This window comes from Clarias gariepinus, chromosome 8 (assembly GCF_024256425.1).
Source record: "Clarias gariepinus isolate MV-2021 ecotype Netherlands chromosome 8, CGAR_prim_01v2, whole genome shotgun sequence".
Lineage (NCBI taxonomy): Eukaryota > Metazoa > Chordata > Actinopteri > Siluriformes > Clariidae > Clarias > Clarias gariepinus.
In genome coordinates this window covers 11,483,676-11,619,944 of record NC_071107.1, presented here as the reverse complement: position 1 = coordinate 11,619,944, position 136,269 = coordinate 11,483,676, and the positions used below count along the sequence as shown (strand labels likewise).

General features: G+C 37.4%; 3 protein-coding genes across 7 annotated transcripts; 2 read left to right on the top strand and 1 right to left on the bottom strand.

Moving 5' to 3' along the window:
* The first annotated feature begins 2,268 nt into the window (after positions 1-2,268).
* On the top strand, positions 2,269-32,905 carry map3k21 (mitogen-activated protein kinase kinase kinase 21). 5 transcript variants are annotated; one of them, XM_053502308.1, is made up of 11 exons: positions 2,269-3,844; positions 12,948-13,128; positions 14,052-14,200; positions 17,092-17,267; positions 21,806-22,046; positions 22,148-22,270; positions 24,091-24,189; positions 25,213-25,363; positions 25,722-25,816; positions 25,913-26,593; positions 29,994-32,905. In XM_053502308.1, exons 1-11 carry the CDS (start codon positions 3,067-3,069, stop codon positions 30,341-30,343), a joined length of 3,024 nt encoding a protein of 1,007 aa, XP_053358283.1. In that variant the 5' UTR covers positions 2,269-3,066; the 3' UTR covers positions 30,344-32,905. The 5 variants fall into 5 exon arrangements, with proteins under 5 accessions (XP_053358283.1, XP_053358282.1, XP_053358281.1 ...); XM_053502307.1 differs by having other exon boundaries at positions 29,958-32,905; XM_053502306.1 differs by having other exon boundaries at positions 29,955-32,905.
* A 463-nt stretch (positions 32,906-33,368) lies between these two features.
* On the bottom strand, positions 33,369-38,870 carry il22ra2 (interleukin 22 receptor, alpha 2). Its single transcript, XM_053502311.1, has 5 exons — positions 38,789-38,870; positions 38,507-38,684; positions 37,611-37,789; positions 35,212-35,381; positions 33,369-34,082 (listed from the first exon to the last, which is right to left on the bottom strand). The coding sequence occupies exons 1-5, from the start codon at positions 38,847-38,849 to the stop codon at positions 33,936-33,938; spliced, it is 735 nt and encodes a 244-aa protein (XP_053358286.1). The 5' UTR covers positions 38,850-38,870; the 3' UTR covers positions 33,369-33,935.
* A 17,725-nt stretch (positions 38,871-56,595) lies between these two features.
* prim2 (DNA primase subunit 2) lies at positions 56,596-131,306 on the top strand. The gene is made up of 14 exons (XM_053502350.1): positions 56,596-56,651; positions 58,108-58,271; positions 58,358-58,470; positions 59,710-59,813; positions 60,288-60,408; positions 63,040-63,135; positions 63,486-63,623; positions 88,022-88,089; positions 96,174-96,246; positions 98,289-98,474; positions 118,428-118,554; positions 119,817-119,899; positions 127,930-127,998; positions 130,910-131,306. The coding sequence occupies exons 2-14, from the start codon at positions 58,127-58,129 to the stop codon at positions 131,132-131,134; spliced, it is 1,548 nt and encodes a 515-aa protein (XP_053358325.1). The 5' UTR covers positions 56,596-56,651; positions 58,108-58,126; the 3' UTR covers positions 131,135-131,306.
* The last annotated feature ends 4,963 nt before the right edge of the window (positions 131,307-136,269 follow it).

The following is a 136,269-nucleotide window of genomic DNA, read 5'->3' as shown; positions in this document are numbered from 1 at the left end:
CGCACTGTGGTATTTTTTTTATTACATGGTATAAAATAAGACATAATCCAGGACGTTTACTCAGTTTGTATTTTTTTTGCTCAGTGAGTATTTTTAATAACCTACAACTAATGCAGGATATAACTGAGTTAAATGTACGTAATGCATATTTAAAGTAAAATATATAATCTGCTTTTTGCATTTTTTGATTACCCTACAATTCAATTCAATTCAATTTAGTTTGTATAGCGCTTTTAACAGTGTCATTGTCGCAAAACAGCTTTATCTTTACAATCAAAAGATATTATGGAAGAGTTTTGTGTATAGGCAGTGATGACCATTGTAATTATGACCCTTTTTTACAACTACGGTGGGATCTCCAACTACAGGCAATATGGAAACATTAATTATCCTAATCTGCATGTCTTTAGACTGTGGGAGGAAACCAGAGCACCCAGAGGAAACCTACCAAGCATTGGGAGAACATGTGCAAGGCGACAGGGCTAACCACTAAGCTGCCATATATATAAGACCTAAAATGCTTTTTGGCACTGTTAAGATATTACATACATATGACGTAGGGACAGAAAGTTAAAATTTTGAGCGCATCACTTACCTTTAGAAGAGGTAAAGTTTTATTAGAGTTCTAGAAACAATATTCCTGTTTAATTTAGGTTTAATTACATTAAATTCTAATGGTAAACAAATTACCCAAATGCTTCTACACAGTCTTGTTCCTGTGTCAAGGGCTTAAATCATTGGGTGATCAGACCTTCTGTTAGAATGGCTATCAAAATATCTACTCATTATATTCTAGGAAAATGGCTATGCATATTATAGTATAATGTAATATATATATAGTGTATATTTTATAATGTCTTAATGATGCAATATGCACAAACAGCAGGTAAGAATACTATTACATAAGAAATGTATTCATAGAAATAAATCACTGGAAGCATTTGGAGTTCAATCTCCAGAATCACCTCCACTGCTGAGCTCTACACTGCTCTGAAACATCTTAACGTCTCTCACTTTGTACTCTTAGACTAATTTAATTATTACGTGAAGTACAGTATTGCACGGCTGCTTTTTAAATATATTGGAGAATGCCTCATAGCTCCAGGGACCGTGATTGTATCCTGAGTATCAAGTTACACTTTGTGTGGAGTTTCTAGGCATACAGTATTTCCCTCATGTCCACTTGGCTTCCCTCCAAGTAGGTAAACTGGCAAAGATAAATTGCCCCAAGGTGTGAGTGAGTGTGAGCATGGTGGGATGTGATTAACAGGAATTCCATAACTGGATTCAGATCCATCACAAAAAACGTAAGTTAAAACTTAATGTGAGTGAACTATATTCACTACATTCACAAGAATGATTATACTGTATGTGGTCTGAAGAAAAGAAATTAAAGTTTTTTTTTCAAAATTGATCTCTCTATCTTTGCAGTAAATCATACCATAGAAAAACCATGTCTAAGCGATAAAAGTATATAAAACACATGGTAGTTTTAGTTATTTATTGTAATGATTTTTTTTGTCAGTGTGATACAACAAGTTGTTCCAAGAACAAACCATGTTTATTTTCCAATATATAAGAAATACAAATCAAGATTGTGCAAAATCAAGATTTTGTTCTGTATTAGAGACTTTAAAATAAAGATTTAAGTGTACATTTATAAGGTCATAAAATAGACCTACGGATGAAATTTTAATGGAATTTAAATTAAATTACTTGAACGGAAATTCAATCTCTAAATCTTGCCATATTAAATTTCTGAAACTAATGCAACCTCTAGTATAACCAAAAACTATAACATACCGTTACATTTATTATTACAAACCATTACGAAAATATCTAAAATATTATTTTATTTGCTGATAGTTGTTATAATATATTACTTGATTATAAAATAATAGGTTGCACAATATATATTTTACCATCCAGGTGTTTCTCAACTTTAAAGGTTCCATAAACCAATGGTAAAAAAAAATACATTTTGTTCATACTTGTCTACAATTATAAATAGATGACTGTAATTTTTGCTTTAATTGTGGCTAATTCCAAGTTCCCAGACAGAGGTGTAAAGGTCACGTGGGTGTCCGTAACCAATCGGATTGCACTTAATCGCTTTCACGAAGCAAGGGAACGCTGCAAAGAAAAAAACGTAGTGGGCGGAGCAGGTGACTGGACGCTGTTATGTGATTCGTTGGTGTCGGCAGTGATTGACCGTGGCCCCGCCTCCCAGTGTGTGTGGCTGGCGTGTCGGTAGGCTGAGTGGCGGAGGCAGCCTGACGCCATGGCGCTGTTCCGCCGAGTCTCTCTGCCAACTTACTGGACTCCTGGGACTCGCTGGAGTTAAAGTGGACGTTTTTAGTCGAATTTCGGAGCCTCGGAATTTCACTTGTGTCCGGTTTTAATGTGAGACCGAAGATAAAGTCAGTGCTGTGTGATTTTGGACGCGTGTGTTTGTATGAACTGGAGTCAGGTGAACCCTGTTAGTAAACTTGGTCAAGAGCTACGTTTAGCTTTCTCTGCTAACTTTCTCTAGCGAACAGCGTGTCTAAAGTGTGGAAAGTCAGCTATAGAGAGGACGTGTTGTCTCTGTTTTGTATTTTGGCTAAAACCCGTTGGTGTGTGCTCGGTTTGTGTGGTTGTTTCTCTCAGGTAGGAGATACAGTACTTTACACCTGTTCAGTTCAGCAAGTTGCTAACGCTAGCAAGCTAAGTGGCCTTTTCAAACCTGTATAACTTTAAAGAAAGTTAACTAAAGTAAAATAAGTTTAGTTTAGGTTTTTAATACTTGTCTGTGTGTTTAAAAAAAAAATTGAGGGGTGTGTAAGTTTATCTTAGCTGAGGTTTGGGACAGTGTGTGTGTGTGGGGAGAGAGCCGCAGTGCGCTGGGAGCTTAGAGTGAAATAAACCGTTCACGGAGAAGACGCAAGCTCGTGCACTGAGTAATGAAGAGCGCGCGCGTTGTCCCGGCGGTTTGTGCGTGTCTGGAGAGGTAACGCGACCCCGGGTTACGTTCGCTCTCCGCTCGGACATCAGCGCACCTTATGGTGCCGCCGCAGGTGCCGAGTCATGGATGTTCCCCAGGCCGTTTTCCCGAACGGTGAGGGACGCGTAGCCGCGCGCGGATGGCCGGAGAGCTCCACTCCCTCCTCCTCTTCGTTCTCCGTCGCCGCGGCCGGGAGCTCTTGCGCGCACTCGGCGCCGGCGCGAACGCGCTCGTTGTGGACCGCGGCGTACGACTACGAGGCGAGCGGCGAGGACGAGCTCAGCCTGCGGCGCGGCGATGTGGTCGAGGTCCTGTCCAAAGACGCGGCCGTGTCGGGCGATGAGGGCTGGTGGACCGGCAAGCTCAACCACCGCGTGGGAATCTTCCCGTCCAACTACGTCACCTACAGACCGGCGGCGGTGTCCACGCCGTCAGCGTCGCAAGACCCCCTGCACATCCCGTTCAGCGCGCTCGTGCTCGAGGAGATCATCGGCGTCGGCGGCTTCGGCAAAGTCTACCGCGGCACGTGGCGCGAGCAGGAGGTGGCCGTGAAGGCGGCGCGTCAGGACCCAGACGAGGACATCACCGCCACAGCGGAGAGCGTCAAGCAGGAGGCCAAGCTGTTCGCCATGCTGCTCCACCCCAACATCATCCGGCTCGAGGGTGTGTGCCTGGAGGAGCCCAACCTGTGCCTGGTGATGGAGTACGCGCAGGGAGGCACGCTGAACCGCGCGCTCACCGGCAGGCGCATCCCGCCGCACATCCTGGTCAACTGGGCCGTACAGATAGCCAAGGGCATGCAGTACCTGCACGAGGACGCCGCCGTGCCCATCATCCACCGCGATCTGAAGTCCAGCAACAGTAAGATAATTAAAGCATGGCGTGTGTGTGTGTGGGGTGGGGAAGAATGTTTTGATTGCAAAACTTTGGTGCATTAAAAAAAAAAAAAAAGTGAAAAGTAAAAAAAATAAGTGATGCCTACTATATCAGAAAAGTGTATTATTACATCAACAATCCACCAATGGTACCACCCTGTGTTGCATTAAGACTTTATTATTATTTTTTTTACTTAAGCCTTTATTTGTTATATATACATTACTGCACAGTAACATTATTTCTTTGCTTATCCCAACATAACTGAGTTCAGAGTGCAGGGTAAGGTGTTCTTGGAGCAGACAAGTGCTGCTGCTGTTTGCTCAACTGAGTGTGTCACATTGTTGTTGTCTTTCACAATTAGTGCGTTAGGCATTAATTCTCCAGCTCACTTTAAAACCCTGTACCAAAAGTAGGGCTTTTTAGAAACTTTGTTGTGAACCTTTTGAGTCAGTTTTTAACCTTATTAACAGGCTTCAGTGTAAAATGGTTTAAATGTAATGAAGATTCTGAGAAGGATACACACTGGTTACATACACATTCTGGGTAAACAACCATTTTGGACCTTTCCAAGTACAGTCAGTTTCACTTCAGTAACTACATGGGCTGAGAATGTTGCCCCTTTGACCATTCTGGTGTAGGTTACACTGTGTGTGTGTGTGTACACCACCTACAATGCTTGACTTGTGAAATGGAATCAGATACGTTGTGTACACACATCCCTTAAAATTCAACCTAAATGTTAAACTGTCAGATAATGATGTTGGAGTCAAGTTTCTATTCACTGTGGGAGGAAGATTTATGGGAGAATTGTTGTGTGTAATCTGTACCTACGAAGTTGTAGGCTTATCATGTTATTAGGCAAGTACAAACTCCCAGAAACTGCCATCCATAAAATTAGCGTGCAAAGCTAGTTAGCCAAGATGTAAGTGACGAAAACCAGATTTGTTTATTTTGACACTTAGATATTGAAATGCAAGCATAAGTTCTGATTACAAGCTGGTGTAGAGAGCTTACTGGTTTCATTGAGCATGTCAGTGTTTCCAAATTATTATTATTTTTTTTTTTGTAGATCCAGCCATATTTAACACATTACTTAACCACATTAGTAGTTTATTAAAGATAGAAAAATGTTCTGCTTGCGTTCATCTAATTTGTGTTTATAGGGAAGTGTTGTGTTAAGATTAAAATTTGTTAACCTAGCAGCAAATGATGTAGCTGAATGTGGTGTTTTGGAAAGTGTTCCAATGTATAAGTAAAGACAGGAATGTGGGGAAAAAAACACTGTAATGGCCTTGAGTTCTCTGTATTTCCACCAGTATAGACAGCTTCACTTTTTTTCCACAGATTTGGAAGGTGTTTTTCCTTGGACAAGTGCCATCTCTAGCTTTGTGGGTGTGTTTGTTTGTTTGTGTGTGCATGTTTGAGAGTTGCTTGTTGGTTAATCCCACTCTTATGAGGATGTGAAATGGCGTTAGGGTTTGAACAGCTGGTCTCTTGAGAGATAATGCCTTTATGCCTGTAACCTCAGGAAGCAGCAACAATTGAACATAAACTAACATCATGAATGATGTAGCACAGATTATTTCACATAGTACAGTTCTAACAGGGATGCACAGAAATGTTGTGACCATCTGCTATAATAAAATAGAGCCAGTATAATGTGGTTTGATGATGGCTCAAGTGTAAGTTAAATTTACTGTGTCAGGGCTGGTGCAACAATTCCTCAGGCACCAGTGTGGTTCAGCATAAACGTGTTATTTTTAAACTTAGGAATGAGGAAATACCTCTATACCTAGATTTTTTTTTTCTTAAATAGAAATGTTTCCTGAAGAACTGTTTTGAAAATATATCACGCTTAGGTTTTGCACAGATGTTAAGGGTGGAAGACAAGCTTAAAAGACTAAATGTATAAAATGTTATACAAAGTTGTGCCTGGTATTTTCTTTAAAAAAGGAAAACAGCTTTTTGTAGACAAGAAAACCTGAGGATTCTTTTGCACTAGTTTTTAGAAAAGTTTTTAAGGGATTGTTTGACATGCAGGTATTCAGAATCAAGAAAACACGGTTCTGCTGGACTGGACAAAAAGTAGATAACAGTAGATATTTGTGCCATGGTTCATTATGCCTAAACAGTTGCTTCCGATTGCTGTGCGATGGCCCACATGATTAATTCAGCTCTACCTGTGGGCTAACAGTGTCTAGTTTCTGCAACATTATTTCTGATGTCAGGTGATGTCGTGTAAACATTGTGTGTGTAACGTTTTGGGGGGATTTCCTGAGCTGCTTTCTTAGAAGGACTCGAGATTGTAGGAGTCTTGGGATTCCCACTCATCTAATGGTATGACTTAAACAGTCCTGCTAAACCTTTAACCTTGAAGAGGGGTAGATAAAAATAAATTTGACTGTTTTCCGTTGTTTCGTGTGTGTTTGGAGAAACTTTTGCCAGGAGTCGTGGAAAATTTTAAAGTGTGCACTAGAAATTAAAACATACCCTTTCTTACTTAAGTCGCAGAAGGCTTAAATGACGCACATGCACAAATAAGTGTGATAATCTGTCTAAAAAAAATCACCACATCCTAAAGTTAGTCTCGTTGTAATATGAATCACCAGTCAACTTTTTTTTTCTTTTCAAATTAGTTCTTTAGAAAGCTTTGTAAAATGTCCATGAGCAGCTGTGAGGTGTAGCAGTGTCTACCCCCGTGTTCCTGTGTAGCATCTACTGTTAACCCAGTTCAGTTTGTTTGTCCTTCCACGGGTTTGTGACGAACAACACTAGAAGCTTGCTGACCTTAATTGAAAAGTAGTGTGTGTTTGCGAAGGTCTGCACTCACGCCACCACCCACTGTGCACCAGAGCTTTTCTGTCAGGACACACTTTCAGCTCAGCTCGTAAGGAGGAGCATGGTGAATAAGGCAGCCCACGGGTCATTCAGCTGTGCCATTGTTCACATGGGAGAAGGTGAAAGATTACATTGTCCTGCAGACAGACATGGCTTTCTCGCAGCGCTGGACGAACTACTTCTCAACTTTACTATCATAACAATTTAAGTTCTTCTGCGGCTGCATGGAAAGATCTGCGATTAAGGGAAAAAGTCAGTGAAATAGTATTTGTGCGCCCTAATCTTTTAATACCTCACTCGAAGGAATGTCTCTAATGAGGGGGCAAAAGCTTAACACAAGTTTGTACAATGGAGTGGTCAAGCACCGGTTGCTAGGTGACCACCGTCCCAAGAATGGCCGACTCCTCGGGCTGAAAGGCTTATTTTCCATTATATTTAATCTCCTCAATGGCAACTGCTTTCTCTGTCGAGGAGCATGTGTAATGCAGAACTGCAGACAGCAGTCGCACTGAAACCTGGCCCAGTGCCAGAGCCCTGGCCCTCACATTAATTTTGAGTTTCAGCCACATTAGATAAAAGTACAAGGAATCTCATGAATGCAATGATTTCAAGAAAGCGCGTCAGTCAGAACGGATGTTGAGGAGGTGAAAGTTGGTTGATGAACGTATATAAGAATAACAAGTTAAAAGTTACTCAAGGTTAATATGGGCATGTGTTCGATAGGGTGAAAATATTGACCTGCATTAAACAAAGAATACAATTTAGGAGAATTGTTTCAAATGACTGGAATTTGGTTTAAGAACTGTTCGTTACAATAAAAAAAAACCCTGGAAGGATAATGCTTGAACTGTCAATTTTGTTGAAAAAATGTAGATAACTTAAACACTTGAAGTTTGCATCGTAAGATTGGAATTTGGAGCAATTCAAAGGGGTCATGTGGTCTGAAGATTTCAGTCTGAGCCTATTTGAGAGTGATGAATGCATCAGAGTAAGAAGGGAAGCACATGAATCGATACCCCCATCATGCATAGTTGCCACTGGACTGAGATATAAGGGGCTGATAAAGAAAGTTTCAGGCAGTCAACAAGATGGGAAGAGATTTGGCCTTAAGATATCTTGACCAAGACTTCAGCTTCTGCAATTCTGAAAATGTTTTTTAATTGTTGAATTTGGGTTGATTTCATGCGTATAATTAAACTGTTATTACTGTGTAGTGAGCGTCTCATGCCTCTTAGCTATCTTTATTACAAATCGATACTATTAATGTCTCGCAATCATTGTTAATGAATGCAAATTCTTCATCTTTAAAAATTACAATCCTTAGTTAATATTATGATCTTGAGACATTACTATACATTTATTTATAGTCTTATAAAGAGCTCTGTGTTCGTATTAAGGGCACTTGTAACTTGGCACAGACAATCTGAATCATGTAGTCGAATATACATGTGTGTGTGTGTGTGTGTGTGTGTGTGTGTGTGTGTGTGTGTGTGTATATATATATAAAATATTATTTATTTTATTTTTTTCTTGATTGTCAAATTAAAATACTATTGCTCAGTATCAAACCTGAAGTTGGACAGCACTTCACACAACCATTAGAAGGTCCTGACAAACTGTGCCCCAAGGAAGCAAAACCGGCCTGGTTGAGAGAAATGGCACACGCTTAAGCATGAGTGTCAGTTTCCAGTGTATTACAGGCAGACAATTTAGTTTCGGCTCAGGTGTGCTTTAGGTTTTTACACTGCTTGCTTTAATTACTGTTTTGGATAACAGTTTAACAATGTTCTGCCGCCAGTGGTTTAACTACTGGTTCCTAAACCTTCTCTCATTTCAAAATAGGGTTGAGGAAATAAAACCTAATTATTAGTGTAGCCTGTTTGTGGTATTTTTTTACTGCTCTCAGGTTGCAGCTGAATCAATTATGAATTCATTGCAGGACCCTTAACTGTGACTCAAGTAAAAGCAAGCAATTGTGTGCACGTGCCGAATCTTTTTTTTTTTTTTCTTTTTTTTTGACAGGTGCTTTTTGTTTCATAACGCTTAAGCTTTCTCAAGGCTGCAGAGAAACAGCTGAGATACTGTAATGCATACCGGTCAAACCGGTCTGAAAAAGTCTCATTTTGCACGTCTTCCTGAAGGGTTCAGATATAAAGAAAAATACCTGGTGCTAGTCTCCAGTCTAAACAACAAATGGAAAACTGTTTAGAATTTGTCCTTGAAAATGAAATATTTGCATTTTTGCCTTTACTTCCAACTGCATGCGCTCAGCTTCATTTGCTTGCTAAAAGTTTTTGTGCAGTTTTCTGGCCCTGGGTTCAAAATGTTGACGTTGCAATCTGCCCTGTGAAAAATAGGTTTTATGCCATTTCTTACAGTCAACAAAAATATTTAAATAGCCCATCTTATTCAATATTTTGGCAAATTTAATTAAATTCAATCACATAATTGTACATCGCCATACACACTCTTGGTTTTATGATGAAATAAACGAGACCTGTTCAAGTTGAACCAGGACTCTTGATTGCATAGAATCACAAAATACATTTCTGACTGTCAGCTTCATGTCTAAACCACTGGTCTCTCAGGAACATATATTTATAAATGATGAGTTCCCACAGACAGACGGTTCTATTTTACTTTGTTTTTTTTATTTTTTTTCCCTGCAAATTGGTGGATCATCATTCTCGGACGTACGGCCTTCTTTAAAACACTTGCACCATTCAGTTGTTTGGCTGTGGCATACCCGTGCTTGAAATCTCTTGTAAATGTCGGTTTTACACCATCATTCCTGGGAAATTTAATCACAAGTTATCATAAACTGTGGCTTTAGGATCTGGTATTTTGGGTCAACTTGATGTATTAGGCTCATGGAAATGGCTTAGAATGTTAAAAGGATCAAGACCTTCATACCAATCTTTGGCACTTTCAGCACTGTTTACTTTTGGATAGGGCTGAATGACGAGGTTTTCACTCGTGTCTTTTAATGTTGCTGAGCTGGGAGTTAAGTGGAAATCGGAGGCAAATATTCACAACCTGGAGTAGTATAAGATAAAGACGTGGCTGTACAGAGTTTAAATGTTGTTAATGTTGTAGGAGTGACTCTGTATATTTTATTGGATAATATGGCCTGAATGTCATTATGGGATTGATAATGCTTTCGATTTAAACCATTCATGCAAGTCCAGTGTTTGTTTAAAGGCACATTTTCTTATGCTTTTTAGGCGGTAGCATAGTAGAAATAAACAAAATATAAAAATAAATAAACCTCTTGGTGTTTGTGCAGCGTAGCTAATCTCATACAATGACTTGCACTTTGATTAAAGAGACCTGGACTGTTGCCTTTGAGCCGTTTGGACGAATGAAAGTATGAAATGGCTTAAGGGACCTAAAGAAGTGTTTTGTGTGGTGGTTAATTTATTTTTTTTATTTTTTTTTATGAATATTTGTAGTATATTTTTGATCATTAATCAGTAAGAATAAAATCTTTCCCTGCCACGGGCATATACCACTCCACATGTCACCGCTACGTGCGCATGGCACTCCACATGTCAGCGCTGTGTGCCCATGCCACTGGCAGCTGGCACTCCATATGTCACCGCTGCGTGCACATGGCCCCCCCACATGTCACCGCTGCGTGCGCCTGGCCCCCCCCACGTCACCGCTGCGTGCGCCTGGCCCCCCCCCACACGTCACCGCTGCGTGCGCATGGCCCCCCCCACACGTCACCGTTGCGTGCGCATGGCCCCCCCCACACGTCACCGCTGCGTGCGCATGGCCCCCCCCACACGTCACCGTTGCGTGCGCATGGCCCCCCCCCACACGTCACCGTTGCGTGCGCATGGCCCCCCCCACACGTCACCGCTGCGTGCGCATGGCCCCCCACACGTCACCGCTGCGTGCGCATGGCCCCCCACACGTCACCGCTGCGTGCGCATGGCCCCCCACACGTCACCGCTGCGTGCGCATGGCCCCCCACACGTCACCGCTGCGTGCGCATGGCCCCCCCCACACGTCACCGCTGCGTGCGCATGGCCCCCCCCACGTGTATACAGACCTTTATATTCACGTTGAGACCGGTGACAGACGGACATATTAGTGGCAGCTGCTGTACTGGTAGCGTATTAGTGGCAGCTGCTGTACTGGTAGCGTATTAGTGGCAGCTGCTGTACTGGTAGCGTATTAGTGGCAGCTGCTGTACTGGTAGCGTATTAGTGGCAGCTGCTGTACTGGTAGCGTGCGAGTGGCCATGCGCACGTAGCGGTGACATGAGGAGTGGCATATGCCCGTGGCACGGAAAGATTTTAGTCCCCCTCTCATTAATTTTGGCTACTAGTTCTTTTTATTCTGGCTAAAATTAGGCATAAAGGCTACAGATGCCGAAGCCATGGACTGCTTTTGCCACACACACACAAAAATAATTAATAATTTAAAAAAAGTTTCGAATTGGAGACTTGGAGACAGTGATCTTGGTAGAGACACTGAAGATCACTGATTTTGACTGAGCTAGAGAGCAGAATAAGACTACTGAAATGATTACTGCTGACATGACCTGGTGGCTCTGCTGAAACACAACCTATAAAAGCTACCTTAATAAGAGAGAAAAAAAACAGACAACATATATTATTTAAACTAAATTCTCTGAACGTGACAGAGACATGCTAATAACCTGCTGCGTTGCAAGCACTATAAAAACGTGATATGATGTGGCATGGGACCTACCGTGGCCATAGCAAAGCCTGAAAAGGTGGTTGTGAGAACTCGATTGACGTAGTTACAACACAGTGACATTGCTATACAGCTTGGTCAGAAAGTCATCCAGTCTTGGGAACCTGGGACCTTCCGTCCAGCTCCTTAACCACTGAGTTACCCCTGGTCTCTTTCACAGTTGCGCCATGAGTACATGGTCCATGCCATCGTTAATACGTTATTAAATTTTTCCTGTTTCTTAGTTTTTACCACATCACAAGGTTGTTTTTTGAACGTCTCCAAAAAAAAGTGTACGGTCAAGGGAGCTTATGGCGTTCACTCAGTTTTTTGCAGATATAGTTTCAGCTACACCATTAACACAATCACCAGATCAACTGAACAGCACATCACTAACTACAGACCAGCGAACTGGTGAAAGGATAATAAGCACCCAAGCCTTAACTATGTTCGCTAGAACCAAAGGCCTGCTTGTCGGATCCGATCCACAGAAAATGCAACACAAGTTAATAATAACAAATAAAATAACGCTTGCCATGAAAGAATGGCCCACGGACCAATACGCATAGGATTTTTTATTTGCTTTTGAGTTGATGACCTGACAAATTTATCATGTTATATAATGTGTGTGTAAGACAAGTGAACATTTAAATGCAGGGAAATACATGCAAGGAATCGCTGTAATTTAGAAACAAGATTGTATGTATGCATGAAATAAGATAGTAATTTATTTTACTCGCCCCCTAGATTAAGTGTGCTTCCTTATTTTTAGGGAGCTCAGGACATTGCGCTTTCTGGGTAGATAATATATATCACAAGAGTAAAGTCTAGGACTTTCCCCAGGTGTCTCTGCATGTGTTATGGTTTAAATGATAAGGCATGATGTGTCCTGAGTACAACTGTAGATAATTCTGTCATGTTTGCTTACTTGCCCTATCTCGGTGTTGAGCGATTCAAGGTCAGGAAATACAAAAATGCATCAGTGTTTTTAAGTGTATACTGGAATACAGATACGGACCAACATCCACAGTTTGGTGACCTGTTTCATTTTGTTGTTGGAGGTTCAGTGATGTGGGTGGCAAGACGATCATGTTAACTTTTTAAAAGTGAAAGAGGTTTCTTTCCGGCATGATCCCAATTTTTTAGAATAGTACTGTTCTAGATAATTACCTCCAGTGAGCTACTGCAGAATCTCTACAGCATGCCAGCTCATCATCTCTTCACCACTAGCTGTATCATTCATGCCTGCAGTACTTTGGATTTTCTGATAATGTCGTCGTTACAACTTTTTTCTTTTTGCATAATTATGAGGTTGACTTTAGCTGTAGGTCATGCATTTCCTGAAAATCAAAAGGATGCTTCTCTGCCATATGAATTACAGTTTGAGTTAATTTTAGCTGCGAATTGTTCAGGCTAAAAGTCAGCAGGATAGCAAGGATAGCAGATACCAAAAAAAAGCTTTTACATAAAAACTTTTGTAGTCTGTTATGAATGATGATTATTTATCATGTGCATATTTGCTTTTTTTTTTCGTCGTCTACAGTTTTAATACTTGAACGAATTGAAAACAATGACATTGGAAGAAAGACATTGAAGATTACCGACTTTGGCTTGGCAAGAGAGTGGCATAAGACTACTAAAATGAGCGCTGCCGGAACGTACTCGTGGATGGCTCCTGAGGTCATTAAATCCTCCCTGTTCTCCAAAGGCAGTGATGTATGGAGGTAAGACAGTACACTAAAATAAAATAACAACAAAAGTAAATAAGTGCAAATTATGACTGAATGTTTGTCAGAGAACACTGTTAACACCGCTAATGGTTAAGCCAGGTTAACCATCATATTGCTCATTATGATGGTTATACCTCCTTAGGTGTGGAACATTTTTTTCAGACACCACCACTCCTATGGAAAACTTTTATTATTGTTAAGAACAATTGGTTCAGAACAAAAAGTGTTGTCTATATAGAGCTCCTCTACTCAGAGTGCTCATTTGGTCTGCTACCATTTATATAGTAAGGTATGATGATGTATATTTACTGCAAAGGACCGTGTAGTCTGCGCTCTTCTGCTATACTGATAATGACTAATACTAATATGTCACAAGCTGATTCCCACTTTTATCAATTTATTCATTTATTTTTTATTTATTTATTCCATATTTAACAAGTTAAATTAAGTGTAATGACACGTAATCTTAACTTTATTTTATTTTCTTTCATTTATTTAATGGGGAACAAAAGCTTAACCATCATATAAGTCAATGCATTTTACCCTTAAAAAATAGAATCACATTATACTGATTTATTCATACACTCCATGAATATTTACTCCAGATTGCTTTACAATTGAATAATAATAAAAAAAAAAAAACACGTTTAGCCAGAGTAAATTGTTCATACTTAAGGACTGAGGTGTGTGTAAAAATACAGAGGTGTGACTTAATAAACCCTTTAAGAAAAAAAAGAAGGAAGAAAACTGTCTTTATTTAATCTCGGATATTTCTCTACTTTCAATGTCACAGAAAAATGTAAGATTTAATTATTTGTTTGTCATATATATATTTTTATATATAAATTATTGGCCTCATAAGGCTGCATGTGTTAGCAGAATGATCCTCATACAGATTTGTATTTCCTTCTTCCTAGTTATGGAGTGCTTTTGTGGGAACTGCTGACGGGAGAGGTTCCTTACCGCGGTATTGATGGGTTGGCCGTTGCCTATGGAGTGGCTGTAAACAAGTTAACCCTCCCTATTCCATCCACCTGCCCCGAACCTTTTGCTAAGCTTATGGAAGGTATGTGTCATTAGCAGTAGTAGACAGTATAGAAGTGAATGTAATTCATAACTTAAGTGTATGTATATACATGTACTGTGTGTGTTTAAAAAAAGTACAATTATAAAAATTTTAAATATATATAATATAACTTTTTTGGGGAGGGGGGGGGTGTATTTGTCCTAAAAAAAAAAGTACAGTATTCGCATTTTGGGGGACTGTTTTTACTTTTACTCCAGTACATTTCAAAGAAAAATATCACTCAGCACACACAGAGCACACGCACCCCCTCAAGACAAATAGTTAATTTTTTAAGTCCCTTCTCTGCTTGCCTCCATAATTCTGTTAGATCTGAGCAAACGTATAGATGTGTGTTTTTATGATAGTGGTCTTTTTCTTTAATGAGTAGTCAAATGTCAGCTTGCACCAGTGAAATCTTTCGTTGTGTATACCTTCAAAACTAACCTGTCATTTCCCTGATATGTCGTGTGCCTCACAGATAATTAGTTAATTAAGCTTAAGTTATTAATAAGTCTTAAGCAGCAAAGCGTCACTACACTGCAACCCAATGCAACCACAGTCTCGCAGACAGCAGCCACTAACCAGTTAAAGCTTTATCCATTTCCATTAGATAGCTTTTTCACTTCAGCTTGTAGTGTTTGAAGCTTATCAGCTAAATGTTCTCAGTTCAGTGAAATAGAATACATTGAGTGTTAATACTTGTATGTGAATTAGTGAAATCTACTTGAATCTATTCTACTGTAGGTTTGCATGCAGCTAATGGTGCTAAAACAGTTGGTAGTGGGTGGAGTGGAGCTCTACTTTAACAAACTGAGATTACTATTTTTTTTTCAAATTTGGCTTCTGCTGGTTGTGATCGTGACCTCTACTAAGCTATCAAACGATCCAATGTCTTAGTAAATCTATCGCATAATCTACCCCATAATCATGCAGCAGTAATTTATATTTATCAAACAGAGGGAGACTGATATGGTTAAAAAAAGTTTGGGATTTTCTTAAGTTTGCCTGTGCTCGAATCCTGTTGTTTCACAGCCACTCAGATCTCCCTAATGGAAATGACTCACCTGCATGTTGACTGCTCATGATAATGTTTATCAGTGTCACTCGGGTAATGACCTTATATTAACAGATTTGTGCTGTGAGTGTTGATATACTGTAGATTACACAAGAGTCTAATCAAGAAAATAATAATCTAACATTAGAGCCATAAGAAGTGACAATGCTGATCATTATTTTTTTTTAACTAAGTACAGTACACATGGAGGCAGTTACTTTTGTATTTTTTTGAAAGTTGAAAAAAATGGAGGACTTGTACTTTTACTGGAGTAATATTTTACCTAGGGTATCCCTACTTTTTCTCAAGTACAAGATTTGTGTTCTTTGTCCACCACTGACCATAAATTCATAAGCTGCTATCCTAGCTTCAGTATTTCCACAAAAATTAAAGAGATGGGCATCAGTCCATGAAACCTACAGCTAGACTGTAACATGAAGGGGGAAAAAATCCAGAAAAGGAATTTTGAAGGACAATCCCATGCTGACATTGGCATCAGAAATAATTGAATGTGAGTCAGATAATTGCCAATCCACTTTTACTTAACGCAAAAGTACAGAAAACACCTGTATTTTTACCTAAATACATTTCTGCATGGCGTTGAGTTACCTAACCACAGTGGTCCGTAGTATTTAAAGTGAGAATCTTGCCATCTGTTGACTATTATGTGTAATTGCATGACTTGCCTTTCTCAGAAAGTTTAAATGTTAAATTTTTGACAATTTCGATGAATGCTGTATAAAAGGTTTAAATACAGATGTTTTTCTTGAAATCAATGTGATGAATGCAACCCACACAACAAACATGCAGTGTCATGTAGAGAGAAAGTAACTTGTCTATGAAAATAACCCTGCTGTAAATTAGAAATAAAATTAATTGCCCAAACACAAGTAGTGTAGTGGTCCTGCCACAACATATCAGCCCAGCTAATTTACTATGATTTAGGTGGACACCAACCAAAACAGGCTGTAACACTGAACAACTGTTCCCAAAGAGAGCTATTAACTACCACCCGTTCTAATAGGTACCACTGTACTAAATACTATTATGACTTCAGTTACAGGAAAGGTCAGGAATCAAAGCATAAACATATTATTTTATTAGGTATGTAACAACATTAATAAATTAGGAAAATGTATTAAATTATAATTAAATTATAAGAGCCATTTTTTATAGTAGTTAGGAACAGCATGACCATGAACTTATTTCCTCCAGGTACTCGGGTACTCCCACAGTAGGTTAATTGGCATTAGCTAATTGCAAGTAGTGTGAGTATTTGAGTCCTATTGGTTGTAAAAGGTAGGCGAAGTAAGTTTAACCTTTATGGCAGAGACCATTAATGTAATAGGTCATTGCGAACAACCTTTGCTTTCGATGACATTTAATAAATAAGTAAAAAAAAAAAAAAGGGTAAAATATTTTAAGATGTTAGCCCTTACAGTAACTGTGATATTTAAATAAACTTTATAATAATAATATATTTAAGAAAATGTTGTTCATGAAGATTTCATGAAGCGAGTTGTCAAGCTATCGCGTGAACAAAACTGTAACATGCTTATCTAATTAGTTAGGCCCAAGGGAATGAGGGACTCCTCTGTGAAACATGCTAAATAGGAAGAATCAGGAGACACTGTTTCACCACTATTTTCACTGGTGGCTTTGCAGTGAGTTGTTTTTTTGTTTTTGTTTTTTTCTTCCCTCCATGATTTTAACTAACTCCACCAAAAGTAATAACAGTCGAACACACTGCTACAGTAACGTTAACGTTTTGTATTGTGGGTACTAAATGGTGACTGACTGTGCCCTCCAATTAAACACATAATGTTTGTGATCTCAGACTGCTGGGAACAGGATCCCCATATCCGGCCGATGTTTGCCACCATCCTAGAGCAGTTGACGGCCATAGAGGAGGCCGTGATGGCCACCATGCCACAGGAATCCTTCCACTCCATGCAGGAAGACTGGAGGGTGGAGATTCAGGAGATGTTTGATGAGCTGCGAACGAAGGAAAAGGTGTGTTTATTACTTGCCTTTACACTGGCAAGAAATGTTTTTTTTTTCTTCTTTTTTTTTCTGGGATCAGAGTGCAGGATCAGCCAAGATACAGGGCCCCTGGGGCAGATGGGGTTACGGGTCTCAAGGCTTGATGGATAGAGCCACCACTATCTACCTTATATTCTGACCCCAGCTTTCACGTAACATCAAGCAACACAATGAAAATATGTGTTCGATATACCTGTAGTAGATACGTCTGTGTTTGTTTAGTACTTAGTACAACTTTCCTAAGTTTTACTATTTGTAAAAAATGTTTGGAATCATGTATGATTTTCGTTCCACTTCTCAAGTGTACACCACTTTGTATTGGTCTTTCACGTGGCATTCCAATTAAATTGATTAATGTTTGTGGCTGTAATGTGACAAAATGTGGAAAAGTTCAAGGGGGCTGAATACTTTTGCAAGCCACTGTGTGTGTGTGTGTATGTGTGTGTGTGTGTGTGTGTGTGTGTGTGTGTATGTGTGTGTATGTGTGTGTATGTGTGTGTATGTGTGTGTATGTGTGTGTATGTGTGTGTATGTGTATGTGTGTATGTGTGTGTGTGTGTGTGTGTGTGTGTGTGTGTGTGTGTGTGTATATATATATATATATATATATATATATATATATATATATATATATATATATATATATATATGGGTGATTCCATCTCAAATGAACCAGTGGAAGAGAAATTTTCCACCATCACCTCTCAGATTTTGCTGATTTTTTTCACCAATTGTTGATATTGCCATGAAAATAAAAAAACCCAATTTTTTTTGTCCCAACTCCCACTCGTTAAAAAATGGCAGCCATCTTAATTTTTGGCCTCAAAGTGCTTTAAGATATGCCACGCACCTTTTTGAAATCCTCTTTTCCTAGATAACTCACTTGCTGTATGTCATATGGAGATGAAACTGGGTATATTTATGTTATTTTTTTATGTAGATTCAGATTCTAGAATTTGGCTATCTTCAGAATTTGGCTATCTCTTGTGGTTATGGAGATATTTCTGAAAAAACATTTTTGGGGGTACCCCTTTTCGACCCCCCAGAACCCAAGGTCTGCATGTATATATGTTACTCAAAAAAATAGGGGTTACTTCACATCACCTTATCTTAAAAATAAATAAAAACCAGGGGTGTGTTATGCCCTGTTTTATAGAAATCATCAAAAATTAATTGTCCAGGTTTTGCAAATGTTTTACGATTTGATACACATTTTATATACAGAGAATGTACATGGATCTACACAATAGGCCTTATCTACCAGTAAATGTGTTATTTTATGGTGGTACATGAAAGATACATGTATCACTGTCAAACAGTATCCTGTAACTGAACCATTCAGGTTCATACTGATCAGAAAGTTGAATTATCTCCAACCAACTCCATGAGTGACCTCGCACTCAAGGAACTTGAGGATGATTGCATCATCTTTTTCTTCGTACTAATTGAGTGTGTTTCATTTATGTTAATTCTTTTACTGAATCTTTCCAATGTAGTTTGTTGTCTTAATCACAATCTGATTACAAAGACTTAATGGCAAAACTTGTCTGTTCTTTGGATTCTCGTGACTATATGTTGCACAGGCGTGAGCAGTGGCCCCCAATCAAAACTATTATCTTAATTAGGTAAGGGCAATATGGCCAAAAATATTTATCACGATATGTATTTGAACATTTGCGATAACGATATAATTGACGATATGATTGACACGAGACAAAATACTTTACAATTCCAAAACTTTATTAGTGCAAAAAAAACCCCATCAACTTATTTTCTATTAACTAGCAGCTGTTTGTATGTGCATTAAAGCTTTATAAAATTTTAACAGTGCAAATGCAAATTCCTTGCTGACAATTTAACCAAAAGGCATTTCCAGTGGAAATGGGCTGACATATCCTGAGCATAACCATGTATAATATACACAAAACTTAAAAAGAGTTGCTTTGCAACATAAAACTGCAGTGTGGTAAATAAATAGGTCAAATAATAAAACTCAAAACTCATGAGTAAAAACAAAACAAGCAAACAAAAAACATGGATAAATTATGCTACGGCTCATGGAAGTTTTTCACGTACGTTAACAGCTTTGTTGTTCTCAAACAAGTGCTTCTGCTTTAAATTATAAAAAAGGTTTGTGGTGTTTCCTCCCTTCGCCACAACGACCCGCTTGCATGTTATGTTCTACAAAAAATTGTGCTTTGTTGGGTATCTGACGGGCGAAAACCAAACCAGTTCCACACTACTGAAGTTGCACCATTTTTACAAACCATTTCTGGTTCATCTGGTTAATAGATAATATTAATTGAGTATTGTGAATTAATTTGCAAATATTATATATTTTTATTAAATAAATCACTATTTCTTCAATAGCTTTTTGGTCATGTCACCTGGTGACCCCAAACTAGTACCAATATAATCTCATTAGAGCCCCACACAAGGTACACCTGATTTTATCCCAAGATATGTCTTCATTCAAAAAAAAAAAAGCTATTTCTTCAATAGCTTCTAGGTCATATGACCTGGTGACCCCAAACTGGTACCAAAATAATCAGATCTAAGACCCCCAAAAAGTACACCTCAATTAGGTACAGAAATGTCCTCAATTATTTTAATTTAATTTAAAAAAAATAAATAAATAAATAAACGCTGTTTCTTCAAGCTACAGATGCATTGAAATTAATGAGATCCCTCTTTTTCAACCCAGACATTCTGTAAATGCCACGACGACCCGCTTGCTTGTTATGTTCTACAAAAAATTGTGCTTTGTTGGGTATCTGACGGGTGAAAACCAAACCAGTTCCACACTACTGAAGTTGCACCATTTTTACAAACCAACTCTGGTTCATCAACGATCCGCTTTCGCCCTTCTCATTCTCCGCCGCCGCCATACTTTTTCCCCCATAAAAATGTATGAAAACAAAGGCACTGCGCATGCGCGTTTTACCCCTATTCAATTGCGATATTTCATTTTCTTATTATTGCCTAACATTGTACTGGTATTACTGTGAAAGGTATAATATGGCCCAGCCCTAATCTTGATGGTATATTTGAAAATGCTGATTTGGACCCAGATGACACTGTTCAGTTCAAGCAGTGGAATCATGAAAGCCATGGCAAAATTTCTGACATGTCTTTGTGTGTGATTTTATTATGAGACTTTGTGAAAAATGTGACTCCTGCACAGCTCATCACTATACAGCCAAGGCCCAAGCTGTTTATTTAAAAGAACTCCAAGAGAAACAGTCTTTGACTAGATATGCATTACAGAAGAATTTAAGGTTACTTTTACTTTGAAAGGAGCAGATTTTATGAGTATGCATTAAGTATTCTACAGATATTGCAGTACATTTCTGTATGTCAAATCATACCTGAAAACCTGAACAATTCATTTTTAAAGATTTCTATAAAACAGGGCATAACACAACTCTGGTTTTTATTTATTTTCAAGATAAGGTGATGTGAAGTAACCCCTATTTTTTTGAGTGACATATATACATGCAGACCTTGGGTTCTGGGGGGTCGAAAAGGGGTACCCCCAAAAAATGGTTTTTCAGAAATATCTCCATAACCACAAGAGAGAGCCAAATTCTGATCGCAGAATCTGAATCTACATGAAAAATTACATGAATATACCCAGTTTCATCTCCATATGACATACAGCAAGTGAGTTACCTAGAAAAAAAAGGATTTCAAAAAGGGGCGTGGCACGTCTCAAAGCGCGTCGAGGCCAAAAATCAAGATGGCTGCCATTTTTTAACGAGCGGGAGTTGGGACAAAAAAATTGGGGTTTTTTATTTTCATGCCAATACCAACAATTGGTGAAAAAATCAGCAAAATCTGTGATCATGTGGTGGAACCCACTGGTTGATTTAAGATGGAATCACCCATATATATATATATATATATATATATATATATATATATATATATATATATATATACACACACTTTTTTCTTTTTTTTGTCATCTGGTCACTCTTTTTTTGTCATCTGGTCTTCTAATTTTAGCATGTGTAACTCAGTGTAAAAAATCTTTACCAGTGGAGTAAATGGAGTCCTGGTTTAAGGAACACGTGTTTTTGTTTTTTGGGACATCTGAATATTTTAGCTTGTGAAGCTACTTAAGAATTTCTTGGGGTAACTACAGTGTGTTCAGTTTTAACCCTAATTGAGTTACATAAGTTAGTTACTGTTTGTGGAGATGGTGTTCACGGATCAGCACTTAACAAAAGGCCCTCTATGGGATCTGGGACATTGGCAGAGTAAATGTTCTTGATGTGGGGAAATAAACATACACCATCTTCACTGTTTTTGAGTGGTTTATTTTTATTTACTCATTAATGTTTTAATAGACAATATTGGACCTAGAGAAACCTAGAGAGGTATGTTATGATTACAGTTTTGTTGAACTCGCAGTACTCAGGTTAAATTATTCTCTTAGAGGTTTTTTAATGATAAACATGTACATCACCCGTGGCAACCTGTTAAACTTTTCTGTGGTTCTCCAGGAGCTGCGATCCCGTGAGGAGGAACTGATGCGGGCAGCACTACAACAGAAATCACATGAAGAAGTGCTAAAGAGGAGAGAGCAACAACTGGCTGAGAGGGAGATCAACGTGCTTGAGCGCGAGCTTAACATCCTCATCTTCCAGCTTAACAAGGACAAGCCCAATGTTAAAAAGAGGAAGGGCAAGTTTAAGCGCAGCCGTCTCAAGTTGAAGGATGGCAACCGCATCAGCTTGCCCTCAGGTGTCTTTGCTGTCCCTTATACATGCTAGTGAATACGTGCTGCCTTAAAAAAGTCTGGTGGCTATTTATTGAGTATTAAATTGTATTTGTTTTTGTCTTAGATTTTCAGCACAAGATCACAGTGCAGGCTTCACCATCGATGGAGAAGAGGCGGAGTCTGAACAGCAACAGTTCCAGTCCTCCAAGCAGCCCCACACTCATTCCCCGCCTCCGGGCCATCCAGTGTACGTACCAGCTCCATAGACACACGTGCACACATCACGCTCCTCAGTCCAGGTTACTTCACTTGTTTCTTGCCCGTCGACAAATGCACATGCGCGCCCGAGATGCACAAGTTTCACTATGGTATATTTTGGTAATTATTTTTTAAGAATGATAGGTTTTTTATTTATTTATTTATTGATTGATTGATTTTAATATTTTTTTATTATTAAATATTTTTCTTTATTCACACTGCCTGCAGTTTCTGGCAAAAACAACCAAGTTATATGAGGTGAGTTAGGAAGAAGACAGCATTGAATAAAGTTTAACTGGCAAATGAGAAGCAAATCAAACTAGCGGCTAGTAAAAGGGCAAAGCGGCAGTGGCATGTAAAACAGTCTGTGTTTTGTGTTTATTGCCAATACTGTGTAAAGCCGTACATCAAAGTACACAGTGGCTACTCAGAAAAGTATAAAACATCTGAAATGTTTTTCTTTTCTTTTTTTTTTTTTGCTTGCAACATAAATTCCATAGCTGTTATTTCATAATAATATCTATTATTCTGCAATTTAGAAAATGGAAGAAAAACAAAACAAAAGGAAAAACCTTATAAGCGTGCCCAAACCTTTGATTGGTACTCACAGGTGCTGAGTCTGTCAGTAATGCTCACTCAGTACCAGTATTCTGTTTCAGGACAGGGCCATTTTGAGCACATAAAGGTGGCAGAAATCATGAAGAGTAAACAGTTATTTTGGCTTGAGTTATGACTACAAATGACTTGACTGTAATGTGTAATCATTTGCCCCATGATTCTGAAAAATGAGGGCACCCTGAAAGTGCCAAAATGTGCAAATGACCACCCTCATAATAAAGTCCCCAAATTTACAATGGAAATAAGAGTTTATAGCCCGGTGCAAAAATCTTGCAGTCTCAATAGCTACACAGCTTTGACAGCCGACACAGAGGGGAAAATGATTATGTAGCTCAACCGTTAAAATTATATTCAGCCACAAAGTTGTGCGTAATTAGGGGCGTGGCTGCTGCATTGCATGTGTCAAAATGCTGTCTACTTCAGCTTACCCTTCAGTGACTGTAAAAGCTGTGTAGATATTGGGGAGCATTCTTATTACAGTATTATTGTAGCGACAATTGAACCTTTGTTGATGGAGTTCAATCAAATGTATTAGCATATAAATTAACATTAGTCACTAAAGAATTTTAACTAGGCTAAAGCTAAGTTCGCTAGCTTGTGGGTGGTAACAGAGTTAGGTAGGTAGGTTCTAAAAAACAACCAGGTTCTGTTTGTTCCACCCATTCGCTTATTTATGGATTAACTGGTTTTGACTCCCACAGTAAGTAAAGCCATGATCATCTAATATCATATCCAAAGTCCAGTATATGGTCATTTTAAGGTGGACGAGGTATGAAACTGCATACAATGTGAATGTGGGGTAAGTCACAGTAAGCAAGGAACTTTCAGATTCTAATTTTAAACCTAGTTAGACTTGTGATGTATAAATAAATAATTGTGCAAGGTGATAGAAAGTTGAAAATGTAAAATTAAGTTTTGATGCACCAAAGTCAATAAGAAAATCTTGTATTAGCCGATTCATTGATCCCATCATTCTATCAGTTATGTTTTATATAGTTATAGTTGTATTTTATTAAGAAAATCCAAATTGTTTGTTATGGAACCTGATAACATAGTCATTAATAGTAAACATAATTATAAATCAAAATTCTAAAGACTTTTTTTACTCTATGCATTCCAGATGCATCAAAGCCATTGTAAACTGAACAAAGCTGCAAAAACACACTGTTTCACACTATTCTTTCTCTTCAGTGAGCCGTTCCAGTGATTTGACACAAAGGAACAGTATTTATGTATATCACCAAGATGTGGATATCACGAACGAGTGTAAACCTCGTACAGGGAGGAAAGGCAAGGACCATGTGATGCTTAGGCTTTTCCTCTTATGTTTTTTCCCTCATCACAAGGGCGTGGTTTTTGTACCCGTGTTCTTCGGTTAATTCTTTTTTTTTCATCCAGTTAACACTTGCCGCTCGAAGATTCTTTTGCAGTCTGTGCTGCTCCTCTTCACCTTTCATCAGTCATGGGTGTGATAAGCAGTGTGTCTGGGGTGATGCTCAAAAGACATCATCTTGCTTTTTGTAATGAACTTCACAACCTGTTTTCACCAGTGGCTTTGTAGGGTAAATATGTCAGAAGTGTGCTGACGATGCAAAATAATTACACAGAGCAAGATTCTGTCTTTTGCTTGTAATCAGCAAAAAATCATCACTTGCAAAATGTGATTGTGACTGTGTTGGAAATGTACCCTAATCACTATTGCTTCATCAGCACTGCCTAGATTATTATTATTAAAGCAAACAGGATTAGTTAACTTGAACATTTGTTTGCTCATCAGCCTGAGGCCATCTGTCAAAATCATGCACAATGTAAAGTATCTTAACACGATTATTTAATCTGTATCATATGCAAGAACAGACGTAGCTGCAAGCAGTGAGCCCTGTAAAGAGACACTGGACGCTTGATAATTTTTGGAAACAAACTTATCTAGAAACTCCTATGAGCAATATTAGCCTGCTGTTTTCCCATAGTAAAAGTACAGGTTAATTCTGCTCAAATAAGTTTCAGGAAAAGTTCGTTACCAAAATTTGCTTTCAAGAATACTCGGCCTTAAACAACTAGAATTAGGCCACGACATGATTTTCTAGAATCTACTATGAGCACTATTAACCTGTTCTTGAACACCACCCTGAGATTATTCTACCATAATAGGGAATAGGGCATCGTTTCTGACACAGTGCAGGTCATTTCATGCTGAATAAACAAAAATTATATGTTTATACAATTATTATAGGTGAAATTATGCTTGTTAGATGTTTCTCAGTGTAACTGGAAGTATTGACTGTAATAATATATCTGTTCTCTTTACTATAGTAACTCTAGATGAGAGCAACAGGACATGGGGCAGGAGCACCATCTACAAGCCTGAGGAGTTTGAGGATGCAAAGAAGGGCATAAAGAAGAAGGTTCGCACATGGGGTCCAAGCTCCATTCAGACCAAGGAGAGAGGAAACAGCGCTGAAAGGTTTAAACCAGTATCCATTTCTTCATGATTGAGCATGGTGCGGGAGGGCATGGTTAATATATATATATATATATATATATATATATATATATATATATATATATATAAACATTTTTATGAAACACTTTTTTGGCCTTTAATTTTAAACCTACACCAAATTATTCTAAACATCTTTTGTATCCTCTTGATTAAAATATCTTTTAACCTTGTGTAACTCAGTGTTGTTGTTTTTTTGTTTCTTTGTTTATTTTTCCCCCTAAACTACTGTAGCTGTGGTAAAGGCAAAACCTGCTCTCAAATGTACTTTTTCTAAGTTCATTAAACTCCTGCATTGTTGACACAATCACTTCTCTTCTAGAGTCCGGCCGCTCTCGGATGGAAACAATCCTTGGTCTACTACTCTGCTGAAATCCCAGAAATCTGTTCCACTGGCTGCATTATTTGCAGAACAGGGTGAGCAAGAACCAACGCACTGCTTAAGTGTCTATTTTCCTTAGTCACTCTCTGTTTACCTACAATAACTCTGACATAATGAATCTTCTCCTGTAGGGACGGCTAAAGATGAAACAAGCTCTCTCGAAGGTTCAGACAGCAAACCAAAGCAACTCAAGTTCCCCAATCAGGTCTATATTGATCTACCTCCGTGGAAGGACGAGCAGAGCGAGGGGCCCGGGGTAAGTGTAGGGGGTGGTGAAGAGAGCCAGGAGGAGCCTGCCACATCGACCAGCTCAACAAGCACAACACCACAGCATACACCCACCAACAGTCTGAAGCGTGCAGGTGGGCGGCGGCGCACAGACACCGTGCTGTACGGCTGCGCCTCTCTCCTAGCTGCTGTGGCTCTGGGTCTGGACCTGCGCGATGCCCACAAGGCCACGCCCACTGATGATGTGGAACCTCGAGAAGACAAGAAGAAGCGAGAAGGCCTGTTTCAGCGTGCCACACGTTTCCGGCGTAGTTCCAGTCCACGCAGGGACGACAACCTGTTGACCATGTCCTCAATCACAGAGTGCAACTCCACCAAGTGTCTCATCCACTCGGACTCTGAGGGTCCCGAGCATAGTCCTGCATTTGAAGCACCACTCAACGGCCCTGGATTCTACAATACTAACCAGAGCGGCAAAAATGTGGGCAGAACTGAAAATCAGGGCGCACCGGTAGTACCAGAGCATTCCAGTTCCGGGTCCCGGCTCAGGAGGAAGAAATCCAGGCCTGCTGTCTCTCAGAATGGTGAGTAATACAAGATGCAAAGTGATCATCTCTGGATAAATTCTGAGGTGAATTTTTCAGATAGCATCATATAAAACTATTTTTTATAATACCTAATGTACTTTAATACATAACTTTTGATCCTTCAGTTTTTGTAAATCGACATCCCCAGAAACACATTTGCTAAATTCCATGGCATTTTATGTAGTGTCTGTAACTAAAAAAAAAAAAAATATATATATATATATATATATATAATTTTAATTGTCATTCAGATGAAACCTGGGCAATTTAGATTTCACTTAAAAAGCCATAAACCTAAAAAAAAGTTGATTATTCTAAAATGCAAAATTGTTAAGATATTGCAACATAAATTTGACATGTTTATGGTTATGGACACTACAGATTGTTTGCTTTTTAATTCTTTTTTTTTTTTTTTTTTTTTTTAGCAAAAATTTTTTACAGGTAATTTGCTTCTAAAAACTTACACCAATTTTAATATCAAAATTAAAATTAATACGAAGAAAGAAATGTGAAATTTTCATTTTAAATAATTATTGTTTGAAGCGAGACAGTATAATGCTGAAAAATGGCCATTTTTGGGCACATATAAAATCATCTCTCCAAAACTATAGCAATTTGTAGTTTTCAGGGAATCAAGCTTGGTCATCTCTATGTTGCATAAACTTTAGAAGTAACTCTTTTGGCATGCACACATTTTCACACAATATATGTAGAACATAAAAAATAAAATCATGCACCAATACTGTTTTTTTTTTTTTGTTGTTTTTTTGGGGGGCTGATATTTACGGTTTGCTGCTGTTAATATAAAAGCCTTAATGGTTTCATAACTGTTTACAAAATAATGACCATGTTCCCAGAAAATGCAATTTTATTATCTGGAATGATAGATGTTCATACTTTGAAGTAGACAGGAAGTGACCTGTATAGAGGTGGGGTTTTTTTTTTTTTTTTTTTTCCTTCCCCATTTTGTCCCCTCCTGAGTGTGTATTCATGTATGCATACATGAGTCTGCTTATTTCATTCATTTAATTGGTAGTCAGTAAACGTGTATGAAAAGACACTGATATGGTTTTTTTTTTTAACGCTTCTGCTACACAGTAGTATGCAATGTTAAATAGCACACTCTGAAATTACTTTTATACTATCCATAGATTTTTTTTTTTGTCATGTAATAAACCCTGTAATTTGATTTAACAAAGTTCACGTATAAAATGATGTTTAGTTTAGTTCATTTCTCAGTGGAGAACCAAAGGATAAAAAAAAAAAACTGGCCAGTAATTATGGCAAAAGTAAAGTGACATTACATCATCTTGTGATTTATACATTTAAATATTGTCCATTTTAAATAGTATTGTGATGTATTTATGTATGGCCATACGGGCAAAAACATATTCACCTTCCATTTGTGGACACCTGGTTTGCAGCCATCTTTAATCATCATGTATGGTTTTTTCCCCCAAATTGTTACTACGAAAGTTTGGAACTCATCACTTTATAAAATGTCTTTGTATTTTGTAGCTTTAAAATTTCCCAATAATTTATATATATATATAAAATATACACACTGTGTATATATACTGTATGTGTGTGTAATATATATATAAATATAAATATATGAGCAAATATTTTTAATGTACAGTCGTGGCCAAAAGTTTGGAGAATGACACAAATATTAGTTTTGACAAAGTTTGCTGCTAAACTGCTTTTAGATCTTTGTTTCAGTTGTTTTTGTGATGTATTGAAATATAATTACAAGCGCTTCATACGTTTCAAAGGCTTTTATCGACAATTACATGACATTTATGCAAAGAGTCAGTATTTGCAGTGTTGGCCCTTCTTTTTCAGGACCTCTGCAATTCGACTGGGCATGCTGTCAATCAACTTCTGGGCCAAATCCTGACTGATAGCAACCCATTCTTTCATAATCACTTCTTGGAGTTTGTCAGAATTAGTGGGTTTTTGTTTGTCCACCTGCCTCTTGAGAATTGACCACAAGTTCTCAATGGGATTAAAATGAAAATGGACCTAAAATTGTAACGTTTTGGTCCCTGAGCCACTTAGTTATTACTTTTGCCTTATGGCACGGTACTCCATCGTGCTGGAAAATGCATTGTTCTTGACCAAACTGTTGTTGGATTGTTGGAAGAAGTTGCTGTTGGAGGGTGTTTTGGTACCGTTCTTTATTCATGGCTGTGTTTTTTGCCCAATTTTTGGGGCAAAATTGTGAGTGAGCCCACTCCCTTGGATGAGAAGCAACCCCACACATGAATGGTCTCAGGATGCTTTACTGTTGGCATGACACAGGACTGATGGTAGCGCCCCCCTTTTCTTCTCCGGACAAGCCTTTTTCCAGATGCCCCAAACAATCGGAAAGAGGCTTTATCGGAGAATATGACTTTGCCCCAGTCCTCAGCAGTCCATTCACCATACTTTCCGCAGAAGATCAATCTGTCCCTGATGTTTTTTTTTGGTGAGAAGTGGCTTCTTTGCTGCCCTACTTGACACCAGGGCATCTTCCAAAGGTCTTTGCCTTACTGTGCGTGCAGATGCGTTCACACCTGCCTGCTGCCATTTCTGAGCAAGCTCTGCACTGGTGGCACTCCAATCCCGCAGCTGAATCCTCTTTAGGACACGATCCTGACGCTTGCTGGACTTTCTTGCACACCCTGAAGCCTTCTTAACAGGAGTTGAACCTCTTTCCTTAAATTTCTTGATGATCCTATAAGTTGTTGATTTAGGTGCAATCTTAGTAGCCACAGTATCTTTGCCTTTGAAGCCGTTTTTATGCAATGCAATGATGGCTGCACGCGTTTCTTTGCAGGTCACCATGGTTAACAATGAAAGAACAATTTTATCACCTTCCTTTTAACATGTCAAGTTACATTCTGCCATTCTAACCCAATCAGCCTGATATAATAATCTCCAGCCTTGTGCTCGTCAACATTCTCACCTGAGTTAACAAGACGATTACTGAAATGATCTCAGCAGGTCCTTTAATGACAGCAATGAAATGCAGTGGGAAGGTTTTTTTTTAATTAAGATAATTTTCATGGCAAGGAAGGACTATGCAATTTATCTGATCAGTCTTCATAACATTCTTGAGTATATGCAAATTGCTATTATAAACACTTAAGGAGCAACTTTTCCAATTTCCAATATTTATGTAATTCTCAAAACTTTTGGCCATGACTGTACAGAAACACCAACTTTACAGCTTTATTATATGTGCAGTATAATTATTGTTCAGACTTTGTACATGGAACTGCGTAAGTTTTTCTGATTATTTTTTTAATGGGAAAAGCAGGCATAGTGTTTAAAATGTTTCATTAGGTTTTAATCCTGTTTGTTTTTATTTTAGCAGCTGGCTCAAACTGTTCTATGTCTACTGTTGCTGCAGAAGTCCCTGTAATCTCATCCTCACAGAAGAAGAAACCTGACCAAGAGAATAGCCAGGAAAAACGGACCACTTCAGACTCCAGGCCCAGGCCATTGTCCCTGAGAGCTAGACCTCATTGCTGGGGTCTTCTGAGGAGCAGAAACAAGAGCTACTCTCTGGGTCACTGCTCTGGAGAGAAAAGTGTGCAGAGTCTGGACATCATGTTGTCATCTGAGGTCAAAATGGGCTGCTCTCTTTTAGACGTGGACACTGAGGGACAGAAACGGGACTGCACCGTTCCCCTTTGCCGAATCCAGAGCACACCAAGTCGCCCGTCTGTCTTTGAACTGGAAAAAGAGTTCTTTTCTTGAAATGAGCTGCCTCTCTCTCTGATCTTCTCCTCTCCTCCCAGAGCACAACACAACTTTCTGACTTGAATCCAGTTCTAGTTATATGACGAAAGAGCCTTCTGTGTTTAGGACTCTCAAAATTTTGTGGCAGTTTTGCCCAATTTTAAGCTATTGCTGCTGGAGTTGTCATGTTGTCCTTTTTTTTTTTTAATATTTATATTCAGTTTATTTTGATAAGTAATTTAATTTGAACGGACATACAAGCAAAATGATGAGCATTCCGTTTTACTGAAGAATGGCCAGTGCGTAGCTGATTGTTTGTACACTACCACTCGTGCATGTTCCATAAAAAAAAAAAGTCTGCATACTACTGTACCTTAAAATTTTGTAGGTGGTAATTTTTATTTGTATTAGAAACAAAGCTGTTTATTCGACCTGGATAATCCTGGATATTAGAGTTTATTTTGAATTCATAGACAATGAAAATGAATCAGTGGATTTTATATTTATATATATATATATATATATATATATATATATGTATATGTATGTATGTGTGTTTCTGTATCTACAAACACTACTGCAGGTTTTTTGCCACCTGGTTGACCTAAAAATAGAGCCCGACACTGACGTATGGTACAGACGTGACCAGGCAGCGACACGGACAACTTTTATTGAAAATGTTAGTTCCCTGAGGAAGTTAGAAAGGTCACATGACGTAGTGAGTTCCCCTGCTTTGCTTGCTCACTTTCTGTTTTTCTTTATTGAATTTGCCAACAGTAAGATTTCCATGGCTAACATTTTTCACCAGTGTAACCTTGAGTAAAATGAAGCAGTCAGTATTACCTTCTTGTAGCGGTCTTGCAGTCCCTGGGTTCTGATGCCACTGACTTTGCTGCTTTTGTTTGGTTGTTGCTGTTGTTTCCAGGTGACCTTTTTTTTTTTTTTTTTTTTTACACACACGTACAACAGAGTATTGTGCGTCTCTCATGCTTGCTATTATTGCACCTGGTGAAAATATTACTTCTGGAAGTTTACAAGCTGTTCTACATAACACCATTGTTATTCATTTATTCACAGAACAATCAGCTTCTGACATTCCTCTAAAATTATTTTATCAGAATCGAATATGTGTTATTGCATTTGGTTTATCTGAACAAGTCCTTTGGGAATAGAAAACAGAGCTAACAAAGTGCAATGCATTTTTTAGGCGAACATTAGTGTTCACTGAAATAAAATAAGAAAAAACTGATAATGACTATAATAAAACATCCTGTGCCAAGTTTTTTCTCCTCTTAAATCAAGCGTCTTGATTACAAATCTTACTTTTATGTTAACTGTTAGTTGACCAAACTATGAAGACTAATCTCAATATGATTCCACTGTTTGTGCATATACAAATATTGTTTCTGTTCATATTCCTTACTGCTATTACCTTCTCTCATTTTTCCCAACTGGCTGGTCAATTTTAATGTTTATCCAATTGCATTATAAGCATCTGTCCTTTAATAAAGAGACACATTTTAGCTTATTAACTTTGCGCTGCCACACACTGATCGGCTTTTAAAATGGTTTAATCTGGAGATAAGTGTAATCTGAATCAGTGTTTTCTCCTTTGTTGTTTTTGTAATGCTGTGCACAAGAGCGCAAAAGATCATCTTAAGCTCACTTAGAAACCTGGTTACATTTTTTTTAAATATATATTGGAGCTTATAAAAGAAACATTTTTATAATGACCTGCAAAACATTTTAGGTAAAAACAACAAACATCACATTTTTGATGCTTAAATCTACTGAAGTATATGAATTAATAAGCAGCATGAGAATGACATCAGTCACAATGTCGGTATGATTTAGGTTTTGGGTTAAAACAAGATAATGTCACTTTTAAGAAGAATACATTTTATTTTATGAACTTACCTCACACATTTGCGAACTTTGGACAATATATTAAACATCCATTGTGATTCGGAGCTTTTTTGTTTGTTTGTTTGTTTTGGTCAAAGTGTTAACATGCCCTGTGATGATCTTATGTAGCACTGTGATTTTGATATAGCGATTTTCGATGTAAAATGATTATGATGTCTAACAGAATACACCAGTGAGGCTGGAACTGCAGTTGCACATTTGATTACATGAAAACAAAACACTGAAATGTATGCTTCAGGATACTGTAATTATTTTTTATTAAAATGAAGTGAAAAAGTACCAGATAATGTATTTTTTGCAAGCAGTCTTGACTACAGATCTAAATGATAAACAGCAAATGGACAGTAAAAGACACTAAATGATGATTTCCACTGAATAGACTTATCACCAAAGTTGCCCTTTCTGTCCAGCTGTTTGGTTACTTGGTTACAATACTTTGTTACATGGATCACATGTACTGTATATACATAATTATAATGGCTTTCTCAGCTATTTTAGTGTCTTTTTTTTTTTTTTTGAGCCACATGACCAAATTATTGTTGAGGTGAGGCTTGGTGGTACTGTTTTAGATGACATCACCAGTGACTGTTGGAAAGGTTTTATCCTGTAATCACTACTGTACTCAAGTGACCAATAAATCCTTTTATTTCTCAAGTCAACAGATTTGTTTTCGCAATACTTGATAGTTGTCTGTGTAAATATACTGCCTGGCAAAAAAAAAGAATTTGCTATTTCAGAATGGTCAAATTGTTGGGCTACATCAAGCAAATGACTAACTTAAAATTACTGAAACTGGGTTAAAAACCCTTGATGGACTGAACAAGAATAGTGAAATTTCAATTTCCGTACACACATGTGATGAGAACTCTCTGAATTGGAACTAAACGGCTATGAAGCCATATAAAAACCACTTCTTTATGAGGCCAATCAGAAAAAAAAGCTTATTTCCTGTGAAATAGTAATAAAAGACTGGTTCTGGGAGGATGAGGGATCATTCTCATACGTGAACTGGCCACCACGTTGTGTGCTGTAATCAAAACTAACAGTCTATTGCAGTCTTAAAGTGTGTGACCTCCTCTTGCCAGGCAGTGTGTTTTTGTCCTGTTCTCTTAAAAAAAAAAAAACATACGATGACCTATATTTAAAAAAATCTAGTTCAGTACAGTTCACACGCATTCCCAACTAGTGATGATTTAGTCAGCATGGTTTCTGGGGAAACTGGAGCATCCAGAGGAAACCCATGATGAGAACAATGGGAAACATGTAACCTGAGCTCAAAATAAAAGCGGGAACCCTGGAGCTGTGAGACAGCAAATCTAGCCACAACCGTGAATAAGCGTAGACGACAGATCAAAATAGATCAAATGGTTTGCAATAAATTTTAATTCTCGTGTATCATTTCACATATATTAATGCTTTCGAGAAAAGTGTCCTGTATTAAATATCAAACAAAAATGGCATCTTTGGTTAAGGCTTAAACTGAACAACTCCCAGTAGAAACTTATGCCAAAAGTGCACTTCCTGGCTATCAAGATGGTTTTACAGTACAGTATATGGAGTGCAGATTCATCCCTTCCCTAACCTGCTATTGCTCCCAGTGGACTGTGTGATAGACATCGGTGGCCGTAAACATCTCCGCTGCTGTAGAGATCCAGTGTAGCGGTGTTTGGACCTGTGTGACGTCTTACAGGGTGCTAATGCAGGACCTTGGACTCCTCGGGCTTGTAAGATCTGAGAGCGGCATGACGGTCACCGCCTGAACACAGTACGTCGTTTGAGGGCTTAAGTGCTCGATCAGGAGCTTCTTTTGGCAGCCTTCGGTTTCATGGACCTGTAAGTCAAATTTGGCACACGTGAAGAATGGTTAGAGGCCATGAGACAAAATACATTATTTGTCCAAAAGTGAACACCTGACCATGCGCCAATTTCTCGCTTCACTGTTATAATAACCTTCACACTCCAGATAAGGTTTTACACTGGATTTTGAAGTGTGGCAGTTGGGATTTGTGCTCATTCAGCCATGAGAGTATTACTGAGGTTATGCACTGATATCAAATGAGTTGGCTCTGGAAACTGTAATCACGCACTCATCTTCTATACTGCTTTATCCTGTATTCAGGGTCGCAGGGACCTGAAGCCTATCTTAGGGCACAAGGCAGGGTACATCCTTTGGACTGTGTGAGGAAACCGGAGTACCCGGAGGAAACCCACCAAGCATGGGGAGAACATGTAAACTCCATGCACACAGAGATGGGAATCGAGCCTGGACAGGAATCGAACCCGGACCCTGGAGGTGCAAGGTGACAATGTCACAGCATATAAAGACATCCTGTGAAATTGTGCGTTTTCAACTTTATGAGAACAGAAGAGACATTCACACTCACTCATGGCCTATACCGATTAATCCTGTATTCAGGGTCACAGGGGCCTGGGAGCCTATCCCAGGAGACTTACAGGCAGGGTACACCCTGTACAGGGTGCCAATCCATCACAGGGCACACACACATACACACACACACACATTAGTGGCAATTTGGGAACACCAATTGGCCTAATGTGCAGGTCTTTGAACTGTGGGAGCACATAGAAGCGGGAATCGAACCATTAAACTAAATTTCATAATAGATATCTTTTAGTTCAGAACCCACTATAGTTATATCTATTTCTATTATTTTAAATGTTGTTGAATGTCTTCAAGACAATATTCTTATATTACTTTTAAAAATTTTTCCTCTTCTGTCCTGAACATTACGGTGCTGGAAAATGCACTGACTGTTCCAAAGTGCTGACACTGGAGACTCCTTACACCATATCAACACGTATACATTTTATAGACATGTTAAATGTATACAAGTTAAGCAACATCACGATAAGTAAACATCTAGTACATAACTGAATCCGGCATATGCATAACACATAAATACATACGGTAGCTGATGAGAGCCGGAGGTTTTATTTACCTGCTCCTTCCCATTGTGCATGAGGTAAATCCTAAACATCAGCTTCATTAGCTTTGTAACTGAGATCCTGCTGTTCTTCTGTCCCTGTTGGGGTGTCCGTGGAGGTTTGATCCAGACCACAATGCCCTGCTGGGTCACGTTCAGCTTGATTTTTGGTGGACTGAAAGTGGCTGCGATACAAAGGGAATCATTTGAGTTAAAATTTCTTGCTAGCACATATTTATGTGTAGCACTGTATTCATGTATGTATGTTTGTATGTAATGTATGATTACTTAGACATGATTTTCCTTTTTTTTTTTTTATAAATTGGGTCAGATGTGTTTTTTTTATCACTTTAAAAGGTATTAATCATTATTCCGAACATTTTAAAATTTAAAGGACCAATATTGCCGGTAATCTGCACATTATGGAAGGGATAAGGGTCACCATGAAACAAGTTATTTGAGTTCTGACTTTTTTTTTGCTGCTGTAACCTCGCGCAGCCGGAGGTCTGGAGAGAGCTGATTGGCCGAGCTCTCTCAGAGCGGAGGGATGAGAGGTACTTTGTGCTCCCACATTAATTACTGATATACAGCCAATCAGGGACGTCTGTGAGCTCGCGCAAGCGGAGGGAGCAGATAGCTCTGTCCTCCGAGTGTGTTACTCCGCCCCCAGTGGTGCGTAAGCAAGCATTTCGAAAAGACGCGGTCGGCTGGCGGCACGTGGTTCGGAGGAAACGTGATAGTTTTCGCCCCCTCACCCCCAACTGAGTGGTAGTTGTAGCCTTAATGTGAAGCCCCCTAGTGACGGGGAGGAATTGGACATGAGTAAATTAGGGAGAAAATCGGGGGAAAAGTAAAAAAAAATAAAAAATCTGATGAACTCAGAGATCTGAGATTGAAGTCAGAACTCAAATCATTTTTATAGTGGCCTTATCCTCTTCCACACCATGTAAATATGGATCACACTATGGCTGCATGATCCTTGCTAAAATATGAATCATGATTGAGATCACGATTCTCTCACATGATTATCTGCACAGTTTTAAAAAAGTCACCTTTTTTGGTTAATAACTAAAAAGCTGTTAAACATAAACAGAATGTTAACAAAATAAATAAAATAAATATTAATTATAAATAAAAATAAAATATCTAATAAATCGCACCTGTGCTTTTTTGGACTTTCAGCCAACTACAGTACTTCATCACCACATGCTATAGTTTTTATCATTATTTTTTTTATCAGCATAAGGTAAAGGCTTCTGGGGTAGTTTACAGTATAGAATTTATTGTTGTTTAAAGGGGTTATTGCTCAATCCTAACATGCTGTATTACAGTTCTGTGCTTTTGATCTGTTCTCAGAGTCTGTGTAACAGCGAGAGTCGATACATAAGATGAGATATTTACCATATTCTAATAAAAATGATATAAACTAACACATGCAATGATAACGTGTAAACACAACATATAAAGTAAACACGACAACAAAAGAAAAAGGCTTTTTCGACACAAGAACATTGAGGAGGCACTGAGAGCATCAAAAGGAGCCAGTCTGGGATTGTTGTGAAATAAACAAGTGAGCATGTGAATGCAGCATGATCTGAATTCAGGACAATACATGCAAGTAATCGCAGACATTTTAAAATAAGATTGCAGGTATTTATAAACTAAAAATTGTATGGTTTTTTTTTCTTCTAAATAATAATAATTGTTTAATAAACAACCCTTAGTTCAACTGTACTGTAGGTCTTTGGGTCATCATCAAGACAGCTTTAGTATAAAACTGTGTAATGGGAAATGTTAGTATTAATCTTTTGGCTCTATTTGTTTTCAATTGCAAATTCATGATGCTGACCTTTTGTTTGTTTGTTGAGTTTTTCTCCATATTCAATAACAGAAACAAACAAACAAAAACAGTGCCACTCACTGTCCCACTAAAGGTAAGATATAATTAATAGTTTGACTATATCATATTATTTGCTAAATGATGACTCTGATATTTATTTATCTGTTTATTTGTTTGTTTATTTTTAAGTGCAGACGTTTTTAAAGAAATCCATTCGATCTGTGCTCATTAGGATCCATGCAAAAAAAAAATTAGAGATAAAATAAATCAATAAATCAATAAATAAACAAAAACATTGCCACTCACTGTAATATCCTCATGGTAATATATACTGTATTTAATGTTTTTACTATATTTAGGTTCGTTTCATTTGCATAATGATTTATTTATCTATTATTTTCTTTTAAATATATATATATATATATATATATATATATATATATATATATACATATTTTTTATTTTTAAGTGCAGATTTTTTTTAATGGTTTCAGTCTGTGCCCTTTAGCATCCATGCAGGATTGGAAAAAAGATTAAATAATAATCATAATAATAATAAACATTTGCCACTCACTGTCCCACTGAGGGTAAAACCTGGCGCTGGTGACCCACGGTGAGAAACCCTTGGAAGATCGAGACTGCACCCTTGCATAGTACCACTGACGGGGGTCGGACGTCTCGTGGCTCAGGTCACACTGCAGTTTATGGATAGCCTGGCAGTGTTCACACACACTCCACTGCTTATCTCCATACCTGCAAGCATGATAACAACCCAAATACAGAGCTTGTTATATCATTTGTAAAAGGAATATCGAATAAATCAATCTGAATCTGATATTTTTTATTACTAGTTATTTATTTCTGAATCATAGTTATGTATTTTCAGTATTTTTATAGCTATATTGTTATGGATAATATTGTTTAAATGATAATTGTGACACATTGTACATAATTAACCTAGATTAATTTATTAGACACACTTCTCCTTCATGGACAATATCCTACCTACTGTAGGTCTCTCTTTTTTTATCCAACTTTATTTGCTTTATAATGTCAGGGTTGCACCCAGATGTAATACTTTAGCAAATGTCTAAATGTCTTTAGCCATGTCTAAAGTTAAATATGACTTTTAATATTGTTCAATGTTTTAGAACTTTGTTGTTATTGTATTTGTTTTTATTTACTTATTAACATGAATTCTACTGAAGCATGCACAAAAATATTCGCTCGTGCATGTGAATCTAAAGTTTCTAAAGCTCAAAGCTCTAGCTTAAATTAAGTTGTAAGATGTTGATCATTAAAAATTCAATAAAAAAAACATCTACATTCCTAAACTTCACCTCAAACTGAGCAAAACCGTACTGTATATGCATTTTCCTTTAAAAAAAAAAATCCAAAAAAAAAAAAAAAAGAAACATTTTTTTTAACCATTTTATAATAATGCAAATAATTGTTATAAAAGAAGCCTACACTTTAAACTCCACGAAATACTGCAGGTCATCTGGTGCCTCAGACGCCTCTGGTGCCTCTGGTGCCTCTGGTGTCTCAGGTGCCTCAGCATGGTGTTTCCAGTGCAGGACATTTCTGAAGTTGAGTGAATGGAATTCCACCTGGGTGGGCGCCATGTCGTCCTGAAGCTGAGCACTGCCTTCATGGTACAGAGTGAAAAAAATCAAGGTTATAATCGACAAAAAAAAAAAAAACAGCACTTACAGAGCGAGAAAATGGAGTGCAGAAGCTCCAGTGACTTACTTTCTCCACCAACGAGGAGCGCTAAGCCCCACAGGAGCAGGAGTGCACTTAGGACACACATGTTTCCAGCTGAAATGCGTAGATCTGCTTCACCTCTTCTACGCTTTTTAATTCCCCTTTCTTCCCTCTCAGGTTCATACCTTTCCTAATATGGTCTGGGGAAGTCTCACTATCTGATGCGGTATTGTATTGTTAAATTATGGAGATTATCTGACGTGTTCATACGTCAGCATGTGATCTGCATGACAGGGAAACCTTTCTGAGAAATAGGTCTATGATACTGTATATAATCATAAATCATAAATGATCCTGCATCATTGGAGTTCCTAGTATTTAAAGCTATAATACAGTACATAACACTTTGGAGGAATATAGAAGCAGTTTTTTTGTTTTTGATAAAAAATAGACATGGAGAAAACTATCTATCTATATAGAAAGATAAAAAATGATTATACCTCACTGCTGATGAATACTGGAATCTGACTTAATCTTAAATGTTGATTAATTTTCTATATCAGTAGCTAACAGTAGTTTCACATCGATATCAGGTCTATATTCATGTGCTTATTCTACTAAGGGTCGTTTGAGTCAAACTAGGACTTGTAATTAGATTTCTCATAAATTATTGATATTTGAATGGTGCAAAAAATTGTCATGCAGCCATGAATGATGATCAGGCTCAGAGCCCACTGCACTTATTTAGCAGTGAACATTCAGCAAGTGGAACGCTTGTTTCTTGAAAAGCAATGGATAACTTGTGGCCAACTTGCAGAACAGATTAATCTGTCTGTGGAAACTATACACACGATCATTCACAAACACCACTTGCATAACTGTGTTCTGTTGTTCTGCCCAAGCAAAAATCCCTTTTTGACTCGAACAACCCTTGTAGTAACAACTGCATGTTGCATGTAAAGAATTTTTTAATGTGTTGTTAAGGGTTTTTGTGATATATAGAAGGGGTCTCCAGTGTCTCTGCTTTGTAACAGTAAGTCTTCTAACATAAAAAAGCTATTAGAAAAGGACTTTAAAAAATTTAAATGACTTTAAAAGAGAGAAATAATTAAGGAGAGGACTGTTTATAGGTGTTATAATTTACAGCATGTGATAACTACAGTATACGCACAACAATAAATAAAATTTTAAGTCTTTGAGCAAATCACTGTGGTATAAGGGGAATAAAACATAAGGGACATGCTGTCTTTTTAGAAATAGACACCTGATATGCACTGCATTGTAGTCGGTCATTTTCCCATACCAGCATATACCACTGAGGGTAATGAGAAAGTACTAGTCTAATTTAAATAATATTGTACATTAAAATGCATAGATATGTGTTACATCATGCATTTTACTTATTTTAGACACTGTGTCAGGAACTAACCTTAGATGACCAGAAGACATAACTTTAGCGGTTAGCCCTTTGTAGCGTGAATGGTAAACCCAAACGCGGAAGGACACGAATAGGCAGGATAATCACGCGATTTAGTCTAAGGACTCTCACAAATGGAGAGCAAGGGAAAGACTAAGACAATCTATCCAGCGACTTCCGGGTCCTAGTGCCGGTCCCAAACCGAGTGTGCATGACAGTACCCACCTGTTCAGGACCGGCTCTGGACGGTCCTGGGGTGAAGGATACCTGGTGACAGTAGTCCCGAATAAGCTTGGGGTCGAGGATGAAGCGTGCTGGGATCCAGGATCGCTCCTCAGGGCCGTAGCCTTCCCAATCCACCAGTTACTGTTACCAAGTGCCTCTGCCCCGAGGGTGCTAGTCGAGGATCCGTTGCACGGTGTAGGCGGGACCGCTGTTAATGATTCGGGGAGGAGGAGCGGGGGGGTGGGTAAAACCATAGGTGAAGTGATGAAGGGTTTTAGTTGAGATGTATGGAACACTGAATGGATCCGGAGCGCAGCAGGCAGCTGGAGCCGGTAGGTGACAGGGTTAATCCGTAGATTGATGCGGTATGGACTGATGAACCTTGGTAAGAGTTTTCGGGATTCGGTGTGTAGATGAAGGTTTTTTGTCGATAGCCATACATTGTCACCTACTTTGTACAAACGTTCCGGAGGATGTCGACGGCGGTGCTGGGCGATGTAGCTTGGGTTATTGCGTTGGATGGTGAGATTGGCTTGATTCCATATCCGTCGACACAGACGGACCAACTGTTGGGTCGATGGTACGTCAACCTTCGGTTCTAGATGGTCGAACATCTACAACAACAGAGGTTGGAACCCATGGCATACCTTAAATGGGCTTAGATTGGTAGCAGAGGAGACGTGGAGGTTGTGAGACAGCTCTGCCCATGTGAGGTAGCGGGCCCAGGAGCGCTGGATATCAGACACAAAACATCTCAGGTAGCGCTCCAGCTGTTGGTTGGTCCATTCCAACTAACCATTAGTCTGGGGGTGGTAACCGGAGGACAGACTAGTGGTGGAATTGATCAATACCAGGCGGTGAACTGGGCCCCCTGTCCGAGACGATGTCTTTGGGGAACAATGCCTGAGCCTGGCGAATCCTCATCTCCAAATCCCATTGGAGAGGTGCTATAATTCGTGAAGTTGGGATGACAGGCATGGGGACAGCCCGCAGGGCGTCTTCTTCTTGTTGACGAGATAGGGCGTCGGCCTTGGTGTTCTTGGACCTCGGGTGGTATGACAGATGGAAGTTGAACTGTTCGAAAAATAATGCCCACCATGCCTGTCATGGATTGAGTTGTTTGAGACTTCTGATGGTGATGAGGTTCTGTTGATCCGTCCAGACAATGAACAGCTCACCTGCGCCCTGGAGCCAGTGACGCCATTCCTCCAAGGCCCACTTTATGCCCAACAGTTCGCGGTCCCCTACCCTGTATCGCTGCTAAGTGGGGTCAAATTTCTTGGAGGAGAAGCCACAGGGGTGTAGCTTCTGGTCTGGACCTCGCTGGGAGAGAACAGCGCCGGCGCCCACATCTGGCGCGTCCACCTCAACAACGAACAGTTGGTTGGTATCTGGGTGAAGAAGAATAGGGGCAGTGGTGAAACGATGGCAAAGTTCTTGAAATGCAGAAATGGCAGCAGGAGTGAGTTGGAAGAGAGGAGAGGAGGGCCTGGTCAGATTGGTCAGTGGTGCTGCAACTGTACTGTAGCCCCGGATAAAGCGACGATAGAAGTTCGCAAACCCGAGAAACTGTTGAAGCTGTTTGAGAGTCCTGGGTAGGGGCCAATGACGAACAGCTTCTAATTTCTGCGGATCCACACCCTGGGGCGAGATAACAAAACCTAGGAACGTGGTGGAATGCTTGTGAAAAGCACATTTTTCCAACTTGCAGTACAGTTGGTGAGCGAGCATTCTCTTGAGAACAACCTGAACGTGCTGGATATGTTCTTCGGTGGTGCGGAAGTATATGAGAATATCGTCTAAGTAGACGAACACTCATCGGCCTAGCATGTCTCTCAGGACGTCATTGATGAATTGCTGAAACCCCGAGGGTCCAAAGGGGATGATCAGGCTCTCGTAATGTCCGTTGGCAGTGATGAACTTTGTAAACACGGTGGCACCAGAGAGGGCGTCCAGGGCTAAGTTGGTAAGCAGAAATTGGTGTCGGTTCTTAATGGTGATCTTATTTAGCCTTTAATTTTAGCCTTATTTTGTCTTTAATTCGTGAAGCCAGTCCCTCGTAGAATGATGTCCGGAGTGTGACCCCCCCCCCAGGTGGTCTGCACAGCGAGGGTTCGAAATTTAGCGGTATACCGGCTCACGGACGATCCTCCTTTGGAAAAGACACAATCTAACCCGCATCTTATAAACACACACTCAATCCGAAAACAAACCCAAGAAAGTGAGTACTCACGAATCGGCGAACGAATCCGAAGTGGCATGGCCGAACTCAATGACTGAGCGATGTGCTGCGCCATCTTGTCTCCTTTTATGCTTCTTGGTTCACGACCGCATTACTTGCAGGTCCTAGTGCCGGTCGCGGACCGAGTGTGCATGACACACTGTAGAATTAGCACTGATTTTAACTGATTTATTTTCTTATATATGAACTTAATCCATAGGGTTTTATATGATGTTGGCCCATAACAGCTTCAGGAAGGCTTTTTTAGCTCTTCTAGGAAGACTTTCCACAAGTTTAAGGAGCACATTTATGAGGTCAGACTGTTAAAAGTTTTAGTTGAGTCAAGTTCTTCCACACCAAACTCGCTCATCCATGTCGTTATAGATCCTGCTTTGTGCACTGGTGTACTTTCATGTTGGAACTGGTGTGGATTTGTTGGGCTTGGACCCTTACCTCCAGTGTAAGGAAATTTTAATGCTTCAGCAAACCAAACACATTTTGGACACTGTCATGCTTCCAACTTTGTCGAAACAGTTTTGGGACGGTCTCTTCCTGTTCCAACATGACTGTGATCCTCAACCTTGTGGAAAGCCTTCTTATAAGAGTTGACACTGTTACAGCTGCAAACGGTGGGCCAACATCATATTAAGCTCTACAGATTAGGTATTGGATGTTACTTATGTTCATATGCATGTAAAGGCAGGCGAGCGTATAGTGTATCTTCAGTTTTATGTCATAAAAAGCAGTTTTGGATACTTAATTTCAGAGGAGAGGAGACATTAAAGGCTAAAATTAAAATCATTGAGGAACTTATAATGACTCTCTGCATCATCTGCATAATACTGGAAATATGTGCTTTATTAAAGATGCTGAAATTAAACAGAAGATATGCTAAATACATTTAAGACATTGCTAATATAAATTGCAAAAGAATAAACATGTGATCCGGCCAACGTGTCTAATATGAGTGATAAAGATTTTCGCAATTACATCTGATCCAGATTGTGATCAATTAATCAATAAATCTTCGAATATTTTTCATTTCACTAAAAAATCAACACTATTTAACCCTTTAGTGAATCACATTGTTGGATTTTCATAATCCTGATTATTTAACCACAAAAAAAAAAAAAAAAGCTTAAATACTTTAAACCTCCTGTTAAAACAGTGTATTACCGTTACAGTACAGGGTGTAGTTTATTTGAATAGTTTGTTGTGTCATGCCCTTTCTTACCCTCCTCAGACACTCCTGCTTTCACCATAAATACCAGACTTCCTCGTATCATGACCAGCTTTCCTTCACTTTCATATGTATATATTGATATGGGTTAAAATGTATTAGGCTGATGGGAAATTTCAAAACAATCGTGGTGTCTCCTGCCTCGGGCATACATTTCATTGCTTCCTCTTCCACATCATTACTCTAAATTGCAGTTTCTATGCATCATAACAATGTAAACCACATCAAGCCGAGAACCACATTTCCTCCCTTACATGAGTGCGGTCTAACATAAGTCACATTGACTATTGTAAAACAGTTGACCTTTTGTTTTGTTCCTTGATCTTTGGCCTTCCACAATCACATTTACTGTTAACTTCCACGTTTAATGTAACTCAGCAAAATTCAGTGATTTCCTGCCTTACTTACGGCTTGCTCATGTAATTAAATTTAAATTATAATGCACACGGGTGTGATGTGGGAATACACTCAGTATATGCAAAACAAAAGTCCCACACACTTATATTTCCAGCTTTTGCTTTGATTACAGCATGCAATGAGGTGGCAAATTCATTGTGGAAATGATTCTTCCTGCTCCCAGAATTACAATTTCCTGGAATATGCCATCAACCAATATAAAATCCTTGGCTTGTATAGTGGACACTATGCATGATGGGTGCATCGCTTCCTTTCTTACCCTGACGAGCCCAATATGAAATAGGGCCAATCTGGACCTCATGACCTTTTTCCATTGCTCCAACGTCCAATCTTTATGCTAGTTTTTTTTTTTTTCCAGATTAGACTCAAAAACAAGTGGCTCTCTTATGGCTAGTGGCTACACAGCTGTTCAGGCCGAGTTCACAGTGTGCGTGTGTGTGTGTGTGTGTGTGTGTGGAAATGCTCTTACTTTCATTATTAAACCTAGCTGTGATTTTTACTGTGACATTTTAGTTTTTTTGCAATGATTTTTTTAAACACCAAGTGTTTAAGTGATTTCTTATCGTGTATTTGTAATATTTGTATTCGTGATTTTAATAATGTATTGAACAGTTCTTAACCTAATTCTAGTAATTTAATTAATCTCCTAAGTTGTTTTCTTTGCTTGGTGCAAAGTAATTAAAATGACTTTTTTTTTTTTTTTTTTTTTTAATCACATTCATTTTTTTTTTAAATAGTGATCATCTGGGTAAGAAGAAATCAGTTGTGTCTAGAGATTGAAGAAACACCTTGAAGAATAAAAATATATATGGGAATATATAGGATATAAATAACCTAACAATAAAACTATTGCACCTAAGTCTTATACTGTACTCTATGTGTGTTATAATGATGGCCTCATGGAATGGAATGGAATAACTGTTTCATGGACTTAGAAATTATTATCCATAATGCTCCGCTGCCTTGAATGCCATGTTTCATACCAATACCAAAAATGTTAAAATTTAAACCTTTCATTACAAAAAACAAAACAAAACAAAAAAACAGCTAAACTTCTGAAAAGTTCTTTGTTTCTGTCACTTTGGGTACTTTTATTTGTACACTTGCATACTGGGCTGAGAATGCACATAACATATATCTTATATCAGTGTTATACACTTGTATATACAGTACAGTTTATGTGTTAACAGAAAAGTTCAACAACTCAATCTTCTCCCTATTTTCTGTCTTTAAATTTAAATAGCTTTACATCAGCTAGTCTACTAAATATAAATACTATTAAGACTAAGGATCCTTCACATGGAGTTAGTAATGAGATGGTAAAGTCTGCACTTAAAAATATAGACCCTTCATCACCTTGCCTTTATTGCTCCCCCAACAGCTTTCCCGCAGCCCCACCCAACCACGCTCTGTCCTATTCTCCTTCCTCTAATTTACAGTCCTCCCTTGTGATGGCTTTGTGTTAGTGGTGAACTGTGAGCCATTCTTCCTTAAGACGCTTCCCACTAATATTTAGGACAACAACAAAAAGACCTTTTTCTGGCATGATATATCCTATTCTTCATCCAAACCACATGCAGTATACAAAGGATGATTTACGGCAGTTAGAAACCGAATGCTGACTCTGACCTCCTGCATCCCTTCCTCTATGTGAAAGTCGAGAAAGGTTAGTCTGAGTTCCACCGCCTGGCTCTCAGCAGTGCTCCAGTTTTATTCCTTGTGTGTGATTATCAGATTGCATTTACTTGAGGTTTACTCACGATGTTAAATTGATATCATAATAGACCCGAGAAAACAGTAGATAGTAGATACATGCATGAACTTCATACTCTCAAGTGCTTTCTGAACTAGTGCTAATGTAATGCAAACGTAAGGTCATAAAGTTTATAAACATGTGTGAAAGATGAAATTACCTTAACAGAGAAGGAATTTTAATGAGGAGCATTGGACGTTATAGTGTTGACCTTCCAATTTACCAGCATGCATTTTTGTCCTGAACAATATTAGTGAAATTTAAATAGATCAAATTTCAAGCAACAAAGCGGTTCATACATGGAATGGGGATAAAATTGTCATCATAGATTTTTCTTAAACATTATTAACAACAATAATCTCATTCCCAAAAAGACACCTTCAATCCTGTTGCATTACGTGATGATTAGTCGTAGATTTCAGCAGGTATCAAATTTCATACATTTTTTCATTCTTTTATTTGTCTTCAGTTCCTTATTCTGGATCTGGGTTATAAAATAATAGCCAAATTAAGAACCTATTTCAGGAGCACTGGGTGCAAGATGTGTACAGTATACATCCTGAGTCCAATGCAAGATACCACACACACATTTACACTCCTTGTACATCTAGAAGCAATTTAGAAAAGAAAATTTATTAACATACTTACTGGCATGAAAACAGGAGAAAACCAAAGATGGAACCAGACTTTCAGAAAAGCACATTTTAACTACTCAATATGTTTACATGCACCCTAATATTTCAAGTACTAATTAGAATAATAGCCCATTGGAATAAAGAATGAAAGGGGTGGTGTAAACTTTTGATAATCCATTTGATGGTCAATATTAGTTTCTCGCAACAAAAACAATAAAAGATTAGGTAACATATGAGTTTTCAGGAGAAAGATTTTGGTTCCATTTCCAATCAGTGAGCAACTCTCTCCCATTGCACACGTAGTAAAGCATCTAACCAAGCAATCATAGTTAAGACTGAATTCCTGTAACCAGTCATAAAGCAGAAGGCAGGATTTACTGGAAAAGATGGAAAGCCTAACCTAACCTCAAAGATGGAGAAAGATACTTCTCCTTTTCCCTTTTTCTTTCAGATTAAGTATTATATCAGAATAAACACTTCACAATGAGCAGAACCACTTTGCATGTCAAAAAAGTTCAATTTTGATTAAATGCTTTGAGCATGTAAACAATTAAGTTGAAATCTCTGAGCAGAATGATTCCAATCAGACCGAAGAAATATTGTCTATTGTCTGGAATCAGCATTGAACTGCACTTCTGAGAGTATGACATGGCCCACAAACATGGCTGGCATGGACTACAATTCACAGCCATCACAGTATCGCTCATGTTCACGTTCACCTACAGTTAGTACTGAATGATCGTCTCTTTCTCTTAAACACACACACGCACACACATACAGTCACGGGCTGCGTTCCAATCAGTTCCATGTAAAATATACTGCATGGGGTATTCAGCCATGTTAAGTGCAATTATAAACCACAGGCAGTGAAAGTGCTCGGTTCAAAGGGAACTGTGAATAGTGTAGGGAACAAGGGAACAATGGGTCATCACTTCGCTGAAAGTGGACATGAACAATTTCCCATCATTGCGCTTTGCTGGAGTGTGAAAAAAATGGAGCATTAATAGAGCTTTTAAAGCGCTTATCATATATCTACTGTATTACTGTTATTATAGAGGACGACTTAATATTATTATGACACAATTTATTTATTTAATTAATAAATCCTTCTTATTATTGAGGCTAGTAATCTGTAAAAAAAAAAAAGAACTGCACAAGAATATTTAATTAATAATTATTAATTTATTAACTATTATATATATATATATATATATATATATATATATATATATATATATATATATGTATTCAATCATTTATTTACAGGTTATACACATTTTAATAGTATATGTTTTATACCATTTTTATAAAACTAAGTTACTACTAAATGTGTATATTATAATTAGTTATTACATAATGTATAATATTTTAGTTTAATAATATTAACTGTTTAGTTTCCATGGTGAGAAATTTTCACAATAGCAGCAACAGGTATTTGAGGTGTTCATGTTACCATGTTACCAGGCTAATGGATGGAGGAAGTGACGTCTGCAGTGGTGATGTTGCAGGGTGATCTGAATGGTACAACTTTGTCGAGTTTCATAATAATAATAATAATAATAATAACTTGTTTTGTTGACCTTCCACAACATTAAACTGGTAAAAAACATGAATTGTTAAAAAAAAAAAAAAAAAAAAAATTATTATAAAATTACTGTGGAGGAAGCGGTGGAGGGTGAAGCTTTGGACTTGTTTTGCAGCCACAGTGCCTGGACACGTTGTAGTCATTAAGTCTCATTTGTATACCAGAATATTTTAGAGGCAAATAAAGGCCATCTGTCTGATAGCTTAAGCTTGGTCGAAATCGGGTCACGCAACAGAGTAATGATCCAAAGCACACTAGTAAATGTACATCAGAATGGCTGAAACTTTTTGTAGTGTAACGTAATGTAATGTAGGCCTAGTCAAAGTTCAGATCTCAACCCAACTGAAATGCTGTGGTGGGACTTTAAGAGAGCTGCGCATAAGCGAATGCTTAAAAACCTTAATGAACTGAAGCACCGCTGTGAAGGTGAATGGGTCAAAATTATGGCGTTATATTCCTGCCACAATTTTGAGCGTGTGGTTTGACATTTTGAGAGCAGACAAAGCACTCTATGCGCGTGCAATGTCTCCACTGCGCGCTCAACAGCTCGATTCTGCGCGTGCAGTTTCTCCCCTGCTCGCTCAACGTGTTCTCCGCGCACACACGACTTCTCGATTCTGTGCGCGCTCGACTCTGCCTGTACGCTCGCTCAACTTTGTCCAGCGTTACAAAACTGCCACACTACTTCTGATTGGCTGTTCCTTCTCTATCAGCTGGCAATATCGACCGCATAAAGCATACTATAATTTATATAGTGCTTTTAAAATGGTCATTGTCTCAAAGCAGCTTTACAAAATCAAATGAAAATAATAAGAAATTAAAATGATATTAGTATATATAATTATATACAAATGAAAAGAAATTATATAAGGGAAGCAATGTAAATAAATTTGCATTTATTAATAAATATTATAAACAAATATTATAGTATTTATTTTTATTTAATTAAGTATTAGTATATACCAGTTTCGTTTGTCCATTGTGTGTTTTTATTTACTTATCTTATTATCCATATAGGTCATTGTTAGACTACATCGACTAAAATTCTAATCGGACAACTCGGTAGCTTTACCTATAAACCTTTATTTACAATGCTTCCATTAAGCGGTCGATAGTAGTGCCACTTGATTGAAGGAGAAACAGCCAATCAGAAGTAGTGTGTGGAAGTCTGTGATTGGCTGGTTTTGTGGCAGTTTTGTAACGCCGGACAATGTAGAGCGAGCGTACAGACAGAGTCGAGCGCGCACAAAAAAAATAAATGTTGCACGCGCGTGCAGACAGAGTCGAGCGCGCACAGAATCGAGAAGTCGTGCGTGGGGAGGAACTGCACGCGCAGAATCGAGCTGTTGAGCGCGCAGTGGAGACATTGCACGCGCATAGAGTGCTTTGTCTGCTCTCAAAATGTCAAACCACGCGCTCAGAATTGTGGCAGGAATATAACGTCATACAAAATTCCTCCATAATGACTGATAAAGTCATACAGGCTAAAGGTGGATCTACAAGCTTTTGCATCATGTGGGTACTTAGTATTGCCGACATGTTTTTTTTCTTTTGGGCCTAATTTTGTTAAAGAATAAATGGCACGGTGTAAAAAAAAAAGTTAGATCTTGTTGTTCATCTGATGTAGTGTATGCCATGGGCGTCGCTAAAGCCCCCCTAACATTTGTACTCAGCCCCCCCTAAAAATTTTCCATAAACTTAACACAAATTGCTGATCGCCCATAGTCCCCTTTAAATTTAATATGAAAGCGGTGGAAAACTTTGGCTAATTCGGCTCCTCCCCGTCTTTTAGCGCAGTCTTCAATTCGCCATCACAGAGGGAGGATTAAGGCAAGGTGTGTGTTTTTCGATAAATTGTTATATCTGCATCAGTGCAGTCCTTTTCCATAAATACAGTTTACAAAATGTCATGAGTGATTAATCAGTTAAATCTTTGCTGTGTTCACCCCCTATGGAGTTAATTATGTGCCAAAATTTAACAAACAAACACAATCCGATTTGGAAAGAAAAAAATTCAACTTTCTCACAAATGCACCCTCCATATTTTCTCACAAATGCACCCTCCATATTTTCTCACAAATGCATCCATCCGTATTTTCTCACACATGCGCCCAACCTATTTTCTCACAAATGCAATGGAGCAACTTCCTCTTCCAAAACAGCAGATGGCGCTATCGGTCAATTTACTCTATTCTCCCGAGACCTCAAACAACGTGTTTATATGGTTTACCCTTATGTCCCAGAGGAATATGAGTGGAGAACAGTTTTGAGGTGTCTATTATATATCCAGACAGCCGGACATATTAACAACCCACTATCTTTAGGATAGAGCCCTGTAGGGGGATACAGTTATATCAAACCACAGCTGCATTTTAATTAACTATTGAAGGCTGAAAGAACTGCCATCATGTTTGGCTTTTTATATCCATACCAGACATATGCGACATGATGCATCAAAATCTTTTATAATTACTGATCATATCTACATTTAAATAATCTTTAACAAAGTTATAAGGGGTAAAAAAGCTATAAATGAACAGTATACATACTGAATTACAGACAGAATTCTATTACAAACTAGATTGTAAAAAGTTTCATAAATTTCATGCAGTCTAATACAATGATTCTTGCATCTTACTGTATCTACACCTCGCGCTGCAACAGCTGTCTACAATGTATGATTGTACTACAGACACAGATTATTTAAATGTAGATATGATCACTGATTATAGTTAATAATTCAATAGTTAATTAAAATGCAGCTGTGGTTTGATATAACTGTATTATTCCCCTACAGGGCTCTATCCTAAAGATAGTGGATTGTTAATATGTCCGGCTGTCTGGATATATAATAGACACCTCAAAACTGTTCCCCACTCATATTCCCCTGGGACATAAGGGTAAACCATATAAACACGTTGTTTGAGGTCTCGGGAGAATAGAGTAAATTGACCGATAGCGCCATCTGCTGTTCTGGAAGAGGGAGTTGCTCCATTGCATTTGTGAGAAAATAGGTTGGGCGCATGTGTGAGAAAATACGGAGGGTGCATTTGTGAGAAAGTTGAATTTTTTTCTTTGCAAATCGGATTGTGTTTGTTTGCAAAACGCTGCATTTGTGAGAAAGTCGTTTTTTTCTTTGCAAAGCAGATTGTGTTTGTTTGTTAAATTTTGGCACATAATTAACTCCATAGTTCACCCTCATCACACCAGCTGTTTCCTCTAGTGGAAATGAAGCCCTTAATACACACTCTATGAACTTATAGTCTACTTTATAAAGCAATCATGTCGTTGCTGTTTTAATTGGAATGGTCGTAACATAGCCTTTAAACAGGCAACTTGTGGAGACGGGTAGCTGCAGCTCGGGGTAATGGGCGTGCCGAAAGGTAGGGGGCGTGCCGAACGGTAGGGGGCGTGCTGAAGCTCTTCATGATGGGTTGCACAAGTTGCCTGTTTAAAGGCTATGTTACGACCTCTATCAGATTCATAGGCTAATATTAAACGCTATTGTTCTTTCTAATTCAATTCAATTCAATTTTATTTATATAGCGCTTTTAACAATGGTCATTGTCCCAAAGCAGCTTCACAAAAAAAAAAAAAAATTAAAGATTTTTTTTTTTTTTTTTTAGAAAAGAAAAGAAAAGAAAATATTTGGAAGTGTGTATGTGTGAGAAAAATGTGTCTAGATAATAATGAAATGAATGAATGATGAATGAAATGTCTCTGATGAGCAAGCCAAGGGTGACGGCGACAGTGGCAAGGAAAAACTCCCTGAGATGGCAATAGGAAGAAACCTTGAGAGAAACCAGACTCAACAGGGAACCCATCCTCATCTGGGTGATAACAGATAGAAATAACATCAAGTGTGTTGTGCAGGTGAAAGTTCAATATATCAGAAGTTGTGTAGATTCAGTTCAGCAGTAGGTGCAGAGGGCAGATGGGGTCAGGATCACTGGAAGCACAGGAGCAGGATGTGTAGCTCCAGCCATCATAAAGCAGAATCTAGCTGGAGCAGGTCTTTCTCAAGATGCCTTAGAAACCTCGCAGGGTTGGCCTTTGTCTACTGAAGCTGGCACAATCTCCAGATGTCTCAGGATGGGTAGAAAAATACAGAAAAGATGGAGAGAATTAGCGTAGTTGCCATTCAGGATAGGTGTACTGGAGTATGAGGTTATGGGATGAGTTACGCGTATGCCAGATTAAAGAGATGCGTCTTGAGCCTACTTTTGAATTGGGAAACCGTGTCTGCTCCCCGAACAGTGTCTGGAAGGCTATTTCAAAGCTTTGGAGCCAAATATGAAAATGCCCTGCCCCCTTTTGTAGATTTTAAAATTCTGGGAATTACCAGAAGTCCGGAGTTTTGTGATCTTAAGGGACGTGGTGGATTATAGCGTATCAGAAGACTGGTTAGGTATGAGGGAGCTAAACCATTTAAAGCCTTGTATGTAAGTAGTACTATTTTGTAATTAATTCTAAATTGAACAGGTAGCCAGTGCAGGGATGATAATATAGGTGTTATATGATCATATTTTCTGGATCTAGTGAGAACCCTGGCGGCTGCATTTTGGACTAACTGTAGCTTGTTTATTGAGGATGCAGGACAACCACCTAGTAATGCATTACAATAGTCCAGTCTGGAGGTCATGAATGCATGAACTAGCTTTTCTGCATCAGATACGGATAGGATACTCCTAAGTTTGGCAATATTTCTAAGATGGAAAAAGGCTGTTTTTGTGATATTGGAAATATGATTTTCAAAAGACAAGTTACTGTCTAATATCACGCCCAGGTCTTTTACTGTTGAGCTAGTAGTAACAGTATATCCTTCTAAACGCAGGCTGAATTGTAAAAGCTGTTGTGTGCTGGTTTTTGGGCCGATGAGCAATATCTCTGTCTTATCTGAATTTAGTAAAAGAAAGTTATTGGTCATCCAATCTTTTATGTCCTGGACACACTCTGTTAATCTAGACAACTTGGGTATTTCATCTGGTTTTGTTGAGATGTATAATTGGGTATCATCAGCATAACAATGGAAACTAATCCCATGCCTTCTAATGATGTTTCCCAGGGGAAGCATGTAAATTGAGAACAGGAGAGGTCCTAAAACTGACCCTTGTGGGACCCCATATTTCACTGGCATTACATCAGACGGTACTCCATTTAGATCTACGAAATGGTATCGATCAGACAGGTATGATCTAAACCATTTTAATGCCTGCCCCTGAATACCTATATGATTTCTAATGCGTTTAATTAATGCAGCCAAGATAATCCTGCATATTAAAATTCCATTCTTTTTCGGTAAAATATCAATATTATAAATATTCCTTTTTAAACATTCTACTGTGTTGCCACGGGTTACTGACGTCGTCCTCGCGCGTTTGAGTCAGGGTCGTGGCTAAAAGGGATATACTGTATAGCTCCGACCGGAAACTAACAATGAAATTAATTGTTATACCTATTGTATCATTTTTCACGTCTAAAACTAATTCTTTCTGTAATACAAAAAGTATTGTGTTGTATTGTATTGTTGTATAGTAAGAGAAAAAAAAAAACGTTAGATTGATGTGCGCGTGCCCAATAAAGCTCGAGCTGTATTCCTTCTAGCCTTAACTGTATTAAACCCATAATCAAAATCAAATTACAATTATTTAAAAGAATAAAGTACCACAAGCTGTTCATAAAATTTTTAATGTAATTTTTATATTTTTGGAATACTATTAACTTTGTATTGGTTAAACTAGACCAAAAAAAGTTACAGAATTAGTCATTCAGAATGTTTTAAACTGAAAGTTGTTTTTCTGTAGTTTTACTAAAACTGCATAAAAACTAAAAACATTTTTGTTTATACTGTTTTGTTCACCGCTTTTTATACTGTTTTATATTGCTCTTGAAAATGTCACTTTAATCAACTAAAATAAGCACACTGGCACTATTCTTATTGCACTGCTCCGTTTTTCACCATATCAGCCTTCTGTGTTGTAAACTGTCCCTTTTTGCAGAACAGTAACTCAATTATCTTATCTCTGTTGTTCTCCAGTGGTATTTAAGTTTTTTTTAGCTTTATTCAAGTTTTTTTCAGTGTTATTTGTAACAAGGGTTGAGAGAAATGTAATTTCAATTCTCTATATGTATGCACTGTACATGTAGCAGAATTGACAATAACATTGACTTTGACATTGCCTGATAGGGACAAATATAGTTAATAAAACACCACAATAAAGAGGAGGATGGGTACAGTTTAGTAACTTTGAAGTGGCACTTATTCAGTAAACAGACACAATTTTAGCCAATAAAACATTTTATATAGAGGCAGAGCTGCTCCGTTTAAGAGTGTACTCCACCCAACTTGTACACTTAATCTGCTCATTCATTCATTTATTTATTTATTTATTTATGCTGTAGTAGTCCATGGAACAGAACTACAGAACTTCAAACTCTCGGTCAGAATAAAATGACAAGGCCTAAAACATTTCACGAGGCCTAAAAACATCTTTAGCACAAAACAGACACAGATACAAACTGCCAACCCTTACTTCGAGGGAAAACCTGTCCGTGTTTTGTCTCACAGTAATACGTGTCTGTCGACAACAATTAAACGAACAATTAAATGATGAAAATAAAGAAAAAAAAATTATATTGACTAACTACACCAAGCCTTACTGCAGCCATGTTCTTCCATGCTAAAATAAAAGTACTTACATATAAATAGGATTACCGCTGATTGGCCACCGCAGAAGCTCCTTTCACCAATGAGAAAGCTTTCGACACGCCCCTACCTTTCGACACGCCCCTACATTACGACACGCCCTCTACCTTTTGACACGCCCCCTACGTTTCTAGACGCTGAGTGGCCAACGCAAAAGCTCCATTCACCCACCAGTTTCTTTTGACATGCCTTCTACCCTTCGGCACACCCCGACCTTATTGCTCCAGCCTGCAGTTATCCCTACTTGAACTTGTGCAACCCATCATGAAGAGCTTCGGCACGCCCCCTACCTTTCGGCACGCCCCAATCTTTCAACACGCCCATTACTCCGAGCTGCAGCTACCCCTGTCTCAAAATAGTGACAGACAGCATTCAGTGCACTCGTTTTAACTGCATAGCAGTGTGATTTACAGAGATAGAAAAATCCTTTTTTTGTAAAAAATATTGTATAGTATTAAATAATGTGCCAAATCGTAAAATACATTTATTAGCCTTAGAGTAGGGTTTTTGTCACTTTGATTTTAGAAAAAGTTACTATTTTTAATGAATAGAAACATAAAAATTATGATATTAAAAATTATGCTTTGTTTAATGACATTAAAACGTTATGACAATGTTTGTCTATATTAATGAATTTGATTAAATAGCCTAGTAGCTATGAAATTTTAAGTGGTTGAATAGAGAACCTACTGTCTTATTTATGAAGCTAAAACACTAAATTAAACTAGATAACATGATTATCAAAGTTTCAATATTTATATTTCACTGTAGATGAAAGCATTCTCAAGTCACATGAAAAAAAAAAAAAAGTTCTATTTTTACCTGCTGCTCATTTGGAGACCTACTCCCTTGTGACTTAAAAAACCCTCCATCTTCAGTTCTCTGTTCAGTTCTACGGTTCAGTTTTCTGAAAGCGCAGCCTCTCAGGCACATTAACACTGTGTTCCCAACATTGATCGAAGTCATTGCATCAGACACTATTTTCCACATTTTTGGTCTGCGAGTTTCCAGCAAGGGAGCAGTATTGAAAAGCAGTCTGCAGTTACTACAACAAAGCAGCAGTATTGTCAAAGAATGAACCGATACATGTTTGACATTATTGGCACCCACACAGTTTATTCCCTTGTCCAGCCTCATATGTGTGTTGTTTATATTGCTAATCAATGTAAGTTTAAAGTTATATGCTGTTTTCTGGTTACATTTTTTTAATTGTACCTGTACATAGAAAAAGGTTTATATGGTAAACAGCGTGTCTGATCAAGAAGACTCATTTGAGTACTGATTCTGAACAAGTCAAATGTGTTAAACATCTATGGGGGCTGAGCCACCCTAAACTGAAAATACTAGAAACGCCCCTGGTGTATGCCTAATATTAAGACCTGCTATGATCAGATGATTTTTTACTATGTTTGAACACAAAAAAACTTAAGTTAAAGATGACATAATCACTTTGACCACATGAATATTAATACTATAGTATAAACAAGCAATAATAACTGAACTGTATTTTCATTAATCTGCAGCGAGAGCTCTGAGCACGTGATGGCGCTGTGATTCCTTCTTCACCCACCGCGTGAAGCTCGGCAAGATCACGTGACGCAACCCTGGCTCTGATTGGTGCGTTTTTGATGTGACGTCAGTTCCCCGCGCTTGATTCAGACCAGCTTGTTGGCGGGATTTTGACGTCCGGAAGTGAGAGACCGCATCGGGTAAGCTGTTGTTGTTTTGTTGTGTTAATGCTTAATTGTTTTTAGCTGCTACCTTTAGTGTTCTAAACCACATTATCCGTTTGTTATTTCTTGTAACCAACCTGTGCGTGGTTGTAAGGGTTTTTTTTTATATCGGAAACAGCCGTGAAGGTATAAGTTAATGCGTGCCTCTAGCTGATGCAGCAGGCTGCTAGTTTAGCGCGCTAGCTCTTTATCTCCAGCAGTAAAAGCAGGTGTTTATTGGAGTGACGTAACTCAAATATAGTTATACTGATTTTAGGTGTGATCCTGTGCACGAGGCAGAACTTAGACGTTTCTAAGCTAATTACTAGAGTTGTTATAATTGAGTGTTGTGTTTACTCCGTGTGTTGTGTAACATTTACAATTTAATAACTCTCATATTTGCTAAACTATCGTTTTACTAAGGTCGAAGCACTTACTGTCACAGGATGATTTTTACCAAAACAAGCAAAAAAAATAAAAATAATAATATATATATATATATTGTCATATTTTTATGCCCGTTAAGTACAAGTATTTTTATGTACTTAATAATTGTTTTATCTTCAATATGTATCTTAATAAAGCTGCAAATGCAACTTTCTCTGCTGAAATAATAATAATAATAATAATAATAAGTATTATTATTAAATGACCTGCAAACTCGGACACAATTCAGACACAATCGATATTTGGATCCATAACAAGAAAGCTGACAACAAAACAAGAAACACTACAGTGGCACTTTGATATACGAGTTTATTCTTATCCGGAGAGTTCTTATGGCGAAATTTTGTATTGCGAAACGCATTTTCCTATAGAAGATAATGTAAATGCAGATAATCTGTTCCAGTCACTCAAAAATATTACTAATTTTCCAATACTATAATTATATTTTTGCATGTGAAAACAATTAAAACAGTCAGGGTGACTTAGTGGTTAGCACTGTAAACCTCCAGGGTCTGGGTTCGATTTCTCCGTCTCGGTTCTGTGTGCATGGAGTTTGCATGTGCTTGGTGGGTTTCCTTTGGGTCCTGTTTCCTCCCACAGTCCAAAGCAGACATGCAGATTAGGCTAACTGAGTTTTCAAATTGCCCCTAGTGTGTAAATGAGTGTGTGCGCTAAGCGGTAAGGAAGATGAGTAAGTGAGTGAGTAAAACTTTCAGAGACATGCAAATTAAGTATAATCTAAAATAAATAGACATTAAACTTCACTTAACCTTTATTTATGAGTTCTCATGGCACCTGTCTGCTTTAAAAGCGAACCCGCAGGATTTTTACATTCACAGGAATAATTTGCTAATGCTAGTAGTACTATACTAAAGGCACATTTTCCAGTTGTTCTAAATTCTGTTTTATTCGAATTGACCAATTAATTTGTTCTAAGACTTTATAAGAACTCTAACAGTATTCTTATGGGGCAATATGCATGTTTTTATTAATTTTTCTTAATTAGTTTTGGGCAGAAAATCATCATGCAGTTCCCAGGCAGAAGAAAGAAGGTGACACTCAGTCAGCAGAATGAGCTCTATGGCCACTGTCTTCAGTTCTACTGTCAGCCTCCACTGGAGAACATCTCTCTGAGCGAGTTTGAAGGCTTTGCTGTGGACAGGCTGAAACGTAAGATACCACATAATATCATGGCTGGAGGCTTAACTAGTGTCTAATTCGCGGTATAACGAATGGCCTTGTTTTACTTCTTATAGTGCTGAAGACGGTGGAGAACCTCGGTGTGAGCTATGTGAAAGTCACGGATCAGTATAAGAACAAGCTCCGCACAGAGTTCTCCAATCTCGGTTTCCCACACAAAGAGGAAGTGGTGAGGAAATGTTCCCATGTTTCCTTTCAGTTAGAGATGAAACTGAACATGATGTTGACAGTGTTTTGAGTTGGCAATATTCTAATTTTCATAGTCTGTTCTGAATAAGTTTATCTTTCTATTTTAATGATTCTAGTATTGTGTAATTTGTGTACAAGCCTCATGATATTATGTAGGCTCCAAGCTTGAGTTGCAGGGCAGAGATTTGTTATTCTATCTATGGACTTAATTCATAGAACATTTCCAAATAACAGTCCAAATCGTCATGATATTAGTATTAGAAATTCTTGGGCCTTAACTCATTTTGGAGTGATGTCTATGAAACTATGACTGTGTCTCATGTCTAAGGGGCTGCTGTTAATCACATTGTTGTGCTACACGTTAATTAGGGTTGCATGATTTAATCGAAATATCTCCGTCATTGTCTTAAGCAGCTTCACAAAATTAAAAAAAGGTTATGAAAATGTGTTGATCAGTCAAACCAGTTCATCATTAACGGCAGATAGAAATCTGATGAATGAATGAATAAATAAATAAAACTCAAGATTATCAGCGTTGCAAAGTATGCGCTCTGACGAGTTTTCTCTTGACGTTACCGAGTCATTGATATCTAGTGTATTTTCTGTGTATGGCCATTCCCTGATTTCATCCACTTTGATTTGATTTGATTGATGTTTGTTTTGACTGCCAGTGTAACTGCTAGGTTAAGTAGCTGTTAAATGTACCGTATTGTAATCAAACGTATTTATCTGCAAATATTGGCACAAATTAACCCATTAGAAGCATAATTAAAAAGTATTAAAAATAAACAAAGATATACCTTAATTATTGACCAACTCCACATAAATTCCAGACTACGCATACATTACATTACCTGTAATACATTGTATCCTTTTGCGATTAAATGATGATACAGGTTCATACTGTGATTCTGATTTTAATGTGATTAATTTTGCAGCACTAACATTAATTCTTTAAATTGATGGCATATTCTGTTAATTAATCTAGTGAACAACATTTGCATGTCAATTTTTATTGATTCATTTAAGGGTGCATTTTTCAACACAGTCACCTGTCTTTCACCTATCAGTTCCCTTCAATGATCCAGCACTGCCCATTATATTACCCCTACCTGTTTAGCAGGGTAAAGGCTAACATATGCTTTCTCCGTGACACATGAAGTCTGCACCCACAGACTCTTTACTAGTTGTGCCTAACATTGATCTTTTGATTAATTAGGATGAGCTGAGCATGAACAAAAACCAACCCGGGCATACGGAACATGAGAAACGAAGGAAAGATCACATCTCTCATTTTATTCTCCGGCTGGCATACTGCCAAACGTAAGTGAACTCCTTTTCCTCTGTGCTGGTGAGCATTTTGAAGTGATCACTGTGAGTTTCCATTTCAGGTGGCGTGTCGAAATATTTGTGATGTGTTCAGGGATTCTGGTGCTTATTAGCTTGACTGCTGCTGCATTCTTTTCATTTTTATTGCCATAAGAAGATAGCGGTTATGTTCTAGTTCTCTAACGTCTAGACTCTCGTCTCACCATGTACAATCCAAACTGCAGCAGTTCCCTTTTGTTTTTAGTCTGTAGTACACGTCTCTTAATCTCATTCCAGTTGTTCGCTGCAGTTGGTTGCAGATTAATAGAATAACCAAAGGAAACTGCCCGGAGTCACTATATGCGCACACTGTGTATGCAATGAGCTGATACAATGATCCATAAGACATATATTATACAGTATCAGGCATTCTACATGGAAGAATACTAACTTGATAATATATACATTAAAGCTTAAACCTGATTTCAGGGAGGATCTCCGGCGGTGGTTTATCCAGCAGGAAATGGACCTTTTCCGCTACCGGTTTAATGAGCTTCAATCAAAGCACAAGACTGAGTTTCTACACAAAAATAATCTAAAATATGACACAGTAAGGTTTTTTTTTCTTTCCTCTATGCTGATAGTCCCTCAGGGTTTAATAATAATAATAATAATAATAATATTAATAATAAAACTCTTATCAAAAACTCTGTGGGAGTCGATGTGTATCTCATAATTTGAACCTCATGCCCTGTACTGCAATGTGTTTTGAGAAAACCAGATAAACACTTTGAGTATACTTACTATCACAAAGGACCTCCGTTAACATTAAACCCTGCAGAACACTATACAACTAGCCCACTGATGTTTTACTGCCTGTAATCATTCTGAAGCTCTATACCGCATAGACTGAGTTTTGTGTATATAAATGTATGTACTTTACTATAGGACGACCTTTTTTTGTTCACCGCCTGAACTGATGGGGAGCTGTGTAACCTATCAGTTTGTGATTGAGTCAATCCGCTCCACAAATTAAAAAAATAGACCTGTAGCTTTTGCAAAAAATAGAAATGACTTCTTCAAAGTAATTCACCCATTTTTTTTTTAAGTTTATAGCCAGTTGGTGCAATACTGCCACTTACTGGAATGGAGTGTGAAGCACAAGATTGGCAGGAGGAGAGACTTACATTATAAGCAGTCTTGTACTTGTACATCTTGGTGGTCGTGGGGGTTGAACCTGGGACCTCACGAACTGCAGTCTAATGCCTTAACCACTGAGCTACCACTGACCCCAGATTAACACTTTGTACAAGACAAGACCGTTAAATACAAATAAATACAACAATACAAGTTGCGTAGCATTTCAATGTTTATTAAATATTTTTTAAATAGTTTTCTATTCAGAAAATTCATTCCTGGATGAGATATAGCTGCTTGAAATGCATCAGAGAATCAAGTTGGTGGTCTATGTTTGATTCACAGCTCTGTAGTGGTGTACAGTTTAATGGCTATATGAGCTTCCAGGGACATATTGTGCAAAATGTTGTCGCTTAATACATCATATTTGAATAAATTCTTAACAACAGTTAAATAATTTGTGATAAATGGACATTTCTGTCATCCATGTATAATATAAGTATTTTTTTTTAATATCCAGTCTACATAGATTTTGCATATATTTATGGCTAATACTTGCATATACAGAATAATTATCCGGAATATATTTTATGCTTGTTGGAGTTTCTCTATCATAAAATGTTTATTCTGTTATTCATACTGTTATGTTTTATAGCTACTGCATATATTCACTGTCCATCATCATTTTCTTCTAAAATATATTTTAAGCACTCAACTATAAGACACCAAGCATCAGGCAGACCCTCGACAGTTACAGAGCTGAACTTTACTTTCAGTTATTGTTCACAGGGGGACATGGGGAGATTCAGCATCCCCGGTTATAACAAACAGTCTAGCCTTATGGGCAAGTGACTGGCTAAGCAATTTGGGGTTCCCACAAATGACAAAAATGTCAACAGGCTAAAAATATCTACAGTGACAGCTGTACAAATTAAAAATATAAATATACACAAATCAGCACAGTTAAATGTCCTAATAGTCAGTTTCTTCTTCTTGTAGAACTTGAGCTTTATGCCATATTTACAGTAGATCTATGGACGATGAAATCAACAAATGGAAGGTGAAAGAACTGTGGTCTATTTATAATGGTTATTTAGTAGTTTATTTTCTTTGCATTGCTCACAGCAATCCAACATCCAGCTAGAAAGATGTTATGAATCCATATTTACTAACTGCATGTATAACTTTTCATTAGTTTATAAGTTCTGTATTTGGTTGACAGCACAAAGAGAGAGAGAGAGAGAGAGAGAGAGCAAGGTGAACACAGAAGAAAGAGAGAATGAGGACAGGAGAACCAGATGTGAAGACCACAGTTGGAGAATTAATGCCCAGAATATTCTAGCTTTTATAAAAAAAAAAAAATGTGGCCCAGAATCACGTTGCTTATTAATAATGATAAAAATGTAACATTTTATCCATCTATCTTACGGTTTGAAATACTGGTAATAATATCTATTTCGATCTGGTTCAATTTGTTTTGATTTTTGTACTCGTTTGTGTATTTGTTTAATGTTTTAAAGATTTTTTTACAGCCACTATTCCAATAAATTCTGTACAAGGGATACATATTCAATACGCATCAGAATATGAGATCATTGATCAGTTTAGTGAAAATATTCAAACGGGCAGTAAATCAATACGCTCTACTATTGATGGTGTTTCGTGTGGGATTTTTTACTGATACAAGAACTCATAGAAGCTATAACTGAAATATAAAAAAATGTTTCATATCATCTTACCTAATAACTAAACAGAGCAGTGTGTTAGTCAGTAGGTGGAGCTGTGAACTCACCAACGATGGAGCACTGAGCAAGGTGCTGAGGGGAAAGAAAAAAGGTCTTGAATGCGAGCAGTCACTGGAGAGTGTCTGAGGAGTGAATTGAAAATGACTCTTCATTATGCAGAGCTTTGATGCTGTGGGATTAATAGTCATCCTTCTGCTACATTTTAATTGAAATGCGTCCAAGTTTAATATGTCTTAGGTGATGCATGTTTATGATTTCCCTTTTTTTTTTTTTTTTTTTTTTTTTGCAGTGTTTGATGCTTGATGTCTGCTTAGATTTTCCTTTAATGTCGGATTTGTCCTTTATCTTCCCTTTGACAGATAAGTGCCGATGAAAAGAATAATCTGAAAGAACAGCTCATAAACTCCAGTTACGCCGTCAGTGGAACCACTGTCGCCGAGCAAGACTTTTACAAAGTACGACTTACTACAGCACATTTGTGGAAACCCATTAAACTGATGATAAAATATATTCTTAATGGCTTTGCTGTTTAGCCTTAATCTGGTCTAAACTGAGGTAATGTTTAGAAAAGCTTTTCACATTATTTTGTATGTCCTATCCCATCATGCTCTGTTTCCTTTACATTTTATTTTAAATGCTGAAATTGCCTGCAGGGTTTATATCCCTGGAAGATGATACATGAAGGTGAAGGATGTCTTCTGATGACTAAATTTATAAAGAAATGCTCCTGGTATATTTAATCAGAGCCTGCAGCTGTGTGAAGAAAGCCTGACTCATAAACATTTCTGCTTTTATTTTGGTCCAGGTCCCATTCCAGGACGCTCTGGATTTAGTGCGGACGAGAAAAGTGTTCTTGAAGGGTGGCTATGCCTACATTCCTCACCAGGAAATCGTCACTATCGTTCTGAATGATTTCCGTACCAGGCTTTCCAAGGCACTTGCAGTAAGTCACTGATTTACAGGGTCTTTGATCATTTTACAGTACGAACACTGAAAGGAACTAGGGGAGCTTGCACGTGAGGAGGAATTGTGATGCATAGCTTTTCTGTTCTGGATTAAAATAATAATCAAGGCATTTTTGTGGGTTTTTTTGGGCTGTGCTGTAAGTAACCGATTAAAAAAATATATAACAATAAATAAATTGCATGTATATAATTGGTTTATAGTTGGAAAGTAAGGCCTCTGATTATACTTGGTTTAAGAATTTTCAGTTCCCAGAAATATCCTATAAACTACATACATACATACATACATACATGCATACATGAGATATACTGTATATAATATAATCATATATATCTCATAATATTGTATTGTATCATACATATGAGATATCACTTTGTGTATTTAAATATATAAATAATCATATCAATGTTTAGGGTCAGAAAAAATGCTTCTATGCGCTTGGAAGCGTAAGTATTTGAATCAGTTGAAAAAAGTAATGTGAGTCCAGATTTCATTATGCATAGTGGCCACTGTTCAAGCCTCTGGAGGCAGGGTTATGATGTAGGGTTGTTTTACTGTAGTTGGTCGGGTCTAGACTCCGCAAAGTTATGTGGCACTAAAATGAAGTCAGCTGATGACCTGAATGTGCTGAATGACCAGGTTATCACACATCTATGGAGTTTTATCTTTCTTAATGGTATGGCTAACTTTTACACATAAAATTCCTACCATATCGCTCGCTGTTGCATCAAGCCTAGCATTTAGTCAGTTTAAGAGGATTTTTTTTAAATTGCATTTAATATTAATCTTTAATGCTAAGTAAGAAATTTCTTTTCGTCTGTTGTTAAGCAGGTTTTGTGTACATATAGCAATAAAGTTACTGCATTATGGGGAAACATCAGTGTCAGGCATCACGAGTACCAAGAATTTAATGATTTAATCCTACAGAACCACAAAGCTAAAAAGACAGCAATTTATATAATAACAATAATAATATAAACAATAACAATAATAACACTAATAATTTTTTATCATAAATTTTTATTTTAGTTATTTCCAGTTTAAGGAGAATAGGGGCGTCATAATATCAGCTGTGCAGTTGGGAACTGTGACAAAGCCTCAGGGGGACGGTGGATTTATATGCCGTTCTCTGATTTTATGCATAGTAAACCGTTTAAAAACCTTTCCTGTGCTAACGGCACATTTCCTATATAATCCTTTTACAAATCAGCTGCCTTAATGTCCACATGGCTGACATTTGGCCAAAACAATATAATTAATCACTTTGTAATGATCACCATTAACAGTACTTTTAGTATATTGGATTTGATGCTTTATTGTAGGCTTATTTATTCTTTTTGGGGTGTAAATCTGTGCTCATTTCTGTCCTCATTGCATTGAGAGCATGAGAGATTGCAAAGAAGTGCTTCCAGAAGGTGTATGTTAATATCGGAGAGTTCGCGTTGTAGTCTTCCATGTTGATCAGCTTACGTCTTACTTTATTGTGTAGGAAAGATGATGAATTTTTGAACGATGACTCCTATTAGTGTACCGTGTTGTGGAAAAGGCGTAATGCTTGGTAATTCCATCTAATAAACGATGAATGTCACTGATTATCATGGCAGTGTAATATATAGTTTAAGGACTAAAATATTGTCCTGCCAGACAAGCCTAGGACATGATGATTAATCAGTCCAGAATAGAGAAAATGCTAATTATCAAATGGATTTGATAATATTCTAACACATGATGTATACTAATGAGGTGTCCGCGATTTACCAGGGCTGCATCGAGACAGTCGCGTTCTGGATCCATCTGTGTTGTGAAGTTTGTTGGCAGAATGTTGTACAACTGGCAGAAGAGAGTGATGGATTTCTGAGCAGCTTGGCAGATGACACTTTTATTTATTTCCGTGTCCAAACATCAAATCAGATTGTCAGTCAGAACTTTTTAGAGCCAATTGGTGAGACTGTGCTATCTTTACTAAGATTCAGTTACCCCATTACACACTTGGATTAAGTGATTTGTCTTTTCTACACACTAAAAGCATCTGCCGAAGCATATAAATAGAAATAGAAGTGTGTAAGGTGAAACTCCCTGAGTCCTAATGAGAGAACGGTCTTTTTTACTTCGACAAGAGAAAAGGAAATGTGTCAAACAGGCATGTCCATATATCAGGCTTGGACTGAGATGCTTTGAAAGTTGAAAATCTTGTGCAACACCTGATATGAGGGTCGCCACCTCCAGCTTCATCGTCTTTCTCTGACTACTGAACGAAACAATTTGAGACTCAGACTTGGGGGCCTTCCAGTGTCAGCTTCAGCAAACACCAGTATAGAAGAAGAAGAAGACAGTATGAGAATGTGTTTCCTTCCTTTCGGGAATTGAGCTGGAGAACATTTTTATCGCTTTTTAGTAAGTTTAAATTGAGTTTGCAGCATCACAACACTTCGTGAGGCTGTAATTATTCTCTTTTTTTTTCTCCCTTGATGAACAAGTCAAGCCGTAAGCAGCAAAGTAAAACTAATAGAAATCTGAGTTTTGTTTTGGTATTTTTGCTTGACAATTTTGTTGTTTTACTGCTGTTTGATTTATATATATTTATTTTTACAAAAAATGCTTTAAGTCCCAATGCCACAAGACACACACTGACTATTACTAAAGATATATATATTTTTTGTGCTTGTAATTTTTGTTACTTCCACTGAAATTAATAACTTAGTATTAAACATCCGGGGCATTATTGACTATTTGATATATCTGTGTTTTTATCAGTAGTAGGTAATTTTTATGTGTAAATACCATTGAAACAGTATTCGAGTGCTTTCAGGCAGCTGACCTGTGTGTGCAGAGCGCTGTTAGTGAGAATAGAACAAACAAAGCATTCAAGATGAAACTTGTACATTCAAGATGTTCAACAGTTTTATAAATTCCCCAAGTAAAATGCTCAGTATACAATTATTAAAGTGCAATATGATTACTCTTTTTATTTTTTTATTACTAAATTATAGATCAGGTACTAAACTACCTTTAAACAATTGTAAGTAGTTGTTGGTCTTTCGGCTGCTCCCGGCAAGGGGTCGCCACAGCGGAAAACCCAGTACCAGTTAAGCCGGATGCCGTTGCTCACGCAACCCTCTTATTTTATCCGGGCTTGGGACCGGCACTGCATCCAGTGGCTGGGGTTTGGGCACTGGCTGGGAATCGAACCCGGGCTCCCGCATGGCAGACGAAACACCTACCACTGAGCCACCAGTGACCCCAAACAATTGTTAGTAGTAGTAATAGTAATAATAAAAGTTTGCTCACTCAGTCTATACCGATTTATCCTGTATACAGGGACGCGGGAGCCTGGAGCCTATTGCAGGTGACTTGAGGCACGAGGTGGGGTACACCCGAAACAGGGTGCCAATCCACTGCAGGGCACACACGTGTATATACTCACAGGCTCATTCACACACTATGGGCAATTTGGGAACACCAGTTAGCCTAATCTGCATGTCTTTGGACTGTGGGAAGAAATCAGAGCACCTGGAGGAAGCCCACCAAGCACGAGGAGAACATGCAAACCGCATGCACACACCAGAGGCGGGAATCAAACCCAGAACCTGGCGGTGCAAGGCGACAGTGCTAACCACTACTCTTTAAAATTTTTCCCCCCGATTTTTCTCTCTTATTTAGTCACATCAATTTCCCACCCATCACTAGAGGGCTCCCACATTCCAACTACCAGTCAGAGGGGGCCGAAGATGATCACAGCTTTCCTCCTAACCACGTGATGCCAGCCAACCGCATCTTTTTTGAACTGCTCGTTTACACACCATTGGAGGCGGCTGAACACACTCGGAGAACAGTGCTATCCGCTTGAGTGAGCTAACAGAAGCCCATAACTAGCTGTAGAGGCGTGATTGATGTGAGCGTGCTCCCATCCCACCCCGTTGAGAGAGCTTTGTCACTCAACTCTCTCTTGGTCCCCCGGCTACAGGAGGCTAAAGCATGTACCTAGTGATCTACCACTGCACCTATGTGTTTTTCTACTAATTTGTGCTTGCAGTATTTTGAGACTTGTGTGCGTGTTTAATGAGTATTTTTGAGACCAATTTGCTCACACAGTTTAAAGGAAAAGGCAGATCGAATGCTATTAACGAGCGCAGTCTTTGACAATGTAACACCATAAAAATGCATTCCTGCTGCGCCACTCTGAAAGTCCTGCACTCTGTACAGAACTGTTTATATCTGAGGCTGGTCACCGATCATAGCCAAACAAACTGGAAACGAGGCTATTCTGGTCACTGGATGATCGACCGGTTCATCTCTATTATAAACGTAAAAAAAAAATCCCAATACATCGGTTATGGAGCCAGTGTGCCGATACATGCATAAAAGAATCGCAATTAGTAACTGAATCAAAGCCGCCTCCCCCCACCTCTATTAGCTAACATTGTACAAGATTATACGGCGAGCTAGTTAAATGAATTAATACAGATTATGGAAGGCAACAGATGTACTGTATGGATCCTTGAGGCTTCCATTTCTGCTGATAAGCCTTCTGAAGCAGCACCATTTGTGTTTCAGTTGGAGCTTGGCTAGTGTGTGAGCTTGTCTATGTTTGTGATGGATCGTGTTTATTATTTAGGGGCGCTACAGTGTTCCAGCAAAAGTTTGTACACCCATATACAGTACACGGATATGAGCTTTTGATCATCTCATTCCAGGTGTGGCCTCCTTGGCTGTTATAATGACCTCCATGCTTCTAGAAAGGCTTTTCACTTTTGGATTCTGGAGCACTGCTGTGGAAATATGCACTTATGTAGCCACAATAGTATTCATGAGATCGGGCTGTGAGGGGGCTTGAGGTCAGGGATCTGTGCCGGCAACTCGCAGAGCAGTTCTTCCACACCGGAATGTAACGGACTGTGGAGTAGAAATCATTGTACAGGTTCATGCTGGAACAGGTTTGAACATCTTAGTTCCAATGAAGGGAAATCCTACTGCTAAGGCATACAAAGACAGTCTATACAGTTATGTGCTTCTAACTTTGTTGGCATACTAGTGTGTCCACAAACCCTTGGTCATATCAGATGGTTTTAAAAATGACAGTTTTTTTTTCTCTGGTTGTTAAACTTGAACCCTAGGAAAACTACAAATAAAACCTTGATAGAAAAATGTTTAGCTAGTTAACTACTCAGAAACCATGCCCCTGAAAGATATTATCGTTTACATAAGACTTTTTGTATAAAAAAGTGGACCCATTAAAATTCACATCGAACTGGGTTGGTGTCCTTGATAAACACACAGAATATCGGACATGTGGATGCACTCTTACCTTACCAAGCTGAGCACAGCAGCTTACACGGACGGTTCGCTTCCATCAAACCGCTGTTAAATCTCACTCCTGTGAAAGTCACCGCGGATAAAGTGGTTCAGTCAGCAAATATTGGATACCCTGTGAAAAGGTTACCTGATATATTGGAGCTGTCATTTAGGGGAAATATAATCTTAAGCTGAACCTCGTTTTGAATTCTTTATCCGACTGACTTATTCAGTTTCCCTATTGTAATGATGTTAATGTGATTTTATTTTAAAGCCTTTTCAAACTTGATTTGAGTCCCGAATGATATTGATCTATGTTCATGTTTTAGCACTCCAGAAGTGATATTTATGGACGTAGGTAATTATTTATAAATCCCACGGCATTGCATAGTTTTTCCCTTGACAAGGTTTTTTTCCCCCCCTTTTTTCTTTCTTTCTTTTTTTCCCCCTCCCTCAAACAGTGTTCACCTTGAGTAAAGAAATGTAGCTTTTAAAATAAATTCTCTAATGGTTTAGGTTCTTAGTGTTTTGGAGCAAAGATGATTAATTTGTTTGGGAAATACGCTGAGCCAACAGAATGTGAAGGATGTCCATTAGGGATGCCTTGCCAGGTGAATCCAAGTGAAGGCTGTGCTTCCTAATTGTTTTCATCCGTTATATCCACTTTGGTAAGTGAAAATAAAGGCCAGAATGCCTAGGAAGACCTTTTAAGGATTGAGGTAATAGATTTTGCATGACCTAGAACAGTCGAGAGAAAGATTTAAGCACCTTTGAACATGGAATGATGGGTGTCATCCATGCTGCCTTGTGTGCTGAGCATTAAAAAGCGAAATCCTTTGTTGTTATTCTAGTCACGGTGTGTTGGCTGAAGCTCATGCAACACCACACATGGTAATGAGCTTACGGCAGGTCAAAAGCTAAGGCTGACATGAATTGCCCAGATCCATAAGCAGCCTCTGAGAGCCAATTGACTGTCGATTGGGGGTAGAGGGCGATAATACGAAAGCGTCGCTAATGATTTTGTACACCGCACTGCAAGCCAGTATAGCATCTCAAAAGAGGAATTATGTAACATAGAGCCGTATCTGAAGACGGATTTGAGCTGCGAGATCTCTTAAGCCGAGGTAAATACTTACTGAATATTTACTAGAGAATCTCAAACCACTTTACAGTTCAGCGTAGGATTACTACTGGCAGAGAAGCAACAAAGTGCGAATTAGATCGGACCACCAGTGTGGTGAGGGAACATAATACAATGTTTCTACCCGTCCCCCCCTTTAAAAAAAAATGTTATTATTTTTTTTTGTATAGCACTTTTAACAATGTTCATGGTCCCAAAACAGCTTTATAGAAATACAGATGTAGATTTAGTCTGTTTTCATGTTTTTATGCCCCCCCTCTCACCGCTCCCTGCACATTTAAGATGGTCTGTTCTATTTCTCAAGGAATAAACACAGTGGACAAAATGTGTAATTTCTTACCTTGGAGTGGGCAATTAAATATACAATGTTTATTTATCTTTTTATTTATTTAGGCTATTCATTTTTTTTTTCTTATCTTTCAAAATGGAGATCCGTGGTACTTTATAATGATGCAGGCAATTACGTTACTATCAAAAGTTGCAAGTAAAAAATCCATGCTGAAGGCACGTACGCATCTCAAAACTCCCTGCTATTTTTGATCATTATGATCTAAGTGTATTTTATTTTGTTTACTTGTTTATTAACAAGTAGGAGTTTAAAAGTTTTAAAGTATAAAGGTTTTTTTCTAATAACTAAGGTTACTTAGTTTGGCTATAATCCTGGCTAGACACCCAGAAGAAAGGTGAACAGGTGTCTTCAATGGTGGTGGTATGGGGCATCTATCTACAAACCTTATGACCTGGGTAACTGTATAAGGGCATTTGCATTAGGACCCGGGGATTTTTTCCAAGAACACTTGATGCTGAAGTTCATTTCGATTAGTGGGAACAAAATAATTTCAGTCTCAGGAACTGTGCCAGAGTCCGCTTGAAGAGGTGCACGGGTGCACTTGACTTTGGCACGGGTCGAATCAAACATGGATTGTCAGTGCTATCTGTCTGTCTCTGAAATCTGTGTGCATGCAACATACGCCATCTCATCCTCTGACCTACACGGCAATAGCTGATCAAGTTAGAAGGCAAGCGAGTGTGGCTCTTGACATTTTATTTATTTATTTATTTTCTGAAATATCAATAATATAGACATGTGCAAAGTTTAACAGTTGTTTTTCTTCTCTAGTGTTTAATGGTGGCTCACAAAACAAGTAAGTCCATACTGCCACCTGCTGTATTGGAGAGGGTAGATATGTTGGTAAGCATGGAGGGGCAATTGTTGCCGGGCATAATACAAATCAATTGTGCTTAATAAAAGAATGCCCTGAGATTCTATAAAGATTAAAGACATCTACGTTGCACGATATCTAACTTACTGCTGTATTAAAATACAGTGTCATACATACAGGATTTATTTACTTTATAGCATTTGGATTTTATTAATAGTTTGTGATGATGCACATGTTTAAATGAGTGATTTACACACACACACTTACTGTGCCACAACTACAGCAAGCTGCTTTAAAAACAAAATGGAAATAAAACTCAAATTTTATTATTCCCACTATATTAGACTGTTTTTTTGCTAACAAAGACGCAGCTTGAATCTGACACAGACACCACTTGGTCCTAGATTATGGTGTATCTAAGCAGTCTTACCTAAATATTTTCTAGTTACAAGTGTCTCCCAAACTAATAAGGGCACTGCTATTATTTTTTTTCATAAGTCTTGTAACAAAAGTTATGATGATATTTATGTTGAAAAGCACATTGATTATAGAACAACCTGCTAATTGCAAAAGTGATGTTGAGAAATGCCTTTGAAAACCAAAACAGAATGTCTCCTTTAGACCACAGAGACCTGGCCATGTTAAAGCATGGTATAGGGTACTTTATGGTATACCACAGTACGAAAATTGATCGTTGTTATACTGTGAAGATTTGTCAGTGGTATTGGTGGGGGGGGGGGGGGGGTACACCCTGGACAGGGTGCCAATCTATCGCAGGGTACATACAGGGTATATGAGGCAGGGTACACCCTGGACAGGGTGCCAATCTATCGCAGGCCACACACACATACACACACTAGGCAGTTTGGGAATGCCAATTAGCCTAACCTGCTTATCTTTGGACTATGGGAGAAAACCGGAGTCCCCGGAGGAAACCCAGCAAGCAAGAGGAGAACAAACTCCATGCACACAGAGAATACACACGGAAATTGAGCCCGCACCCTGGAGGTGCAAGGTGACTGTGCTAACCACTACATCACAGTGCAGCCTAAGTCTGATATAACAAAAAAAAAATGCCATACTGCCGATCTAACCTGTCCTTTTTATTGACTATTTTATCCAATTTTGTCCTTTTTAGTGACTATATCCTCCAAATTGTCCACACTCATCATCTCCCTCTGGTTCCACACTGCTTTTGTTTTGGGGCTAAAGGCCAGACAGTGGTCTACCAGGCAGAGCTGGCATTGGTTAATGTTGTGTAATGCTTAAGCTTGTTTTAGGAAAACCTCCATATATCGATTATGTTCCATTACCCAGTGTTTTGAGTTTAGTACCTTGTCAATAATGAGTTTTATAATGAACACAATACAGTGTAGTTAGGTTTCTTCAAATCTAGGTGTACAAGTATACACTCAATTATTGAAAGCAGGGTGATGTACAGTACTGGCATAAAAACATGTTGCTAAAGGGATAAATGTATTTGATATGCCCAAAATAGAACGTATAGAACATATTCACTGTAACTGAAACAGCATTAACTATCAAGCAGAAGGAGAGAATTAAAATAAAAGGGAAAATATTGTTTCAGTGTTCCTCTGTAATGATAAAAATGGCACATGCACCAATCGGTGTGTGAATCTGGGCTATTTCCGCCAATGATATTACCAGACGTCCGCTGGAAGACGCCCCCCCCCCCCCAGTCTTGTATTAGTAATGCTTTAACGTGTCTCTCTTAACTTGTCTCTAATTTCCCGCTTCAATAATGCAGTGATGTGGCGTAGTCAAATTAAATTGAGAATGCTTGAGTTCATCAATGTAAATTCAAATGTCAGTGTATGTTTGACTGATATAGGGAATATCAGAAAACAATATTTCTTAAGGATGCACTAAATCAAAATTTTTAAAAAAGAATTGTCAAAATTTATACTTAAGCATTACCATTCATGTTAGTTTTAATTAGCATGTGACTAGAATTGATTATCTTCAGGGTTATCAGGTGAGTGATTGAATATTCTATAACAAAGCTTGTTTTAAAAAAAAAATACATAAGGTTATTTTTTTTTGTAGCATTAATCAAAGGACTGATGTCACTTGGACTATAGGATTTGCTTTTTTTTTAAAGAAAGGGGGAAGAAGGCGTTACCACACTATTGGAGCACCATCACATTTATATCCACATGGAACTTTGTCTGTTTTCCTCATCCTGTAAGATTCCTTTATTCATTACTTTGCTATACTGCATATACCGCGAGGTACACACACACACACACAGCCTTGACCCTGAAGGTGTTGACCACTGCTCCACTGTGCTGTAATAGTTTTAATTGGTTTGAAACTCAGTTTATTTGACTTAAAAGGAAGCATTGTAGTGAAATTGATTAAACAGGAGTTTGGTCTATTCTGACTGAAAAGTAATCAGTCTGTCAATTCAGACCATAGTTATTACTTTAATTATCTACTTCTCTCTCTCTTATGCTGTATAATAAAAACCCTGAGCTAATAAAGCTCTTGAATATTTTAGAGATATAATTATTAAAGGTAGATGTGTTAAAAGCTTGAGTGTTCTTCTGAAAAGTTGTCACAACACTAAAGATAAAGCCTTTAATGTTTAAACGTTATCGTTGCACAAGCTCTCGGGAGACCATTCAGCATTTCATTATCGTCTCATTCTCGTGTTTTAGAACAATTCTCCAGTAGTAACAATTATCCAATGGCATTCAGTCTGAACCCCTTCAAGCCCAGAGATAGTTAACTGAGTTACAGTTTTACACCACCACTGACGGTAAAATCTAGTCTACTCTTGAAAACCTCTAAATGAACAAAAGTCTTATCATAATTGAACCTTTAAACACATTGTGTGATGTGAGTGTTTTACATTAATAGCACTTTGCTTATTTTAGATGTAATTGTTGTGGTATTGCTCTGCTGGGATAATGCTTCATCTATGCCAAGGACATGTTTTGGGTTTTAATCTAAATAATGGTGGGGGGGGGGGTCGAAGAGTTCTTAAAAAAAAAAAAAAAGTCAAATGGGAAATCTGTCGACTCAGATATACATAGTAGAGCTGTGACTCATGAGCGGACTATCGATCAAATTTTTAAATTAGATTTAAATGGTTAAATTTTTGTCAGATATTTCTTAAGCGGCTACGGTTAAACCTTGGATTGTGAGCATAATTCGTTCTGGAAGCATGTTTGTAATCGGAAATATTTGTATATCAAAGCGATTTTCCCAATAAGAAATTATGGAAACTCCTATGATTTATTCTACAACCCATATAAAAATAATTACTAAAAAAAATAATGTAAATATCAAACAAATTAACCTGCACTTTACCTTTGAAAAGAATCTTGGCTGGTGTAAGATGAGAGAGGAGAGGAGGAGGAAGGAGGCGACTTTTATACACACACACACACACACACACACACACACACACACACACAGCTTTAACAAGAAACCTCTCTAATGACGTTTGCTTTTGCCTCCTTTTTAGGAATTTGTGGAAATGTGACGTTGCATTAACATTAAACAGAATCATTGCTCGCACTGCTACAGCCTTTTTAACATTTTTCCTTCCGGAGGCCGTCATTACACTTGGAGACTAAAGAAAAGAGTGCTTTATGCGCACACGAGTGTAGTGACAATGTTAAATGCTACTGTTGCACAATGTTCCTGTTAATACATGCATGCTCGGATGTATATGAGTGATGCATGTGCACCAAGACTGAGCATGGAAGACGATTACCCACAATCCCACAGCGCTATTGGCTCATATGTGATCAGGTTTTGATTTATTAAAAAGAAACAACATCGAAATGCTGTGTAATTTCTTATTGATTGTTCACATGTCATGTCTTGTACGAAGTGACAATTTTTTTTCTTTCCCATTTTTTGCTCTGCACTTCATACGAGTAGGTGGTGGTAGTGTAACGAATGCTCATAAACTGTAAAGAAAAAGTGATACTCTCAGTAAATATTTGTGGAGAATAGAAGGGTATTTTCTGTTAAAGTTGTTGTATATTTAAGGAGTTCATGAATTTTAGGCAGTTTTACATTTGCAGTTTTTCCTTTTTTGCAGTTTTTACATTTAAAAAGTGCGAACGATTCAATCAAAAACTGCCTCATTGATTTAATCGACATTAGATCGTCCAACAAAAGGTTAATTAAACTGCGTAATCGATTAAATTGCACATCTCGAGTTTGCACCAGTTGCTTCAGGTCACCATCTACATGTTGCTTGCAAACTAGATTACTTAAGTTAATGAGCCGTGGTCTAAAGACAAAGTAATTTCTTTTGTTTTGGTAGTCTTCACATTTTGTGTTTAAAAGTTCAACGAGTTGAAAGAAAACTGCATATACTGTCCTCTGTGCTGAAGTCTGCTTCAACACACTTATCCAAATCCAGTTAAACCAGTTGCTTTTAAATTTATCTAGTAAAATTGTGTTCTGGTAAATCAGTCATGAATTTTAGTTTACACACTGATGTAAACTTTTTTTTTTTTTTTTTGCATGGTATAATTGTTTTTAACTGCCACACAATCATGTCATAACATTTCACTTTAGTGTTGCAGATGTTGAGCACAGTAACATTTATGGTGCAGTTAAAGGTTAGTTATTTATTGGTTTGATGAATATACCTCTCATTGTTAGTTATTAATCGTTTCTGTGTCGGCACAATGCATCCTAAAATTTGACAACATTGACAGTTATACAGGACTTCCTTTAGGTTAGTGGACTTATCAAAATACATTTCTACAATAATAGGAACAACCATATTCCTGGTCAGCTGGACCGTTGAAGTCTTTGAAATCTTTAGGTTTCCATTTTTGGAGAGCTTTTGTTTTGAGTGTAGCTTTAGATTCTTAGTCTTGATTAGGAGGCTGAAACCTAATGTGTGTCAAGATGTGTCCTTCTTACAGTTTAAGCATACAGAGGCTGTAGGCTTTGTGTTACAAGTTGACCGCTTGATCAACAAAGATTTTCTATTCTCAGAACTATTGCTGCTTTGTTTATTCCAGACACAGCTGGTTTTGAAACACTCAAACCTTTCAGACAGACACCCCCCCCCCCCTTCTCTCCCCATTCTTATATTTGTGACCATTAACTGAAGCTCCTGACCTGTATCCACATGGTTTTCTGCCCTGCACTGCTGATGCATGATTGACTGATTTAATTATTGCATGAGTGAACAGCTATTCAGTGTTCGGTGATTTGTTCTTGTTCAGATTGTGCTCTTGTGTTTTGCTTGTGTAGTGGTCGGTCCTGAATGCCCCCCAGGAAACATCTTTCTGTTTTTAAAAACTTTGCTTTGTGAAGAGTTCTTTGTTCTGTAATTATAGGGAACTTTTGATAGGAACCTTTTTAATTATTTAGAATTTTTCTGTCACACAGGAATCGGAGGAAGGGCTAGCAGTTCTGCTGTCACGTAAATCTTGCAATAAAAAAAAGGTCGCATCTAATTTATTTTGATTGGTTGTCTTGGGTAAGAAATAATACCATGTATGATTAAATGGGCACACTATAATTTAGTATATTTAGAATTTGCTTGTATTTGTAAAAAACAGCTGCAGCATTTTTTTTGCTTTGTTAGTCATAGAAAACTGTCAGTGGAGACGTGCAGATGTTTTATCGTTATATTTTTTTTAAATAAGGGGTTGTCCAGAGACAGGGAAGGGAAAAGAACGCTTCCTTCTGTAACTAAAAATGAAGTATTTTTGTTTGAAGCAAATGAAGATTATAAGCGATTTTGTTCATACCAAAATAATTGTGACTCGGAAAGGAATTTAAATCTGGTTATGTTCGAATATGGATTTGAATATTTAACTGGTTTTGAAAATGACATTAAAAATGCTTTGTTTCTTCGGCATGGTTTAAAATAGAAATTCTAAAGTGTAGTCAAGTTTAGAGCTCTCAGCATGCTGCAGTACAGTCAGTGTTTTTAGTTAGTCATCTTACAAGTGGCTCAATTTAAGCAGAAATGATAAATGGCTCAGCCACTTAGGGACCAGCCCTGTTTAATTGCTTATACACAACTCTGGTTTTATTTAGCATACTTGTCCCAAATTGCTGGTACTGAGAGGTGGAGATGAACACCGTTATGTAATTTTGATAGTAGGATGTCTCCTGAAGTGATTACTATGGAATTTCTCATTCTAACCAAGGTTAAAAAAAAAATTGTTGCTCATATCCATAGTTTTCATATTTTGCTCTTTTTATTATTAAGTGCTTGTTGTAAGGCTTGCAAGTCATGTACTGTACAGTATATTCAATCTGTCACATTTCTGTCACATAAGACAGTAATGTCATTCTGCCACATCAGTGGGCCTCGGAACTACTGCAGTGTTTTAAGTGATGATCGCCAGCCTTGCTGCAATTTCAGTATTGATCTAAGAAGATTAATGTGATTTTATGAGTGAACATAACTTCAACTAAACCTAAAGCAGGGGGTTCCGGACCAGACAAACAACAGGCTGGGAGATTATAAATAACTCCACTAACTAGATACTAAAGTTGAAGTAATCATTTTACAACCTTTCCATGTATAGAGTATTTGCATTTATTTACAATATAACAGCTCTGTCTGAATGCCCAGTAAAATCACACAGCAGATATAGCAGTGTAAAAAAACAGAACCTTAGGTTAAATATATTGACCAGACCGATATATTGACCAGACCAATATAATGACTTCCATCTGGATCTGACGTCTGTATCAGACTCCCTAGCGATTCTCTACAAATTAATGTTGTTGTTTTTTTTTCCCCCCTTGTTCCTCTGCAGGAAACCTCAGTACATGCAACACTTCTGACATTTGTCTTTTTATAGACCCTAAGCTAGTGATATGATTTAATAAATGCAGTAGCGACTGTCCAGAGAACATTCTCCTGGAAGATGATCAAAGCCAGGCCAAAACTCCAAATCAAGTTTTTGATTGTGTAGAATAACAGAACATGAATATAAGAGTAAAAGCTACCTTTATTTTTTTTGTATAGTTCCCTGATATACTAATGCACTTACCCAGCATTTCATTAGTGTTTAAATACTATAATGGTAGAAAGTTGTCTGTCTGTGCTGGAGTATGCCATGTTCGGACTGGCTGCATCATGTCACTGTCACTGCTGACATCGTTATTGAAGGACAAACAGCCTTCTTTAAAACATTAGCACCATTCAGATGTTTTACTGTGGCTAAGAGCCTCATTACCGTGCTGTCAATTCTGTCATTCATGATAATTTCTCATCACAACACGCTGTTCCGTTCTTGCACCAACGAGATTGCAATCCATTTTGCTTTTTGATCGTGTGACCTGACATGTTAGCGCCACCATGGTGTAGTGGTAACAAGTGTGCATTCGGATCTCCTTTTTTGCTAATGAGATGAGAAGTTCAGGTTTGACTTTTGAACGACCCTTGTATTTTATGTGTTTAATGTGCTTGAAATTGAGCCAGTGCTTGTTTTTTTAGGTTTTAGTAGGAGAAAATAACAAAGTATTTTTTACTCTAGAGAAGCAAAATTATTTCCAAATCAACTTTTGCCCTCAAATTAAGGGCACAAATTCAATTTAAGTAAAGTATGTAAGTTCAACAAAGAGTAATTAGGTAGGTAATGTCAGGCTTATGTTGAACTTATTTAATAGAAATGTGCACATTTATTAACTCAATTTATTGTAGGAACATGGATAATATATTAGTGAGTGCTGCAGAAGTCCATAATCATTATTTAATGTGCATGATCTAGTGAGATGATTCCATTACGTTTCTATTTAAAAGATTAAACATGAAAACATAAACATCAAACATATTTTTATTATTATTATTTTTTTTAATCCTGTACAAATGATTGAGGTAAGTAATTTAGACAGTACCTAAAAACATTCCCATAGATACTCCAGGAATAATTGCATTAATGCAAAAACTTATCTGGTCCATACATTCAACTTGTTTTTCGTTTTATCAGGATTAGTACTTCACATTTCCGAATCTTGAGGTGATGTTGGATGTTTCACTTAAAGGATAAATGTGCACAGACAAGCTTAAGAGCACACTATGCCATTTATAAGAACATCTAACACGTCCTTGCTGATGTATTGTGTCTCTGACATCTCTGTGTGATTTGTGTTCATCCTCTTGGATTTGTTTCCATATCTGTGTAGAACAGATACCCTTTCATGATCTGAGACTGTTGATCTTGTCAGATCAATTTCTGTAATGCTGATTGCTTATCACGACAGTGCGGTCTCTGTCAACAAAGGGAAGATGACTTTGCTGCTTGTTTTCACACCGTGATAATCCGATGCTCAATACAGCCTATCGCTGCAACGGATTAGCAAAGCAGCGGCAGACGTTGTTCTTAACAGCGGCTGCTTATCTATCTCCGGACATGTTGGAAGGTCCGTTCAATAAGCCATCAATTAATCTTGATGTATCTACAACTTTGGAAACTTTGTTTAAAGAACTCTTTAAAGAAGTTTAAAGAATATATTTTATCTCTGTTTTTTAACATATAGTTTTTTTTTAAACATGTTTCTTTTTAAACCAGGAGTGGTTTTAAGGCCTTTAACGGCTTCTTAAAACTTGGGGAACTTTGAGTTTGGAAATTTTTTCCCAATGCCTTGACTACACTGAATCCAGATTTACAATTTAATATTTCATGTAACTTTTGAACATCATATTATATAAGTACGTTCCTCACTGTAGTTGAAGTGTCTGAGCCAGAACAGTACTGTGCCTTTGATTTCCAAGTCGAATTATAAACTGTTTACCAGTTTCATGCACAATGACCGCCTCACTTCTGACTTGATTTTGCTTTCGACTATTTCGTGGGCTGCATCTCAAATAGAAAACTCTGACAGGATGATCTTGCTCATCTAGAAAATACGATTTTTTTTTTTTTTTAATGAGCATGAATGTGGCATAAGAGGTTTAACCAGTTAAGTTAACTAGGCTTCCTACAGCTAGTGTGGAAGTGTTAAAACAAATTAACAAGTATGCATTTTGACATATGATGCTAATGTTTAATTGGATATAGATTATATTGCTGATTTCTTACTCATTTCTAATTCACATGCCATTAGTAAATAAGGCATGCACATGGAGGGTCACCACCTCTAGTTGAGGATCTTTTTTAGTTTAGCAGTTCTCACTTTCCTTGGTGTTTATGGCATGTGTGAAAAAAAGTTAAACATAGCATAAAAACATCCTAGATCATGCTGAAGTCATTGCATATTCAATCCATTATAAAGACATAATTTAATCATTCTGAAGCTATAATTAGTTTGCGCACCCCTATGTGCTCTCATATTTAAAAGCAACAATTTAAGCGGAACTATAAGCTTGTCCACTCGCACGTCCCTGCGTTTTAAGAACCTTTATGTCCTTAAATAGTGTAATGTGATTAATCAATTTATTATTATACACATTGTGATATTTTCTTCCATTGTTAAAATTGTCAACCAACACAGCAATAAAGACGGATATTCCACTTACACTTTTGCACTATATATATCTATCTATATATATATATATATATATATATATATATATATATATATACTGTATATATATATATATATATATATATATGTATATATGTATATATATATATATATATATATATATATATATATATAAACTTTCAGTATTATGACCATATAGTTTAGTACTTTCACTCAAGAGCTGCTGTTCTCCAACACTGTCAAACTTTTTTTGGCCAAAAAAAAAAAAAACCTCTCCTGCAGAATGCTGACTTTTCTTCTACATCATGCACCATTAATGCAGACAGTAAATGGTCACGAACTGTTCAGACATCTGGTTAATGGAAAATTTCATCATCCGTCCTGTCTGTTAATGTCATTCACTCGTCTATTTTTTTTCCCCGGTGGACGACCAGCTTCCTAGAGACTTGCATTACGTCCCACTTGGCATACGTATTAACAAGCTACATCTTCATGACGGAGCTCCTTAGAGAAATGCAATCTTTTTCAGTGAACCACACTAATGCCAATTAGCTGGTCTAGCTTCTCCGTGTTGTGCACGGTCCCCTGGAAAGATGTCGACGAATGCCTCAAGAGCTCAGGATCCTGACGGGTACCGCTCTGTAGATTGGCTTATATTGCACTGCACTTGAATCACCATCTGACTCGAAGCACTCATTAGCTTTTTTTTTTTTTTTTATTATTTTATTTTCAGCTTTTTGTTGCCACCAGCTCTAAAATGAGTGAAAAGCAGGAGTTTTTATTTAATAAGCAGCATTCCCAAAAAGAGACAAAAAGCAAAACAGTATTGCTACCCAGTTTGCCCACATCTCAAAACAGCTGAGGGGAGGTGGGGGTTTCCAGTAACTGCCAGCCTTCAGTGAAAAACAACCTAAAAGTTTCTAATCCAGGAAGAGCACTCGTACTGATCTATTTTCATTGTGTTTATTTTCTTGGAATTGTTCTGTGTGTAGTTCTTGCTTTATCCTAATGGAGGCGCTGTCTCTTTACAATCTAGCGCTAGTCTTCGGCCACATCTGTTCTTTTAAATGATTTCAGAAAAAAAAAGCTGATTAAAAATTTGAAAAAGAAAAAAAAAAGGAAACATTTCGCAGTGTTCTTGACTTGGCTGTGGCTGATTCCTTCTTACATTTGATGTGCTGTTTCTGAATGACATATTTGCAAGTTCCAAAATAGCAAATGCACAAATGAGGCTCTTATTTTAGGTACTTAAAATTCAGTCCATGTTAACATATTAAGATGCTTTTCCCATTTGCCGGTAATTGCCCATCTGAAGACAATAGAGATTGTTTAATTACGAGGATAAGAAAGAGCCTAGGACAGAACGTGGTCGTTTCTTCTCGCAGCATTGATCGGTTTCTGCTTGAGAATGGAAGCTTTTGTGTTTTGGACTTTTCACGAGATCCTGCGAGACAAAAGAGTTCATGATGCTGAAAAGCGGCCTGATGACAATCTGTTAATCAATACGCCGATGACGGCTTTAGGCTTCTTTTTTTTTCAAAAAACACGAAAAAAATTAATCTTTTCTCTTTCAAGCTTTTGTTTTAACCCCTAGAGAATCACTAGTTGTGTGTGTGGGGTTGAAAGGAGTCTTATTGTTTCATATGATTGTATGTTTGGGTGGATTGCTGGCGAGGATAAAACTAATGAATAATTTTTTTAAACAAGAAAAAAATAATGTATAATGTAATGTAATGTGTGTGTATACATATATATAAATCCTTAATGCTTTTACAGAACTGGCTACCTGGAAGATTTTGCTCTTTTGATTGTAGTGTGTATGAGCATGCTGCAGTGTCTAGATAGTCTGTGCTGTGCCAAAATTTCACTTTCAGTTGAAAGCAAATAAACATCAACTCATAAAGCTTTACACGTACAACAAAAAGTACACACAAACACACAGATGACTGTGTACACACACAAAAATGACTGACTGGATGAAAATGAATGTTAAGAGGACTGGAATAAAAGAATAACATCAAAACTATGTGAATAGCTTGAAAGAGAAGCAGAGCTCTTTGTGGGGAAAGCCGAAAACACAGCAGGAGTATGATGACACAACTAATAACTAAATCAAGTTCACTGACGAGATGGTCTGAAGGAAAGAAAGAACTGCTAGTCAAGCTGGATAAGAGCTTTGGCATGTCTGATGAGCACCGGTGCGTGTTCATCATTATTCTGTTCATGTGCACGCTAAAAAAGTGAAAATACAGGCAAGGAGTTCTGAATAGTACTTGTGAGACCTTGTGCATATGTGTTTGTATTTTTATTAGGTATTACAATGCATTTGTTTGATTTTAAAGATTTTTTTATCCCTTCTTGATTGATGACCATTGTTGCCATCTAGCCTGTGTGGAAACTTGCTTTCTGCTATCGATTCTGCTTTTTATATTTTTTCCCTCATAAATCAGCTATCATAATTGGACTATCAGTACGTAGGAGAAGTGATGTTTACGGCGGATCAGTCCGTTTAGTATTACTATCGATTTTATACAGTAGAAAATACAGAAGGCCATTTTAAATTTGGAGAATATTCTTTCTTACCTCATCTGTCTCTCTGGAGTCCTGCGCTCTCTGCAGTACTTTTTTTTTTTATCTGACTCCTATTTCTTACCAATTATCTGGATCACCAACATGGCAGCACTGAAGTAATGATTCTTGGTCCCTCTGGACTGTTAGTGAGTCGTTATGAACGTGTGTGTGTGTGTGTGTGTGTGTGTGTGTGTGTGTGTGTGTTGCCCGTAATGGCATCTCTGTTGGCCCGACCTTGCATAAAAATGTACACTGCTCCCATTTGTCTGAATGACTGTGTTTTCTTGAGCTTTTTGTACCCCTTGACCTGGCTTACAAACCCTATTGAACTGAATATTTCAGTTAATCAAGGGTTTTTTTTTTTGTTTTTTTTGGTTCTCACAGCTCATAAGTTCTCATAAGATTATGACCGCCTGCTTAATATTGAGTGCCATGTTGCACACCTGACCGTCCACATCATGTAAAAGAAAGCATGTTTCATCAGACGAGGCCACCTTCTTTCATTGCCCAATGGTACAGTCCTGATCCTCACATCCCTATTATACATGCTTTGGTTGGGAGACAATGTGATGCCTGTGTTTCGACACCTATCTATCTAAAACTTGAGCTCTCCTGTTTGATTGGAAGACACGGGTCAGCCTTCATTTTCCCACACGCATCAATGAGGCTTGGCCAGCCATGACCCTCTTGCTGTTTTACCAGTTTTCCATCCTTGGACCACTTTACAGTACTTGGGTCCTGATCACTGCACACAGGGAGCATACCATGTTCACTTGCTGCCTAATAATACTCCACCCATTTCCAGGTCCTATTGTAATGACATAATCAACGTTAGCTCTTCACCTGTCAGTGGTCATTATGTAATAATTTTTCAATTCTTGTACCACCGCAATCTGGCAATGATTTTTAAAACTTTTTTATATACTGTAGTTATAGCCATGATTAATGTTGTGGAACCTCCATGACCCAAGTTAGTTTCTTTTATCACTTGGCATAAAAAAGCTGTAAACAGACTTGATCTTCAGTTTAATGACATAAAGAGGAGTTTGCTTCTTTAAAAATAACACTGTACAAAAAAAAAAACGGTCTATGATTTATGGTGGTTTGACGTACGATTTTTAAATTTTACGATGGTGCGAAAACAGTAAGTTGGATGAAAACATACTTCGATTTTAGAATTTGAATCTGTTTCTGCGCTAGGGGTATGCTCTGAAAAGAGATGACGCTGCATGGAAGCAGCGATCCTCAGCCAGTCAGACACGCGAGCATGAGGGCAAATCACCGACGCTCAACAGTGTACTGTGTTAGCAGTGTAAATTTACATGAGAGATTCAACACCTCAGTATCAAATAGAGATGTGTTATCAAAGAAGATGTGCTAGATGATTTTGCCCAACTGTACGCTAATGTAAGTGTTTTAAGCATGTGAAAGCTAGGCTAAGCTATAATGTTCAGTAGAAGATGTACAGTCTTAAATTATTTTAGTAATGTCTCTAGTGCATAAGGTCCCAATAAACATAAACTGATAATGTGTTTAACAGTTTAAATTATGTACGGTTTCTTGAAGGTTTAAATATTGAAATAGTTTGTAGTTGGAAATAAATGTTAGAATATTCTTATTGCAGAATTATTGCAGCATAATATAAAACCTAGCAAACTATTATTATTGTTTCTACTGTTTTTTTGTGCTAAAAAACGTCTCTGTTTGTAAAGATGTCATAGGTAGACTTTTTATATTTTATTTATTTATTTATTTTTAACTTCAGCGGCCCAAATGTTTACTGTCTGATTTATTTCAAGTGGGTATATTTTAGGTCTTGGGGTTTTGAAGAAAAATATAAAAACTATTTAATGAACACTGAACTGAAGTGTAACTTGTTTTAATTGTATTAAAAAAAAAAGTGTCATCTTTTTTTCATGCCAATAAATTGTTCCACACTAGGTGGCAGTATTGAACCAACTGCCAATTACCACAAAAGAAGTGATACTCTTGCAAAACACAAGTATTTGTGTACTTTATATTGTTATAAGGCTTCCTAAACAATTAAAAAAGTTAAACTAAATTTTAAATCCTTATTACCTTAATTTAAATTGCATATTCAATTAAATCATGCAGCGGTGTTTGTTAGCAATACAGTATTTATACTTGAACTAATAGTTCATTAGTTTACTTGTATTAGTTCCTTAGTATATATTATTAATGCTATTCCTAGAAGAGGAGAACAATACTTTGAAGAGAAATTAAGAAAATTACATTAGCACTGTGCAATAACGTAGGACTCTATTATGTGTTTGTACCCAATAACCCAAACAAAGTGAACTCTTATGGTGCATTAATCTTAAATAATACTTTAGATCTCTTACAAGCTCATTAAATAAATAATTAAGAAAGACCAACAACATATTGATAAATAATATAATATTGTGATTTTGTTGACGCTAATTATTTAAACTTGCATATGTAGCCTTTACTTTTTACTTGTGTTTATCAGCATATAAAGGCTCAAATAATCATATTGAGGATGTATATAATATATATTATTATTTTTTATTTAGCTATTTTTAAAAAAAGAAACCAAAGCTTAAATTATTAACAAAGTCAAATAATTATCACATTTTTATTATTTCCGCGATTATTTGTGCAGCTCTAACTCTTATGCATATGCAGAATTAGTTTCAACACTTCTTGTCTAGTTTAACCTGTGTATGGAAATAGAAGCCAATTTATTTGGATAAACTGTTTTTCATGATCTTGGGAGCCCATATTTGTTGGAGTGGAAATGTTGCCGCCTACACTACAATCTGCTGCTTCCTTAGTAGTTTGATCATGTTCGTCCAACACGTCTCTTCATCACTGACTTCGTCTTGCTCTGGTTAACAGACGCACTGCAGACTTTATGAATGTTATCATATTTATGAGCTGAGGATGTAGTGAGCTACTTGTTTCACATATGTGACAGTTTATGTAGTCAGCTTTTTTAATGCGACGTGTAAGGAATGAAACAAGATGCGACCTGCTGTTATAGAAAAAAAATAATAAACCGCAGCAGTGAAGTTAATTGAACCTGTATCGGTTTATAGCAAAGGGTATTTGTTTTTTTGTTGTGTTCATCTTGCACTGCTTACACACAATTAGAAAATCGTATGATGTACTTTTGTCCATTTATAGGTTATTTAATGTTGTGAACCATCAGGGAAAGTTAGTTATTATAGCCATTATAGCTTTTTATAGCTAAAAGCAGTTGTTCTTTTACTGGTCTATGTTTTTTCCCTCTTTTAAAGGTAGCAAGGCAAAAAAATAAAAATCCTGCGGCTTGTTCTTAAGTAGAAACTGAAGACTGAAAACTCCTCTGTCCTGAGAATTATTCCCTAAAAGAAAACTCCTTCCATAAATATTAGCTGTTTCTTCACAGAGATCTTCACTCTAATACTGTTTTTTCATAGTTTAACATAATTTTAGAAATCTTTTTATTATTCTTTGATTATGTGGAGCATCTGCCAAAAATGGCTACTATAGAAATGATGTATTTAACCTTGCAGGTGACAAAAAAAAAAGACCATTTTTAGATTTCTAAAGCTATAGTAATATTAATGGTAGTACAGCTGTGGGTTTATCCAGTTTAATCAGACTTTTAAAAATGAAAAGTTCTTTCTTTGTATGAGATCTGACACTTAAATAAACAACAGAGGTTACACAGCATTTCAGTGTAAGAAATATAGGTGCAAGACAAATTAGATAATCATCTTTAGTGCTATTTAACCTTATCGGATCGCCACAAATTTACTCGAATGGACCTAAATCTACAGTCTAGCTTTGATTAAATGCTTTAGTTTAATCTAGACTTTCCATTTCTTTTGGTTGTGTAAAGCTGCTTTGCAACAATGACAATCGTTAAAAGCGCTATACAAATAAAATGTAATTGAATTGTATCGTTAGTAATAGAAATAAGATCATAATGCTCGTGGAAACTGTAACAGTGTAGGGAACAACAGGTCTTCACTTCACTGGAAAAATGAATACAACATTGCCCATCAGTCACTGTGTCTGGCTGGAGTGTTCGACTGTTTTTTATTTTTTTTTAATTATAATTATTATTAAGAATGACATCATAGGGGGCATTGGTGGCTCAGTGGTAGGTTTCTTGTCTGCCATGCGGAAGGCCTGGGTTAAATTCCCTATCCACTGCATGCAGTGCCGGTCCCAAGCTTGGATAAAATGGGAGGGATGTGCCAAGCTTGTGTGCGGATCGGATGGTCTGCTGTGGCGACCCCTTTCCGGGAGCAGTCGAAAGACCAACAACATATTGATAAATGTTGTAATTCTCAGCTTTTGACCTTCAACTCGAAAGAAACAAAGAAAAACTCCCATAACTTAGAATCCCAACCTGAGACAGTCTCTTTAGCCCCCAAGTTCATCAAAGAAATGTTAAGTTACACTGACTATTCAGTGTAATGTTAGCCCTAAGAAAGGAAAGATAGACATTAAATCATCCATGTTTTTCCACTTTGTAGCTCAAACACATGCAGTCAACAATTAGTTCCATTATCTAGGTAATTTAATTTAAGACAAATGTCAAATTGATACTCATTGATAAAAATAATTTGTTTTATATTATTTAATAAAGATAAAATTAATACTAAAGGTGCAAAGGTATTTACAGAACGGAAGTCTGTTTTCTTTTGGCAGCAGAAAAACATTTGATCATAAAGATGGCCTTTACGTTTGACCCTTTCAAACTGTTTTGTGTGTTTGCAGCTGACAGCACGCTCTTTACCAGCCGTGCAATCTGACGAGCGACTCCAGCCTCTGCTCAACCACCTCAGGTAATTGGGATCATCAGACATTTTTCAGCTCCTCTGATTTACACCTCTGCTATTTATCATCATTGTGCCGTCACTGCTGTTGCAATTCAACAAGCTTGATCCCTTCTCAGACAGCTTTTTTCCTCCTTCATTCTGAGCTGAAGTATTTGAAGGGAGGCTTTTAAGTAAATGACATCAACTACATTCCAAAATGTCAACCTTGTTTTTTTTTTTTTTTAGGAATTCTTTTTTTTTTTTTTTTGTTTAGTTATTTTTCAGTGATGGACCATTTTCATGGTTCTGCTTGTTTTTACATGAGAAAAAGATATTTATTTTGGTTAATTAGGCTACTCATTCTCATAGCTACATTTCACATGTCAGATCTTCATTTAGGGAACATGCATGCTTTTTGTAAAGGTCTTGAACCCACCCCTTCATTTCTTCAAATTTAGCTTGTAAAGAGTCAGACTTTCTTGTATTTTTAATGTCGTCTTGAGAAATAGTTCTCCAGGCTTCCTTGAGGACATTTTTTGGCAGGTTTGTGACTCTTATTTTTAGTCCCGTCCCGGTACCTGACCAGTTTCAGAGGATTTTTTTTTTAATTTAAGTTACACATTGACCTATGAATCATTCAGGCATTAAACTAAAAGAAAAAAAAATCTAACTTTAAACACATGAACCAGTAAGAAACTAGCGCAGATGAACAGTCCATGATTAGTTTGTACACTGCTAATACTGAATGCTGAGGGGTTGAAACAGACGAGAGTGGAAAAGAGGTTGCTACTGGAAATTTAATTGGCCTGTTTATTCTCTGGCTAATATAAAAATTGACCAAAAACAGGGATTTTTCTTTTTGTTTCTCCTTTTTGTTTGTAAGTGCACAGTAGAGACCCTTCTGACTTTTGAAAAATGATGTTTGCATTAAAGATCCCCTTTAAGGCCAGGTTGCCGCTGTTGGGCCCTTGAGCAAGGCCCTTAAACCCTTTCTGCTCCGGGGAGCCGTAAAATGGCTGACCCTGTGCTCTGACCCCTGCCTACCAACAAGAAGATGGGATATGCGAAGAATTAAGCATTTCACTGCATATCGTACTGTGTATGTGACTAATAAAATTTGAATTTGATAAGTAACACGATACATTTATAGCTATAATCCAGGGGCATTGCTCTCACTTTGAGTCTATAGCTCTTATTTCTTTACACATATTTGAAAAATAGCCTGACATTTTATTTTAGCTGTATTTTATGGATTCTTATTTTAGGGATTTTTTTTTTTTTGTCCTCCAGTTTTTTAATAGTTTTTTTGCAATGCAGTCTGTTCAGGTCGTTCTAATAGTCACAGCATTATCCCTCAGTCAGATGTCAATGCAGAAGCAATATAATCTGTTGCAACTTCACTTCACATTTTTTCATAGTGTTCTCTTACCATTATTGTGCACATCTTCAGCACACTGTCATTGTTTAGTCCAGAGTTTATAAAACATGGACGATGTGACTGGCATAGATGGATATTAAAGGCAGCCTCTTCACAGAATCCACACCAAAGGGTGCCTTTTTTTCTTTCACTTGTGGAGTAAAGGAACAATGGGCAACGTGCCCGATTGGCATCAGAGCCAGCAGCTATTTCATTTGTTATCCAATTAAAGCAGCTGCAGTCCCCTGAATTCTGCTGCTTTAATTGAATTTGTCTGTGGGGACACACAGGCAGCGGTTTGAGGCTGCAAAATACTTTTTGCTGTCTGTCATCACTGGTCTGGCCTGATAAGACACTCGTTTGACCCTGAGCAGTTTGAGGACATGTCCAATAGGCTCAGTAGGGGACTGCGTCTCTCTCTCTCTCTCTCTCTCTCTCAGCTCTGTGTGTGAATTCAAGTGTTTAGATACAAATCTATTGAACGTCATGGCTTTATTTGGCCTCTGTAGAGTTTGTGAGGCTGAGTAATGCTGGTACAGAAAATATGGCCCTGTATTATGTGGTTGAGTGCAAAAGTTTGCATCCCCCACATTTTTTTTTGATTGAGCGAAAATAGAATCACTTGAAGTACAGTTTGCCTATAGATATAAAGAAGTTAAAGACTGAAATGTGGCCGACTCCTTTGAGTAAACAGAAGAGGTGCCAGATAACGGAGTGTGTTCATAATGTTAGATGTGAATTCTAACACGATTCTTATTGAAGGAAGTATTAAAAGAAGAAGCATTTGCAGTGAAAATCCATCTTCAAATCTTCAGACGTTCTGAACCCTGTAGTCATGGGTTGTTAAGAATAACATAATAATAAAGTTTATTCACTGTGAAATATTAAAATGTATTGGAATTATGAACTTTGATAGAAGACTGGTAATACACGTTTATTAGGGATGGGAATCAGCAGTCAGCTCTTGATTAGATATTATCACGATTCTTGCGGGGGGCATCCATGTGACAAGATCTCCAACTGGAAGCAGGACACCAGGACGCTCACAGACGCCTCTGGTTGGCTGTAGAGCCGTAATTAATGTGGGAGTACTAATTATTTATTCATTAATGATTAATTATTCTTTCCAAACAAACTTTGGAAATACCACACGTGATAAAAATGTAAAAATTATTAAAAATGGTAAATTATAAAGCAGCAGCGATGTTTTATCTCCTCTGATGCCTTTAAAGTTTCTGTAAGCGTGTGGGCACGTGTGGCTTCTAACGTGGCCAAGTGTGACTGGAAAAAAAAAAAAGGAATAGAATCGACAGTCTACTTCTGATTCCCAGCTCTGTAAAATGGTATGTTAAATGATATCCGTGAAATCTACTAAACCAACAACCCAACCATTTTCTTGCACCAATTTGGGGGACCAAAGAGTGCAGTGACCAGAAATGCATCAAATCAAAGTGATCTAGGTAACATCTGGGATGAGACACGATTTAAATTGTATCCCCTGATTATAATAACCTCTTTTATTGTTTTGTCCTTATGGGTGTAAAAACATTTTTTTCTCTTTTTTTTTTTAACTCAACAGTAGATAATTTTTTTCTTTTTTATCGTTTTTGTTTTGGTTCTGGTGAAAAAAAAATATGATTAGTATTTGAATTGTATCCTCCTGTTTACTGCAAGAGAAAGCTTGCTCCGCTTTAGAGAAATGTGTCTCGTTTGTCATTTGGTTTTATGTTGCGCTGTCAAATATCTCTTTTCCTGACATGCCTCAACCAAAAATTCATCTCTTTTTTTTTTTTTTTTCCTTTTTCTTTTTTTTCCCTAAGCTGAAGAAATGAAACGGAAAAATGGCTGGTGAAAATTGTCAGTTCCAGTTAGATAGACCTGACAAATAGTGCGACACTCTGAAGTCGCAACAAATAGAAAACAAGTGAGATTATTGAGCAGTTAAGTAGTGGCTGCTGCTGCTGTGTGTTTGTGTTTCTGCGCGTTTGTGTGTCTGTCTGTGTGATCTTTTCTTTTCTTTTCTTTTTTTGTCCGTGTTTGCTGCTCATTTGTCTGTTGCTCGGCATTCCATACTTTATATTATTAAAAAATAATAAAGACTAAAGCTGTAAAATCATGTATTATTCCACTTAGACCACAGAGATTTCAGTGTTTCATTTCTTACTGACATTTCGCAACATTTCACATTTTATCACTTTAGAGTTAGTTAGTTGAACTTGCTTCTCTGCTCAAAAAACCCAGTCCCCTCATTGCACTTCCAAATTCCTTACATAACTTATAACACTTCCTACAGGCCGTGTTCAGACGAAAATTCAGACAAACAGCTCGTGCCCGCCGGTACCCTTTTCTTTAACCAGAAACTGCTGGTGTATTTTCTATCGTCGACGGGTCTCTCTACGACTAACATTTTAATGATGGGTTCTTTTGATGTCTGGAAGGTACGTTACACAGAGCATCTTACCAGAAGCCTAAAAATGCTCTCTTTGCTGCTGATAAACTGAGAACTCCAGACACATCGTGTGTGTGTGTGTGTGTGTGTCCCTCTTTCCCGGTCCAGAATCGAGAACGTATCGAGGTGCGGAGGATCCATCAAGCATCATGATTTTGTAAATCGTTTTAAAACTTAACAATTTGGGCAGTGTTTATACTCCTAACAATATAATATTGTGGTAGAAATAAAATTTTAACCTACACTGTTCTACCTCTCTCCCCCCTCTCTTTCTCCTTCTCTTTCTTCTTTTTTTGGTTGATAGAAACTCTCTTACACTCTCTATATTAGCTATTGCATGATGATTTCTGTCTCTCTCTCCCCATCTGTCCCTAGGTTTGATCTCTCATTCTCTCTCTCTCTGGCTCTCCCTGTTCCTTTCTTTCCTCCTCTCGCTCGATATGAACTCTGTTCTACCCTCGCATGATGATTTCTCCATTTTAACCTCTCTCGCTTGGGTGCTCTCTCCATCTGTCTCTTTGTATGATCTCTAGTTCTCTCTGTTTCGCTTTCTTTCTCCTCTTCCTTTACTTGATATGAACTTTTCTCCCTTCTCTCTCTCTCTCTCTCTTTTCTCTCTCTCAGGCATGATGATTTCTCTCCCTATCTATCTCTCGCTTTCTCATGCTCATTATGAACCATCTTTTACACTCACTCTATATGATTTCCCACTCTGTCATGATGACTTTTCTCTCTTGTGAACTCAATATAATTCCTCACACTCTCGCTCTTTCATTTTTTAATTTTTATATGACCTCTTGCCCTCTTACTTGATATGAGCGCTCTCCTATACACTATATGATTTGTTTCACACCAACATTAATGTGGAATGTTTGCTGAAAGTTTCTGTGTATGAGCCGTTACTATAAAAACAAATACCGTATTAGAATGAGAACAATAACATTCATGTTTACATTACAGTTGAAACTACCTGTGCTGCTGTTTCAAATGAATACTGTAGATGCACACTGTGGTTATGGTATAATGTCATTTAGGGTTTGCTGCGTCATATAACTAAACCAAATGCACTTTGGTGTTAGTTGGCTTGACCAACTTTATTGCTTATTGACTGGCTTATAGGAAGAAATATCTAGTGTCAGGGTGCTGAAGGAGAGAGAGTGGTGTCAGATCAGAGGTTTTTTAGTAGCCTGCCAACTTGATAATTTTTTCCTGTCATATTGATGTAAAGAATGAGAGAAGTAAGTCTAGTTGAGCAATGGCTTTTTTGACCTAACAACAAAAACTAGTTTTAGATGTTGGTAAATTGTCGAAGTACAAGGAACGTCAAACCGGGACTCGTGATGAAATTTCTTGTGAAAGAAGCTGTGAAACCAATTGACATTTAAGAACAATGCGGTAATGAGACTCTTAGCCGCAGTAAAAACATTTGATTGGTGCAAACATTGTAAAGAAGACCGCATTTTTCAAGAAGAGACACAGAAGAGACGCATCTGCTTGTGGGAAAACTGTTCACACAATTTGGTTATGAACACCACTTGCACATTACAGGAACCCGCGTAGTAATTATTGCTACAGTCCTGACCTCACTCCAAGCCATTAAAGGAGTTCCTGGGAGGCTAGTGTTTCAAACATGAAGCAGGCAGAATGAGCATGGTGGTGGTATACAAGAACTAGTGAAACTCTGGCATAAGTGCATTAGTGTAGCAGAGAACTAAATAGAATAATTGTGTTCTGTTATTCTGCATAGTCAAAGATCCAGGACGTTTGATCAACACCCCTCGTATAAGAAAAATGTTAACTTCAAGACATGAGATTATTGTAAAGTAATACATTTCTAGTTGGTAACAGTAATTTGTTTTGCATTAGGCAGCAACACACTATTCCAACATTGTTTTCCTATACTGGCATGCTCACTTGTCTTTTCTCTTTAGGATTATGATATGAACAATTCTTTTTGGCAGCAGTCTCTGAATGTGCGGTTTAGCTCAACAAAGCGTTCAGCGAACCAGCGTGCTGAAACAGGAGCAGCTTTAATAATGCACATGAATTTCTTTCCACTGCTGAGTTTTCACTTTTTAGTGGAGGGGGAGGTCTTTTAGCAATGTGCTTACCTTGAGAATCTCAATTGGTGCGCAGTTGATATGGGAGATTAACTTGGCAAAATTCCATAATGGCGTTTAAAGAATAAAAACGGTTGGACAGCAGTAATCTCACAGAGGAGAATGTGAATCTAAACGGTTGCATGCATTTTGGGTAATTAAAATAGCCTGCTTGTAAATACATTATTTATAGTTTTGCTAATATTTGGTGTCTTTGCGTTCTACTCTAGGTTTTTTTTTTTTTGTTAGTTAATACTCAAAGCAATTTAATGGTAAAACCCGAAACCTCTCTTGAGATAACTCGGTTTTACTTACGATGATGTACAGTCTGACTGAGAGGTTGTGCTTTGTCTGAATGCTCCATTTCTTTTTTTATTTTAAAAGAAAAATTGCACACAGAATGGTTTATGTTTGTATTTGTGGAAAAAAAAATCTTGTGAATCGTTGCAGAGTGCTTATTTTCTGTTGTTTTGATTCGCCAGGCTTGTCAAGTACGTCATCTGGTGGGTTTAAAAATGGTCTCCCGTGCAGTCTTGAAAAATATAGAGTGTCTCGGAAAGCTTTTTGCATTTAGCATGTTTGTGACAGTCGAGTCAAATATGAAAACGTCTTTTGCTGAGAAATGGCTGTTATTTTAAGGTAAATCTCTTTGTTTGGAAATAGATGAAAGCGGAAAAGCACAGAGGATAAAAAAAGCTGTCCTATGATTCAGTTTTAGCACACAAACAATTCTTGAGCGCAGTTAGAGATGTGGAGTCTGTCTGTAAAATCCAGTGCCTGTGCATTAGAGATGGCGGGTGGTCGATACAGCGATGTATTGCAGTTCTTCTGTTTGGCAATTTATCTATCGGGACACTTCAAAATTATTCTTTTTTAAATTATTTATATATTTGCATTTGACGTGGTAAAAGAATTGTAACAAATTCCAAAAAATGTAAATTAAATTGGGATATTTATAAAATCACAATTGCAATACAAATTTTGATTGACACTCCTCGTATAAAAAAACTTGTGTGTGTGTTTGAAAACTTGAGATTATTGTAATAAAGTTCCAGCTGGTAACAGTAATTTGCAAAAACCTATATTGTTTTCCTATAACAGCATGCTCGTAGGCATATTACATTTTTTGCATGGAGATAAATTTTATTTAGCATCTTATTGTACACGAGTAAGTACAAGAGACAGAACCCTCAGCACAGGGTATATTTTAAACACCGTGCTCAGGCTTGTCCAGCAAGTCGAGACTGGCTCTGATCTCATTCATAGGCTCAGAGAATGTTTAAAAAAAACAAAACAACAACAACAAAAAACATTTGTCAGATATGTGCACTTCCTGAGGTTGAGCTTGCACAAAAAAAAAAGTTTGCAGTCAGCGTGGCTGTTTTAATGATTTCTGCAGAACGGAGAGCATTCATCAATTTATCATTATTTTTAGGTTGCTACTTTGAGCGCAGTGGTAAATGTGCTGTTAAACAGTTGGGTAAATGAGAAGCAAAAAGAACCAGTAAGGCCCAAATTCTGACTTGACATTTTAAAAACTAGTTCATAAACATCAGCACCACCATCGTTATTGTTGTCATTAGCATCATCATTGCCATTACAGCTACCATCAGTACAATCAATGCACTGTAAGTACCATCATCTCGGTCATCACAATCACCTCTGTTATTACTATACTACTGTTACAGACTTTCCTATCATCTGTTATCAGTCATCATGATGATCCTTTCTTCCTGTCCTCAGTCATTATGACTCATGTTATAAACACCATCACCTCTGTAATCACCAATACTACCAATACAGTTACCCCAGGTGTTATTACAATCACCATGTCATCACAGTTGCCACTATCCTAATTACCTGGCCTTTATTATTATTATGATAATGATGAGGGTGATGATGATGAGGGTGATGTAATATTGTCATGGTTTACAGACACTTCCCCCTAACTTTAACCTTACCATTTAGATAAGTTTCCCCATTGACAACTAGACTAAATCCTTAGACTTACTAAAGTCTTGGGCAAATAATATTCTGTTTATAAAGCGAATATATCTTTGAAAATCATAAAATGTTTTACAAACATGAACATTTAAACGTTTTCAAATAATATTCACTCCTGTTTCTGGCTTGTTCTCTGTTGCAGCCATGCCTACGTGGGCCAGGATTACAGCATCCAGAAGAACATTGGGAAAGTCTCCTTGGAACAGATTGATCCAGTGAGTACTCATTAATTTAAAATGGAACAGAAAAAAACACACATCATCTAACGTCTAACATTTAACTGCTCAAACTGTTAGCGTCTTTTGATGAGAAGAAATAAAACAAACTTTTTTTTTTCCATTTTAATTACTCTGCCAAACATGCCTTAAGTTTAATGTTCTCTAACCATGAAGCAAAGAGTGCAGGCAGATCTCTATTTTACAGCCTTCATTTTGTCTGTGATCATATAGATTCATGCTGCTGTGTGGTCAAATTCGAGACAATAGTGGAAAACATTTAACCGACGTTCAGGGTAACTTTTTCATTTATTTTGAGTGTAATGAGTATCAGGCTTGTTTGAACTGTTGTAGAGCTGTGTTTAAGTCAAACTGGGCCTTGTGATTGTGCAGAATAACGTAACAGTTATACACAGTTATGAGAGTAAGAACCACCTTTATTTTTCTACATATAATCCCCTGATAGAATAATGCATGTATCCCATTGCTTCACCAGTGCTTGAATACCATTAGGGTAGAAAGTTTTCTCAGGACTTTCTTCTGTGCCAATAACCCCCAGCTGAGTTCCTGTTATGTGCAAGTGGTTTTGGTGAATAATTGAGCGTACGGTTCCAACAGACAGATGTGTCGATTTTCAAGTATCCGGTGTTCCCCTCACTGAATTTTCACCTCAGCCAGGATCGTAGCTCACAGACGTAAAGCCACCTTTAGAATATTTGCATTGTTTAAATGTTTTACTGCGGCTGAGAGTCTCAACTCCTTAATTCACAAGAAATTTCATCACAAGTCTTGATTCGACTTGCACGCCTCCTTGTACAGTATATATGATCTATTGTGATGCATATGATCAGAAAGAATGTGCATCATAATGATATTGTGACGGTTTAAAACAAGGTAGTATACAGCTCTAAGTAAATGAAAACACGGTGAGAGAGAGAGAGAGAGAAAGAGCAGGCCATTTTTAATTTATTTTCCTTAACTAAACAAATGAGCGCTTGTAGAGATGGCGTGATATTACATGGGTGACATTGTGTGGTAAGAAACAACATTGGCATTGGTTAATTAAACTAATTAATTATCTGTTTACATATCCTGTTGATTGTAATTAATGAACAATCAGGTCTGACGGCTTCAGTTTATTGTCATGCCGTGGTGTCTGTGTATTTAAGCAGTGCTATTTTACAATACTCTAAAATGATTGTTCTATTCAGACTTTTCTTGAAGACACCATCATTTTAACTTGAATTCATGATTATTATTATTTATTTATTTATTTATTTATTTATTTTTATTTTAACCTGTGTTGGTGCGTTCAGTTATTTTTACCACAGTGCTGTTATATTCTCTATACAAATTAGTCTTGATTTTCAGCAGCACTGACATTAGTGTATGCTGCAAGGCAAATTACAAGTGCTTTGTAACAGTAGGTAATCTTTATGATGGCAGGATCGGAAAGTCTTCAGGACACAGGACTTGTCACATTCCGGGTTTTGTCACATGCTATGTTTTTTGTCTTATTAATTTCAAGAGAGGCAAGAGAGAAGCCTTAGAGGAAGCAGAATTTTGTAGGTGCTGTAACATGAATGATAAAATGAACTCGCTTGTTTTGCACAGTCCACAACACTGGACACCAACTAGAAATTAATTTGACAATGTGATGGTTTGTTTCTTAATTATTGCTAATTTGTGTGTTCATATAAAAGAAATGACCCATTGTTAACGTGTTGCAGCAGTACCTCCAGCTTCTGTTGGCCCATATCACACCGCCCTGATGTTGATTAATTTCCTATGACAAGTTATTTATTTATTTTTTTTATTATTTTTTTTTTATATATACTCGTCAGTCAAGGTGTGGAGTTTTTCAGTGTGTGCTCTGATAAATATCATCCTACATCATAGTCTGTTATAATGGGTTGTGAAGTTATCACACTCTAACTCAATCACATCACTCTATTCCGTGTGGTAACAGATAACTTGCTTTACCAGCAAGAAAGTCTGCCAAGATCACCCTTCATTCCTTTTTTTTTTTCTTCCTCTATTAGCTCTCCACCAAGTCCTTCCCTCCTTGCATGAGGCAGCTGCACAAAGCCCTGAGAGAAAACCACCATCTGCGCCACGGTGGCCGCATGCAGTACGGCCTTTTCCTCAAGGGCATTGGGCTCACTCTGGACCAGGCACTGCAGTTCTGGAGGTCTGAGTTTATCAAGGGCAAAGTGGACGTGGATAAGGTAAATATAACTACGTCTTTAACTTGCTCTTGTGCTCATTTAACACCCTCTCCTGTATCTGTATATTTCACACTCTTGTTGTGCTAAAGTTTGTCCTTCAGTAATTCTGAAGTTTGGGTCACTCAGACAAATGAGAGCTCTCATACTGTCAAGAGGATTCTGCAAATAATTTGGCACCCTTCCTCTGTGTCCTTAATTAAGAAATGTGAGAAAATGGAGACTCCCAAGCGGCATCCTTCCAGTGTTTGTCACTTCCTCTCACTCAGCGAGGAAATGTTTATTCCCAGTCGATTCTCAACCAAAAATGACATTCACGTTCTTACCTGAGAATGCATTTGAGTAGATTCAGTTTCACACTAGTCAAATGAGTGCATCCTGAATGCATGAAGAAGTGCCTGCTGTAATATAATGTATGATAATTTTCCTGTTTCTTCATCCCGGGCTTCATTATGCATCATCATGCATGAGAGCCATGCTTTTTTTAAAATCCAGAGTAGGTTTGCAAGTCTCACGGTTTCACGATTAGTCATGGTGTAAGATCAGATGCTATTTCATTGTTGAAATTTATACCAAACTATAGCTTACATTGCCTCTCTTTGTTATAATTTTCATTTTATTTGGTTATTTATTTTATATAGAACAATTTGGTTTTAAATGTGCAGTGAATCCCATCATCTTGTGAAACCATGCCTTTTTTATATTCTGAAAATTTTCAACCATTATGGATGAATGGAAATATATTTCCGGCGAATGTACTGTAGAGGACTACTCTACTGTACTGATCTGCTTAGTATTAGTCTTCTTCTTTCAGAAGTATGCATGCAAGAGACAGACATCAAGCTTTAAAACGTTTATTACCTCCTCAAAGAAACATTATGATTATATTTTTCACATGCCTCTTTTTTTCAATGCTTTAATTTATAAATTATGCTCTAATACTGTGAAAAGGAAACAAATAACACAGTCACAGTGCATTTATTTATTTAAGCCTTCCCCCCTACCCCAACATTCTATTTTATCTTATAAATAAGCATAATATTCTGCTAAATACATTATTCATGCCTGAGGCCACACTCATTGTAGCATGTCTATTGAGCCATACAGCGCCAGTAATGCTGTGATGGGTTGTTGCTTTCCACTCTGAATGGAGGTGAATATCTGCACCTGAAGTAATCTAAAACCAATAAACCGAACAATAGATCTGCTCACACTGCACTTCCCTTCTCCATCTATGAAATGGTGTGCAATTTTCTGTGACAACATTGTAAAGGCAAAGGAAAGACAAATTAAGCTTGTTTTCCGCAGAATGGTACATTTCCCATTTTGGCAGAAATAAGATGTCACTTTGCATGACAAAAGCAATAAATGAAGATCAAGTAAACACGTTTGTAAATGTGTTTTTAGGCTGCATTTAAAAAAAACAACAACAAAAAACACAAAGAAGCAGCGCAGCATCAACAAGATCTGACTAATTTAGAGTGACATCTTTAGGACATGTGAAATGTTTTATCATGTTTCGCTGAGTACAAGCAACCGTTTCGATAAAATAGATGTCGTTGACATTTCTCTTCCCCGGGAAACTGAACAACGCAGGATTTTTTTTTTCTTTTTTTCTCCCCACTTATAAAGATAAACTGCCACTGGATCTTAGTACCAAAAACAGTCTTTGCCTGAAAAGGCATGTTAATGTATGTTCAAATTAACAAGGCCAAGAAAATTCAGGTTTTAACTTCTGGTTTTAAAATCTGAAAGGTATAGTATTTTAAAGCCACCACACTCAACATTAAAAACGAGAAATGGCAGAACATTTGAAAATTAAGAATTCCGACTTTTCATCGCATGAGCATGGCAAACATTTTGAAAGCATCTGATTACACAGTAGTAAGTAGATCAGACTGGTGTCTTTGACACTACAATATGGAGCTGTTCAATTTGTTTATTCACTTTGCAAGGAAATCACTCTCAGCGGGTTAGGTTTTTAGACATCATTCATCTCCTGATGACTAATGTTTTAACTGCTGTGTTTGTTAAATTAGCTTCTTAACCATCATAAGCTTTGTAGGCAGAAAGCCAGAGCAAGGTCAGAAGTAAATAGAAACCTTTCCACATCATTCGGTTTAATTAAAGTTGATAAGTCAAAATATGTTGTAGGCCCGAGGTGTCAGAAATGCTAAAGTATTTTTTTGGGCATGCCAGATGAATTTGTAATCCATGGGGTAAACTGTTGTGGTATTAAAAGCTTTGGGGAAAAAGAGCCAGTCTGCTATTCCAATAGAGGACCCACCACTTACAAAACCATTCTTCTGTCTATCTGTAGTAAGATATTTTATACTGGTCAGTGCCACGGTGAATCTAGTGCCAATTCCAGGAGTAATGGAGATGAGTGGGAATGCACCTAAAATATGTTGAACTTGGATTGCGAACATGATTCCTTCCAGAAGCGTGCTTGTGATCCAAAAAACTTGTATATCAAAGCAAATTTCCCCATAAGAAATAATGGGAACTCAGATGATTGATTCCACAACCCAAAAATATCCATATAAAAATATAATAAATTAACCTGCACTTTACACTTGAAAATAATTGTGGCTGGTGTGAGACGAGAAATAAGAGGAGGACAACTGTGTAGGACAACTTACGCACTGTGTAGGACAACTTACGCACTGTGTAGGACAACTTACGCACTGTGTAGGACAACTCACGCACTGTGTAGGACAACTCACGCACTGTGTAGGACAACTCACGCACTGTGTAGGACAACTCACGCACTGTGTATGGAAGACGATTACCCACAATCCTGCAGCGCCTAAGGGGGGAGGAAAACCATTGGCTCAGTTGTGATCACGTGACACTCGACAGACAAAGCATATACGAATTGCTCTTATTTCATGACCTTGCCCTTTTATCGAGTTAAAATTTATTTAAAAGTTTTGCTCGTCTTGCAAACCAAATTACTCGCAGACCAAGTTACTAGCGATCTAAGATTTTACTTTACTGACAAAATGTTCTAGGGATCTATATATAAATGTTAATAAATGAAGACATTACGTTGGTCTGAGAGTGAGCTAAACTCTCTGTAAACAAGACTTCTGTTGTAGGCTAAAAAAAAAAACCACAACTTTGGCTGAAACCTTTCGACAGTTTGACATAACTTGACTCCATTCACATGTTAAGTTTTTTTTCCAGACGGCCGCACAATTATTGCGTTCTGTGACCCCCCCCAAAAAAAACTTTTGTACTCAATATTGTAAATTGTGTATAGTACACTACTGTCTGTGATCTTGGAGAAGTCTTTCATGGTACTCTATCTGTGTGTGGCCAGAATGACAATTAAAAACTTTTTAATGCTCTTACAGTCCTGCAGATTAATGTGCTGTCAGATTATCGGTTTCCCTGGAGATGCAATGCAGTTTAATGCTAAAATTTTGGAGCGAGCTAAAGAGAGAACAAATACGCCATGTAGCATGGAAACACCACATTCCTGTGAAGTGGAAAAGCAATTACATTTTCTGGTAAAACTGTGTCCTTGAGCTGAATCGCTGTTTAACCACCAAGCTAATTCTTGCCGAGTCCTGCAGTGGGGCTATGGACAGGAAGTACTAAAGGCTAAAAGAGATCATGCATATTACTCATGGTAGAATTTCTGCAGCAAAAAAGCCATCTAATGTTAATAGCTTTAAAAATGTTGTATATCCGTTTGGTTCGATTACTATAGACAGTTCTGTTCTAGAAATAGTATTCATCAAAGTAAAATATAGATCTCATTAGTTTGAAAAGAAATGAAGCTGAAAATCTAAATTAGACATCAATTTTTTACTTTTTAATCTACAACAGCTCTAGTGTAAGCCCTGCATGTGAAATTTTTTTCCCCTTCTTCTTTTTCTTTCTTTTTTTTCCTGAATGGTCATTATTGAGCCTTCTAAAATCCTTTCCTCTGAGATTTGAACAGTTCTATGAAGCACCAAGCATTTTCCATGCCTCACAGCTGGCAAGGAACAAGCCTCAGTTCAAAGAAGCATTTCAGCTTTGACTACCACTAAGCCTCTTTCACACACTTTAAAGCAATCTTAGGGTATGTGTTTACCCACTCTGGCACTCCAAGTTCCATTCGTTCCACAAGTCGGAGAAAGGGAAGAAATTATTCAGACGGTCCTGTTCTGAGGTGGTCATGCACCACTGCTGACCAAAGTGGTCTATTTTTGGGATGGCTGCATCTGCTTAGTGTGGCTTCTCAGGTGTAACTTGGTGAGATCACACTCTCCAAACACACACTACCTTTGGAGGCACAGGATGCAGTGTCATGCAGCTTGATGACTGATGTACATATGTGAGAAGTCTCAGACAGCAGAACATGCCAAAAGCCACTGTAATATTTCAGTTTCGCAACATGTCTCTCGTTCCTGATTTTTATTTCTTTCTACATTGTAAAGGAATGCTGAAGGCGTCCAAAAAATTCATTAATCTCTTTTAACCAGTTAATGGTGAGATGTGTCTGCTACTTGCTCTGTAAAGACTTCATAACGCCTCTAATCTGAGCTGCTGTTAATTGGTCATTTTTCAGGCTGATAACTCTGAATAAACTTCTCGTCTGCGGCAGAGGTAGGTTTTGGTCTCGCCCTTCTGGGATGGCCTTCATAAGAGCCAGTTTCATTATGGTGTTATGACGGATTTTGCAAATGCACTTGACAATACTGTTCTTGCAAGAACTATTACAGAAAGGCTGACCTCTGTGTCTTAAAATAACAACCAACTGATGTTTTTGTTGTTACGTAATAACCTAATTCCATATGTGTTATTTTATAGTTTTGAAATCTCCAGTACTGATGTAGAATGTAAAAAATAAATCACTAAACAAAAACAAAGAAATTTCCAAGTGACCCCAAACTTTTGATAGTTTATGTATGTGTGTGTGTGTGTGTGTGTGTGTGTGTGTGTGTATGTATGTGTGTGTATATATATATATATATATATATATATATATATATATATATATATATATATACACACACGTGTGTGTGTGTGTGTGTGTGTGTGTGTGTGTGTGTATATGTATGTCTCAAATTTTTGTGGTTTTGCTTCTTTTAGGTAACTTTTGATAAAGGAATAGAAATAATATATATATATATATATATATATATATATATATATATATATATATATATATATATATATATATTTTTTCTATTTTTATTCCTTTATCAATATATATACATTACATATGTATTCCCTTTATATATATATATATATATATATATATATATATACAAATTGAGGGTAGGAATGCTTGTGTCTGCCATGCCTTAATATGATTACCAGTCAACTCAGACACACTTGCCATTCAGGAGAGAAACACACGCACACCATGGTTGTTTAATGTTCTCAAGTTGTTCTCCATCATACACCCTGAATCACATACAACCGTTACATCAAAGACCATAAGCCGTTTAACATGTTCTGGTGAAATTCAGGGAAGCCAAGAGAGGAAGTCGTATAGATATCCACAGACAGACATGGGAAGTGTTACCATATAAGAAATGAAGAGGAAGAGGTGAAACAAAGCCTGGTCAATTAAACACGGTCTATATGGGGAAATGTAAGAGGCTAACAAAAAGCAATCAATTTTTTTTTAAATAATTTATTTTTTTTAATAAAAAAACAAATTTTCAATCAAATTCAAACTATTATAGCTTTAAAATGTGAGTGAAAAGGGATAAAATGGATCCATATGATGGGATTTAGCCTGAGCAGGATGGATACATGTACTCTATATGGAGCTACATATCCATGGAGATGGATTGGATAAAGTTTATAAATCGCAATGATGTGGATAAATGGATTATAAATGGAGAAGCATTGATTGTAAACTTTAATGTATAGATGTATACAAGGATGGATGTACTGGTGTATGTGAGGATATGGATAAACAAAAGGTTTGAATTAGGTGGAAATAGATGCAGTTGGATGGAGAAACCGATGAGTGGATTAATAAGTATAAATAGAGCTGGATGGATGTAACTGGAGATAAATAGATATAGATGGTGCTTGGTGGGTTAATAGATATAGATGGAGATGGATGCATGGAGATGGGTGGATCATTGGACAGAATGAGTTGCATGGGTACATTTACCTATGGGTAGATTAAAATTAATGGTTGTATTGATGGATAGGTACAAATGGATGGAGATGGTTGTATTGATGGATGGAGATAGATTTGTGGATAATTTACATGGGTAGATAAATAGATGGATATAGTTTGATACATGAATATGGACTGATTTCATGAATAGATGGATGGATATAGATGGAGCTGGATGGATTAATGCATAAATGTTAATAAAGATAAATATTTGGGTAAATATATAGATGGGCTTGAGAGCTAAAGAGATGGCCAGATAGAGAGAGAGATTAGATATAGATACAGAGGGATGAATAGATATGCTTTTGACACATGCAGGTATCGAAAGCTAGAGATGGACAGACTTACTGGATAAACACCTTCACAAAAGGTGAGACGGTTCTTTAGGTGTTTCTCTGAGGCATATCTTCCAGTTCACTAGAGCTGTTGGCAGTTTTTCATTTCTCACACGTCGCAACTGGTCTCTCCCTTTTTAAAAAAAAAAAATCATAAGCTCAAGCTATTTAAGATAAAGTGCAAGGATTCTATTGCTGTTTTGGTTTATTTTTCCCCTTTTGCTCTTATCTACTCAGTCAGGGTGCCACTAAAACACTTAGAAGGAGGGCCATTAAGGATTTTGTCGTTCCTGGCTAACAGCAGAGGTTTTTTTTATATGCTTGTTGGGATTTAGTCACCCTGTACAAGGCAGAAAGGAATGGGTTTGTCGTTTCAAGAATTTTTGTTCTTACCTTATTAACCTTTGTTTTGGGCATATGGAATAAAGCCTGCTTGTGTGTGTGTGTGCGTGCGTGTGTGTGTGTGTGTGTCTGAATTGAGCAAGAAGTTTGATTTTGTGTTAATAAATAATGACGAACTCTGTGGCTCGTATTCAGCTATCAGGTTATGACATCTCATAAATATTGCATGAAGCCCAGGTCTCTGAAAGCTCCTGTTCCATATCACTGGCCTGTGTCTTGTTCTTTTTTGATTTGTGCTGTAAGCCTGGGATCTTTGCTTCTCTCTAGCTAGGATTAACGCTCGTTTCATTAAGTGCTAAAAACCTGAGGTGTGCACAGAGGTGAAGCTCATTAGCCTGCTCATGTTTGTTGTCGAGATCATCTTGAAGTGTGTCAGCAATCTTAATTTCTCATTTATTCTTAGCAAGTCTGCAAAGTGACATGTTTAACATGTTTAAACTGTTTATGATGTCACCCTGAAAAAAAAAAACCCTGACTATCAAACAATAACAATACTGACGTATTGTACAGTGGTGTTCGCTTCAAGTAACTTGACCTCACCGTGTACCAGAAGCACAGATTGCTTGATTGTCCTGCTGTCAAAACGTATCGTCTTGCTGCGGTGCTGACAGACTTGCATGTAAGTAAGAAGACAGAAGAAAAAAAAAAAGCTTGTCTCTGGGTCACAAGTAAGCATGAACAAGAGGGGGAAAAGCATGGTTTGAAACCATAAAGTTTCGGTAAAGTGGCAGCAAACAGTATTGTAGTGTTAATTGTGCTTTAAACTATATAAAGGCAAATGTGTAACCTGATGGCTTAAGAAAAATAAAAAGAGGTGCTACTCTGCTATTCGGCAAGTAAACTATATTTACTACTTAAGCTGCTTCATTTTTAAAAAGAAATAACACTTATCTTACTCAAGAAAAAAAAGTCATTAGTTACTTGCAGCTAAAAGAAAACTGATTGAAGGTTGATTTCCTTGTTTGTTTTTTTCCTAGACACATCTCCGGGAACTAGAATTTGCCAATTAAAATTTTTTATGGAAATTGTAAGAATGCTTTGCAGAACTAGACACATTTTTGGAATGTTGATAAAGTGGGAAACGTTGCCACCTTACAGTACATCCCCACAGTCTCTGGTCGAGTCTTGAGCCTAGTTTACGGTCTATGTAAAATTTCAAATGCTTTCACCATAAACATATGGATCTTTCAGGTTCACCAGAGAACCTGAAAGATCTACAGTATATGTTCATGGTAAAAGCATGTCCCACCAGTAGGTGGACTGGCTAACTCATGGTTTCCTGAACAAAGGTTCATGACTGTGATAGAAATGCCAATATTAAATTAGGCTACATTTGAATAATTTATAGATTTTTTTTTTTGCATGAAAGAAAAAAAATCACATGTACCTCACAGCACATTGAAATGATTATTATTAATTAATTTTGTATTTTCCAGTTAAGAAGCTGGGGTCAGAGTTCAGGGTCAGCCAGAATACTCCTGAAGCAGATGGGTTTAAGGGCCTTCCTCAATAGTGGCAACTTGGCGGTGCTGGGGCTTGAACCCCTAACCTTCTGATCAAGAACCCAGTAACTCACAGCCTTAACCATTTGGTTTTTTACTGCCCTATAAACACAATTAATATTCTAACAATTTTGGGCTCCCGCGAGGCAGAACAGAAAAGTATTATAGTGGCGTGTTGTTCGATATCCATCCACTCAAGCGGTCATCGCGAACAATTCCAGGTCACAGTGACTTATGACTAAGCAGTTTTTTCTTTCAGGCGTCATTACGTTACTCAGAACTCTAACCATTTTGTAGCCCACAAAGTGCACGACCTTTCACAACCAATCATATATTATGGGTAATTTTTTAAACTCCTGTCAGCCCAGAACACATGTCATTGGACTGTAGGGGAAACCTAAAAAACTTCACACACATACCAATCTAACCAAAGTCTAATCCATTGTCACGCTGGCTGGGCATCCTAGGAAGCAAAATTGCCCATTTTCTAGAGGGGACAGTAGGCGTACCTGTGCTCCACATCAATCACAATGACATGACAGCCTTCACCCTTCATGGTTAGAAACTGTCACTTGTTGTGGGAGAGCCATCAGGATGGGAGGTCGGGGATTCTGACATTTTATGATGAAAGCTAGAGGGTTTACTTTTTAAAGTAAAACACCAAAGGATTTCTAGTGGGTACTGTCTAATTAAGAGTTAGTTTGAATACAAACGAAACGCTGTAGTGTAATTATATATGGCATAAGTGTTGGGTATGAATCTACCAGCTAGGAAGTGAGACTTCTGTCTGATCCAGCTGGAAGAGTTTCTCATCTGTGTGAGATTAATGATTTTGGATCAGATGATTTAGAAACCCATGCAATATGAAACTTCCTAAAACCAGACTTCTGTAAATAATAAATCACTCTGCATATACTTTAGTAAAGCTGCTTTTTAAATGCAATATTTATTTTCATTTTCTTTATCTTTTATCGCCTGTATTTACTATATGTTCTCTGTATTGTTCCTCATTGCTGAACTTTTAATGCTCAGATTTGTTACAGAGTAAATAACACGCCCTAGATGTGATTTGTCTTTAAATTACAACTTATAGGCATCAGAAATTCTCCTTTATTGTTTTATTATTTGAGTCTGTGAGTAAAAATAATAACTCAGATGTTGGCGGCGTTTCAGCCCATTCCTGATCTTAATTTAATGCCTTCTCATGCAGTTTGCTTTAAAGGCTTGTTCTTATTTTTATCTGAGAATATGCGAGATGTAATTGCATTTTTCTTTCACTGAAAAAAAAAAATTAAAGTAAATGAACTCAAATTGGGTAAAGTTTTGAACCGGCGCTGTGTGTGAAATTGCTTCCTCCCTCCCTCCTTTACATGCTCCCTATTTACCGGTTAGACTGCCTTAATATAAAATGACTTGCTGAACTGAATCGGAAAAAATTTAAAGCAGAAGCATTTTTTTTTTCTGTATTACATGCACCACTAACAAGGTTTATTTTGGTTTTATTTAATGAGAGTTGACAGGATGCGCTAAAAGATGAGTATTTTGTTCAGCAGCACATCCATTTTTTTATTCCTTTTATACCTCTAATAACAATTTTCAATTAGTTTTTAATTGATTATGGAATGACACCGTCCCTTTAATTTACTCCATTACTTCAGTCATCTAATGTTTAAGATACGTGTCGCTTCCGGTTATCACTTTAATTACAACAGCTATAAACAGGAATTTTTTTCTCTCTTGGATTTAATAAGGGAACAAAAAACAGTTTGTTGTTGAAAGATAGAAAAATGCTAAGTCCTACCCTAAAGATTTTTTTTATGCTGGACACCTTGCTGACTATTCCAAAGCACTGACACTGGAGACTCCTTCATAAATGGAAAGATAAAATAGACTTATTAAACTGTGTGGAAATACACACGTTACATAAGGTTGCAGTGGTAGAAAAGTTCAGGTAGGAATAACATATATATATATAAATAAAACAGGTAAATGATCATTTAAAAGATATTGTGCACATAAATACATAGTATCTAACTATGTAATGTTAAATAAACCAACATGAAATAAACAAAAGCATTCCTAATCATAAACAGTTTATGCTAAATTGTGTGGGGTTTTTTTTGTTTTTTTTTTAACTTTACTTTGTATTCAAGTGTTATACTTTGGATTTGTAGCTTAAAAAACAAACAGTGGCCAAAAGCGTGTTGAAAGTGGTGCCATGATGACATGTTTGGGGGAATGACTGTAGTGTTCCAGGGGTAGAGCGTTGTGTATCAGGTGTCTGTCAAATGCTGTAAAAATGCTATAAATGTGTACATGGGCAGGAAAAAGAGTTGGGCAGAGTAGTCAACATTTTTTTTTCAAATCTTCAGCATGAGAGACCCTATCTCACCAAATCTTGTATGATCTTTAAAATATACAAAAAGAAAATTTATTCTCAGAATGTTACTTGAATAAATAATTGCGTAGTCATTTAGCAATTTGAAATAACCTTTCATATGCGGCATTATGTGACATTTTCTCCCGAGACTAAGGTTTAAAGGATGGTGCTGGAGATCATGAGTGTACAGAATTTCAGCTTAATGTTCTTTCACTTTTATACAGAATGGAATGATTTTAATGTTGTCTGTCACCAAGTGAACAGAGCTCACACTTTGCTGATTTAAATGATATAAATGCTTTATATGTCATGCTTTAGATCTGGGTGTCAATTCGATTAAGATTTATATTTGGGCATTTATGTTTTTTGATTTGATTCAGTGGCACTAATATTTGTTTGGTAGCTATGTTTCATATAGGTTTTAGAGTATTAAAAACTGCTAAAAGTATTAGATTAATATTTAAACAATAATTGTTTTGTACAAAGTGATGATCTCTTCTTGACAGTCTTCTGCTCCACATTACAGTCCAACCATAAACTTAAAAGATAATGATGCTGTAGTCTCGCAAAACACGGAAGATGCAAGCTGTTTCTAATTTTGCAAAAGCTGTGAAATATTCTTAAGAAATTTGTTAATTTTAGGGCATTTAACATATCACACCACCAAAGTTAATGGATCTTAAATTATTGTGAAGTGAATTTAAATAAAAAAAATAATCCTGAACCAACAAAAGATCGATCAAATTGCATAATCAAATAAATTGCATGGCTCTAACATGCTTAATGAGAAATCTGTCCTCTTGTCACTAATACTCTGCTCCCATGTTTCCTCATCTGTACAATTTTTTTAAATTACATCTTGCATTTTCTCATGGTGTCTCTTGTTTTGTATCCCCTGAGACAGAACAGACTGTAATTTATGACAGAAACTTAGCTTCCCCTCCCAAGTGTCAGGAAGGTAAGTGGGGTACAAAGAGCTACGGCTGGGACAAAAGTGGCTGCGCTGTTGCTAATGGCTGCTGGAGTTGTACACGCAGTCCCCTCACCAGCTGCCTGGTTAATTAGAGCACCGAACCCCTCGAGAGTGCTCCTCCTGCTCCGAGCAAATCTGGCCTCCTCCATCATTCGGCCTGTCCGTGTTTACACAGTCAAGTCCAAACAGACCTCAATGGCTCAGCCATGCTAATTGACACATGGAGGAGTGGAGGATGTGCCAGGCAGGATATGAGAAGAGACCACTAGCTAACAAGCGAGATAGGATATTGTTGGCAATTTAGTTTTTTCCTCTCTAATCCTGAAGTTCTTTGTTTGGGTTTTTCTTAGACAACATAAATCATATGGACCAAACTTTAAGTGGTAGAGGTTTGAAAGTTAATACTACCTCCTTTCACTACTCAGGGAAGCAAGATGGCCTTTAATTGGACCATGATTAGCCAGATCTTTGATCATGTTTTTGGTCATTTACATAATATGAAAAGTTCATGATTTATGGTCCAATCTAGTAAATAGAATGTCAATTTTAATAATTGATAATAATTGATCAAAAACATTCTTTAAAAACGATAGCTAAAACAATCCAGTCATCAACTTGTACATCGGTATGGTTGTACATTGCTTATACACGCATTGAACATTGGGGTGGCACTAATGTCAGATGACCTTAAAAAAATTTGCCATGGTGTTCTAATTAAGTGATTATGACTTGGTTAAAAAACATGCCCACCATCAGCTAGTCAGATTACTTCACAATTTTGGCATGATTAGCACCGAGCTGTATATTTGTGACAGATGCTTACAAATATTACCATACAGATTGATTTGATTCAATAAAATTTTATTTGTATAGCACTTTCAACAATGGTGATTGTCGCAAACCAGCTATACACAATCAAAAGAAACTTATGTAAATGTGAAAGAAATGTGACAAAAATGTGCATAAATCAGTTTTAAAAATAAGAAATGAGTGAGGAGAAAGTGATGTTTCATCCACAATGTCTTTTGTAAATAAAATTTCCGTAAATAAAAATGATCTGAAAAGAAGCCACGCTAACGCACTAATACAGTAACTGGGAATAATAAGTGCAAGTCAAAAATTATTCGGACTCTGGCTGTAGAATTTGTTTTAATAAGATTTTTGAAAACACTGCAGGATCATGCACTTGGAAGACCTCTAAGAATAATTCGAAGTTTACAGTAGGTTTCAGCTCTTTAATAAGCATCTTACTGTAATGAGCACTGTGGATTGTTGAACCTTTTTGCTGATAATGTTCCAATATTGGCCCTTGAGAATCCCACAGAACTATACGCATCAATTTTCCAGCTGATGCTTGACTTTTGTACCTTTTATTGGTCGTTTCAGGATGTTTCCGTTCCATACTCTGATGTTTACTCTTGGACTTGTAGTGATGAATCCATGTCTCTTTACCAGTAATGATTGTCTTCACCTTCGTTAGTGTATCGGTCCACATTTTGTTTACAGATATATAAAACCCTTCTGATTATGCTCTTCAGTGAGTTGTTTTGCCACCAGGTTACTCTCTGACCACAAGAACAAAAAAACTGATCACTGCATGCTGCTCTTCTTATGTGCAAATCACAAGTGGGGCATCCATTTTTGCTCACAGTACAGTTACAAATAAAGTGATGTAACACATTTACACCTGCCCAGCAGCGATTGGGAAAGGAGAAGCATTAAATGGACAGAGCTGATAAGACCGTGCAGTCAACATTAGTTTTAATATAAATAGAGTGCGGATTGTTTATGACTTGCCTTCATAATATTGTCCATAGAAGTAAAAAATAAAAATAAAAATGTAGAGACAGGACTAATCAATCATATAGTGGCATCCTGAACCAAGTCCAATCATAGATTCTTACTTCCATAAATCTTTTATGATTTTTAGAACAAAAAGTAAAAGATTCTGTTTTAGCTGAGGAACATCTCAGAGGTTGGTGCTCTCCAGGGATCTAAAAGCTTTTGCAAACAAGATGAGAGCTGTGTAAACAATAGATCAGAGTGCCACTAGTGACAGTTGTGTAGTACAGAAAGGGCATGATGATGAATGATTACACTCATCCTCCTGTTACTACTCTTACCATTTTTAGTAAACTGCACCACTAAGGCAGATCTGGCAACATGATAGCAGGAGAGGAAAGATCAATGTGTGTCTCTTCCAGCTTTTTGCTTAAATTGTTGGTCAGTGGGTTTAATGTGCTTTTCGCCCAGAAAGCTTTAGTGAGAACTTTGAATGTATTTTAGTGCACCTTCAGTGCAAATACCAGGAGGTCTGGAACATTTCCATCAGTTTCTGATTAAATGGAATCAACTCCTTTCCTTCTCTTCACCTTTTTTCTTCCTTGCTTGCTTTCCACCTTCATTCCCCCTTCTCTTATCTTTGTCTTCTGTTTTTTCTTCTTCCCACCTTTTCTTTGCCTTTTATTGTCCTTTTCTCCTTCTCATTTTTCTTTCTATTCTCCTTCTTGTGGTAATCTTTATCTTGGCTTTAGTTAACCCATTCTCATCCTTTTCCCTTTTCTCCTTCTCTTGTGGCCTTTCTCTTTGCCTTCTCGTCTCCTTTCCTTTACTTCTTATCTTAACTTTTTCTTCTTCCACGCTTCTTCCTGCTTATTTTATTCTCATTTCTTTCTTTTTTGCTTATCTTCTTTTCATTGTTTTGGTCTTCTTTTAGTCTTTTCTTACTCTTTTCTTAATCTTTTTTTCTCATTGTCTCTTGCTTGTTTATTTCCGCAATCATATCTTGGCTGATTCTGCTCTTCTCATGTCATTGCCTTTTGCATGTTGCTTGATTCTGTTGTTTGTGTTCTCTTTGTCTTTTGTTTATCATGTCTAGGTATTTTTTTTTCTTTTAAGCTTTTAATCTCTTCTGATTTATCTTCTTCTTGTAATCTGCTTTTTGTCCTCTCTCGATTGTCAGGTCTTTGCTCAGTATTCTCCAAGTATATTCTTTACTAACTCTTCTTATTTACCTTGTTAATCTTCTCTTCCTGTTGCCTTTTGCTTGTCTCTACTGTTCACCATCTTTTGTCTGATTCTTCTTTTTGCTTTGCTTTTATTCTCGTCTTCCCTCCACCTTTAAATTGTATGACTTTGTACTGTTGTTTCCATGTCAATGAAAGTTCCTCCTTGGGTGGTTTTTACCAGCATTGATGTGTAGACGCTCTGCGGCAGGTAGCACGTTATTGAGTGTTGGCACTCATGTGACCCCTTGCCTTCATTTGAGGAGCACAAATGCACAATGGTGACGATCTGATTTATTTGTAGGGGTTTGTGTGAGTGTGTGTGTGTGAGAGAGAGAGAGAGAGACTCAGATTGTGTACGATTTCCTTCAGTGGCTTGAATCCTAGCTGCAGTCCCATAGGGCACAGTATAAATTCAGCAGGCTCAGTTACTGTTTTTTTGACCCAATTACTTACACAATGCTTCAGCTCCTAATCCTTTTAGTAGAGGCAGTGGACTTTTTAAGGATTGAATTTTAGTTTTTTCTTCTTTAAAATAAGCTTGATTTTGAGCATCAGGATTTGCCATAAAATGTAGCTTGGAAACCCCTTCGAATGCTTGGTCTTTCCTGATTATTACTTTCTACATTGTAAAATTATTCATTTCTGAGGCTGGGAACTAAAAAAAAAAAAGTTTCCTTCTGCAGCAGAAATAAGTTTTGATCTTTCTTTCCTGGGATGATCTTCAGCCAGTTTCATCATGGTGTTTGATGGGTTTTGCAAATGCACAGGACAATACTGTTGTTGCAAAAACCACAGTTAAATCTTGGATTGTGAACATAATTCGTTCCTGGGAGCTTGCTTGTAATCCAAAGCACTCATATATCAAAGCAAATTTCTCTATAAGAAATAATGGAAACGACTTTCACGCACACGTACGCACACACTTGCATAGAATTTTTAACAAGGCACCTTTCTAATAACACTTGCTTTTGAGGATTTTCGGAAAAGATTTTCGGAAATGTGACATTGCATTGTCGTTAAACAGAATTATTACTCGCAGGCCTACAGCCTTTTTAACTTTTTTTTTTTTCTTCACAGGCCCATTGTTGCAGTACAGGTACTAAACTTAAAGACAATTTAAATAGCGCTTTATGCACAAACACACACATGGTCACAATGTTGTAGGAAACAGTATGCATATGTACACAGATGTTGACTCTAGTGACACATGCACACTGAGACTGAGCATTGGGGGGGCGATTACCCACAATCCCACAGGTTGAGAGGAAGAGAATAGGCTTCAGTTATGATCACGTGACTCTCGGCAGACAAAGAATATACGTACTGCTCGTATTTCAAGACCTCTCTCGTTTTATCTTACCTTATCTTGTTTATTTTATTTTGCTCGTCTTGTTCTGTATTCCAGATCAGCTGACCTTTGTGTCTTAAAATTAAAACTGACGTTGTTTTTTATTTACCTATTATATCATAGTTATGAAATTTCCAGTATTGCTCTAGAATGTGTATATGTGTGTGTGTATGTATATATATATATATATATATATATATATATATATATATATATATATATATATATATATATATAAAGAATCAAAACTTGCGTCCAAAATTTTGACTGGTCCTATGCATCCTGTCTTTCTGAATTCGGCAAATTGTCAAAGCAGATGCTAACGCTAAGATGTGAACAATCCTGCTGTCAAAAGCTTTTTCTGGCCTGCCGCTGTTTCAGAGCAGCTAGTGCCAGGAGTCCTTTTACATGCCTCTGCAAATTCGTGACCAATTATCTAGCCAATTTATTTCAGTCCCGATTATTCCAAGCTTGGAATCTGTACGTTATGCCATTGATGCACATTTGCATACATTACAGTGTGGCTGTTGATGTTATTATGGCAATTAGTTTCCATTTTAATGAGCCAAGCATACAGGGAGAAAGAGAGAAGGATCACATGCCTGTGCTTATATGGTGGCGAGAGGATTAGAAATATTACGCTTGGTATAATTGGTAACCTTTTCGTTTTTGTATTGGTCCATGTTCTAATCGATTTTTAAGCTGCTAAGACTGAATACTACACTTGGAGGGGGGAAAAAATTCCCAAATCACAAGCTGTCCTTACAAATGCATTTTTTCTCAATACTCACTTCTTAACATACCTTTCCAACAAAAAAAAACTTGCTAAATCCATAAACTCTTCAAGCCCTATTAAGATGGATAGGTTGATTTTATTGCCTCTTTAACACCAGTGCGCTTGAAGTCACCTTGCCTAGTTTGTGGGTTTTATTGTAGTTCTAATGGCTTTTGAGTGCAGGAAAATGATGAACACTCGCTTGCAGGCCTGACAACCAGAAAAGGGAGGTGGAGTTTTTCCGTTTGGATGGTTCCCCGAATGTATGTGATTGGTGTATTGAGTTTTGCACCGAGATTGAGTGCAGTGACCCTCGTCAAAGCCTAACACTGTAATGGTTTCTTAAGCATATGCAATATTTCTCCAGCCAGGGAGTGCACACATTAGAGTTTTCTCTTAGCCATGAAATAAAACTTTAATGAGTATAGAGGCAGATTTTTTTTTTTAACATTAGGGTGATGATTGGCATGATAATAACCTTGTGAGGGTAAGGTCTCACAATTACTGCCATCAAATTTCTTATCCACAGTGCAATAATGATTAGCTTTATGGTGACTGCACCTAGTTGCCCTAGTATGTTATTATTCCCTTTTTTGAACAGAATTTGCATAAGTCCTGAAAAATCTTGGAGAAGTCTTAGAAAACTGCATTTTATTTGCTAGATCTAGAAAAGGTTTTAAAAATGGAAGGTCACTTTTTTATTAACTTTAATATTACCACTTATAGTTTATTATTTATAAAAAAAAGATGCATGATGTAACATTAGGGGTGTAACAATGCCCCTCTGGTCATCATCATACATGATAACGTGCGTCTGTCATTGTGATCCAGCACTAGAAATCACATCACAAGGGCAGTTGATTCCTGAAAATGGTCCAGACCCTGCTTGAAACCGGCCAATAATCACTTAATCGGTTGTCTCGCAACTGGCCAATCATATAAATCAATATTATTGTGATGATGCAAAATTCCGGAATCAGCAGCCACAGCACCATGCCGGCGCCAGTCTGGGAATGATACCAAGTCTCTTTAAAAAAAAAAAAAAAAAAAAAGCATTACATTTTCTAATATCATGTTTTTTTTTTTTCATAAAGTGAAACAACGTGAGGAAACATCTGCCAAAAGCTTTACCACAACAACCCTTATTCACAGTTTAAGAACAACGCAGCATGAATAATTTGTTGAGTATGAAAAGTTATCCGCAAAGGCAGCAGCTAAATTTGACCCTCACTCAACCAACTATAGCAGAAGCCCTGAAAAAAAGCTTAAGCCTTATTCTGCAGAGAGTAAAAAGACAAAACTATTATCACAAACATAATAATGAAGAGAAAAATAAAGGGCGGTTCCCAGTTCTGGCCAAGGCCGCCCTGGTTTACCGCACCACTCCATGCATGCAGGCTGACAGTGAGCGACTATTCAGCATGGCTGCACACATTCTGGATGATAAGACCATCTCTTAAAAATGCTGAAATTCTGATATTTCTAAAGAAGGCTCGCCAAATACAAAGTGACTGATGTCTGTGTTTATTTAAAAACATTCAGTGCAGAGTTTCGATTTATTTATTGATGCAGCTTTGTTACATGTCCTGCACATTTACAACGAGTAAGTAAAGTAGGACAGTCGCATTTTAGGCAATTGAGAGCACCTTGATGCTTGTTAAGGAATGGGCATTTTTTAGTCAAGCAAAGATTGTTCTGTTTGTTTTTAATCTGCATGAAGTAATAAGAGAATAGGATATGATGCATATGTTGGCTTCCAGTAAATAAGAGTTTAAAATGTACTATATTTTCTCGGATCTTGATTATCTTTATGCACTGCTGTTTAGAACTTACTTTGACTATTATCAATAGTGAGTAAATAAACAATACTTCACAATAAATACACCCCTTTAAAACAAACCCAATAACCCTCACACACCAGGAATCAGTAAACGGTATTGCCAAGTCTGATTTCTGTGAGAGAGGATCGGTGATTGTCCACAAAATCCCTAGTCGGGGCACATTAATTATATTGTGAGTCTGAAACTTAAACTGTGCAATTAGCTACATAATTTTAAAAAGCTCATTCCAGAACATGAATCGCACATAAGCACAATGCACACGGTCACGTTTGCACCCAGATACAAAGAAATGAGGGAACCAAATACATTAAGGTGAGGCTTAATTTTTGGGCATGTCTCATTTCTTGTTAATATGCATTACTAAGTGGATTACATATTATTATTTTATGGAACCAGCAGCAGCATTACTTATAAACAGAAAGAAAAGAAAAAGCATTTAAAGGTTCTTTAAAGGTTACTGTAGACTTAAGGAACCGGTCAGTGACACCTGTTTCTGATTTAAAACTCCTTTGTTTTTTTTTTCGGTAATTTATTTAAGCTTCGACAAATCTGTGTCATCAGCATTAGCTGAATTAGAAACACTTGTTAAAAACAGTAGCAGTCCAAAAAACATAAACTTTCTCAGTTGCTGATTATATTCGTGTCTTTCAGGGAGTCTGTTATATTTTGTTTCTCTAATGCCTCCATGTGCTATAAAGCTCAATCATGGTTTCATAAAATGGTCCCCAATAGTTAGCAGCGTTAGTTTTTACTCGCTCATTCTGCTGTATATTGTGGCCAACTTGACTGAATGTTTAAATCATGTAAATCTTTGCAGCCTTGTTCCAAACACAGGGTTTATTTAGTGTAATATTGAACTGTGTTGAACGTGATGAAAAAGATCAGTGTTATAATTATATTGGCCAGAAAATAAAGATTGGTTACAGAATGCACTTGTACGTACATGCCTGAAGGTGCTGGAATAGAGACATGTGTGAGTGGACACATGATCCTTAATCCAGTTGCAGCTATCTGTAGTTTGGTGACGCCACTGCAGCAGGTCTCGACTAATAGCTCCATATTTCATATTGGAAAGCACCCTGCCATAATCCAGTTGATAAACGACTATGTCTCTTTCACCCCCAGCTTCCCCACTTGCAGCCTACAACTCTTCCCTTATGACCCTTGTATGTTCTTGTATGTTCTCTTCTTCCATCTGACACAATTCTCTCTCTCTCTCTCTCTCTCTCTCTCTCTCTCTGTTTCTTCCTCAGTTTGACAAAGCATATGCCTACAGCATTCGGCACATGTTTGGGAAGGAAGGCAAGCGAACAGACTACACACCCTACAGCTGCATGAAGGTGATTTTATCCAATCCGCCCAGCCAAGGAGACTACCATGGTGAGATCTTTTAAACGTGGATCTTGATGTTCTGTTAGGGGGGGACCACATATCAATAGATCAATTAGATATTATTTATGGATCAAACCATAATAACTGGAATAACCATTTCTGAGTTAATTACAGTGAAACCTTGGATTGTAAGTAACTTGGTCTGAGAGTGTTTTGCAATATGGACAATTTTTTTTTATAAATTTTAACTTGACAAACGAGCGAGGGCTTGAAATACGATTAGAACGCATGCTCTTTGTCTGCCGAGTATCACGTGATCACAACTGAGCCAGTTGTTTCTCTCTCTCTCTTGTGCTTGGAATTGTGTGCATATTGGTACGCATGTACTGTTTACTATAACAGTGTGTGTGCGTGTAAAGCATTTTTTTTTTGTCCAAATGTACCTTCTGTTCTTTAGTAACTGTACTGCAACAACGGCCCTGGTAAAGAAAAAAAAGTTATAAGGACTGTAGCAATGCAGGAAATCAATCTGTTTAACAACAATACAATGTCACATTTCTGTGGAATATTTTTATATGAATATTTTTAGGTTGTGGAATGAATCAACTGAGTTTCCATTATTTCTCATTCAGGAATGAATTACGCTCGCAATCCTAGGTTTAACTGTATATGTATAAAGAGATAAACAAATTTTAGTGTGCAGTTATTGGAGAATAATAATGGCAGTATGACTTAACATGAAATGGAGGCACCAAAAAGTGTTTTATCCCTTTACCCGCAGTGGACAACGATAATTTGTAATTTATTAATGGACGACACAATGTTTTCTGTTTTATAGTGCTGTAAGTTCATTATAGCAGCTGTTAACATTCTTTTTTTCTAAATACCAAAAACAATGATTATAACATCCTGAATTGTACAAAGTGATGGTATTGGCGACTGTATAAATGTTTAATAATTAACATTGTTCAGAGTTATAATTTTCCATTATATATAATCTCCTTTTTACAGTAAGTACTTAAACATTTTTGATCAGGTTGTTAATGGTTTTAGATTATTTGCAGCTTCTACCATACGAGTGTCTGCGATTGAGCCGTTACTACAGAAACAATAACGTATTAGAACAAGCTCAGTCAGTTAAATCTGTAATTCAAGTTCCAGTCTGCGATACTTTCTGTTCTAAACAACTAATCAACATTATGTTACCTGTCAGAAATCTAGAAAATCTGACAGCTCTCTGGTGTAAACTGTTGCAGTCTCACTAGTCTGATGTGTGCATTTCTGCTGTCATTCTCCCACTCTCCTTTCAGGATGTCCATTCCGCCACAGTGACCCAGAGCTGCTGAAGCAGAAGCTGCAGTCATATAAACTCTCTCCCGGTGGGATCGTCCAGGTGCATGCACACACACACACACACGCACAGCCTGTTTCTTATGGGGACATTGGACACTCCATAAATGTAGCTGTCCTTTTTATGAATACCCCAATGGCTGAGATCAATGTCATTTGCTACTGTAGCAACTTTATGAGTTTGTTCAACTGAAAATAATGCACTAACCTCGTGCATTTGTTGTGCAGTCGAAAAGAGTCTTCACAAGGAGCTGATTTTACAAGCGCAACAAAATGAGCTTGGATATAACTATAAACAAGAAACCACCAATCTGTCACAATTCATTTTGTTGATAGAAACAGGATGTTGAGCCACTGCTCACGTACATCCTGGCAGCTTTATTACTTTTACATAAGTAATATAAATTGAATTTATGAGCTGAATGCACTTTAAAAATTGGGTCATAAACATTTTTTTAGTTGTCATTAGCCAAAGCCTGTTTTTTCCTGTTAAATACAAAGCTTTGTGTGGAAATTAATCGGAAAAGTTGGTTACAACACCCAGGAAACAACATAAAACAACTTTTACCTCGGCCAAAATGTAATAAATGTTTTAAAGGAAGACAAAGACATTTTTTTTTAAGTTAGTAACTATTGACACTTTGACATAGAAAGCTTAGTAAATGCATACTTCAGTGGAGAAGGACTGAATCACAGCTTTAATTGGCAGAAACCTTAAATACTATCAGAATTCTACTAGACAATTCCAACATTATAAATGTACAAAACGCTTAGTATCAGTAATTTAATTTGCATAAACATTTTTAAATAAACTTTCCAGAACAAAAAACAAACAAACAAATCTAATTACAAATTAATATAATCATTCACTTCCTAAAAATATACAGTATTCTATACAGTATTCTAGTGTTAAGGATGTGACATTTGCTGTAAAAGAAAAAAAAAAATTATGAGAGTGTGACAAAGTTACCGGAAGAACTCATTTTTGAGCAAGCTCAGTAAAACCTAACAACTGTTTTCTTATAAAACTGCACAAGGCTGTGTCTAACACTCCTGATTTTAAGCAATGAGTTTTTATTCCAAAAATTGACTATTTATTTCATTGCTCTTTATTGCTTTTTCTAGAAGTTTTTTTTATGCAGAAATGTTTTGCTTATGCCATATTTTTGTATGTGCCCAGACTTTTGCACAGTAGTGCGTGTGTGTGTGTGTGTGTGTGTGTGTGTGTGTGTGTGTGTGTGTGTGTGTGTGTGTGTATGTATGTATGTATATATATATATATATATATATATATATATATATATATATATATATATATATATATATATATATATATATATACAAGAATACAATATATATACAAGAATACAATATATATAACAACAAGAGGTAATTTAAATTGTCTGTTCTTTCATTAAGGGCAAAATTATGCTGAACACGTCCTTAATAAAAGATTTATATTTTCTTTTCTACAACAACAGCATTTCTCATATTTTGGTAAAAATGGACCGTATAATGTATAAGTACAATAACGAGCAGCCACCAGTCACCAGTAACAGAGAGGTTGGTTATCCCCAGTAAAGAATTCCTTTATTTTTCAGTTATTTCAGTTTGAGCCCCAAACACTGTGGCTACAGATGGCATCAGTGTGCTAGCAGTGATTTTCCTTTTTTGATTTCATTTGTTGTATTCTGCATATTGAGCAGGATGCCATGTTGTCAAGTTGTGTATCAAACACTTTAGTGAAGAAGACTGTGGGCGTTGTACCCCCTCTTGATATTTGGCATGAACAGTGATTACTAAATGTTTAATGTCCCTCAGAGAAGCATGAAATGGTTGTACCATGTCTGCACTGACTGGTGCTCGAGAACAAAGGAAACAAACTGCATGATTAATTACCTTCTTATTTTTATTATTCTTATTTTTTTTTTAATTATAACTGTTCGATTTGATACTTTGTAGGTCATTTTGACAAGCCGTTTTTTTTCCCTTTCTGCTTTTTTCCAATATTTCTTTTTGGGGCATTAAGATCAAACAAGGAATTTTTATTTTGCAGAATAACAAACCAGTTAAACAACAGAGAGTAAAAACTACTTTTATTTCTTTATATAATCCCCTGCTACACTAATGCACTTATCCCAGTGTTTCACTAGTGCTTGGATACCCTTAAGGTAGAAAGGTGTCTCAGTTCGCCAGAACCATGATCAGACTGCCTGCTTCACACCTAAAACGTTTGCGTCCCAATAACTCGTATATTACCCCAAACTTGTGGAAATGGCTTGGAGCGAGGTCAGAACTGTACTGTGTGATGCTGACAAGTCAATATAGACCAAAATCTCAAAGGAATGTTTCCACGTGTCTGAGTCTTTTCAACATAGAATTAAAGCAGTTCTGAAGGCAAAAGGGATTCCAACCCAGTCCTAGTGTACCTAATGAAGTGGCCATGAGTGTATATTAACTGTATTAACAGTAAAAATTAAAAGAGCAGCCAGATTGAATTAAAATAAAATGTATTAAACTTGTTTCTTAAAAACAAGAATTGAATGGTGTACTGAAGCCACTTTAAAAATTATTTTGTTTTGAGACGTTCTTTTACACTCAGCTGTTGCAATCTGCTCAGTGTAGCATAAGAGGTAAAGTCACCAGAGCACCAGCACACTGCTATGCGAGAAAAATTTTTCAAATCAGCCACTTTATTGCATTATGGACTTTATTCTGTATAGACTATACATTTACGGCTTTTGGCAAACACCAATATTTAAAGCGACTTACATTTTTATCTCATTATACATTCTGAGTTAAGGGCCATGCTCAGGGGTTTAACGGTGGCAACTTGCTGGAGGTGGGGTTTAACCCTTGGACCTTCCGATCAGTAGTTCATTACCTTAAACGCTGAGCTACCCCAGCCCGTATATTATTATTGCATTGATTGTTTAGGAATTACAGCTATTTATTAAATTCTTCCATTTTCATTAAAAGGCTCATAAAAAGTGAAAAAATTATAAATATAAGGATGTCATGACAAAGTCAAAGACTGACTAACTTGGACATCACCAAATGTCGAGGTTCCTGTCTTGACCTGAATTACCACGCTTTTTTGGGACTTTCTTTTATCAGATTTGTCTTGGTTAAGTGAAAAGCACGCTCAGTTGAGTTGAGGTCAGGTGATTGACACAGCGATTTCCATTTCTTTTCATTTCAGCAGTCACATCATCACAACACACTAGTAAATTTTTTGCCATCTATTTTTTTTTTATTTTTTTTTTTTTACCCTAATGATGGCCTACTTTGCTAAGGTTCCAAAAAAAATTCTCATGAAAAGCTAACAAATCAAAATTCACTTTGAATCAACTCCAGGTCTTTTGTCTCCTTATTTTGTCATGAAATACCAAAGAAACCGGCACCGCTTATCAGTCAATTGGCCAACTACTTTAAAGCCTGTTAAATTGGACAGACTGTAAAATATCTAGAATGCCTTAACAGTTAATGAAGTATGTTTGGTAAACCTCTTGAAATAAATGAGTTACGCTTCAAATTCACCTTCATTGCTTCATTTCAAATTCATGGTGGTGGTGTACAGAGGCCTAGATACAAAAATGGTGTTGCTGTCTAAATATTTAATTGATCCAACTCTAGTGTGTAGTTAGCTTATTTCAAATTTGGAGAATCCCTCAACAAAACTCCACTTCCTGGTCACTAGGTCTCTGTAATGAAGGCTAATTTCACCTGTTGGTTGGTTTTAATTCTGTATGACCCCATGTTTAAAACCCAGTGATTTAAAGCACCCATTTGGCAGCTTTTAAGACCTAAATTATGTTCTAGTGCATAAGCAATGAACTGAGGTCACTGGTTATTACTGAAATGTTCTGATGTAGTTATGGGCCTCAGACACCAGTGTATTTAATGGACTGATGAAAATTAGTCTATTAAAATTCAGTCTTAAAAATATGTATATGTATATATACATTAATGATGCTATGAATAAAGTTTGCTCAAGTCCAGTTTTATCACATCTACTGTAATTGTGAGAGCTTGGAAATTTGGTATCTTATAAAAGTGGGGGTGTTTCAGTGTTTAGACCATATACATGCGGCTTGGCGCTGCTAAACTTTTCTACTTTGATATTGTAGGGGGAAAATGGATCACGTACAGTTTCATCTCAATAATTTAGAATATTAGTGAAAAGTTTATTTATTCCAGTAATTCAATTCAAAAAGTAAAAACTTTTTTAGTTATCACTTACAGCTAATGAAAACCGAAAATTCAGTAGAATATTATTTAAAGACCAATAAAAAGACTTGTACGACAGAAATGTTGGACTACTGAAAGTATGAGCATGTGTAGCACTCAATACTTAGTTGGGGTTCCCTTTGCATGAATTACTGCAGCAATGCAGAGTGGCATGAAGGCGATCGGCCTGTGGCACTGCTGAGTTGTCGTGGAAGCCCAGGGTGCTCTGATAACGGCCTTCAGGGTCTGGTGTGTCACATCTTCCTCTTTACAATATCCCATAGGTTGGGCGAGTTTGCTGGCCAATCAAGCCCAGAGAAACCATGATCTTTAAACCAGGTCTTAGTACTTTTGGAAGTGTGGGCATATGTCAAGTCCTTCTGGAAAATTAAATCAGCATCTCCATAAAGCTGGTCAGCAGAGGGAAGCATGGAGTACTCTAAACCTTACTGGTAGATGGCTTTACTGACCTTGGACCTAATAAAACACAGTGGACCAACACCAGTGGATGACCTGGATCCCCAAACCACCACTGACTGCAAACTTTACACTGTACCTCAAGCAACTTGGATTCTGTGCCTCTCCTGTCTTTCTTCAGACTCTGTGTCCTTGATTTCCAAAGGAAAAGCAAAAATTGGCCTCCGAGTGGCGCAGTGGTAAAGTGCTCGCCCCACATCCGGAGATCGCTGGTTCGAACCCAGGGTGATGGTGTTTTCCTCTCATAGCCGGAGGCACAGAGAGAGCTGATTGGCCGAGCTCTCTCAGGGGGGACAGATGAGAGGTACTTGCGCTCCTACATTAATCACGGCTCTACAGCCAACCAGGGGCCGTGGAAGGAGCGGCTAGCGATAGCCTCCGAGCCCCTAACGGTGCCTGAGCAAGCAGTTCGAAAAGATGCAGTCGGCTGACGTCACGCGGTTAGGTACTCATAGTCTTCGTCCCCCCCCGGCTGAATGGTAGTAGTAGCCTTAATGTGGGAGCACCCTAGTGACGGGGAGGAACTGGCCACGACTAAATTAGGGAGAAAATTGGAAAAACCCCAAAAAATAATAATAATAAAAAAAAAAGGAAAAGCAAAACTTGCTTTCATCTGAAAAGAAGACGTTAGCCCACTGAACAACAGTCCAGTCTTTATTGTCTTCAGCACAGGTAAGACGACTCGGCGCGTGTTTCTGGTTCAAGAGTGGCTTAACACAAGGTTTGCATCAGTTGTAGCCCATGCCGTGGATGCATCTATGCGTTATGGCTCTTGAAGCACTGACTCCAGCTGCAGTCCAGGCCTTATGAATCTCCCCCAAATTTTTTAATATGCTTTGTTTCGCATTGCCCTCAAAGCTGCGGCTATCCGTGTTGCTTTTGCACATTTTTCTACCACTTTTTTCCTTCCATTTAACTTTCCATTGATGGGCTTGGATTCAGTTCTCTGTGAGCAGCCAGCCTACTAAACCAGACTGAGAGACTATTTACAGCGTCAGGAAACCTTTGCAGGTGTTTTGTTAAATTACTGTAGCTGATTGGAGTGACACCATGAATTTCAGATATGAAACATTTTTTAAAATTTCTAATTTTGAGATACTGAATTTTAGGTTTTTATTAGCTGTACACCATATTTATAAAAAATAATAATAATTAAATAACACTTGAAATATATCAGTCTGTGTGTAATTAATTTATATAATATGAGTTATCTTTTTGAATTAAATTACTGAAATAAATAAACTTTTCTATGATATTCTAATTCATTGAGATGCACCTGTAGTTTTATTTAGCAGTAAACAAAACATAACTTTACTAGCTAAACCACTGAAAATGCAGTACCATTGTCCTGCCTAGACCTCTTTAACAGGTTTAATTTTACCCCTAATAATTTTAAAGGTGTAAATCGATTTAAAAACAATGCTTAATCAACATTTGAAAAGATAGATTAATTTGTGTAGTCAGTTTATTGCACAGCTCTAGGTATGACATTTCCCTCTCCAAGTGAATAGGGAGAATTTTGGTCTCTTTTGGTTCTTTCCATTATGGATGGCTCTTGTGGTGTCAGGATTCAAATTTTTTCTTTGATAATTAAGCCAAATTTTTCATTAGGAAACTATCACTATACATCATGCATTTAGAAGTGGTTCAGAAATGTGCATTTTTCTTGGATAAATATATCTCTCCTGCATGTCTTGTCTTGCCACCTTGCAGGGAGGTTGAGGGAAAACAGGACACAGAGCGTTAACTTAGTTTGACAAGTTAGCCCATAGGCTGCAGGCTCCCTGTCAAATTAAATTCACTATTAGTTCAGTGACCCAAGCAGCCCCTTGTAGTCTGGGGTTGTTTCGAGAGCCTGAGACCTGTGGATTTAAGGCCGTGAGCTCTCACTGCAGCACTCAGCCCAGTGCACTGGATAATTAAAAACTGCATCAAATGTGAGAGTGGTGATTAAAATGCCGAACAGCAGCCGTCTCAGTCACCCTGTCTGGTGCCAAAGTGACACCAGAGGCCAGAAGGAGCAGACGCCAGCCGGTGTGAAGTAGCGCAGGGGCTAAGAATTAACCTCTCCCTCACTCTATCAGTGAGCACCCAACATGGTGTGACTCTCACCTCTGGAGGTGTTGAAGGACTTGAGAATCCCATGTGCTATTTATAACACGAAGGAGGAAGGAAAAGAAGGCAAAAAGAGAAAAAATATGTTTAGAAGTAGGTAATTAATGACTTGGATGTATTTGTGTTAAATCTTTTCCTTACAGACAGTGATTTCTAGTTACGCAGTGCCAAATAGGAAGAAACGTTCAAAGTTGGTTACAGATGTTTACACTAAATCCTGATCATAGGCCTATTCTCACAAAGCATGTCAGTGAGAAGTGTCTTGTCAATATCAATGATAAAATTAATACAGATCCACCGATTGATCAGCCAGTGAAACGTTTTTTTTTTTTTTGAGTAAGCATTGGTTCTTTCATCCAGGGATTGAGGCTCAAATCCTGCTACAGCCATCTGTAGCATCTCTGTCGCCAGGAGTCTAGGCTAGGCAGCAGATTATTCATGCTCTTGGGAGGGAAGGGTGTCTTGCTGCCAAAGGGCGCCTTGTGGAGCTTTGCTCTTGCCCCTAACCGAAGGAAATATACAGTCGACTGACATTGCGTGTCTAGGAGGAAGCATGTGATGGCTTTCGCCCTCCAATGTGGTTAGCAGACACATCATCCTGGGTTGGATTTTACTTGTTTACTCTGACCCCAGCTTCCTAACTGGGATATGCAAAAAAGTAATTTCACTGTGCTGTAAGGTACATGTCACAATTAACTAATTAAATTTCATGTGTTAAACCATAAATCCATTCGCACAGAAAATTTCTGCCTGGTGAGAAAGAAGGTTCATGACAAACATCAGCTTTAACTTGCTTTATATGTAATTGAGTCATAAAAATGAGCACATCTCACAAAGGGCATACAGTACTCTGCTCTGATGTATGAGAAAAGAGCATGATGTGATCCCTGGGGTCTATCCGTCGTACCTCATGGTTCATGCTGATGCCATGTGTAATGCATTTGGTCGTATGTCGATATGTTGCCGAGCTGGGATGCTCCAAACTCCTGGTGGAAGTACACTCGTAGAGAAGTCATTTAAGGGCTTTGAGGATGTCCTATGTAACAATTATGCATTAATCATGTATTTTTATTATCGATTTAATGTTCATTTAAAATTAAAAAGAGTTTTTTGTTTTTTCAACTTTGTGAACATCAGTTTGTTAGGAATAAATCGTGCGTTGTAAAACCCTACTGGAATGTCAGAGAGCAAATTAAAGTCAATGGAGTGCTTAACAGTTCATCTCTGTCTATCTCTTTTTCTCTTTTACAGATTTTGGACCTTGTCAAGGGAATGCATTATCAGCTGGCCTGCCAGAAGTACTTTGAACTGACACACAGCGTAAGCATGCCTTTTGTTTTTGACCCGCTTTCTGTTTTTTGACAGCTCTGGGACGACCCTGTAATTCATCCAGGTCAGTTCCACAGAGTCCGATCAATCTAATCGCATCCATAGTAATCTGTCACTGTCACTTTATTTTGGAGTTTTTTAGACCACTTAAAATTATATTACAAATGTTTGTTTTTGATCAGGAGGAAACAAAGATCAAACTTTTGGGTCACATCTAAAATTCATGCATGTTTCATGTTCTTTTGTTGCTCGGAAGGATAAAATTGTTAAACAAGCGAACATGATTGGCTTGGATGCTAAATTTGGTAGGTCTTTTTTTTCTATTTTATGAGAAGCAGCTGTTGACAGGATTTGCTGCTGCTGTTTTTTTTCTCCTCAGAGTTCAGTAATGCGTACTATAAAGCGACGCATGAAAGCTGCAGATTTGTGGGTCAGAGCCAGTGGGAAAGCAAATGAACATGTAAACATTTCACTCTGTACTGATTTCTTGTGGTGTTTCAGCCCTACTGTGCTCATGGAATTTAGACATAAAGCTGTGAAGACCGTGTTGATGAGACACACTCCCTCCAACACACACTCTCTAAAAAGTTCCTAAAATGCGTCAGTCAGGATTAGCAGCGTCTTGTCCCTCAACTCAGAAGGCCCCCAGCTGACAAGTCATGGCCCAAAATACGTGCAAATACCTGAGCCCAGCAAACGGCTTGGTGACAAGTTAATTTGGGATAAAAAAAATTATAATAAAATTTCATATGAAGGCCAAAGCTAATCCTTTCAAATGCTTATCATGACTGTCACATAAGATGCGCTTGAGGCTAAGAATGAAGGTACATATCCTGGGTATACAGTAGTACCAAAAGGTTAAACTACTTATCAGTGTGCAGAATAGACGTGTTGGTGTAAACAGTTGACGAGATAACACTTCCTAAGACTACAAGTGCTCTTATGGGAAGAGCAAGTTAATCATCTGCATTTTATTCTTTTTATTTCGCAACAATTCTTCAATGAGTACACCGATTGATTATTTTAAATGATGTATGCTTTTCTCATGGAATGTCTTTAAAAAAAGCTTTATTCTGAGAGACCTGATGGTCCCTGTGATACAGCTGTTACTATAGAAACAAACAAATTATAAAACTGCATTATTATATACCTGTGATTTGCCCTGCAGCTGTGCTGTTAAAGGAAAGGACCACATTCTGACCAATTGAGAATTCAATAGCAACGTGGTATAAAATGCTGCATAATTATCAGTCCAAATCCAATGTTTTCTGACGTTTGGTGATCTCAACCATGGGGTGCATCATGTTAATGTGGAAATGTTTTAGGTCTCTGCGCCTTAGCACAAGAAAATGTAATCATGACTCATTAGAGTGTTGTGCTTCACATTTTTAGCACTTTAATTTTAATGTGTTAAAAGCCCTGATCTGTGGCCCTGGATCCCTCTCGATGGAGGAGATGTCCTGTGTGCGTGTTTGTGGCTAGATTTTAAGCACTCAGTGCAATTGATTAGATTGAACTGCTTATAATGGATAACAATGAAAACAGCAGTGGCTCTGTGAACCACAGGCCCTGTTTGGCAGCTGATGACTAATAGCCAAACAGTGTGAACAACTTGTCTTCCTCCTAAATTAAAAAGACAGCCCCGCTGATGAACAGCCTAACGGGGCTTGAATGATAAGATGTCTGTTTACCCACAGACAATGAAACACGCGTATATCTGAAAGTCAGGAGTCATATTTTAAGTCAGTTGTATGAAAAGACATCGCCGACATTTAATGTGGACGATAAAGCATACTTATTTACGCATCGATAGATTCCCTGCCTCCTTCCGTCCACTTGTCTGCTTTGATGTGCTGGAGTCATCACAGGCATAAAGACACGCTTGTTAGGCCACGTGGTGCCACTTTAATCACCGCCATATGCCCCACCTGCTCCTACAGCCACGTGTTAGAACGGATAGTTCGGCTTCGTTCTTCCCGCCCCGGCAGCGTTTATTAAAGGTCAAAATGTAATACTTCAACGATGAAATATTTACACAAGGGCAATAAATCAAGCACTGGAGAGAGTAATGAAAAGGCAGCAGAGAGGTTCGGAGGCATTTCAGCTCTCTTACTTGCTACAAAGCAAGGGGGAACACAAAATTCACCTGGATTGGTTTATCCTTATGCATTTCTTATTTATACATGAGACTGTGCTTCAGCGTGGTTTTACTTTAAAGCAAGGGCTCAAACCCTTCAACCTTAATAATAATAATATTTTTTAAATCTTTTTTTGTTTGTTTGCTTGTTTCTTATTTCTTTTTCTTCCAGATTTGGTTTTGCCACTTCCTACCCACTTTTAACTTTTTTTTTCTCTCTTATACAATAGATAGCAATTAAAGAGGTGAGACTTCTCCTGACAATAGAGTAAATAATTTTCTTTTGCTTCACTTAGCAGCCACCCTAAACCCAGTTTTGCTGTAAAGCATTAACTCTTGAAAAAATCTCTTTGTAAGGGATCACTCTGCTTTGCTGTTACTCAACATTGTTGACCTTGGCGCTCTTTTCTCAAAGGGCAGAAATACTTCAGATATGATTTCTTTCTAAAGGACTATGGGTTGTACTGGTCCCAGGTGATGTTCCAACAGTTCATGTACAGTTAAGCTGTCTGCTCCCATTTACTTTAAACAATGAAAACGGACCCCAGTCTCCATACCAGGCAGCAGAGTTGGAATGTTCATTGGGACTTCAAAGTGCATCAGGCTTATAGAAATATCAGAGGAGTGCAGGGAATGTCTTTTTCAATTTGCAAAAGAAGTTCATTTCCATAAACAACACAGCCCTAATCTTAATATCTTCTCTCAGTGTAAAGTGGCAGCACAAGGTTTTAAAACCATCCAAAATGTTTTTATCCCTCCAAACAGATTGACGATGCTGGGTTTTCTCTGAATCACCCAAACCAGTACTTTATGGAGAGTCAGAAGCTGCTCGGTGGCGGAAAAGAGATCAAGAAAGAAGTGGAGATAGCTCAGAAGGGACAAGAAAATACAGCCAGTAACGGCCCCAGTGTCCCTCCATCAGCTCAGGGCACCACCACCCAGGCTGTGGATGATATGGGGGATTTGGACTCGTACTTCCTTGATGAGTAAATTCTGTAGTCTAACAAACTCCTTATTCTTTATTCTACATAGTTTTGCCTACTAAAAAATTTTCATGTTTTTTCAGTTGTCAGTGTATTTTTTTTATGTTAATTACTAGTGGTAACAATATTATGTCTGTTCTGCTCAGTTAACTAAAGATAAATAAAATTTCAACAATAAAGACTAAACTGGTTGGGTTTTTTTATTTTTATTTTATTCAAACACACCTTTAAAACATTTCTAATTTATTTGCGTTGTATGTATATTCTATACAATGTTGTTGTTTTTAAAATCCATCCTGTCCCGTTGTGTATTTTGTTCAAAGAACCAATATAGTTTTATGTGTAAAATGGGTTTCATGTGTAAAATGGGTTTCACTAGAATCATTTTCTAGGGAAATAAGATGCTGTATTCAAGTGCAAGGCTGTTTTGATGTTTTTAACATGTACAGTAAGTATTAATATTAGGATTCACAATCCATAATATTGATACTGTTGATATTGGTGATGCTCTGAAATGCAGCTCATACCCGAGCGTGATGCCAAATTGCATTACGTAATAAATGATGCCATTTTGTGCTTTTCAGTTGCAAAATAAGTAAAAAAAAATTGTCATGTGCACAGTAAAGAAACATGTCCCCCAAGTCAGGAATTTGAAGGAAAATGCTAATACAGTTTTATTTAAACTTCACCCAGTGCAAAAAGTCAATTCACTGTAGGGGGAAGGGCATTGGATGTGAAATTTCCTGAATTCTCTGTGAACCAAAAATGAAGTCACCAATGAAATATGGCTCAAGGAGGTTTTTTGCCTTTGCATTTTATTTGTTTTTAGTTTAACTTCCATTTTTTATTATTATTTTTTTTAGTCATTTGGGAAAGGAAAATATTCTTGTTAGCACTAACCACATTGCTTTGTCAGATTTAAATATTAAAATATTCATAAGGTCTAATAATACAATAATTTAAAAAAAAATCTAAGTAATTAAAACAATTTTAATGGGTGGAAATATTAGAAAAGACTTAAAACAGTAAAAAAAAAAAATGGTGTTTTTTTTTGTTGCCAGTTAAAAGTAAATAAATGTAAAATAATAGCCCTAAACAAAGATTTAATATTCCAGGTAATATATTACAGGTTTACTTTAGCTTACACTCGTGCCAAATGTTGATCAAATAAACCAAATTTTAGACTTGCTCTTTGTACCTCTGTAGCAGAAATCGAGTGCCAAAGTCAGCTAAATTCCCAGATTTCCCTGGTCTGTTATGGTGTTTAAAAACTACTAAAAAGCACTATTTAGCCATTATAATCATGTTGCCCAACAATGCATTGTATAATTCATGTTGCTTATTTTAATCCAAGGTTATTTCGAAAGAGCAGAGCACTAAAATAAATGTGGTCACATGACCAATACTGTATAGCTCTCTTCATATGCATATACAAATACATTCAAAACTGTGATTTCTGCTGTACAAACTGCAACTGGATCATATTAATTAATCAATTTCTATGCACATTTTTGTGTATCATGATGTATCGTTATACTCCTACTGTAAGAGTTCTTGAATATTTTGTCACAGCTAGGTGAAAAGGATTAGTGAAACTAATGAGGCATATTAAATTATAAAAGTGCTTCCGGGGTAAAATTATTGAATTCATAAAATGGGCATTTTACTTAGTGTTATTAGAAATGATCCCATCTGCATGAAAATCAAAAATGCCTGCTACTCAAGCACACCTTTAGTTCATGATAATGTCTGTTTTTTTTTGTTGTTTTTTTCATACTTCCTTTAATATTTTCACATGAATACAGGACATACTGTCTGATCCAGATCCAGGAAGTTGTGTTGTGTTTTGGATAGCCTATTGATCGAGGTGTTGTACTTTTACAGTACATGCTGGAGGATTTCTTTGCTGCCGGGTTGTCCTTGCTGAAACGAGTCCTCGATAAATACCCTGAGCAGAAAAATGGAACCTCGGGATATATTAGATGAATTTAAATTATATGGCATCAATACTCATCCATTCATAAACCACTCTTCTGTGTATTGAGCTCAGGATTTTGTTTGGATTAATATTTGATGCATCGCTAGCTGAAACACTTCATACAAAAGAAAGAAGTTTTATCAAATTCTATTTCTCAGAAGCTGGTGTGAATGTCCTTGGAATAGATTATGGGAATGAGAAAGTGAGTTCTAAAGCTTTACCCCAAATAACGGGACTGTATTCACTGGATGAGTCCTGCTTACATCTGAGAGCAGAGATATGGTGCTCAAGGATGTTCACTTGGTCTCCATTGCTCCTCGTTTGCCTTTTTGCGAGCACATCTTTTGGGTTAATCCTCTAAAGCATTTACATCTAAGCCGTTAAACCTTTCCTTGGATCTCCTGGAATATGCCCGAAAAAGAAAGATTGCTATGAAGACATTTTGAATGTCAAAAAAATGAATCAAACCACTTAGAAAAACAACATTTGTTCCTTAATTGCTATTTGTATGTATGGTGCATTTTTATTGTTATGGTAAGAAACTTGTCATTTTGTGCATTCTAGCTGTAAATGTGTCCTTGGGTATTTAAATATGCCCTTTATTTCTCTCCCTCTCTCTCTCTTTCTCTCTCTCTCCCTTCGTAATGGTCTTGTCCGCCCCTTTCACCATGTACCTAGGACAAGCTGGGCTTGCTAAATTTAGAGGCAATTAGAGGCTCTGCGGTGTCGGTCCTGCATTGTGAATGCAAATGGCTCCCCCCTATCAGGCAAAGAAGTAATAGTACCATTAAGGGACAAAATTTAATAAATACTCTTAGCTTTGAATATGCATATGCTTTTAGTATACATAGTTCTATGTAAAGCTCAGAACTTTTTTTTCCCCCCATTTGGTCATGCTGGTTTAGTGCTCGTATATAATGCTAAAAGATTCCCACTGGTTCTTTATCCATTTAGAGGTTGAATGGTCTCCTAAGTGAAGGCTCCCAGTTGGTCCTCTAAACACTTGACCCCTCTTAATGAGGAAGTTTGCAGTACATATTGTTCTTCATTCTCCTTGCAAGTATATAGCTTACATGTGATACAGCATAAAGCATTTACATCTTTTGGTATAGTAGTGTATAGATTTTTTTTGTGAGAAAGAAACATATCAACACAAAGCACTTAAATATGTCAGAGAAAAAAAAAATCATATACAGTATGATACGGTAACCTAGACCAGGAATATTATAAAGATAAAGAGACTTTATTGTCATTGTAGTGATGCAACGAAACGAAACCTAATTTGTTCGGTAGCTTTTAGAGACCAGCAGCAAGATTAAAAAACAAAAGAATAAACAAAATAAAATTTACACTAAAATATAATACATATAATATATACAATGGAATGTATGTGAAGTGGGACCTGGATCTTTGTGATGAGTTTGTTCTAACTGCCTTAAGTTCTCAGCAGCTGTGTGCTGGCGTGTGTATGCGTGTGTTATAATATTTGCATGTTTTTTTTTTATATACATACAACATACATACTGTATAGGTGTGCGTATGTACAGTGGGGGTATCAAGTATTTGATCCCCCACAGATTTTCTAAGTTTGCCCACTTACAAGGAAATGAAGGGTCCATAATTTTTATCATAGGTTTATGGTAAAGGATTGAGACAGAATATTAACCAATAATCCAGAAAAAGCAGATGATACAAATGTTATGAATTAAGTTGCATTTAAATGAGAGAAATAAATATTTGATCCCCTACCAACCAACAATAATTCTGCCTCTCACAGACTGGTTATGTGCTCTTGTGGTACACATTTATTAAAGAAGGTGCTCCTAACAACAATGTGGTATGTGTATAAAAGCCACCTGTCCACGGAATCTCTATCTTCCATTCAAATCTCATCACTATCGGCAAGACCAAAGAGCTGTCGAAGCAAGTCAGGAACAAGATTTTGCACAAGGCTGGAATGGGCTACAAGACCATCAGCTATAAGCTTGATGAGAAGGAGACAACTGCTGGAGCGATTATTTACAAATGGAAGAAATACAAAGTTTTTTCCCCACTGTATGTAGGTGTGTGTGAATATAAAATAGAGAAATCTATGCATACACACAGTGCGTGGGGCACTGGTGGCTCATTGGTACAGTAGGTGTTTCGCCTGCCATGCGAGTTCGCCAGGGCCCAAACCCCAGCTACTGAATACAGTACCGGTCCAAAGCCCGGGTAAAATGGTTAGCGTCAGGAAGGGCAGAGGAGAGGGGCTACTGTGTAGGCTTTTCACACACACGGGCACAAACACACTAATGAAATCACTGCTTTGTTGGCAAACTTCTTTTACAAGGAATCTCTCTAATCCCACTTGCTTTTGCCTATTTTAAGGATTTCACGGATATGTGACGTTGCATTGTTGTTAAACAGATTCATCTCCCACGCTGCTACAGTTGTTGCCGTTAAGTTACTAAAGAACAGTCACTACACTTAGACTCAAAATAAAAAAATTGCTTTACAACGCATACACACACCATCACAATGTTATAGCAAACAGTACACGCGCACACGGATGTTGCCTAAATGAAGGATGCACGCACACTGAGACAGAGCATAAGAGACAATTAACCACAATCCTATAGCGAGAGAGAGTGCCATTGGCTCAGTTGTGATCATGTGTTGCCCGGAGGACTACTACACTACTTAGATATACTCAGAACACCTCGTTGTTGAACAAGTTCAAATTCATTTAAAGTTTTTGCTCGTGTTGCAAAATGATCGCAGATCACCAGGTTACTCGTAATCCAAGGTTCCTCTGTATGTCATTTCCATGAACGCACTTTGACAATTTTAACAATATAGCATGAGGGTGTATGTATAATTGAAATGGAAATTTGTTAATTAATATTTTGTACAATAAGTCAACAGAAATGATTGTGTATTGTGACTAACAGTGACTGCCAAAATATAATGCATACGAGTCGACATTTTACATTTCACAAGACTATTAATCTAGACTTATACAAAACCTGAGACCTGAGCAAAAGAATGATTGTTTATTAGGATATTTAAAAGCTGTACCCTTTTGAGATCCAAGTGATGAGGACTGGAAACCGGCTCAATTTTTGCGTTACGTTTGCGAGTTTGGCATTCTGAGCGAGGACATCTTTACTAGAGGTCTCCTT

Bases quoted from the DNA above. Each gene is read 5' to 3' on its own strand.
- map3k21 (XM_053502306.1), top strand. From the start codon at position 3,067: ATGGATGTTCCCCAGGCCGTTTTCCCGAACGGTGAGGGACGCGTAGCC. The intron at 22,271-24,090 runs GTACGTACCAGC...CTTTCTCTTCAG, and splicing joins CCGCCTCCGGGCCATCCAGT to TGAGCCGTTCCAGTGATTTG. The intron at 25,364-25,721 runs GTTTAAACCAGT...CTTCTCTTCTAG, and splicing joins AGAGGAAACAGCGCTGAAAG to AGTCCGGCCGCTCTCGGATG.
- prim2 (XM_053502350.1), top strand. From the start codon at position 58,127: ATGCAGTTCCCAGGCAGAAGAAAGAAGGTGACACTCAGTCAGCAGAAT. The intron at 58,471-59,709 runs GTGAGGAAATGT...TTGATTAATTAG, and splicing joins TCCCACACAAAGAGGAAGTG to GATGAGCTGAGCATGAACAA. The intron at 59,814-60,287 runs GTAAGTGAACTC...ACCTGATTTCAG, and splicing joins CGGCTGGCATACTGCCAAAC to GGAGGATCTCCGGCGGTGGT.
- il22ra2 (XM_053502311.1), bottom strand. From the start codon at position 38,849: ATGTGTGTCCTAAGTGCACTCCTGCTCCTGTGGGGCTTAGCGCTCCTC. The intron at 37,790-38,506 runs GTAGGCTTCTTT...TCATGCTTGCAG, and splicing joins TATTTCGTGGAGTTTAAAGT to GTATGGAGATAAGCAGTGGA. The intron at 34,083-35,211 runs GTAAATAAAACC...TTTGACTTACAG, and splicing joins TGCACAATGGGAAGGAGCAG to GTCCATGAAACCGAAGGCTG.